Source organism: Labrus mixtus, chromosome 5 (genome assembly GCF_963584025.1).
Source record: "Labrus mixtus chromosome 5, fLabMix1.1, whole genome shotgun sequence".
In the NCBI taxonomy this organism is placed as follows: Eukaryota; Metazoa; Chordata; class Actinopteri; order Labriformes; family Labridae; genus Labrus; species Labrus mixtus.
In genome coordinates, this window is record NC_083616.1 from 17541186 (window position 1) to 17685364 (window position 144179).

Sequence of the window (144179 nt, forward strand, 5' to 3'; positions counted from 1 at the left end):
GATGCCGCAGCAGCTGGGTCGGAGTATGCAGCTAGGATGGAGGTGGAATGGCAGTTCAGCCGTCGTGGTTGTGTCTTCATCAGCTCCAAGTGGATCCAACAGGAAAAATATTAAAGAGTCTTTTGATACGTCGATTTCCAATTTGGTTTAACCTGATGGCCTTCTCGATGAATCCAAATTAAGAAATTGGCGTTCAAAATTGAAGAGCCAAGACTTTAGAGAAGAAAGTTCAAAAGCCTTGCTTGAGCCAGAAAGAATTTAAGTTTCCAAAAATGCTACACTTTAGTGATCTGTAGTTGAGTCCTATTGCCTGTAGAATTGTTGTCCTATTTATAACAACACAACTATTTTATGCCATATTTAAAGTTTTCTTTTTTTAACCAGGAATTTTCTTTCCTCAAGTTTAAGTAAAAGTTGGATGGAGAAGCACTCCTGAAAAAACGATCACACTTTAAAGGCTGAATGTGCAACATTTTACACATGTTGACATACAGTCGGCTTGCGTATAAAGCTGTGTTAGTCAAGGACTAGAGAGAAAGAGGAATAACATAGCCATACTCACTGCTTATTTGGACGTCACGTAAGTGTCTTCAGATCTCGGTAATTCCGTGTCAGTTTATGTGCATTGTGAAGCTACGAGCTAACTTAATTGTACTTGAACATAAACCTGCTAACACAACAATGCAGGCCACAGGCAATTGCATCGCAAGCCGAGGACAATTTTGTCTGACACTTGCACTTAATCATGCTTAATTATGGTGTGTTCTTATTGATAACTCCTTCGTGTGAACATGAACCAAACAGCAGTTTGTTTTGGTTAAATGCGGGCGCTCAAGGGTGACATCTTCTGGATCAAAAAGAAGAAAGAAGAGAGAAAAAAGCTGAACAGCAATCTGATACGAATGAGTCCCATAGGAGTGTTTAATGCCTTTTTGATGTTCACCTGGAAGGATAGAAACAAGTTTTTATCACATTATACACTTATATTCATAGAAACTTTGTGTGTGTGCGTGTGTGTGCGCGCGTGTATGCGTGTGTGTGTGTGTGTGTTATTAAGATGACGTGCAGCTCAGTCTACTCCGGCTGTCCCTCAGATTTATGAAGTGTCTCGATTAAATGTCAAGCAAAAATACACCATGACTGATTTACTGTCTGATTTAATTATGCAATGACAGAATAGTGTGACTAATCCAAACGTTCAAACAACTTGACAGGTCAATTCATTAACTACAGTTAAGTGGTAGTAGGAAACTAATTCAACAGTGCAGCGAGAAGCTTATCTGTATTTGGTATAATTGGAATGTGAGCTGCTGCCGTTGTAAGCAAAAACAGCCAGGAAAGAAATACATTAAAAAGCTTGTTTTATCTAACTGTTTGTGGCTGTGCTCAGGGAATATTTAACCTCCAATTGTATGTTTTTAACAATATAGTTTGAAATTCTGAAGGTAGGAGTTAAGCCTGTTAAAACACTTTACCTTCGGGTCAATGTAGACTATCTTAACCTCTAAGTTTCTATTTGGCAACCCCCCAAAGCTGCAGCTAGACAGACTTTGCTCCGCAGACCTCAATGGACCTGCCACCTTCAGCCTGGGCTTTCATCAATTCTGAGACACAAGAGTGCTCTCAGATGAACTGATCTCCACCTGCACACAGTCCACTTGATTGGAAGGTTATTTAAGTTCAAGACAGAAAAGAGGATTTGCAGTCAGGCTAAAGCTGGTCAGTTGGTGATGATTTAAACTTTCACCTGAAGAAGGAAAAGTAAAAAGTAGGATGTCGAGCAGTGAAGAATGGAGAGTGAGCACACAACAAAGAGAAAAGTGGAGGAGTTTATATTGAAAAGAAAAATCTTCTCTTTAAAGATAACTAGGTCATTCTTTTTAACCTTTATTTTACCAGGCAGAATTGCTTGAGATCAAATTACCTCTTTTTCGAGCAAGGCCTGGCCAATGACCCAACATATATTAAAGCTCCTGTGAAGATTTTTTTTTAGCTGATATAAAACATACTTAAATAAAAACTGGTGCCCCTATCTGACCTTCCAAAGCAAACCAGACCATCAGTCATTTTTAATGCCTGTTACAACTGAAATTGTGTCAGTTTCCGGTGAGGCGATAAACAGCCCACAGTTTGGAACAGCTTAATTTATATTTATCATGGCAACAATTGACCATTAGTAATATGTTTGTCTGTTAAATAAAGCATGGTGAGATTTTCCTCTGGAAAATCTGACAGTATAAAACAGCATCCTTTAAATCCCACACTCCAATCTCTGCCAACATTTGACAGTGACTATAAACTGACACAAATGTTTCTTGTGTGTGCTTTTGTGTGCAGTTTAATTTAGAAAAAACCTTTGCACATCTACTTCACAAGACAGGTGCGTAGGAGAGCAATGTGTCCATCAAAAACTAAAAAGTAAACTCCTGCACATTGTCTAACTTGCAAAAAAAAATGTATTGGCAACGTTTCGGTACTAGACCTTCTGATGATTGGTTGCAGGCTTGTAGCCACTTCCTATTTAAGATGTCACGCCCATTTTGACAAACTTCTTGCCTGATGAAGTTCTAGTACCGAAACGTTACCAATAAATGTTTTTTCAAGTTAGACAATGTGCGGGAGTTTACCTTTTTGTGTACAGTTGAATAAAATACATTAAAAGGAACATGTTGTTACTTTTACTTCTTTGTGCCGAATGTTTTCATTTGATACATGGAATTTACAACATAATCTAAATTGACCAAGAACTAAAAGTTATCATCTAGCATTCCCTCCTACAGTTTTCAATTGTTATTAAAAAAAACTTCATGGTATTTAAAGTAACCTGCATTTGCAACAATTGTCAATTGTGTGTGTTTGTTCAGGCAAATATGAATTGTTGGCGTTTGTCTGGTAACACATTCGTCTAAAGATTTACAAACATTTACCAGCATGACAAATAAAATCATGATTTTACAAGTTGTGGAAACTATTTGATCCCTTGTTTTATGTGCTAGTTAACACAAGGATTAAATGACAAATTGTTACGCCCCACCATAAGGCGACAACAACAAAGCACAAATTGATCCAGTAAAACACATCGTACACCTTACCAAAAGTCAAAACGAGGGATTTATCATAAACAAACAAAATCATCATCAACTGAAAACTTATTTAATAAAAAAACACTGACGGAAGGCTTCATCAGTCCAAACTCTAAAAACCTCTCTGAATCCAGCAGTGGGCTTTAAAGCGTTGAGGCCAGGTGCGCCTCGTTGTTGCAATCAGTAGCTTCACCTGGGCTGGAAACAGAAGGGGAGAAGGGACAAACAGCACATGGAAGAACAGCTGGAACACAATCAATTATACCATTGACTAAATGACTAGCACACACATTAGCTTCAGATGTTCACCCAGCACAAGTGCAGCTGTCAGTTAAAGTGATACAAAGAAATGACTTTGTGTCATCTGTTGTTTGTGTTAAACTTGATGGCTACTTGAAGGTGGCAGGTTCCAGATGAAAGGCAAAAGAAAGCATGATGCAGGCGGTTCATAGAGGACTGTAGTTTAAGCATCAAAGCCCTCTGCTGGGCTAATCCAGTCATGCATAGTAACCTGTTTGTGGGCTGTGAATGTACAGTGTATGACTCTGTCAGGGGTGGAGGTACATTTCTGGGATAGATAAAGGTTTAATAAAATCTTTACAACAGAGGAAGAGTAAAACAAACTGACATTCTGTGCAATGACAAGTAAGATATGTAACTTTGAGATATGTTCATAGCTTTGCATTTAAATAATCTTGGATACTGCAGTCCATATTCATAGCATTGGAGAGAGCTGTCGCCCCCCTCCTCCCAAGATCCATACACATGTGGGTTGACAAGTCACGGACAGTGTTTAGCCAGCTCTGCATCAGTCTTGAAACCTTTTCTTTTTTTCAAAAGTATCTCCAATATTCATCCTAATTTTACCACGTTTCTCATCGGGGAGCTTTAAGAAAAATGGCAAGTTTTTAAGGTTGGGTAGAATCAGGTATGGGTAGAGCCAGTTTGCTCGCCCGCTTCCATCGCTTCAACACCTGTTGTTTTGCCGTGATAACTGGTCTCATATCTCGCAAACCGAGGGGCGTCCAAAACGGCCGTGTGGTGGTGCCTTAAAACCACCCACCTTCTCCGGTCAAGACAAATACAGACCATTCTGGACCGGAATCAAAACTGAGGAGGAGGTTATACTCGCTGATGCACTGTTGTCAGAGAGAAGACAGCACTTAAACATATTACGTTTCCCTAATGTCAGATGATAGTAAGATCATTTTATGATTGAATTCAGTAGTCTCACAGATTGCTCCTATAAAATATTACACAAATCCAGACAGCAGTAAACATGATGAAATACTATAAAACACATGTTTATTTTCATGTTGGGTTGGTCTGACGATGCGTCACTGTGCCTTTCTGTTCATCCCAAACGATGCTTAAATCAACCAGTTTTGTTTGCAGGGTTGCAAACAGTGGAAACACAGGATTTATTCATGTGCATTCACAAAGCAAAAATTGGAAGATTATCTGAACTCTGCTCTTCTATTGATGCAAATTAGCTTACATATTGCACAACTGCTGGCAATGTGACTGTTCCAAGCTCCAAGGAGAAGCTCGTCTGAAGACACAACAACCGGCCCCCGAGGTAACAGCAACGCACCCCCGCCCCCCCCCCCCCCCCCCAATTTGTATTCACATAATCACTTGCAATGGTGAAATCTTCCACATCAGGGGAGCTGAGCAAGATGTTGTGCTTCATTTTGCATTGCCTTTGTGCTGCATCATTTTTGATGTATATGTAAGTTCATGCTGCTACTAATCTATTAGACATGAATGCATTCATCTCCATAGCTTCTTACCCCGGGACAATTATTGGTTTGTTTCCTTTAAATACAATCATTATAGTCTGGAAGTTAATGCTTTGCCTCCCTTTGTGCAGCTGTGGGAAAACGACTCTTGTATTCCTTGTGCTATTCTTGTTCTGTGCAAGCTGTACTGCTTTTGTACAGAACTGTGATGTAGAAAGAATAATTTTGTTAAACTTAGCTTTATTGACTCATCTGCTGCTGCAAAGAAAGAAATTGACTTTGGAACTGCAAGTTTGTGCTGTTAGAAACCCCAGGAGAAAAATTTAGCATCTTGGTAACTTTTGGGAAAGTATTCCAACAGGGCCTTTCATAAGAAACTTAAAACTGCAATTTATAAACCAGTTGTTTTAATGCATCACATACAAACCCTTAATGCTGTGACGATCAGATGAAAACAATTGTGTCTTCTCCATGCCTACATTAAGAGTAAGATTACTTGTGGTGGCAATCAATTTGAGATGAGGAATTTCTAACAAAGCAAATTAAAATGAAGAAAAAAAAAATCTAATTTGACTGAAAACATAAGCATCAAGTAGAATTCATTGTTGCTGTGTCCTAACCATGGTTACAATCATGGTCTACACACGATCAACTGCTTGTATAGCCAAATATTAAGAGCTCCCTCTGCTGACTGGATGCAGTATAGGTCCAACATCACGCCTCCTTCATGTTAACAGATTGTACATGGGTCAAACTATAAAATCAAACTACACGTCATATAAATTTATTAAGAAGGACAAAATTTGTGTTTTTTGAATTTTCTGTTCAACACAACCTTCAACAATTTGTTACATTTTCTTCCAGTTCTGCACTCAACAAAACAACCTTTACAAGCCTCCATGAGTAAAACTCATCTTTATATTCTCAAGTTTTCTATTGGCACAGCTGTTGACCAGGCTACTAAACATTTCCAGTAACTGATTATTTTCTGTTTCAACTCACATTCTGTCTTCTTAATGGCTCATTTAACTCAATGGAGGACTTTTGTCTGCCCCTGAAGCTGTTTTGGAGAAGATCATGTTGTTACCTCTGTGGATAATTAGTCTCTCAGTAAAGGCCTCATGACCACAGATAAAAGGGTCATTTTGAGACTATTTCTTAAATCACGCTTGTTGTTGTTGTCGTCGCTCGTGTGTACAAAGCAGCCGTTTAAATAATAGAGGCACTGAGATTTAATTGAGAAATATGGGTCCAGCTGGGGTTTTATTGAGTGATGATCTAAATCACCAACTTTTAGGAGGCAGCAGAAGAGGTTATTACATTCTGTCGTTCATGCTGTTAAATTTCATCAGACAAATGTCCTCATCAGTGAAGGCCATTAACCATTCAGCTGTGATTTATACTTTAGCTGTCAAAATGTGTTAAATAGAACACGTAAATGGATGGATATCAATTCCATCTAATTACATATAGATTAGATAGGAGAACAAACCCATGCTGCTGGATAATGTGACTTTTAAGTGTGATGCAATGTGTCTAAATGGACGACCCACCTCAATGGAGAAGATACTGCTGTCCAACTCCGCTCCTGTGAAGTCATTATTTAACGAGTGACGCGTTGCGTAAGTCGCCCTGCACAGGAAGGTCACCTGGCTTTCAGTCATCACACTGAGCTGCTGCAGAAAGTGAGTGTTGGGAAAAACACTGGGACAATTAATTAGGGGACAAGTGTGTAAAGGTGCTGGATGTCATTCTGTTTCAAAGGCAGAGGTCTGTAACTTTTTCCAAGCAATTAAAAAAAAAGAAACATGATATTTTCAGATTTTTAGCTCATTGAATGTGAGGGTTTTCTGCTTTTTATCAGCATTTGTTTGAAATATTGATTGGAAATGTGTCACTGTCCCCTGCCTTTTAGTCAACATTTCATCAGATGGTCCAATAAACACATGAACCACACATCAAATGTACCTTTCTGAGCCCACATCCCTCAGTCCAAAAAAACAAATTATCAATTCAATTCTATGACAGTAATTTTGACAATGGACTGTTATACATGAAGAAAAGATGGCGATCCTGTGATGTTGTCGGTTTGTCTGATATGGAAAGTTTGTAGTTTTTGTTTAACTTAATTTATTTTGAATATCTTTGTTGGTTTGGGAAAAGAAGCCATCTGAAGATGTAAAAGGATCTTTGGATAAATGTCCCCTTCTTTTCATTTTTAAATAATGGTCCCATCTTCAAAAATAGACAAAGTCAATCAATTATAAAAACGTCTTTATGTACTGTACATAAAAAAAGCCCTCGTTGTCTTTGATGCAGCCTGTCAGCTTACAGGAATCAGCTCTGCAAAAAAAAAAAAAAAAAAAAAAGAGCCTTTCCCTCGATCATGCGTTAAACTGAAAGTGAGCCCCGGAATTCGAAGGGGGACAAAGCCTTTTCCCGCTCTTCCTTTTAAGTTGTGCAAGAGTTAGCATTGATAGCGCCTGTTTCCCGCCCTGAAAGCAGATAAAACTTGACTCTCTAATAATAGGCAGCACCTGGCCTTTTCATATCACCATTCATGATTCATTAGAAAGAAAAATTCCTTGAATCCGTTTGCGATTGGAAGGACCTGCATCTGCTGCTTGGAGAATGTGATGGTTCGGGACAAAAGCTACAGAGAAATAGCAGAAATCACACTGGCACCTGACTTTCCAGCTGACATCGCTGGCACTCAGACAAGGATTAACTTCCACTTTGCCTCTCTCTTCCTGGGCTCAAGGCTAAAGCAACAGCTCGGCACTTCAAAGGGGGAGATAAAAAGGGGGCGATGGATGGTCATTCTTCAGGGGGAATTGGCTTAGCGAGGCTCTGTTTAAAATGGCAGGAATACAAAAAGGAAAGCTGTTTTGATGTGCTGCGAAGCGTCAGGGTCCGACCAGCTGTACAGTAGGCTGGCCAGACTCTTGCACTCCAGTGTCTGAGCTGCACAGCACAGCAGCAAAGCAAGGAAATACAGTAAGAGGCTGACAGTAAACACATCACTGCACTGGTTTATACAGGTGTGTGGAAATGTTTCACAGGATAGAGCTGCTAAAAAGTAAATAAAGTCAAGTGCAAGGTGTTGGAATGTAATATTTATAAACTATCTTCATGGTGATTTTCACCTGTTTATGTATTTGGTCATAATTGTTATTAAAGAAAAAAAAATGTATTAATTGTGTCTGCAGCAATTGTAGAGAGCAGAAATCAAACCAGCTTAATTCTTACAACCTAGAAAACTGAAATTTGAAGGCATGCTTCTACCATGAAAATGATTTAAATGTCCAAATATGTTTTTCTGGAGAGAAAAAAACAAGTCAATTTGAATAATTGTTTCCCCTTGAGTGTAATTTGTTTGAAACTCCACTATTGGTTGGATGGGATGAACACCTCAAATAAGTTTTAACCCAATTGAAAGACACACAAACACCCCCCCCCCCCCCCCCCCTTAATTCAGCCTCCAATGTCAGTCTATGAAGATTTTAACAGAAGAATTAGAGTAAATAAAAATAAAATTAACCCACTAGTTAGTGGATTTATGTAATGCCTGCAGGATGTCATTTTGATTTGGGATTGTAAAATACTATTAATGGGTTAATAAGACCACAAGACACCTGTTGGCAGCAATTATCCTCAAGTTGGGCTCTATAGATTGTATGAAATCTGAAAAAGCTTCTTCCCTTTTCACTTATTGAAGTTACCTGCAGCACTCTGAACAAACATAAGTACCCTTTTCAAGTCTTCAACATTACAAATGGACTGAAATGATATCAGTATTAAAGTGTTGGACATGTTTCACTCTTTAATAAATTCTTTATGAAGTTGATGAAAAATAAAATGTCACAGCACAATTAGAAAGACTCTTTGAATTTGGTATATTCAGGAGACTAAACACATTTTGCCCCCCCTGCTTTTAAATGTTTAAGAAATCTTACTTGATGACATATTTTGAGTAAAACTGAACATTTCCAGCTCAGGTAGTTCATGTGTTACAGAAGTTGAACTCAGCAGCTCATTAAAAACTGAAGGGTAGTTGTAGAAGTTGTTGTAAAGAATTTCAGGTCGAGGGGAAGTAGAACGAAATTCTGGTCCATTTTTCCACACACAGTAGGGTTGGCCACAGTTTACATCACACACTTTAGACTCGGGCGACGGGGATGCCTCGAGCAGAGCAACAACACGGAGAGTCCCTGATGAAATGATTTTCTGTTTCCATGATTCCATCTTTCTCTCGGGTCCCTGTTTACCAGACTCCTCTCTCAGGAATCACAGGGTTTACAGTGACATGTACAGTAAACACTTGAGACTGCAGGGAATCAAACCACCTCAGGTCAAAAGTGAATAAAAGTCTAAAAGTCTTACAGTCAAACTAGCAGCTCTGTCAGCCTGTAATACACCCGAAGTGGAGAGACTTGTTTACACGTTCTTAGATAATTAAGATACATCCAAAAAGTACATTTGAGCTGAAGGGGACTACAGAAAAAGAGCCTTAACCTAACTCTTATCCTGCCAAAACAACCGTCACTTATAAGAGGGGATCCAGACTTCATAGAACCTTAGTAACTCTCTTAATTTCTGTAGCTACAGTATTTGAAGCCTTTGCACAATAGAAAAGGAAGTAAAAGCCTTTAATAACTAAGGCCGTCGGCATTAACTAGTTAATCGTTATTTTGTCCCTTTTGGTGCACTGTGGATAATCCTCTTCAGTGTCTACCTGTAGACAGTGACGGAAAAGAACCACACTGCTGCATCTTTGAATGTCTCAATTCACAGACCTAGAGAGAGGGTTGTAGATGAAAGATTTTAGACGGTGAAGGTCAACAGATTGACCTGGAATTTAGGAGTCTTTTTTGTTTTAATTTACTTTGATTGAAGATTCTGAACACGCAATAAGAAAGGACACTGACATAAATAGTGTCACTGGAAAACAGTTTCTGAAAATGAGATCAAACACTGAAGCATCCGAGGTCATGCTGCTTATTCTTTCACATAAAGAGTAACACATTGAAATGTAAAAGACACCCAAAGATTCCCAGCCCTTATAATCGGTCATGACTTGTTCAATACTTGTAGACATCTTGTGTCTCGACTAAACTTTATCTTGTATCCTTAAGATACATCTCCAAACGTCTTTTGTAAGCACGTGACAAACAGATGGTAGAAATGTTTTCTAAGGACAAGAAATGAAATAAACATTTTCTGTGCTGAAAATCCGTGAGATTTTATTTGCCCTTGGCCATGAAATACAACCACAAAGACACTGTGCAAAGAAAGCAAAGGTTAAGCCACACTATGAAGAGTCGGCAAGCACATGTTACACAAACAAAAAATGATATATCTGCATGTTCACAGGATATCGCCAAAAGAGGTCATGCTACAAGCAACATTGAAATCAATAAATGAGGGCTAATATAGAAACACAAACACCTCAACAAATGTTTAAACCAATACAAAGTTTAAAATACTGTTATATTCAATGTTTTTCAAATCCGTTTCTAATCCCATAATACTGTTTTTTTTGTATTTATTATTGTTTACCATCTTTTCAAGCCAAACATTTGTTCTCTACATTCGTGTTGTTGCTGCGACCATCACATGGTGCAACATTCTTTCAGATGCTTTAAAAAGCTACATGGACTGCTACTGAAGACGCTTTTTATTTAACAAGACAACTTGTTTCCCCCGTTAATGTGCTACCAACAAAGAAATAGATTCTTCTGAAGGTCAGTCGCTCAATCTTAATAACCCAAACACTTCTTATTAAGTGAAGGAAACTGTTACAACAAAGTTCAGAGCTTCAGCTCTGATAAACGACAACATGTAAGAGCAATACAAGAAAGATACATGAAACACAGGGACTCATCTAAACCATGTGCCACCTACATAATGCAAGGTTACACTACTTTCAATAAAAGCTGTAAAATGAAAAGCACTTTGAGTGGAACAAATTTCATTGGGCATAAGTGACATTTTGTTGTGCTGGCTGTAAAAGACAATAAGTTGAGAAATATTTGACACTTTCAAAATTGTGTTGTTTCAGTAATGACTGTCAGCTAAACCACACCCCTCATAGTTACTGTCTGGTTTTTGATTATGGATAGAAGTTTGAGATGATGCTTCCAACATCTACAATCATTTGCAACATACAGTATGTTAAAGCAGATGACAAACAGTATTATCACTGTCCTACACTTTCTGCTCTTTAGTTTGTGTAATTGACATGAGGAACTCTGAAACATGACAGGACTGCAGAGCTAAGTAACAGTTGCTTAGCTCTAATTGGACAGACGTCATTTTGGGGGTGGGCTTTAGTAAACACTTATCTATGTTCCAAAATTGGGTACTACACAATGTCAAGCAACTGATCCAAAAACGTTAAACTTGATTGATTGCCATCGTTTTTATCACCAGTGGCTTTTCAAATTTACTAAGGTGTCCTTGGCTATTTATACTTTTATATATTTTATTTCTTAAAAATCTGGCGATTCATATTTAATTCTCGAAAAGTGCAAGCAAGTACAAAATGAGCAAAAGCGCTTATGAAAACCATATCTTTTTTTTCTTTTCTTGTTTTTTTCCATACACAATTGAAATCTCCTTTAAAGCACAGTTAAAAAATATACTACAAAATTGTCTTAGAAACAGGAATACAAGCTGATTGATATTGCTGTAGCTTATCGATTATTAGTAATATATTTCCAAGCTGGTAGGTGAAGGCGCAACAACACAACACAGACGGACACACAGATGACAAATGAAAAGATACAGAGAATAACCTGAAGAGACATTGATGGAAGATAACGTCCTTTTGTTTATAAGTGATATAAACAATATCCTCACGTCCTCACTCGTCATCACTCTTGTCTGACTGATCCTGTAGAGAGGGAGAGATGAAGAGCATGATGAGAGGGAGAGATTTACCTGGCAAACAATGGAGAGAGAGAGAGAACGCTATGTGACGAAGGTTTATTATCTGTGAAAAGCATCAAGAAGAGGTGGAGTAATGTCAGCACAAGATGAATATATCAACACCCTGAAATAAGAGAGGGCTCTCCAGATGAAAGAAAGTGTCTGAACGTAAGCCAGTGCCCTTTCTTCACATGCTCTCTTCCTGGACTTAGCTAAGAACAAACAGCACAAAGGCAGAATATGTTACCATGAGTAATAGGTAAAAAAAGACTACTTTTGCATTCACAGAGTAAAGTGGCTTCTGGCTCTGCTCAGGTGAAGGTCTAATTTTGGCTGAGCTGTTTCTATTAACCTCATGCACCTTACAGGTCGCTATCACTGCCGGCATGAATAAAATCTCTGATCCTTCACAACAGTTAAAGGTCAAACTGAAGCTCCTCTCTTAAGCTGAATATTGACCCAAAACTAACTGGAGGGAATTCTATTCAGGTCCTTAAATGTTCAATATTAGAAAACAGCTCATTTCTGTTTTAATGACACCAAAATACATTTTTTAAGCTCTTAAAGGGGCCATATTGTGCTTTTTCTGGTTTTATATGCTCTTTAGTGTGTTTTCCATGTGTCCTGTGCATGTTTAGGCACATGTATGTGCAAAAATTCAAAGTCTGCGGAAATGCAGCTTCTCCTACTGTTACATGCAGCATTAGCTGCATGTAGCATTAGCTGCATGTAACAGGAGGATTAAATATTTTGCCAGTGTGACGTCTTGTCAGTGTGATATCACTGATCTAACCCCATTGGCTCGTTGTGGCAAGCCCAGCAGCTCATGTTGCACGCCCATTAACTTCTGTAGCACGCCCACGATATGCCGTAGCCTGCGGTAGCACAGTAGTGCTAAGGTGCTAATGTTTATGCTCCCCAGCCCTTGGAGACAAAGTGGCTGCATTCCCAATATGGTAAAAGGGGCGGGACATTTCCGAGAACCGCGCTGAGTGACTGACCAATTACGGCAGAGCCGACAGGCCGACCAATTACATCAGACTTGGCACATATGGGGACTCTGAACGTGGACACTTCAGAGCCTTAGAGAGAGAGTCAGAAGCGAGTCGGTGCATGGAGCGGCAGTACATGAAAACAGACACTTTTTTCAAACTTTTGCTATTGTGAACATACTTTAGTAGGTACATAGTTTAAATATTCGAACCCCAAAAAGGGCATAATATGACCTCTTTAAGATGGATGAATACTTATCCTGTGTTAATTATGCTGAGTTAGCTAGAAGATTTAGCAATACAATCCCAGATTTAAAATGATGCACAAGGTTGTGTTGGCAGGATCATGTTGCGAATGCAAAACTGAGACAAATAATCCAGGAAGTCAAGTTTGTCAGTGATCATCAACTGGTGCATCGCGGGCCACATCCGGCCCCCCAAAGCTTCCCTTTCAGCCCCGAGAATCGAAATTATCTCAAATTAACTAACGTAAAAATTAAATCCCAAGGCTGAAATACTTGCATTAGATGACACAAACTTCTTCACATTGGGCTTGGTAGCTGTCAGTCCTATGTGGAGGCACAATTTGAAGTCCTGCCCCTACATTGTCTGTCATGGAAAAAAGCTGGCCTTTACATATGTAGTTGATGACCCCTGGTCTAAGATTACATTTTAAAGGCTTCAGGCCAAAACACTGCATATGAGGGTTGAAGAAGTAAGGACTCAGTTGTCAAAGAAATAACTAGTTTAACTTATGCTCTTGACTCTAGTTAGACATGTAGCTTCTTTAAGTACACATATCTGCTTAAGACAGCATTTAAACTCAAAAGTGCAGTTACCTTACAAATGTAACCACAAGGTAAAGGGAAAATGTGGCTACAGAGAAGCCAAGTAGTGATCAGTAGAGTTCTGTGAGTAGAGGTCTGTGAATTGTATTTTCAGGTTCATTCTATAGACCCAGAATTTCCTTTTTAGAGCAACCCGGGAGGGACAAAATTGCACTTATAAAAAAGTAAAAACATTAATAAGAAAAAAAGAGCTAGAAACAAGCTCCCTGGACAAGCAGAGAAAGTTATCAGCGCTCGACTCAGCCATATCTGTGCAAAGTACAAACTATGCAGAACATTTCTATTTTCATTCCAGTTAAAAACTTCACCTGAGTGTTTCATGCTCAATCAAATTGATGCATTTTCATCACTGTTACCTTTGTTGGTCTTACAAATCCCATACCAGGTGTTATCTTTATTGAATATACAAGTTCTAAGTCATGTAAATAGCATTCCATTAAAAACGATAACTACGAATTAGGTCAAGAGATAAATGTTTTAGTTTTCCTTATAATGAAAGGGACTTGGAGTCAGCGGGACCGAGCAGACGTTGTACTCATCTCAATGTGTGTCTCTGTGATTTATTACAGTCTCATCAGTTGACCTTTTACTCACATATATAGTACTTAAAATGAAGCACCCATTCAGAATCCAATTTGAACTGAAGAACCTGCCAATAAATCCTCAAAAAAATTTGAAAGATCTTTGTCTCTGATGAAAAACACTCAGCTTTTGTTATAGAAAACAAATGTGATTCCATCAGACCAAAAGGGAAGGCTTCAATTACTACCAGAAGAGTAGCAGAGAGACCTGTGTTTCTGCTTGTGCTAACTTCTACCTTAAGCAAAGCATATTAAGATCAGAATTCATGTTTAACAACTTCCTAACTGACTATCAATAATCAGGAATTAGGAGGCTATTGAGGCATATGTGTAACAATGACTATTAAGCAGCCAGTATGATACCAATTAGCATGCTAATAAGGAAGTTAACGGTGAATATGGTGACCTTCATTTAAAGTGTTACTTTAAACTTATATGCAAACACATTGAGCACCGGATGTACTATAAATATGTTACAAAGTCCAGTGGCTCTTCATGACCATACAATATTCTTTTCACTTTATACTGTCTTACCTGCTTTTGTATTCTTTTTTGCAGAATTGTACTTCTACTTCTAAACACTGGTAAGATCATTCACATAAGGGTAAGGCTCAATTCTTCCAGTAACACAACAGTCCAAGTTAAGCAGGTAGAAAGTCCACCTGCAGGGCCGTGAGTGAGGTTAGCCATGTTGAGTAGGAGGCCTTTAGAGGGTATCACCCTTAACTCATGGTAATGTCTGATCCCTATTATTCATTCATTCTTCATTTGCGAGATGAAAAGGAAAATAGCTGGTAATTATATTAAGAAAGGGTCATTAGCAGTGGTTTCCAAGGCTTTAATTTCCAATTACTGGTTTAACTGCGTGATGACAGAAAACGACCATCTTTAGAAGTCGAGTAAAGGAGAGGATAAGCACAATACAAAGTGTGTTTTAAAACACAGAAATTACTCAGAGATGGATTCAGAATAGAATATTTAATGGCTTATGGACCAAAAGCTTGTTTAAGGTCTCTTTGATATTCCCTTGGTGTTATTTGTTTGTATTTCAAGCCCTTCAGCTCCTTTTCACATCCAGATCCTTTTATGTTTCAAATCCTTTGTTTTTCCATACTACATGGAAAGTGTTGTTGTCGGTTTGGGCTCTAGTATTCACTCGATGCTTCTTATGGCTTTAATAAGCTCTTGTATACAAGATTCTTTAGTAAAAAGCATAATTAGAGTTTGCCCTTATTGTTTGGAATGACACTTATTAGCATTTAACAGCCTGTGTCGGTCAACAGCAGCAGATCAGGCTGGAAGAAAACGAGTGGCAATTTGAATTTTCAGGAGCAGAATAGAGATCTAAAGTTTTGGATGAGGATTTTTAAACAGTACTCAGGTTGTTTAATCTTTTATTTAAACATGAGTTTCTTCCCTGGTCAAAAGATATGCTGATGATCGAGTGAGGTGAAATGACCTACATTGTCATCCTGGTCTTCTTCGCTGTCGTCGTCACTAACCACCGGCTTGGCTTTCCCTCGGCTCTGCCTCTTCTTCCCTTTGTCACTGCTGCGTCCCTCCTTACTCAGCTTGATCTTAACCCACACTGACTTGGCTGAAAGAGAAAAACAGGCAAAGAGTGATTTAATCTACTACCAAACAAGTCCCTACTGCTACTGTCTTCTCAATCAGAAAACAAAAATAATTCTTCAATTTTTCCAGGAGGAAATGATGATAACATCTGTAATCTGATGGTACCTTTGCTAAAAATGTATAATTTAATAGTGCTCTGTTTATTCATCATAGAATAGATCCATCTACGGCAAATAGAGCTTTTTTCCCACTGTTTCCCCCCGAAAAACAGCTTTGACCAAACTCTGAGAGGACCTCGAAAGGAGTTTCAGCAGTTTTTTCCTTGCTGTCTTTAGTAATATCTTTTCCTTTTGTGCAGAAACACTTCATACATGCCTAAGGGTGGCTTAGTGTTGGTCGTCAACTCGAAGGTTGGGTATTGATCTCCAGCTCCTGCAGCCACAAGTTGGATGTGTCCTTGGACAAGGCACTTAACCCAAAATTGCACCGCTTTGTTGTTGGCATGTGATTGTGTATGAATGGATTAGCTAATACTGATGGCCCATATATAGCAGCCTCTGCCATCAGTGTGTGAATGGGAAGGTTAAAAAGTGCTTCTAGTAGTCAGACACTTGAAAAGCACTATACAAGCTCAATAAAAATGTGTGTATGTATGTCCTGGAGGTGGTGATTCATACCATCTGACTCAGACTCATCTTCCTCATCATCCTCCTCATCGCTGTCATCATCACTCTCTTCGTCCTTGGCAATCTTCTGCCTGGCACTCTTGAACACGGACTGAAGGACAATAGAGTCTTCATATATCTGCAGGGGGGGGGGAAACAGATTGTGTGAACAATTCCTCGAACAGCCTGGAAGACACATAGTAAAGGAAATGTGAGAGGGTCAAGCCTGCAGGACAAAATGAGGTTGTGGGCAGAGTTAATAACAGAGGAGAGATTAAGCAGTATCTGAGAGATGAATGGTACAGCGGTAAATCTTCTGGGTGGAGGGGCTTCAAAGAGCACTGCCATTACTTTTCTAGGAACAAGGCTATATTTTACTCAAGTTCAGAGAACTTTTGAACCTTTCTCTGTCTTTTTGTGTAACTAGTAAAGTGGTGAAGACAGAGCTTAACAAAAAAGAAAAAAAACAAGGAAAGAGAGCGGAGTGAATATTTTGGTATTAAGCAGTTTGCAATGAGGAATTGAATCGGCAAGAGAAGTCCCTTGTGAGCAGAGCTTTAACAACAAATCTCCCTTTTCTATTCACATATAAATTGCGTTGTTCAAAAGTTGAGAGAAATAAGTAAAAAGTACACATCGTATGAGGGGCGTGGCTCATCTGACTGAGGGGTGGCTTTAAAGGTCCACTTCAGAAAACAACTGGTTTGTACAGTCCAAACAAACCAGGTTACACACCACGAGGGTACACACAATAAAATATAAAAAGATGAAGTAGAGAAGGTAAGAGAGACTTCAATTCCACACGGGGTGATTTCAGACCTGGGACCCCTCCAGGTTGAAGGTTTGGGCGTTGTGACAGAGCAGCATCACATCCTTCTCCAGGTCTCCAACACTCCTATATTTATGGTTCCTCACACGATCCTGTTGAAAGAGAAAAACAGCAGTATGGACTAACAGGCTGATTCAGGGTCAAACGTTAAAATCCTTAAATGTTCTACCAAAATGTACTTTGTAAAACTAATAAAAGCTGTAAGTGACTCAAAGGACACATGATACAGAGTACATCCAGACAGAACCTAAAGATTTATTAGTCAAGTCTGATTATTTCCTCGACTTATGGATTCATTGATTGATCCATCAAATGTCAGAAAGTAGATAACGTTGACATTCTAATATTAACATATTTTTAAGAACTTTTGGTTTAAATAAAATATTTTAATATCAAACGGTGAATGTACATTTTCAAATAGACACTGTTTATTGTTTAAACGTTTTAAAGTAAAACCGAAATAAGTGTTGGACTGCTGTATGTTCTTCATTCATTTATGGAACTTTTTGTATGAGTTTATGTGAGTCTAATGGGTGTGACTGTTTGGATGTTCTTTGAGCTTCTAACCAAAGGTCATTTTCTGTCACTATGTGATGAACAACAAAGTTTTTTTAATCTTGAATTTGCACACAAGAACGACCCTGAACGTAAGACTTTTTTATTCAGCTGCATTTTTTTGCCATCCTCTCTGTAACTTTATTGCTGGGTCGTCGTTGATAACACACCTTGATCTTTTTGAAGTCCACGGGTTTTCTGATAAGTTCATAATATTCTGGGAGCTCCTTCCTGGATGGTAACTGCACAAAGACCTCACTCAGTTGTCGTCCAGCCCTGTAACACAAAATACATTTATAGCCTAAATTTTCAATTAGTGCTCTCAGCTAAATGTCTCAGAAAATTGATACTCAAAAATCACACAGGAGAAACTTAGGTGTCCAGTTTTATCAAACTGTTTGCCTGAAACATCTGGCCCTGATATATGGGAATGACAGATAAGCAAATGTGAAGATGTAGGTGACCTTCACTGAAATGGAAAGCACAAAAAACTTTGTTCAAACTTTGTACAATTTAAGTTCAAATTCAAACCTGAACTTCAATTCATCTTGTGCTTTAGCAAAAGGAATGCAGAAAATAAATAACAAGGTTGATAAGAAGTGTGAAAGGCATAGCCATGGTCTGTGTCCTCTCAACCCAAAGGTCGAGAGTTTGATCCACAGCTCCTGCAGCTACATGTCCGATGTGTCATTGGGCAAGACATTTCATCGGAGGCGTATGAGGGTGTATGAATGGGATTAGTTACTTCTGATGGTCACTTTCCACAGCAGCCTCTGTCATCAGGATGTGAATGAGTGTGAATGGGTAGGTGTGACATTCCGAGTAATAGCGCTTTGAGTAGTCAGAAGACTAGAAAAGCGCTATACAAGCTCAAGTTCATTACATCGTCGGTACAAGTGAGTACCGACAGCAAAAATCTTTAAATGTGACGGACTTCCGGTGACGTCATGATAGGAGAAGCAGCCTGATTCACCTGCTCCGGGAAAATACCCTCAAAAACTAGCCAAAACTTTGCTTAAATTCCTAACAACTAGTGCAAACCGGTGATCATAGTGACTGCCATGTCTGTGTTAAAAAGGGACACCGAAAAGAAAGGCAAAACTACTAAAAAAGAAGATAAAGGGGACCAAACCGACAAGTTGTCACACATGGCCGACACACAGGATGACCACATGGCAGCAGTTTTCACTGAACTTAAAAACCTACGTAAGAAGCACATGGAGGCCTCTCAAGACACAAAGGAGACATTATTTAGTCGAATCCACTCTCAGTGATGTGCTGGAGCGTACAACGAAACTTGAACAACAGATAGCGGAGGTCGAACAATGAGTGAGCGACACGGAGGATAAAACACTTTGACACGAGAGAGCCATCCGCTATCTTCTTCACAGAGAAGCAAAATTGTCTGCCAAGTGTGAGGACCTTGAGTCCAGAGCAAGGAGGAATAATTTGGAATAAAAAAAAAAAGAATAACAGATGCCTTGTTTTCATATTGAGGAATTGAACTTGGCTGGTTTGGTTTATATGAATGAAAAATAACAAAAACAAGAGGGAAATTCCCCTTCAGTGGAAGAAGGCGTAGGACCGCTTTTATTTATTTTTTTTAACTATATACATATATATATATATAATTTCTTTTTTTCTTACCCAAGCAACTCTAATCAAGCAACTTGCCGTTAGATAGTTGCAATAGCACTGTGTGTTCCTCCGGAGAGATTTTAGTCACAACTCTCCGTGTTCATAGCAACTGATTAGTCAGATGTTAGTGAGATCAGTTCGCTGTTTGGAAGTCCGTTCAGGCTTTTTAGTGTATATCAGTTCATGTCTTTATTTCCAGTTGGATGTGCAGTCATATATTGTATTTCAGATGTTTTACAGGGGCATTACGTTTAACTTTAAAACTAAAATGAGGACAAGGTTTAAGGATAATAATACCTGTTCCAAAATTACAGGAATGACTTAACTATAACCACCTACAATGTCCATGGACTTAATCACCCTATTAAAAGGAAAAAAATATATAGCCAGCTAAAGAAATGACATTGCTCGATTGCTTTATTACAGGAAACTCACCTACCTGAAATAGAACATAAAAAATTTAAAAGGGAGTGGGTTGGTCAAGTTTACGGTTCTTCATATGGTAAAAAAAAAGGGGAGTGGCAATTTTAATTCATAGGGCATTAGCCTTTTCTTCAGAAAAAGTTATACAGGATAAATTTGGGAGATTTGTTATGATAGTGGGCACCATAGGAGAAATGGCGGTATCTATTTTGAACCTTTATGCTCCAAATGAATATGAACAGAATTCTTTTACAGAGATTGCAAATATAATTGCTGATAATGCCAACTTTAATGCAGTACAAGATGGAGGATTAGATAGAATACCAGCTGAGAGTGGACCACGGAGCAAAAAAAACAAATCACTCAATAGTGTGATTTCAGAATTAGGGCTAGTGGACCCACTGAGACATAAATATCCAACGAAGAGGGACATTAGTTTTTATTCTAACGTGCATCACATACTCCAGGATCGACTTTTTCTGTCTCTCCCATCAATACATATGTAAAGTAATAGACTGCCACATTGAACCAATAACACTGAGTGACCATGCCCCAGTCATGTTAAAAATTGATCTAGGTAAGGAAACATTTTTCAGGTACTGGAGACTTAATGTCTCTTTATTGACTAATGCAACGGTAAGAAAAGATTTGAAACAAAATCTGAAGGAGTACTTTGAGACAAATGATACCGGAGAGGTAACTCCATCAATTCTGTGGGAGGGGGCCAAGGCAGTCATTAGGGGGAAAATGATACAGATTTCGTCAAACCTAAAGAAAATAAGGCTGAAAGAGCAAATTAAGCTTGAAAATAAAATAAAACAACTAGAAATAGAACATGAAACCACAGGAATGCATAACATTCTATTAGAACTAAAAAAAAAAACAGAACAGCCTTGGATGAACTCCTCACGTATAAAGAGGAGGGGGCTTTAAGATTTTCCAAACAAAGATTTTATGAGAAGGGAAACAGGGCTAGTCGTTTACTAGCCTTCCAACTCCGTAAGGCCCAGGCTAATTGTTTAGTTCCCAAGGTAAACCATCCTAAACGTAAAAAAAATAGTATCTCAACCAAAAGAAATAGCAGATGCTTTTGCTTCATTTTATAAAAATCTTTATGAAGATCCTGGGCAACAAACAATTGGTGATAAAACTGAGGCATTTCTTACCAACCTGCATCTACCCTCCCTGACAGAAACTGAGGCTTTAGAAATGGTATCGGATATTAATGAAACTGAAATACGAGAATCCATAAAAAAACTAAAAAACAACAAATCTCCAGGGACAGATGGACTCCCCGGGAGTTTTATAAATGTTTCACAGAAGATCTGGAGGCCAATCTTAACTCTTGTTTTTAATGATGTGCTTTCTAAAAAGGACCTACCAAACTCATGGTCAGAGGCAATTATATCAGTGATCCACAAGGAAGGTAAAGACCCTATCTACTGTGAGGGCTACAGGCCGATTAGTTTACTTTATAATGACCTGAAGTTACTTACAAATATCATGGCAAAAAGGATGCAAAAAATTATAACAAAGTTGATTAACCCAGAACCCAGACTGGTTTTATTCCCAGCAGACAAGGATCAAATAATAAACAACAAATAAGGAGAACACTAAATATAATTTCCTGTGCAAGGAAAAGTACTCAACATTCTATGTTGATTAGTTTTGACGCACAGAAAGCATTTGATACTGTGAGTTGGCACTTTTTACATAAAACCTTGGATACTATGGGATTCCATCCAGAATTTGTTGAATGGGTAAGGGTTATATATACAAATCCAAAGTCGTGTGTGAGAGTGAACAGTTGCTGCTCAAATGTTTTTGGTTTGAAAGAGGGGTCAGACAGGGAGACTGCCTCAGTCTTTGCAATTAAGATCGAGCCCTTAGCAGCATTAATAAGGCAAAATACAAATATTAAAGGTATAAAAGATGTAGGTCAAACAGAGCACAAAATATCCCTGTACACTGATGACATTTTAACATATATCAGTGATCCAATTGCCTCTGTTCCTGCATTAATGAGTAATATAAAAGAATATGGCAAGCTCTCAGGCTACCAACTTAACCAATCAAAATCTGAGGCAATGATGTTGTTTGGGAATTGGCCTCAAAAACTAGCAGAAAAATTTAAATTTAGTTTTTTGGCTTCAACCTTGGGATTGTCATTACCTCTGACACAAGCCTGTTTAAGGCTAACTATGGTAAACTATTATGTGAGATAAAGAATGATCTTACGAGATGGGAAATCCTTCCCTTATCTTTAATAGGGAGAGTGGAGACAATTAGAATGAACATATTACCAAGGCTGCTATTTCTGTTCCAATCTTTACTGCTAGAGGTTCCCATGTCCACGTTTAAAACAACCAACAAGTGGCTATCTCAATTTATTTGGCAAAATAAAAGGCTCAGGATAAAATTGAAAATGGGGGCCTGGATTTACCTAATCTAAAAAAATATTACTGGGCAGCCCAGCTTAAGTCAATGGTTGCATGGTTGACTCGGAATGAAGATACCTTGTGGGTTGGGATGGAACAGAGTACTTGCCCTAATGAAACCTGGAATTTAAATAAAATCAATAATATATGGATCAAAAACACTTTAAAAACATGGTTAAAAGTGAGAAAGAAACTAATGCTTCCCAGATCAATATCCAGAGCAATGAGGATCGCACATAATTCAGATTTTCTCCCAGCTAAACTAGTGTAAAAAATGGGAAGAAAAGGGTTTGACTTTATTGGGCCAGTTGTTTGATGGTAAAGATCTAATGTCCTTTGAACAAATTAAACATAAATACAGTCTTCCTGCTCATGATTTTTTCTAGATACCTACAGCTTTGACACTATTTACAAAAACACTAAGAGTGGGAAAGACTTTGCAGACTGGCCATCTCCAAAGAGTGGGAAAGACGGCATTACCGTCTAATATAGAGAATTTTTTATTTTAACGATTAAGGGAACTATTAAAAAGAAGATAATATCATATATTTACAAAATATTACAAGAGACAATGGATAACAGTTTTGATATCAAGGAGAAATGGGAACTAGAGATGAACACCATTATTTCAGACGAGAAATGGGTCATGTAGAGAGGGACACAAAGTAACAAATAGCCCCACGTGGAAGGAGTTCAAATGGAAAGTTAAGTTGAGATTTTTTAAGACCACTCTTATCACTTCCAAATTTGGTAACACCTCTAATCAATGCTGGAGGGGCTGCGGCTTTGTATGAGACCACACCCATATTTTCTGGGACTGTCCAAAGTTAACAAACTATTGGCAAAACATAAAAAAAGAAATTGAAAAATGTTTAAATATAGAATTGCCTCTAGAACCTTCTTATTTTATTTTAGGAATATTGCCTGATAATATAGAAGGTAATAATAACATCTTATTACTAAGAGTCCTTCTAATTGCTAAGAAGATGATAACTGTCTCCTGGCTGAAGCAGCAGCCCCCAATGTTAACACAATGGAAACAAAGAGTTAAAGAGGTAGATAATATGGAATTCATAACTGCAAAGTTAACATTAAAAACAGAGACTTTTTTGGTTAAATGGTCTCCAATAAACACCTTCTTTTGCAAATGATGTGTGTGTGTGAAGGAAGAAGTTGAGAAACAACTAATTTGTTCGATATGTATGTTTCCACACTTGTCTGTGGGTATGCATATGTGTATATTTAAGTCGGTGTGTGGGGGTCCATATATGTATGTGCTTGTGGATGCTACAATGTATTTACCGTTTTATTTCTCTCCTTGCTGCCTTGTCTGTGCTGGATAATGAACAATACCCATTCCTGTAAGTGGGAGCTGTAAACGGACATTGTATGGACACTTACTTACGGGATGCCCTAAAAGACATTTTCCTTGGCTAACACTGAAGAACATATGACTGTACTGTGCAATATTATGTGTTTAACTGAAATAAAAATAAGTTAAAAAAAAAATCTTTAAATGTCTTCAGTCAAATAAGAAATCAGTGTGACTTCTAATCAATTAACATAATTTTGTTTATCTGCTTCTCTTCTCTTAATTTGGACCGATTAAAGTCATACAAAAATGTAAATAAAACCAACAATAATTAATCAATAAAACAATAGTGATTCACAATTGGTGAGTGCTGTTTTTTTGTATTTTCAGTCCCAAAGCTTTTCTTAGATGTACTGATTGTAATTTGTCAGTTGTTATGATATAACATCTGTTTTGTATTAACATGAAAAATGCAGCACGATCAATAATGAATTGTTTATGCTTGAGGCAAGTCTGGCTGTGTCAGTGAGGTAAACAACGAGCAATTAAGTACAGGGAAAGAATGGCAATGTGGTAACAAGAGTGAAAATAGAAAGAATCATTGTAGAGGTAATTATAAGCAGGATGCTGAATAAAACATAACTGCTGAGCTGTTAGGGTTGGTTTGCAATAATACATATATGATTCATTATTGGAGTCATAAACCAAACATGTACAATGCTAAATCCAGTCCAAGGTTCTTCAGAGACAGTACGCAGAAGAACACAGTTTTACAAATGCGCCTGCTGTAACAAGGAAGAGAAAAAGAATCACAACATCCTTGATGCCTCCTTCCTCCAACGGGGATCAAGATTGAGATAATTATAGACAGGACTGACTTCAAATGCAACCTTCTACTAAACTACTTTCCCCAGAGTTTAAAATGTGCTGAGACTAGGAAGAAGAAAGATAAAATCCAGATTTTAAAATCGACCTTGTTAATAGTTTGACACTATGTCAGTAATACTAATTGCTGCTCATGCGCATTGCTTCCTCATCAAAACAAAACTTTTTATTCAAACTATTCCTCGATTAGAATTACTTTATCAGTCACACACTGACCATTGATGTAATGGTTGATTTATAAATGCTTAACTAATTTATCAAGTGTAGATTAAGCCTCATTCCTCACAAAAATAAGCTTTTTAATTAAAATGAAACATTTATAACTGTCATGATGTATTACACATAAACATGATGATTTATAGATTGTGAATACATGATTAACTAATGATGCTCTACTTATGCTAAATAGTGTGTTGTTATTATGAAGTGTTAACCAAAATTCTCATACTAGCATGCTATGCTTCTATAAGAGTGCTGAAACTTTCAAAAAATGTTGAACTTCAACAATGTAATGACATCAGGATTAATGCATTAAAGGTGACAGCCCTGATAAAAATAAGAGCATTTTTAGGAACAAACTGCTAGTACTGGTGCCGACTAGCGAGGGTGACGCTGTTTAGTTGACTTAACTAGCACATCCCTTCAATAGATTAATTTCTTTAACACCAGATATGACCTGTTTAAAAATCCTCAGGATTTCTCTTGAAGAACTACAACTCGACAATAGGATTTATAGGTCACCACTTAATGGTTGAAACAGCAGCAGCTAAGAAGTCTAGACTGATTTCAGTGTAGAAAAACTCAAACATTGTACAATCAAGAATCCACAGTGGTGCCTCTGGGCTGTGCATGTGCTGTGGGCTAAAAATTCACCATGCAGACTGTGCTGAAACCACAGAGGTTGCTGGTATGTTTAAAATGGGCTTTCACATATTTGATGTATAAAGTGTGTTGCCTTTCAGCCCAGCGTTACGGTTGTTGCTACGTCTGGAAACAGACTAAACTGTTGACTTGCTTGAAAACCACTGGAATTAAAAGAAATATGATCATAAAGTCTGTGACTGAGCAGGCTTGTGGTGGTAAGAAGGTAAAATAACTGATGGTTTAAACCAGCATCAACATCTGTGCTCGATCATCAAAGGAGTCTCAGTTGTTCACTCTGTTTACTAGAAATCTCTACACAGTTAGGCCTTAATATGTTGTTGTTGTTGTTTTTTTGAGGAAACTGATGCTGGTTTCATATTTTTCTCTATGCAGTTTAGAGAGCTAGTTTGTCTTATTGCAGAGTTAGGAATCATGAAGTGTTGGGGTAGAAAAAATGGATGCTATCCCAGTCTAGTTTAGAGAAAGGAGTGTCAAGGTTTGATTGAGATGCTCTGGGATGAACAACTTGCAACTGGGAGAGGAAAGAATTTGACTTTGGAAAGGCAGGTTGCAGTTTCCTGGAAAAGCTCCTACAAACTAGTGAGCCAGTGCATAGTTTGGTAGTGGGAACACAAAAGCACATGTTCTTTCATGCACGAGTGCATTTTACAGAGACTGACACTCACACACACTAAGAACTTTGCACATGGGTAAAAGAAAGAAAAAGCAGACGCAACAGAATAAACCACACACACAAAAATAAACTCTAAGGACTTTTAGACTTTAAGAAGACAAGGATGTTTTCACACTGTTTTCACACCAAAGACATGCCCTCATGTCTGTCCAGGCACAAATCTGTGCTTTCGATTGGATAATCAAAGCAAAACCTGTGCTGTACTATCGTACTCTAAGTACATCTTTAAAAAAAGGCACCAAACCAGACCAGTAGAGGCCCTCATGAAAATCATTTATGCCTTCATACACAAGATAGTTAAGGGCCTTTCAGATAGGACGCAGTGCGGGCTGAAGTCGCCGCAGAGTAGGGCGCAGAGCAAAAGGGGAGAGTGCACACAAGCTAAAAACAACAGTGCGCGTTGCTAGGTGACCGAGAAAATCCTTGGGAAAATAGCTCGGGAAAGTAGCTTCTGCCACAGCACTATGTAGACCTATGTGTCCACTATTGAGAAAAAAGCCCAACTTTTCTTCTGCTGCGGAGGGGGAGTCGAGCAGCAAAGAAAAAGAGGGTTTGTGTTCATGACACAGGGATTAAAGCAACAACAAAAGAAATTTGACTGAAAATTGTCAAGGTATAAAACAACAGAGGTGTTTTCTATTTTAGGAATAAAATTGACACGTTTTTCTTTTTTGAAGCTAATGATCTAAGCTGACAGATATAAGCTTGCTTCATTTTAACAAATTTGACCCACAGTCAAGTGAATTTTATGCCTATATAAAGTAACAGGCGCAGGTGTGAGCGCAGGTGAGAGTTTAGGCTCGTCCAGGAGCTGCAGCGCTAAAATGACCGCTTCACGGGCATGACACATGCCTGTGCCATGACACATGACACATGCCATGACACATGCCTGTTGTTCTGTTTTAAACACACCTGGTACGCCCGAACTGTTGGAAATATCTTTCTTGCCGATTTTTACTAATAATACTCAATGACTTCTGCATTGTAATTCAAATATCTGATTTAATCTGATTCACTTGCATCTGGATGAAACTCTTGCAGGTTGTTTTAGCTCGAGGTGTAAATGATGTCCTTACCCGTCTCTGTAGTTGATGACTGTATCGATGATGGTGTTCATTTGCTTGGTGAGTTTGGGGGGGTTGGGGGAGAGTTTCTCAGCTGGTGGACGTCCTCGTTTCTTCTTGGCCTTGGAGCTCCCATCCTCTCTGCTCGATGAGTCCTTGTCCTGACGCCTCTTGCGTCTGCGCTTTTTCAGACGGATCTCCTCCTCCATCTCCTCCAGGTTTCCATCCTCAACGGCCTGGGGACAAAAAACAGACAGTTAATCGCACATTAAGTGGATTTCTTAACAAATGTAATTAATTTTACTAACCATCTGTGTAATCACATTTACAATTTCAAGGCGAAATAACGAGGCGAATTAAACACCAGCAGCAAGTCCTGTACCTGATGTGGTGTTTTTTTTTGGCTGTCAAGCTTCCTTAGATATTCTCCGTTGAATACTTTTAATTTCTTAAGCTTTGCAAACAGGTCTCTACATAATTATCTACTTTTAATAAGAGTCTCCCTCAACTACAGCTAACACCTCCAACCATGTGTCACCTTGGTCTCAAAGCTTTGTTCTATTCTCGTTTCCCCGCAACACCTCAGCCCGAGTCAATAAAACAGATCTTCCACAGCGACGTGTCTCCTGTGTGTCACACCTTGATTGTTCTGGGTGACTCAGCTGCTGTTAGCTTCAGTCTGAGATCAACTTCAAATCCAGTCATGGTTGTGAACCGACAGCTCGATTGATTATTCCAGTTGGTCAGTGTTTGATATATACTACTGTGATTGGCTCTGATAAAGATTACTGAGCCTTTTGACCAAAACTAAATCTCTGGATATGAGAGTAGTCAGGAAACGATTAATACTGACTGACATTAAAGAATGAACAAGTTTCTTGGTTGTTACTTGTTCTTTGGAGGGCCAACAAACTTCTTTTTCAATTTGAAAGTCTGAGAATAAAGATACAAAATGAAAAATGAATTAAACTGCAGGTTATTGGCAGTCTCTTGAATACAAACAATGTGAAATTATATAATGGCTATATAGAGAAGACTGAATGACAAACAAGTTTCGCGTTCCAATACTTGCTGAGCAGGAAAATATATATATATTTAATTACACTGAAGGAGTTTGTGCGGGACAAATCAGACGGTAAATGATACAAGATTGCTGTAATTACCTGCAGAAGAGCGGAGTTAACAAGTGGAAAAGAAAAGGAGATTTTCAATCACAGCAGACACTCTGCACTACTTATACGTGCGCTTACATTTCTCCGAGGTTGGTTCGATGTAATGGATTGAGATTGGAGTGGTTCATTTCAAATCTACATTGGCAGGAAAGTGTGCTGTGTAGATTACTGTTTAGGATATAAAAAGCAGAATAGAATTTCTTGTAAACAACAGATCTATACTTTACCCGTAGCCACTGTTTTTCAGTCAGTGCGTCACTGTAGTCCACGTCCCGGCGGCAACGTGATCCTCGCCCAAACATCTTCTCCTCCTCCTCTTCATATGTGAGCCGCTCAACCTCGGCATCATCTTTAATGATCCAAGAGGGCAACTCGTCCTCCTCCATGAGACGAGGCTTTCGCTTTGGGTTCCTCGCATGCTCCCGGCGGCGGTCCATATCCATACGCTACAATGGAGAAAGTTAGGAACATCAGATCAGTAGATTGTTGTAAAACTATTGGTTTCTAAAGGACCCTTAAGATTGACTCATACTGGACACAAAGGGTTAATAGCATTTCCTTTGTAAAAACCTAAAGTTCTATGACTTACAACACATGTTGAAATCAGTACTCAAACCATGTGATGTATCCTACATGATCAGGCCTTATTGTGTTTATTCCAGTCTCCACATATCTGTGTTTGCATTCTTAATTCACTTTGTGAAAGAGTACCTCCATGTCTTTAGCATGTACACGTTTGAGTGGACACACAAGCCTGGTGACTGTCATCGTATCTCATTACTACTAAGAGGACTGTTGCCACACAATTAATCAATCAATCAGTTTTATTTGTATTAAATGTCCCTCCATTCCCAGGGATAGAGCTGCTTTTTAACTACAGTGTATTATCCACATGTGCTTTTTCCCTAATTCACTCATTGTATTTGTACTTTGACTATGTTGTTGCAAAAAAATATCTAAAAGAACAGAAGGGATCATGACGGGAGATATTTCACAAATGCACAGAATGATAATAAGGACAAGGACTGAAGGAGTGCATCCTGTGTGTCTGTGAAGCACCAATATATCTGAGTTTAAACGTACAGTTTAAGACTGAATAGATCAAGTCTAAGTTCAAGTATTGAAAAAGTAAAGCTTTAAAAAGGCTTAACATGATACCAACAAGTCATTGGCTACCTTAGGCAATAAAAAAAGATGGTAACACATTTCAAGCACAGATGGTCTCACACAGAGTCGCGTAGTGTAAAACTAACTAAGTGCTGAGCTGTGAATTGTGTGGTGTATCTGAGTCTTGTATCCATGGCGATTTAATCATTAACTATAGAAAGATGCCCCTGGTTGGGTACAGTTGTTGCTAAGTATGACAGTTTCTAAACCACTGATAGAAGTTGACAAGAATAATGAAGAAGTAGGACAACCAACTGTTACACATTTTCTCTAAACAAATATTTGAAGACTTTTAACCAGTGATTTAGAAGTCCATTAGATCTACTAAAAACAAGTGTTTTTCTTACCATGAAGAGCTCAAACTCATCTTCGTTGCGGGCTATCATCTGGTTAAGGGTCTCATCATCGGGGACTTCATCTTCTTCCTACGTAAATTTGGAAAAAAGAAAACATCAAAAGACTTCTTAAAACATCCAAGTCAGAACTTTGAAAGGGAAAAAAAAGAACCAGTAATGTTGCATTCAAAACAAATCAGTCTGCAAACAGATTTGATCAAATACGAGTAAAATATCTGACATTGCCTTACAAAAATATTTGATATTACAAGTGCTCACTGATCATATCTACTTTCATTATATGAAAATGTCTGATTCTGAAACACAAATACCAGATCTCAATCCTCAGGTGCCCTTAACTCCTAGATAAATATTAATAACATTACCTCATTCTGCTCCTCGTGCTCTAAAATGGCCTGCAGGAAGGCACGTCGCTCGTGGCTGGAGGACTTCTGGTCAAACATGCCTGCCTGGATGACCTTCTGATCCACGTTTAGTTTGTATTTGGCGGCTGCCAAGATTTTCTCCTCCACGCTGTTAACGGTGCAGAGACGCAGGACACGCACCTCGTTCTGCTGACCAATGCGGTGAGCCCGGTCCTGAGCCTGAAGGTCCTGGAGTCAGCCAAAAGATAAACGAGATCATTTCAGCTGCATCAACAGTAAATATAATATAATTATACAATTATCAAGGGTAGATGCATGAATCATAGACTTTTTCATGCTGTGGTTAAAACCTTGCCACTGGTTGTAACACATACTAGCTTAAGGTTGTGATACTGTTTATTGCTCATTAAAAAGTCATTACAAAGACTTAAATGTTTTCATTACAGTTGACAGGAAGTTACCTCCTGATTATTTTCTGTGGACAAAAATGGACATTTGACACAATATATCAGGGATATTTAAATGATTTACCCCCATGATGAGGTCTTTTGTTTTTGGTGTTTCTTGTTTTATCTTTTATCTTTAAAATGTCATATAAATGTTTATATTTTTTAGAAAAAAGGAACATAAAAAATAAGAAAAGATAATTCTAATAACATCTGATTTTGGCCACCACTTTTTTTTTCCGTCAGTAGGTAAAAATCAAAGAAAACACACACACACACAGTTTTTGGCTCTGACCCACCGAGCTAGTGTCAAAGAGCAGCCGACTAAAGGCTGATTGAATCAACACACATCTTATTGGAAACATGCAGGTGGGTTCAGCACCTGCGTGACAAGAAATACCAACTGTATTGTGTTCCCAATCCTAAATCCCACAACAATTTTTGTACCACTGTGATTGTGTCTAGTCAAGCATTTAGAATACAAATAGAGAAAGTATCTATCTATTAAAAGTTACTATGGGCACTGATGCTCAGGTTTTCTTTGCTTTGCACGATTGTGACTAGACTGACCACAGGGCAGACTATCTCAAACAAAAGGATTTAGAATGAGTGATTCATTATACTAAAAAGTCTGATGTAATCAATAAAGGCAGACTAGAGGCAACAACAGTACTTAACTCCTCACAAAGTTAAGCATTGATACTCAGATATGATGGTCAACTATCCCTCACTGTGTCAGTGAGCTGTGTTAACCTGCTACTTAAATAGATAGAAGACGTTTTTTAGTATCTACCTGGATTTAATGTCAAACTAAGCTTAGTATGTTTTTAAGGATTATCATTGTGTCTTTCCGGGCCCAAAAATGTTGCATCAGTTCCATTTTAAATTTAGCTGTGTACATGCAAACAGGGTCCAAATTTATCACCCGCCAAGCGCCAAATGCGGGTTGATTTTCTGTTTGGAGAGTAAATTACACAGGGCTATTCGCCACATGGCGGGTAAATGTTCATATCCAACATTCATGCATAAAAAGAGTATTAAGTGCATTTGAACAGCTGCAGCTACTTTTCCCGGCTCCTCTGCTGACTGCATGACCCAGCATCGCGGGAGCACGCTGAGACACACCAACATACGCAAACGCACACTGGAATGCCAGCCACCACGTGCATCTCTTTACTTTTCATCATCATTGTCATCCCACAGCCTGCTGTAGTTTGTGAACTTCTCCACACGGACTCTGTTAAACAGTGCTGTGTTATAAACACTGTGCACACCAGCGGTGGTTGGGTTACTGTCCGAGGGAAGCATGGTCGAAAATCTAAGCATACGGTTCCCCACCAACCACTTCACGTTTCAAACTAATTTTCCCCACTCAGCGACACACCCGCTGAGAATAAAACTCTGATTATTGGAGACTCCATAATCAGAACCGTGAAGCTAGTTAGGGCTTAGTTAGGTGTATACCCGGAGCCAGAGCGGGCGACATCGCATCTCATTTAATGATCTCTCTCTCAATCTGTTTTATATGTACTATAAAAGAAATGAGTCCAGCAACAGTTTATCTCATTTGCATTTAGTGCTTCTAATGAATTCATGGCGCTGGGCTGGTGTGACAAATCTGGAAAGTAATAGGACTTTGGTAGAGTTGTTCTGTTGTCAGGCTTGGGAAAAGGGCTGAAGAGAAGAGATCTTCTTCAGATGTACCTTCACTCCTTTCAGGTAATAGGAAAAAAAAACTATGCAACTGTTTACTTGAATTCATCAGTGGCATTTACCAAAAACTCTCAATATGACCACCAGTCATGCATTTCCACCATGCATAGAAGTATCATCTTAATAGTTTACAACAATACAAATAAACATACTGATGTACCTGGTGTGGGTTCCAGTCACTGTCAAAAATGACAACAGTGTCGGCAGCCTGCAGGTTGAGACCGAGTCCACCGGCTCTGGTACTGAGCAGGAAGATGAAGTACTGAGATCCTTCCTCGTTAAATTTCTTCAGCAAAGCTGCTCGGTCGTCAGCCTTTGTTGTTCCTGAAACAACAAAATGAGTCGCTCTGAGTTTGTGAAGGTAACTTTGATAAAGACTGCGTGAACTTTATCTTGATCTATTGGTCCAAAGTGTATTTTTGTCAGGAAAGTTCACATGTCCCGCCCCCCTTTCCTGACCAATTAGACTGAAAGTTGTTTTGTGTTTGTATTCATCTTTGTAATGTGTCGGGAGGCAAACTTTAGAATTGTCTTCAGCTACAGTTTAGTCACTTACACACAGCAGGGGTCAAGGAATGAAAGAAAAGAGACTCAATATCATGTTGCATATTTCATAAGGTTTCAATAGGAGCCCAATAATGAATTGTTAACATCTCCTCAGATAACTTCAGTGTAAAGTGAACCCTGGTGTCAGAGCAGAGTCAGTCACACCAAAATAATAAGTCATATTCACACACACGTTTCTCCTTGCATAGGCAGTAAAATGCTCACACTGTGGAGCCCTGCTGTCATTATGGAGAAACATTCTGCAACTCAAACATGCTGAGTAGGAGAAAACAAATGCTGCTTTCACACTTACACAAACCAGGGTGAGCTGAATGTGTGATTGCAAACAGCTGAATTCTTAACTCCGACTTTACCTGGAATTTTTTCCTGCAAGCCCCCTAAGAGATTTTAAGCGTGAAGTTGGGGTAAGCGGATATCAGGACACAGCAGGAAATATTGAGGAAAATTCACCATGACTGAGTGGAAGGGGGTTATGGCTTTTATAACCTGAGCTCAGTGCACTACCACAGTCTATAAGCACACGAGTGGTCTGATCTCCATGCACGTAATGAAACTGATTCAATATGTTTTCCACTATGTTTTTTCCACTATCTTATTGATACTGTGAGTATGTTAAACTTTAGTAGCACTGATATACTTTCAGTTAAAAAAATTGCATTGTATAGCGTTGGACTCAGTTGCTTTGTCAGTCATTTCTGTGTCGTTCTTATTACATCATGTCTTGCCTCCTGAGACCCCCCCTCCCCCCACCCCTCTTGTCTGACAGGGATAGTCTCCTCCTTATGTGAACAAGCGAGTCAGGAAGATTTCAGGGGCAGCATGTCTGAAATTTTCAGGATTGCATATATGAAAAAGGCTATAGAGAAGTATGGTTATCTTCACCTGTTTTTTTCAAACATGTAGTCTTTAAAATACCTACAAAATGTTGCCTTTATATCGAGGCTATTTGTAGTTCGACACTTTCACAATATCAACAAAAAAGTGAAGAAGAGCAAAATGATAAACAGAAAACATGATGAGTTAAATTATGTGCATGCAGTCTATGGCCGTGCTCTGGTGACCACCCCACTCATGCTCACTTGCGGTGAATTTTCTTGCTTTCTGTTCTTTTAACCTCAGCTATTGTATCAAACAGTTGTTTTTAAAACTGAAGAATGGTGTGTGAACTAATGCCATAAAGCCATACACACTACTCGCGAGATGACCGTGGCCCGCTGGCATAGTTCAATAAACATGCGACCGGACCGCTATGTGGACATGGTAGAGTCGCCATTCTCTCTATTGAAAGGTGTTATTCAATAAATCTAATTTTAAAACCTACTACTTTTAAAGTGGAAAAGTTGCATATTGTTGTTTTAAGTTGTCAAATGAATTACGTTTCAGATTTGTGGATGATAAAAATTTAAACATAGTTAGAGGTGTGAGCTTACCATCAAGACGCAAGTACTGGAAGTTGCGGTAGCCAAAGTAGTCCTCCATGATTGTCATAAGAGTGGTCATTTGGCAGAAAAGTAGAACTCTGTGATTTGTAGCATGAAGTTTTGGCAGGATGCGGTCCAGGAGCTCAAACTTTCCAGAAGCTCGATACAGCTCATGTCTGGTGGGAGGAAAACAAACAAAACATGACACAAATGCTCATTACTTATAAATGAATAATGAATAATGCTATGTTACCCCATCAATATCATAGAGTAAGGCTCTTGTTTGGAAAAGTAAGTGACAACTCTTTGTATTTTTTGCAATGTTAGCCATCCTGCATGAATCAGTAAGCTAACAAGCTAACAATGAAGATGCTAATATGCATTTCAAACTAGGCTGTTAGATGTTTTTGTTGATTGGTCAAATTTAGCATTTTGCATACTGTTATATAACAGACTATTGCTTCAGACATCTGATCTAACATGAACCCATGACTATATCCAATCAATTCAATATGGACAAAGTAGTCTGGTTTATAAATTCTTTTCATTCCATCTTTTCCCAAGCTCTGATGAAGCTCCGCCATCACTTTGCCTTTGTACTTAAACACTGATTCCAAAGGAGGCAGAACGTCGCAGGGTGTGTGATTTCACATTGCTTCTTGGTGTAGCGGAAGCACTAAAGGCACCTAGGTGAACACACGTTATATGAAAAAGAATGTCAACAGACTGCGACAGACACCGGGAGGAAATCGTATTCACTCCACAGGCTGCTGCAGTGATAAATTAGGTCCCATTTAGGTCCCGTTTTTGGAGAAGTGAATAACTTTAAAGCTGAAGAGGCAATGTTTAAGAAGGCCTAGAGTGTTTACCATCTACAGTAGAATGTAACTGGCTACTTTGAAATCAAATAAAAAATATCTTTTTAGATATGTAAAATAACAACAACATAGCCCTTGCACATAATAATAACATAACAAATAATAATGCACATCAAGGGCATTATTATATCAAAATTAACCTCTTCAGGGTGTAACAAGCATTGCTCAATGCTGTGCTCATGATTGATTAATGTTGTCTTTGTAAATAATATAACAAAGAGTAAGTTCTTTTGTAAATTGTCTGAGATAAAATTTGTTATGAGTTGGCTCTACAGAAAGTTTGACTGATAAATTAACCCTTCAGCCTGTTGGGGTTTTTCAGTTAAAGTTACAATTCTCCATCAAAACTGAAACAGAGGTCTGTAAGGCTCTTTTTCTTTCTACCACCACACCACTGATATTTCTTCATTCTTCTTCAAGTCCTGTTATTTTCAGCCGAAAAAGACACTGATTCAAAGGGTTTTTGCAGCTAAAAATCAAAGAATCATAAAGTCCTGCATATCTCCCGCAGCCTTCATGGAATAAGAATATGATGCTTTGTTTGCAAAACACATACTTTCTAAGTACTGTTGAACTGTGGTAACAGCTTGTGATATCGACAGTATTGCTTTTACTCCACTACATGAACAGACCGGACAACTCGTTATTTTTAATTAGTGTGTTTCAGTCTGTTACAACTGGCTTCACAGACACCCCCCTACTGTGTCGACAACCATTAGCACAGCCAGTTTAGTACTACAATATCATCCTCAAAACAGAGGCCTGGTTTGAGGATGATTCTTACAAGGTAGTTAGTTTACTAGAACCCTAAACATCTCACTTCTTAACCGTTATTTCAAAGAATTGCATTAAGAAGCATGTTGTGGCCCCAAAAACGATTACTAATCAATACAAATTGACATGCAACAAACATTTGGGAAAAACTAAATAGATTTTATGTTTTAAAATGAGAGTGTGTGTGTGTGTGTGTGTGTGTGTGTGTGTGTGTGTGTGTGTGTGTGTGTGTGTGTGTGTGTGTGTGTGTGTGTGCGTGCATCGGGGCAAAACTCTGCCGTGCACGACACAGAGAGCAAATTGCAATGAATGCAAATGCAAACAATACACAGGAACAATATTTTTTTCTTTGAGTCCTGTGACAGACACCTGTTGCTTGGTAGAGGTACCAGGAAGGTTAAGGTCAGGTGATTAGAGTTCTAGCTCGGGTTATTATAGCCAGAGAGACTAATGCACACTTATAGAACTTACAAGCTAGACTACTGTAACGCTCACAATAATTACAATAATTCAGCTACAATAAATACAAAAGCACAAGTGCTGACAAAGTCCAAAAGGAGAAAATACTCCTGTTTTAAAGTCCTGCCACTGGTTGCCATTTATAAAGCACTACATATATAAATATATAGTTAACTCAAGTCCTGGTGTGTAAAGTTCATCTAACTTGTTTTTCTTTTCACGCTTACCCATTGATGACGCCATTCGGATAGCCCAAGTGCTCAGCAAAAGATTCCTGTGACAGAAGACATTTACTGGATTAAATCAGAAGTGATGTGAAACTATCTCCTGCATTTCAAAGAGGCTGCCCAGGGGAGACACTTTCAGAACAATTCTCGAAGCTGTCTTTCAAATACACATGACAGGAACTTTGTGTTTCGTGAGACTGACTGCTAATCAGCTTCTTCTGAAATGAAATAAGTTTATTGACAAGGCCACTCTCTCTCTTTAAGTTCATCTCTGGATATAATAATAATAATAATTAATAATAATAATAATAATAATTTATACTTTATTGATCCTGCGAGGGGAAATTCGTTTTTTACACTGTCTAGTTAACATGCTACACAAACATAGGCCGAAATACACACACATGCACAAACAAGATCCTATGGACATGCACTAATGGAGAGGTCTCAGAGTGAGGGGGCTGCCCACAGCGGGCGCTCCTGAGCTGGTGGAGGGGGTTTGGTGCCTTGCTCAAGGGCACCTCGGCAGTGCTCAGGAAGTGGACTGGCACCTCTCCAGCTACCAGACCAATTTCCAGACTTGGTCCATGCCGGGACTTGAACCGGTGACCCTCCGATTCCCAACCCAAGTCCCTACAGACTGAGCTACTGCCGCCCACATAAGAACAAAATCTAAATGTTACTTTTTTAGGATATTAGCGCTTAATAAAAATGATCTACTCATGTTATATGATAACTTTAAGGGACAAAGCAGAACTTTCAAAACATATCTACAGCAGTGAAGTGATAAATACTAATCAACAGATGATTATTTATCTGGCAAATGTATGGCATCTGAGTAGCACTCACTTCAATGTGTTGGAACATATATGGATGGTTGCAGATCTTCTTCAGCTGCATAATGGTGTTCATCAGGGTCTTTGCCCCTCCTTTCCCCTGCAAGAAGTTAGAACATACATGAAATAATTCAAACGCTTAATTACACATCCAGTTATAACTAAACAACAAAATCCTTCATTTTAAAGCAAAAATATGTAGAGATTTGGTTTGGTGGGCTTTGGCGCCGACCAATGGTCTCTTGAGTTAAACAGCACTTTGGTAAAACACACAGTACTGTTACGTCTACTTCTCTTAGACAACAAACATTTGTTTACAAGTCGATGGTGCGAAGCCGGCAAAGACGACATGATTGGAATATGTTTATTCAACTGTTACCATAATGTCTAAAGGCAGGGCCAAATGGCTACATTGGAGAGGGTAATTTATTATGCCAATTGAGGTAGGTTTGTAAGGTCCCACATGTATGAAGCTAACTTGAAGGTCGACAAGGAAAGAGACAGCTTTTTTGTATTCGATGGATTTATTTATATTTATTTATAATTTATTGATGGATTAATTATTCTTTCTCGGCCACTCTCTCTCTTTTTTTTCTTAGCTTCATCTGTCACCCTGCTCATCCTTTTAGCCTCAGCCATTGTATCAAACCGTACAGAGACGGGTTAACTGGCTTCTTTAAATAACTGAAGGCTTGTGTGTGAACTAGTGCCATGAAGGCCATGCACACTTCTCGTGAGATGACCTCGGCTGCCAAAGTTACATAGTGCAGAAAACAGGCGATCGGGCCGCGCTTTGGACATAGAGAAACGCCATTCTCCCTGTTGAAATGTATTGAGCTATTACATCGACAGAAGGTGGAAAAGTTAAATATTGTTGCTTTAAGTGGTGTTTCTGGCTTCAAGGACTGTTCCAAGTTCAATACTTGATCTCCTGCAGTTCTGCTCTAAGTCCATTCCAACTCTTGACAAAAATATCTTGCATATACCGGTAAGAGGGTTGGTCTGTTGTCTTGTGCTTGGCAGATACTGTATAATGTTTTTTATAGCCTTTCTTATATTAACAGCTGCCAGCTCTGACCAAAAACAGCATGACAAGAGCAGTGAGAGTGGACTAAAAACGTTACAGTTGCAGTCGGACAGCTAATCAATGACATGAAACTCTCGCTCTTAAGCTCCATAATAAGGAGTTACAGATTTAGATGATTATCTGTCCGTGCGTCATCACAAGTAATCCAACTTCTCCCATTGTCAGTAAACGGATTGTTATCATAAATTATTGATTGTATCATTTGCATGTGACGTTAGTAGCCCTGAAAATAGTGGAGAAGCTCAGTTTCATTACATACTCTTGTCAAGTTTTGTAGGTTCAAACTTGAAAGATTTTTAATCCTTTATTCTTAATTTGTTTGGAGACCTTTGCAGCCTGCATCCTAAGGTGGTGTGAAAATAGTCTGCTCTTCTAAAAACTAGATTGAGAGCAAAGGTCCAGACCCAGGCTCTGAAATTCAATAAAATGTGCATTATGCCTTTCATCTTTGGAAAACTAATTGTCCATTAAACAGTACAAAAAAAGAATATATTGGAGACAACTCAGTCTATGAAACAAAACTCAGGGAACGTCTGATATCAAACAGCAGCAATCTGTGAATATGGCTGTTCTATCAGATCTAACAACTCAATTTGTAGTTGATAAAACAAAGCCCAGACCAACAGTGGAGCCACAGGGGTCCCGATGTGTTTACCTTCTTGTCTTTCTCTGAGCCGTCAGTGAGAAGGATGCCCTTCTGCATGTGGCGGTACAGAACTTTCTGTATGGCAGACATGTCACACTTAATGACATACTCCACCTGAGGGAAAGACAACAAACACAATGCATCAGGGAGACCAGGAGTCCTTCCTAAATATTAACAAAACCTCTTTTTGTTATAAAAAAAAAGGCAAATGGTGACATTTCAAGAAATACAAAAACTTAAACATCTACTTTGAGTTTGTGTTCAGAATATCATTGAAGCTTAAATTGCAGTAAAAAAAAAAAGTCCTCAACTTTCCAGTCAATACTGTTTGGAATTCATGTTGGTGGCTGAGAGTGGGATAAGGAAAGTACACAGACTGATTTACATACTGCCAACGGCAGAAGTTACTCTTAAGTTCATGTTCAACACAAAATACATTCAGGTTGAAGGAGGAGAGGAGGAGAATGTCCGCACGTTTCCTGTCTCTCTAGTGAAGCCAGAAGCCCCAAAAAATAGAAAATAAACTTAGACTTCTTGAAACCCTACAAGTGTGTTCCGCATTCAGCATCTTCAGTTTGAATGCTTTAAGGAATTCCCATCATCATAAAATAAACAAGCTGTTAGGGAATAGGACCCTGATGTTGCTCATCATTTAATTAGAATGATTTCTGCTTCAGCACCCTAATGAGTTGATATAATAACCAAAATTGCTTTTATTCCAGTGAAAGGCCAACACAATAAGAGAGTTGGACCCAGGAGCTGAGTTGAAAACAATTATACTGTTAAATGAATTATTTCCCTGGCAGGGTGAACAGATAGTCCTTGATCCTTATCACACACTGATTCACATTACTCTTTAAGCAGCTTCACAGCAGTGACCTGGTGGACTCATCAGTGTGTTTTAATTAACATTTTAAGATGGAAAGTCGCCTGTTTCAGCAGTTTTAAGTCTACAACCTTTAATATATGCTGAATAAGTAGGGTGGTGTTTCACTCAAGGTTGTAGACGAAAGTGCCAACAAAGTTTGGATTTAAAAAGTGTGCTAAACGAGAGCATGAATACTAATGTTCATTGTCTGGCTCAGCTTTATGTGATCATGAATTAAATAACAGAACTAGACCCATGTAGTAATGAAACAAACTGCAAAAAGATTTAATCTTCACAACTGTGAATTATATTTGTATTGGATCTAAATGAACATATTTACTTTAGCTGACTTTAAAATATAGTACATTTACTCTAATTTAATTGAATTACCTTCATGAAACATCAATGTGTTTCTGCACTGCAAACCCTGCTACATGTTAAATCATGCTTTATCAAACCTGAGCACAAATATTCAGCTTGAATCTCACCTTCTCTGGCAGCTGAGACTCCACCTCTTTCTTCAGTCTGCGCAGGAGGAAGGGGCGGAGCACCTTGTGCAAACGCCGGATAATAAGGATGGTCTCCTCCTCATTTAGGTCAACCTAAACATGTCAAAGGGATATGTCATAGAACAACAAGGGCCACAATGAAAACACCTGGAAAATATACAGTATAACATAGGAGATATGTTCCAATTGTTGAAATTCCACATAAACAGTTTGCTTGACTGACTCCTCCTGATTTTTTTTTCTGGCATTGTTTGTTTTTTTGGGACGATTGGTGAAACAAAAGCAGTGTGCTAGTAAATAAGGATGTAGATATTGTACCATTAGAACCATTTGTATGATTACTGTCCACTTCAAAATAATTTCACCAAACTGGAAAGCATACTTTACATCCAGGCTGTTTCTGCTAGTATTTACCCTCTCTCCTGTCATGGCGAACGGGGCGTTGAACCACTGTTCGAAGGTGCTGCAGCTCTTGAAGATGGTGGGCAGCAGGAAGTTGAGCAGAGCCCACAGCTCAGGCAGCTTGTTCTGCAGCGGAGTACCGGTGAGGAGGAGACGGCGAGGGGCGACGTAGTGGGTGTTTAGTACCTGGGTCAGCTTACAGTGGTGGTTCTTCATGCGGTGGCCTTCATCCACAATCATGTACTTCCAACGAATCTGTGTATGGGAGAAGACCTTTTTAAAACTTTGCTCCTACACTTTGAAATAGAGAAACATACAGAGAGAACCACGTTTGAATTTGAATTTGAAATATTGATCACAACAGAGCTCAGGTGTGGCTGCAGTTTAGAACATTACATTTTCCTACTGTGAGTACCTTCAGGGTAAACAACACTGCTGCATACAAACAAGATTTTTCTATTCCCTCTCTTATTTCATATTATGATAATTCCTGTTTGTGCGTGCAGTTTTTTAAAATATGTGAACAAATTACCATGAAACATGAAACATTTGTTTCAGCCTAGTGCTGCTGAATGTTTAATAGACTCTCTGCAGCTTGGACAGAATTAATAAAACGTAGTTTAAAGGAAAAACTTTAACGCACACTTATATTGTTTAGTAAATTAGTAATTAAGAGTACTAGACCGAAACAGAGGCATTCATGCTGCAAATCTTTCATTCCTTCTCTTTTCAAACATATGAACACTTTTCACTGTAGAATAAAAGTCTAACTCTGGGAAACAAAGGAACACATTAGGCACAATTTCAAAGTCACTTTCACCATCATGTATACGCAGGAGTTATTATAGCCATTGTTTTCTAGTCATTCATGTTAATAAATGTGTTTAATTCCAGATGATTCTTCTGTGTTTACTTGACCAGAGACTTACATAAATTACCAAACTCGTTTTTAAGAGAATAAAGCCATGAGAAAATGTGTATTCATGCAGTAATTAATAAAGTGAGAAGTAGGGTTATTTTCTCATCTGCTTGCAGTCAGTGCAGTCAGTGCAGTCTGCCTATAGCAGATGGTCACAGTGCATCTTGTCTGACCCTTGTAAAAAACTGAAGCTGCTACTGATGCTGCTGTTAAAAGGTGACGCTTACACTACAGTCTTTAGACAAACAAGAGTTAGATTGTACTGGTGGGTTTGGGAGTCAGTTATATGCCGGCTCTTTGAAGTCTTTCACATCAAAACCTAAACATATTGAGTGATCTGTTTTAATGAAGTCCCAGGCCGCCTGCACAAAATACGCAGGGACCAACACATAAACATTAAAATCACTAGGGCAAAGAAATTACTTTCAGATAGTGAACGCAAGTAAGAGGTACTGATTCTTCTTATTTACTTCACCTCCTGTGTATTCCCAATGTACTCTGTGTGGTCATTAATGCAACTTTTAACATGACATATAAAGCACCTATATGATTGAATCTGCCAGAACATTTGAACATTCAACACCAAAAACAGACTCTTATTTAACAGTCAAGCCAAATACAAGAAGCATAGCTAAGACTGCGTGAAATCATCATCATCTTTCTACATGTAGGTCTGACTACTTCAATGTTTAATCCCAGATCTGCCCAAAAAGTCGATAAAACAATTACAGCTCACACAGAGTGCTGCAACTGCTAAGAAAATCCACATTTTTTTAAAACCCTGGCACTTGCATTAAGGGTAAAGTTTTGGCAAAAAGGTTTAATTTTAACCTCAAGTAGATTTCAGAGATGTGGGGAACTTTCAATATGAGGTACATGACAGGTCCCTGGAGTTTACAGGAAATTAGATTTTAGACTAGATAAAGGATTAGAAAACTATAACATAAGAGGCACGATCTCACAAACATGTCAAAAAATGTTAAAAATATATGGTTGGTTTTTTGGGCCTAACTTGTAGACTTGGGATTAAAGAGACCGTTTGACTCTCTGCAGTAACCTTTGAATAGAAATGCAACAAAGAGCACAATGAGAAAATAAAAATGAGGAAAAAGCTTGAATCTCTTTTTACCTTGGCCAGTATGTGCTTGTCTTTGATGATGTATTCATAGGTGGTTAGCAAGACATTGAACTTCCCGCTGCGGAGTTGAGGCACAAGCCCACGGCGCAAAACAGGGGTGCCCTTTCATGTGGGAGGAGACACAAAGAGAAAAAAAAAAACTTGTTGTTGTGAGGAAGTTAAATGAACTCAGACCATCTTACATGAGAAAGAAAAAATGTTTCGTCTTACCTTGTAAGCTATTTTCACCACAGTCGGTCCCCACTTGTCGAGTTCATAGACCCAGTTAGACAAAGTCCTGGAAATAAAGTAATCAAGCATAAAATGACCACACATGTCCAAACTAAAACCTACGGTGAGGCATCTTTTTATTACAACGACCCACGTCTGTGGAACAGAGCGCAGAACACAATGTAAACATTTTTAAAAGCAAACTCAAGACCTACCTTTTCAGTAGAGCTTTTAACTGAATCTCATTTCATCTAGTTTTATTATATTTTCAAACTCCTGTGTTTCCTCATTTAGAATAAATGATAGCGTTTCCTCAGTACCTGTTCTTATCTACTTATTTTTACCTTAGTTTTTGGATTGTGGGATAGGGCTGCGGGAGGGAGTCATGTTGTTGCTGTTTGATTAAATGTTGATTTAAAGCACTTTGTGATACATTTGTTGTATGAAAAGTGCTATACAAACAAAGTTTGATTGATTGATTGATTGATTGATTGATATGTCGGGTTGACATAGAAGAAAGCGGATATCAATTTGGTGCAAGTAGGTAATCACTCTGACTCTCAGACATGGAGAGGAAGGAGCAACTTAGGTAACATAAAATAACACAGAGAGAGCTCATTGAAGAGTACAGCACATTGAGCCACACGTCTTGGAATAACATCAGGAGAAAAGAAAATGCCTTTTGGTGTCAAAGTGCGATAGCTTTCCAAAGACTTAAAACTGATTGCTGTGCTCAGTTGGAGATTTTTCTTACAGAGGTCTTTGTTAAAAACTCAGCCCCCGGCATATCAATCTCTTCTGCCCATTAACTTTGATTTCCCAACACATGTCTCTAAATGACAGAGGGCAGGTGTGAAGCTTTCCTCCACATAAGTTCACTTTGCATATTAAAAAAGAAAATTCAACACAGTGGCCCAGAGCTCTAATTTAAATCTTTTACTGTGCTTACTTCAACTACTAGAAGCAATGCATCCGTCATAAATAATGAAAAGATCAAAGCCACAAAAAAATTGTTTTAAAATGTAAATGTGGGCATTACATCACACAGTTTCCCCCTGCAATCTTAATCTACGGAAGGTAAGTGGGTGAAATTGCCTGCAATGTTAAAGGAAGGTGAAACGACGCAGGTGAATTTTCCACTTTGAAGCTTTTAACGGGGAGTGGATTTGAAACAACTTCAACCCCCGTCCACTCTGGAGAGCCTGCCTCCTGTTGCTTCAAAGCAAAGGTTTGAGTGGATTGTGTTTGAAGAACTTGAAGGGATTAAGGGTAGAAAAACTGTGAGGGAAATCATACTTTCTTACCGGTAAGATGAATGAATGATTTAAGAGCCATATTCTTTTCGTATGTTTTCTTCTCATGATTTTCAAACAGCCAAAACCGAACTTTATCTTTCTCACTTGAACCGTAGGATAAAGGTTCCTACAGAGATTTGGAGTAAGGGTTGTAAGGGTGAGTCCTAAAATATTTAAGATATTGATGGCACGTGTAAGTTTAGTTTGCTCCCACAAGAACATTTCACAACTTTATAGTAGACAATAGAACATAGCCTAACCTTATTTTCTTACACACAGCCATGAATAAAAGCTCTAGTTTCCATATTAAGTTAAACAACACAAACATTTTCCTTGTCTCTACTGCCTCATATCACTGCACTATGACAATAAGCAGTAGCTCAAACTAGTTCATAGGCTCGGTTATTTTGCTCAGCAGTGCTTCCCACACATAGATTTAGCATTCTTGTTTTTTCTTATCATTTTTGTGGGAGAATGATGCCAACTACAATTGTGTGTGTGTGCATGTGTTAAGAGAATAAAAAAAGTTTGGGAGTAAACACTAAATCAGTATTCCTCAACTGGTTGAGCCTCAGGACCCACCACTGTCGCCTACATGAAAAATTGCGACCCAAACTTTTGCATATTTTACAATCAAAATTGCTTCCATGCACACCTTCAAGAGCCACTGAAAACGGCCCTGTGACCCACTTTTGGGTCCCGACCCCACCAGCTGAGAAACACTGCACTAAATTAAGGTTTCCTAGAATTACATAAATCCACAAAAAGGATTAGGATGGAGGTAATGCATTATTTTAAATATTTCAACAGACACTACACTGTACCCCATTATTATGTGGGAGACACTTAATAATAAAGGTTTATTTGCTGAATGGGAGTCTCCAGCACACAAGACATATATAATGTCGGGGGCCCTTTCATGGTGGTTTGAAAAATGAACAGCAATACTGAATAATTCTGACAATTTCCAGAAGCTGACAGTAGAGCCTAAGAAGGAGGCAGGTTAGAAATGTTACATTTTAATGATAGAACATTGCTTTCCTCTGGTAAAAGTTGTGGGAAACCAGAAAGACTAAAAATTCAGATGAGCATGTGTCCTGCGGTTATTGCATTGTGCATTGTATAACTTTATTTACTTTCCAATTACTTTGGATTTCACCTTTTTTAAATCCATATTATTATTTAAAAATAGTTTTGATAATGCAGTAATAAATAGGCTAGGTTTCTTGACAGTCATGTGTTAAAATCCTCATTTTCTCTATAATTACTTTGTATACAACAGCTATTTTAAAGTGTGTATGTCCAAAGCTAAAATACAGCCCTTCTGAGTCCGGTGTTATCTGACTAATAACTTATTGCTGTTCTTGAGACGGTCTGTGGTTGCTGTTAATTTTGATTCATCCCTCACTGCAGGCAGATGAGTTTTTCACACCTGACACTTGAAAATAATTTGAGTTAAATTGCTTGCTACTGGCATCTGTATCCCAATCAGGGATGGGACTCCTGACTCCTCTGCTCTCTATTATAGCTCCATGTTGTGGTTTGGACTAATAAGATGGGTGTTTTTTTTATCTAAAATTATATCCTAGAGTAATTTTGAAGTGTGTACATCGCTCCCTTGCTGAAAATGTTTCAGGATGTCATAACACTGTGTGATAACTGATAAGAGTCGTGATGGATGCAAGCTGAGAGGGTACTGACGAGAGAGGAACGATGATGAGGAAGGGGCCATTGATCCTCTTGTACTCCATCAGGTAGGTGATTAGGGCAATGGTTTGGATTGTTTTGCCGAGCCCCATTTCGTCTGCCAGGATGCCGTTTAGATTGTTGTTGTACAAGGACACCATCCACTCCAGCCCTTGGACCTAGATATCAGAGAAAAATAAGCATGCTTTAAAATGAGCCTGCAGAAATATCATTCACACTGAGGGTTTTTTTACATTTAAAAGCTATTTCATATTCTCCTGCAGGCCATAAAATACTTTAAAAAATACAGATCAAAACATAGTTGTGTTCAAGGAAACTGTCATGGGAAATTTACCCATTGAATCTAATTGCATGTCAAAAACAATAAATGTTTTCAGAAGCGAAATGTTACCTTGTTTAAAGGGCAGGCATGCCAATCTGAGAAGAGAAGGATTTTTTTTTCATGGAGAAAAAAACTCTCCTGGGGGCTAAGGTGGCTTCTGCTCATTCTTGCCAAATATGTCCTGTCAATTCAAGTTGTGACAGCCTTAAAGGCAAAATTGCGAGAACACGTCAAATAAAGACTATAATTGTCCTTGACTGAAATGCCATTCAATTCTTTAAGATTGATTATAAGATAATCTAGATTTGTCTCACTCGTGGCGTTCAATGTACTATCCCATAATGATCACCTTGCTAAATAGGGCTGCACATAATGATTATTGTGGTCATTCATTAAACTGCCATTCAGTCCCTTAAATAATCATCAGACAAATAATGAAATATGTCAGTTTGACATTCTCAAATAGTTTGTTTTGTCTGAGTGGAGAGATTCAATTTACTATCCCATAATGCTGGTTGTTCACCTATCAACTTTTTTCAAGCATTGTCACTATTACAGACAATTGTTCAAAGTTGGAATACATTTATGAACGTTTTGCTGCAGTCTTGGAGGGCTTGTGTCATCTTGGGTGATCATAAAACTCAGCCCTGTTTGTCTTAAGAAAGTTTTTCTTCCATCTTAACATGTTTCCACTAAACTTCATTTATTTAGGGCGATGTAAATCATGATGTTCAATGACATCACCACTGTCAACAGTTAGTACTTGGGCTCTAACTAGCACTGATAAAAGAAGCCAGAAAACCAGGTGGCTGAATTGTTGGAGGTGCTGCTTGTGACCAGGAGGTCACACAACTGCTGATATGTTAAAAAATCCTGTGTGCATGAAAGAATTTGCAGCATGACATGGTTAACGGCCTCTAATAAGTCTGAAAGTGGGTTAGTTTGCCTTTTCAATCCTGCTCACCATTTTCACAAGCTTCTCTTATTAAGGTGGGAATCGAACAGAAGACCTTGATACTTTAATTCCTGAACCTGTTCAATAGATTGTCCATTCATCTTCAGATGAAAATCATTGGCCTCTAAAGAGATAAGATAATCCTTTATTTATCCATACATTCATGAATGACGATAAGACAAATCACAGCATAAACGAAGACATCTGTGAACAGAACACAACTCTGTTCCTTCTCAAAGTTTTTTTCTTGTCAGTTTCTACCAGGAACAGGATGGGAAATTGTTTCAACTGGAGTCCTGTTGTAGTCTAGTATCAAGTGACCCTGTAATAAGATATCCTGTCTCTGCAATGTCTTGGACTCAAATATCTTAACATCTGAGAGGATGTTGGTGTTATTTCAAGTCTTCTACTGTAAAGTATAGGAGGCATAAGATGGGGGGGACATCAGCATAAACCCAAAAATGTAAAAAAAAAAAAGGATATTTTGCCTTTTTGCTCGAACTATATGAATAGGGATTATTTGATTATCAAAAAAGTTCCATTAATATTTCTCATGTAATTGTTTCTGTAAAAGCAGACATGCATTTGATAATAAATAAAGAACTTAGTTATACTGTAAGCACAGTAAGAGAGAAAGAAGGGAGTTGAAACAATCTAAAATCATTTTAAAAGGACTTTTACACTTTGCGTCATGGTGTAAACATACAAACCGTTACATTCATCAAAAGAAGGAAATTGAATGTTTTTTAAATTGGTTTCTGAAAATGCTATTAGATCGCATTGCCACTTTGGGATTTTATTTCCCAAGTGATTCAGACAAGGTAGCAAAATATCAACTGTGTTATTCCCCTGCGGCTTGAAGAAAACAATCAGCTTAAGTCAGTACAGGGAAACAGGAAAAGGCCAAGAGGACACAGGCAGCAGAAAAGGAACCTGCCAACCAATTACCAACTGTATGTTGTGCCTGACAGCAGAAAGCGGAGATAATTCATCTGGAAACAGGCTGGTTTTAGGGTTGAATTAATAAGTAATAATAGACTGAATACAGTCATGTATAAATCTGTATCTTTCTATTAACTCTTGAGGGCAATTCAGTTTTATTTCTTACACAAACCGCTGTCCAATTATTCTAAAGCTGAGTTCCTCTGGGAGCTGCCACAGTGTCTCATTTATAGCTTGTATCAGAGGAGTGATTCCACAGCAGCCTGATTGTTAGAGAGGAAAAAAAATGTTGGCAGCATCCAATTGCCAGTTCCCTGTCTCTAGTACTATACCATCTTTCACTGCCATTTACACTCAGAGACAAGACTACAGTGTCACGCTTGAAAATAATGAGGTAGCATTGTTCCTTTGAGCAGATAGCTGTCTTTAAACTTCATTGAATGACTGAGCGTTTAGTTGCTGAGCAGACAGAAGATCATCTAAATCCATGACAGCAGCTTCCCTCCTGCTCTGGAGTATGAAGGCTCAAATGATGGAGCTGTTTAAAAACTGTTCCTGCTGATTAATTCAAGCACAAGCTATCATCCAAAATTTGAAAAATGCTCTTCTTCTTCATCAATCAACAAAGGTTGTTTGGCAAAACATTCAATTTGAAAGCCATTGCAAACACAATACAGTGTTTCCCCTAGGTTTACAGCTTTTGGGGGACGACGACACACGTCAAAAAATTGTCTCAACAGTCTTAAAAAATGAGAGCGACCACTATTTGTGTATGTGAATCTTTGTACCTGGTAATGTTTAAGCGTGCCGTTGATCAGCAGCGATGACTGCTTCTCCACTCGCTCGATGACAGCATGGGCCGCGCCGTAGTAAGAGTGGGATTCGGTTTGTCCTGTAGGAACGATGTACTCATCGTCCACATCCTGCTTGACAGACCTGAACGTGAAAAAGAAGAGTATAAAAAACCCTTGAACAGTGTTTAAACTGCCTTTTTTTAGAATGTTTTGATTTTGCCTTGTTTCAAGGCTTAACAAGAGCCAGGAGTCAATGATTCCACCTTAGATATAACAAGTACATCTTTGTTTCTAACTGATGCAATTCAAGGACAAGAGAACTACAAGCCCTGCCAAGGTAATCTCTGAGATAGAGCGATAGTGAGGAGGAACACCATACTCGATGACTTGCTCGGCAGCCACCACAGTCTCATCCTCTCTGTTTGGAGTGATTAACTTCTTCTCCTCTGCCTCTGCCTTGGGAACATCCTCTTCCTCCTTTAAGGCAAAGTTGATAAAACATGACTGATCGCGGGCTTAAAGCAATAAAAGAAAAGACAGATCACGTAAGTAACTCTGATGGAGATCAAATGAAATGTTCAGAAGCAGCTGTATTGAAGTGAATACAGCTACAGCCCCCTGGTGGATTTGGATGTGTGTGTGTGTGTGTGTGTGTGTGTGTGTGTGTGTGTGTGTGTGTGTGTGTGTGTGGGTGGGTGGGGGGGGGGGGGGGGGGGGGGGGGGGTCTGACATGTTGACTAATTTAGATTAAATAACATTTGCATGATGTGACCAATTGCATGAGAGAAAAGTCTCCTGTGAGGGAGTTCATAATTGTGAAAGTCACTGACCTCCTCTTCGGATTCTGAGCCACTCTCTTCGCTGTCTGACCGAGGGGCGACTTCATACCTGGTTATTGAGAGAGGAAAACAAGGCAAAACGAGAAATGAGAAATGAGAGAGAAATGTTCAAAAACATTTAGAGCTTCAGCAGAGTTTACTAGCAGCAGGTACCAACACGTGCAGGGATTGGATTCTTCCCTCAACCTTGTGAAACTTAAAATCTTTATTTGTCTAAACCCTGCTGATAATGAAAAGTGCTTCAAAAGACAAATGCAGATAATTCAGTCAAAGACAAACAGAAACAAATGGTTTGAAACTAAAAAAGTAGAAAAAATATTGTCATATCGAATGACTCTCTAAGTAACAGACAACATGTTGACAATACTGGTGGGAATGTGCCTGGAGATACTTTGTTATTACCCCATATAAGTACAAGGAATGTGATTAATAAACACACATATTTCCAATATGCCTAATATCAAAAGTACGAAAGGATGCGGTTGAGAAAAGCCTAAAGAATATATTTGACTCAAAAGAACCTTTCATGTAAGAAAATGTTCCTGGTGGGTTTTTTCAGACTAAAAGAGATAATTAATTTGTTCAACATCACATAGTTTGTCTCTATTTTTTGTTTTCCAATTTAGCGCTTCTCAGGTATTTTGTTATGAAAATGAAAGAAAACCCCAAGTCCTCTGTCCGCAGCTACACTGAAGGGATCCAGTCAGGCTATATTTAACCTTTCGTTTGCAAACGCTGCTGTACAGGGTTGCTGCAAACAAAGTTTTGTTGTGTTTTTTATACAATGACAATAAAGCTTCTATCTAGCTTTCTGTTTGAATATTTTGACTCTGATTAGGAAAGGGTGTCTTCCAAACCTTTCTCTGGTTGCAGCAGTGAAGGTAAATCAATCATTGCACTCCAGTATTGTTTTCCCTCCCCGAAGTGGCAATATACTTCTGGGTTTATCAGTAACAGCGTGCACATAAAAATAGTGCTTCTTCAAGCACTTAATCAGCATGAAGAACTATGTAGCAAGAAACTTAGTCCAGAAAAAGTCAGCAAACACACACGTATCACTTACTCAGGTGCTGAGTCATAAAAGAAACACTAAATAAAAAGCAGAAAGACTCGCAACACTATGGCTCCCAAAGATATATGTATTGATTTGCTATATGCATATAGAAATATAGACATATAGAAAATAAAAAAGTAAATATTTGGGAGCCCTAGTGTTGCAAGTGTTTGTGCATTTGAACAAGAAACTTGGGAAATTCCTTTCCAATACATTTGATGAGTTGAAAAATAACATCTTAACTGTATAGGGATCTATGAGGTTGATTACAGGTCTATGCAGAGGGGAGCATACTCACCCTGGGTTCATTTCAAGCCAGGCCTCCAGCTGGCTGGATTTAGGAGCGTCCGTTCCCTGGAGGACTTTCCCTGTCTCTGTCTGGATCACTTTGACAGGCAGCTCACTCATTTGGCTGCTCTCATCCATAGGCTGCAGAGCAAAAAACACCACAAGGAGAAACGTGTTGACGGATACAAAACTGAACTCTTGTTTGTAAAATGTTGATAAATGTATTTCTAATTGAACCAATTTTTTTTCACTTCAGTACATTTGTGCTCGCATGTCTCAGAAAGGCTGAAGCATAATGTTACGAGAAGTAAAACATCTCCACAAATCTATATGAGTTTTAACATCAGAAGCTGCAGACTGGTTGCTGTTTATGGCTGCATATGGAACAAATGTTGACAGACAGAAAATTACAGATTGTTTAGGATTACTTTAACAGGAGAAGTTTCTGAAGGAGTGAATTCTTTCTGATGTGAATCTGTTGTTAACTTACACAAGCTAAAGGAACATGATTAATAATATTAATAAAACTCATAATCAATAATGAGAAATGTACTGTTTAATTAGACAAGTATAATTAGATTGATATAGGGCAAGTTACACATTGCAGATTTCTATATATTTTCTGTTGCATTATTTACCAGAGGTTCAATAACCTTGGGTTGTATTGTCACCCAGGGAGCAGTCTGTTGCTGACAGGATAATTGCTTTTTATTTCATCTGAAGTTGTGTCTGTCTCTGTAGGAGGACATTTAGTGACTGAGGTAAAGTACAGGTTTGGTCTCACAGCAGCAGAGCAATAATTATCAACACAACAACATTCACTGGGTGGTTAAATATCCGCAAATAATGAAAAGCAATTAAATCATGAGGTCCATCTGTGAAAAGGTTTGAATGTGACTTTGCATTATTAACTTTTGGCCACTCATGGACAGCAGGAACAAGTTGTGAGCAAACGTCATCACCTTTTAAAGGTGATACAGCAAATGTGTTGGCTAACAGTTGCTAACAGATCCAGCAGTGATCAAAGAAAATTTACATCCTCCACTGGAATCTGTTTCTGGCCACAGCATGAAGCTAAGTACAATATTTACACTCCACCAATGCCTGAGGTAAACGTCTGTCTCATCATCTTCTTAACATCTGCTGACTGGTCCAACAGCTACCTCCCTCTAGCTCTAATTTAGTTGTGAGGCTGATAGTGTGCAGTAGTGGCTATTTGTTTTCAAATAAATTTTATTAGAGCACCGAGTAAAAAACAGGTAAAGTTGTGGCTGGGCTGAACTAGTAATTACACATTTACAGTTTTAATTACAACATTTCATTGTACTGTATACATTTCTTATGGACCCCCAGAAAATGCTTTTTCACTGAGACTTAAAAACAATGGAAATTTAATGGACTGGGAATCTTTTGATCGTGAAGATTTGTGCAGCTTTGAGCCATCGCATTGAAAATACAACAATCTTTATAAGACAAAAAAAAAAAAAAAGCTGTTCATTATACTCTCTCTCCAGGGATTTTAAAACGGTAGTTAAAACATTTCCATGAATAGTTGAAGTTTACAATTAATTCCACATCTTGAGCAGCTCATTTACTTCAAACATCTTCACAGAATGTTTTGTTTATTCAGAGATTACTGCAACGGATAAAACACTGAGCATAGATGCTTCTCCCGCTAGTAGATCAAGAGCCTTAGATGCCCCTGCCCTGGTGTCTCATGTGACTATAAACAAGCTTAAAGCCTTCTGAGGACATTATTCAGGACCTTTTCACATTAAAAGAGCTGAAGAAAAAGAGGACAATCTAACAGAAGACAAATCAACGCTGGAACTTCAGTAGTCATTGACTCAGATGGTCATTCTTACAAGCTGTGTGGCTGTTTCTGCGGTGATAAACTGACACATCTATACTGACTAAAATGGCAAATTGTTTTTGTTTTTCTTCTTCTTTCTATTTTCCCAGCCCAACGTTTACAATTGAATTAACATTCAAACTTTATCAAACATTGGACCCAGGGTGTCACTATGTTATTCACTCATTCAACATATCAGGGACAGTTTTTCATGTTTATAGGGTTGGCCCTGGTTTGCTTTGGACCAGCCAAATAAAACACCCAAAATGAAAAGATAACATAAAACACTTGGGCCCACCTCTCCATCGGGTCCAATTGCACTGGTGCCTTCTCCGTCTCCATCCACCCTCTACACAACAAACACAGAAACACACACAAACCCATTAAGCAAACACTTCATCCTAGTTATATATAAATGTGAAGCACTGTGCTGTTTAAAAGCATGGTATGTTGAAAGTAGAGTTAAAACACCAGCATCTATTAGTATTTGTGGCTCCATGATTTTAGTCTCTTCCAGTAATTTCCTAAATTTTCCTCTTAAAAGGAGAGTGAGAAAGTCGAAGTTCCACAGGGTTATGAGGGGTCATGTGGGCTGCTTTGTATTCTCCTTCATACTGCAGCTAAAAATACTCCTCTTTTTAAAAGATGCTTTTATCAGAACCTTCATTACACATGCTCGACTGAGGTGGCACAGTATGCGTCACAGGATGAGTCTATTCAACTAGCTGACATCAATGTCATGAATCTCTGCAGAAACTCTGCAGGTGCTGGTTCAATGATTAGTTCTGGGCCTATGACACGAGGTGTGAAATCAGGTGAAGAGATGTGCCCACTGTGTCGCAAAAATTTGAGACCCTTTCACAGCTTTGCATCACGAGGAGGAGGCCGAGTGAGGTTTGACAGCAACCACATTGTCATTCTTGAAGAGGCTTGAATTGTACGAAATAATGAACCGTGAGATTATAATGGTTATGAGTTATGACTCATGTCGCTATGGTTGGTTCTTCATCTCAGGGCTGGATTGAGTGTGGGCGGCCCACCCCCCCCAACGGCACAACCCGCCCCCCTTGATGGTCAAGTTCATTTTATTTTCTATATAGCGCCAGATCACAACAGAAGTCATAAGGATACCTTTCCTATAGAACAGGTCTATACCTCATCGTTTTAGTAAACAAACTAAATAGCCTTATGTTATTTATCTTTCTCCTCTGCTCTCTGTGTCGTGCACGGCAGAGTTTTGCCCCGGTGCGCGCGCGCACGCACGCACGCACGCACGCACGCACGCACGCACGCACGCACGCACGCACGCACGCACGCACGCACGCACGCACACACACACACACACACACACACACACACACACACACACACACACACACACACACACACACACACACACACACACACACACACACACACACACACACACACACACACACACACACACACACACACACACACACACAGAAAATATGTCTGTCATATAAGGAAAAAGGGTTTGAAGCTGAATGTCAAACTCCAGGCCAGACAGCATTGAGAGAAGGACTTCAAAAAAGTGTATATCTGGCATTGATGGTGTGTCACTCAACAGGAAAATTCTGAGAAAAACAACAACATAACGTTTTAACCTTGGAGACAAACTTTGCTTTTCAGGAACTAGTAGAAGACAAATGTGACATCCATTAACATTAAGGTAATCCCGTGAATCATCACCATCATTCGATGCCCTACCTTCTTTCTCTTCTTCTTCTTCTTCTTATCCTTGGCAGCCTGGGCAGCTTTGTGTTCGTACACCAGGGTTGTGAGGTTGGCCACATATTCGTCCGTCTGCTGCAGCAAGTAGGCCAGACGCTTGTCTTTCTTTTGGTCAATCAGTTTTCGGTAGCCTTCCTCATCCTCTGCCTGAGTGGGGGAGGGTGACAGAAGTTTAATGGTTGAAATGACTTTAGGATAAAAATGAATATCATCAGCTTGTTAATATCATTTCAAAGTCAGAGTCTTCACTTGTTAGTCAATTAAAGCAGTTCTGGTGTGCTGACACATCGATACAAAATAGCAGATCAGTGCAAATACTAAAACCATATTTGCCTATAACAAATAGAGTATATCCTGAGTATGAGAAGGTGTGTGAAGATCAATCGCCTGTTTTGAACGGTCATGAACCCTGACTGTGAAAGAACCAAAAGTCCTGAACCCTCACTATAAAACATACTCACTGTGTTTGAGACTGTGTTATTCTCAGACCTTCAGTAGGTAAATTGACAGGTATTCATTTAAATTGTATTATAACATGTAGCTAAGAGGATGATTCCAAAGACTGCTATCTGTTTTTAATTCAAAGTGTCTTGTATCTGCCAATGTCCTCAGTCTGTACTAGAAGAATAACAGGATTGGACTACATCATCCCTTCAGTGTCACAGATTTGGTTTAACTTCAAAGGAAGAAAAACATTGAAAGACAAAAAAAAGGGGAGCATAAAGATTGCTTTGAAAGTAGAAATGTCTTCCCTTTCATTTTATATTCAGTGTTTGAAATCTATGCTGTGTGAGTTTCATCTATTCAGACAATTCACTGCCATTAGTATATCTATATATGCTCAGTTAAACGCGTTACAAAATAATGTTGTTCTGACCTCCTGCAGATGCAAATTAAATTGACACAATAACCTGCATAACTTTGAAGATAAAACATCTCAAGTGTTCTGCTCTTATGGCTGGAAAACATTATTTTGCAAAGGTGCAACATAAAATATATGTGGACTTTTAGGTCCTCACCATCAGTCTCCTCATCCTCTCCTTCTCGATCCTCTCAGTCTCCTTCTTCTGTTCGCGCTCGGTGTTGGTGTGCCAGGTGGCAATAGCTCTGGTGAGTTTCTGCATTTTACCCGACACTGAGCGATGGTACTCCTTGAAGTCTTTAGCATGCTGAAGGATACTGTTGAGATATTCCTGAAAAAACAAAACATGAAAAACTAGTTGAGGTATAAATACTATTTTGACAGCAGAGCAAACAAGTAAGAATCACGGAGCGCTGCGCTGTCAGGCTCCACTTTAAACAAATTCATTTCAGCATGGATGGAGCATTTGATGCTGTCGCTCTGAAACCGTCAGCTTTCAGACATTGTTTAATTTTGTTTTGAGTGTGGATGCCCAGAGTAAAAAACAAGAATACTGATGTCCTTTTTCATATGTTCCCTGTCTCTTCAGCTTAACTGTCAGTTGAAGCTTGAAGAAAACATCAGCTCAAGTGATTGATGGTTGTGTTTGTATCATAAAGCACCTGTTTCCAAGGCATTCAAGGAAACCTGATGCTGCAGCTAGAATAACACATGTTGAAAAACAGTGCTGACGCTGTATTGGCTAAATACAAAGACTAATGTGGATGCAGTCTCAGGCCCTGTGTCCCCCTAGCGTTTTTACCGGGCAGAAAAGCACTCGGTAGCATTTGCATGAATCTTTTGTGCACTGATAAGAAGTGCTGCACGTCCGTCCTGTCTCTATGACAACAGTCTGTTGACAACGCCCGCTGTATGACCTACACTTTTTACTGCATATTCTTTTATTTTAGATAATTTGTTTCCTGATAATATAAGGAGCGGATTTCCGTAGGCGGCAAAACTACAGGGTATATCATACATTTGGGAAAGAGTGCAGCTGACTTCAACAGTGTCTTTCTGGAAAATTTAAAGATTTTTCATCTTGAGCGCTCAGAGCGGCTACACAAAAGTAGCGCTCACCAAAAAGAAGCTGGGGTTGTGCTTTTTCTCCAGATGCCCGCTTTCTGATGTGAACACTCATTGGAAACAATTGAAAAAAAGACGCTGGAGGCTCAGGAAAAAATGTCTAAGGGTTTGAGAGTGAAGCCAATGCTGAGATACTTTAAAATTGCCAGCAGTCGGTTCTGGTTCCAAAAGAAAATCCAATCCAACACCATCTAATGATCAGTTCTACTTTAGACCTTGAAATAAGGGCGTTAGACTGGATTTGTATCATACAAACTCCAATGTGCTTCACCTGATGTTTCTGTCTACGCTTCTTCTCCTGCTCCAGCTTCTGTTGTTTCTCCAGCTTCTCGGTCATACGAGCTTCCCTCAGCGTCTGCCGCTTGCTGCGTCTGTAAGCCTTGGAATTGAGGGCCGTCTCAAGAGTGGTGTCTCTCCTCATGCATGCCACCACATCCTGTCTCAGCTTAAGATAAAACAGGTGACATCCCATTTCCAGGTATTTGAAAACTGTAGAAACTTTACTCAAAGTTAATCTATACATTTTCAGAATGCAAAACAGTAGATGAATTAAACTGTTCTTTAGAATACATAATCAATGTGTTTACTACATCAATGGCTTGCAAGTTGGCTCTTAGAAGTATGGCAGTGAGCGGTTGCTAGAAGAAAATATTATAAATCTACAGGTGCTGCAAAGGCAGAAAACAAACATGTCATCCAACAGAATTAAATATTTTAAGTTACAAAATATGCAAAGTTATTCAGATTTATGTATTCGATACCATTAAAACTAAAGAGAATAACTATCACCTCTCAACCTTTACAACAATTAAACTGTTAAAATATTCCATTTCAAATTAGTATCTTTGCATTATTTTACAGTATATAGTCTCATTGTAACTCTTTGTCGTTTTCTATCCTGAGGAATCCCAAATTCTTCAAAAAGAGAATTCTTATTCTGTTCTGTAACATGAAACATGACACTGTTGTCTACCTGCCGCTGAAAGTTGAGCAGACGCAGTGCCTTGAGCTCCACTGTGGCTTTATTCCTCAGGTCGGGGGGCAGAGATCCTGGCAGACTTTCCAGCTCCTGAATTCGATGTGCTACCCGAGCCTGCAATCTGAGGTACATTATAAAGAAGGTAAACCATATAATAAATGCACATTTAGATTTTTAGCTTATTTTGTGGACAAAACAATCTTAACCTCTTCATTCTGGGTGGCAAAACATCTTAATCCCTCCCTCCCTTCCTTATTGGTCTTCTCTGGCATTTTTGCCTTTAACAGGACAGCATGGAAACAGGACGTTTTTGTATTCTTTTTTTAATATACCCGCTCATAAAACCTTAAATTATATTGCAAGTCCCAATATTGTCCACTATAATCGCAATTGCAAACTTTCACCAAATCGTGCAGCACTACATCAGAGGCAAATCAACTTTACAGAGAATCTGAAAGAGTACAGGTTTTGTAGTATTCTCATCTAGCTTGCCTCATCTATACTAACCCAAAGGAAACTTTGCAACAAGATCTGACTTCATTTATTTGGATTAAACAGCTGTCCGGGGTCCTCAGATTATTATTACTAAAATATTGCATAGTAGTTTCACCCAGGGTGCCGTAAGTTCAGATGTCATAATTGGACCGACAGGATGAAAAGAGGTCAGCTCTGTTTCTGAGCCTTTCCTGACCCCAGCAGCGTTTCAAGGCTGATCTGAGAGCAAGAGGCCATCAAAGCAAGCGCCTTGACGTTTTAAGCAGACAAAAACAAGCCTGAGGGTCAAAGCTACTTCACAGCCTGTGGGACTTCATGTCTCCATCAGCTGTTGTTTTTTTCTAAATGAACCAGTGGACTCATATCGCAGACAATAACAGCAGGTTGTGATTGTGTATGCACAGCAATATTACCAATGACCATGTTGGACCAGAAAAAAAATGTTCTTCACATTATTAAGGCACTCTTTCATGTCTTGACATGAGTTTTTATTAAATTCACAACATCAATCTGACTGGATGGGACCACATTATGATTTTCACCTGTCTGTGAGAGACACACAAGTCATCATCATAGGCCCCAAATCCCTCATCAAATCCACCAACAACTTCTCCCTCACCATCGATGGCTCTACAGTGCTACCTTCCCCCCCACATCTGTAACCTTGGTGTCATCTTCAACCAAACCCTCTCCTACGACAAACACATCACCAAAACAGCCTTTTTCCACCTCAGAAACATCGCCCGCCTCCGCCCATCCCTCTCATTTTCTGCTGCCGAGTCCCTCTCCCACGCATTCATCACCTCCAGATTAGACTACTGCAACAGTTTCCTCTACGGATCACCATCAAATTCACTCAAGAAGCTCCAATACATCCAGAACTCAGCTGCTCGTCTCCTCACACACTCCCGCACCAGAGACCATATCACCCCTGTTCTTCATGACCTCCACTGGCTCCCCATCCCCCCAGCATATCAACTTCAAGCTCCTCATCCTCACTTATAAAAGCCCTTCACAACCTGGCTCCCCCCTACCAGTCTGAGCTCCTCCACCAGCATACTCCCACCCGCACTCTCAGGTCTGCGGGTGCAAACCTGAGATTAATGCAATGATTAATGCATTCATTTGAAAACGTATACTAACATGTGGACTTGAATGGTTATTGTGTCTCTGCACTATTTGAGTACTGCAGAATTCCTATGGCTGCAGCATCATCAGCAGTACATTTTATAAAGTCGGCCAAACAACACAAAAACGGCTTAAAAAGCGTCACTCGTGATTCCATGATCATAACATGGGAGCCTCTTGTAGGGAAGCTTCTTATAAATGAAGTAGCAAAACTGAAAGAGTGCAGAATAACTTTGATAGCGGCACAGAACAATTAACAGTAGCATAAGAAGGTTCATATTTTAGACTCTCTCTCTCTCTCTCTGATCACCTACAGAACATACAGATGCTACTCCCAACTCAGTCTCGAGAGGTAGAAGGTGAGTGCAGATCATTCACCAGTTGATTGATCTTAAATTCTGATATTGATGTACCGGTAGGTTTTAAAATAGGTTATAGATTTAAATACCTGTACTCCCTCTCTTGAAGGATCCCCACAGGGTCCAAGCCCTGTGGTTTCTGAATAGGTGTGATGCGGTTCTGTTTCTGCTGTATCTGGAGCATGGGGGACACCTGCTGCCCAGGAGGCTGGGGGTTCACTGAGCTGCCTGGCATGGGTCCAGCGGGCACAGCGGAGGCCGGAGGGGGAGCGGGAGACGGACGTCCGCTGGCAACAGGGGTGACATGCTTCTGAATGTTGGCTTGATTTTCACCACCCTGACCTAGAAAGAAAAGGCTCTGTCCATTAATTGGTCAATTCACAGAGTTGTTTTGATATTGATGTTGTATGCATTCATTGTAGAATTTCCTCCCAACAACAGAGGAAGCAATTTTTAAATCTGAAACCAAAACATGGTGTTGTGATAAAACATGTTTGCCTGTTTTTGTTTTATTTCAAAGCCATTCTAAAAAAAACTCTACCACCTCGACAACTAATATTTCAGTTTGAAGGTTTGGCTGAACATGTAATGTTGACCCCAGTATTTTTCTCGTTTTCACACATAGTAACCTGCACATTAAATGATTCGTCTGTCACCTGCCTTTTTTGAACCTTGGTAATACTTTGTGACCTACAGAAGACTAGGATGTCAATAAATAAACCTTTAAGAAGGAACAGTACTTATAATCAAATGACGGATAACAACTTTCCATCAGGGACCCTAATGAAAGCATCAAAAGTTTGTTAGAAATTATTTTAAAACCACAAAATACAATTTGAAGCAAGAAAAACAGGAACTGAAAATAACTGTTTACCTGACTTTGATATTGAAGACTTTGATGTCTCATCCTACTGGGAATTGATTTCACAATAACATTAAACATAATTTTTGCCTGAATTTTCATGAAATTGTACCGTGTGTCAAGTTGTTGCTGTTAATTTGGGGATGTATTTAATCTTTGGAGCAGAAAATAATGTGGGCACCTTCAAAGCCCGAGCTGTTACATCAAGTTTGATCTCAACCTCAGATTGCAGCATCTTCCTACACTACCTCATGCAGCTTCAGGGAATTGACTTTGGTCTCCTATCAAAGAGAATCTGATGTAAGACTACACATCAAACAGCTGGGTGTGTCCCGGATAGTCTTAAAAACTGATGTGTTGAATGAAAAGGTGTGTTGTAAGTTACAACTAATGAAGCCCACTGTGATATTCAGTCCACCCCTGCTGTTAAATGCTAAGCTAGGACAGGGACTCCCCTTACCCCCCTTTTTAAACCGTGTAGTAGACCTACTGTACCTACTGTGTTTAATTAAGAGCGTTGAATGAAAATAGAAAATAGATTTATTTAGAGTTTTTACTGATTTTAAATGCCGAGGAGACATCTGCAGATAACCACCCCAAAAAGCTGAGCTAATGTAAGCAGCACCTTAGCTAGCAACCTATACTGACCTCCTGTGTTGTTTTGACAAATTAAAGAGATTTTTAAAACCAAGCTACTTTTCTATGTAGCCGGATATGCCAATATGTAACTTTTCCACCATAAAATAAGGGCTTGTAAATCAATCTAACAGCGTAATCGCGTTCAACAGGGAGAATGTTGTCTTTCCAACGTCCGCATAGCGGCTCGCTGGCTCAATATTCCACTATGTAAGTTTGTGACAGCGAGCCGCGGTCGTCGCGGTCATCTCACGAGAGGTACGTGCCACTTTACGGCACTAGTTTACAAGTCCTCGGAGTTAGCCAAGACTGTAAATATTAGGAGTAAGCCCGTCTCTGTACTGCTTGATGCAGGATAAGAGGAAAAGCACGTTGACGAATGAAGCGAGAGTGACCGAACAAGAGACCGGACTAGAGTAAATATTGGAGAGGCTTTCACACATTGGAGAGAGCTTCAGGACACGGTGGGCTGTAAGTCCAATACCAAGCTGGCACTGCTGCTGTTGAACTGGTGAGTAATATGCTCGTTATAAACGTTGTCTTGTTTCATTGCATCATAGTTATCAGGTGTTTCAACACAGACCCATTCAGTCTATATCATATAACGACAAGAATGTCAGAATAACGTTACTGTCCCCTGATGATGAGTTAGCGACGCATGCTAACCTCATATGTCAGAGTTATTTGGGCAGACTTTGACTGATGCACGGCGAAAAAAGTTATCGACACATTAGCGGGTGGTTGAAAGCCAAGTCAGCTCATGTCTGCAGAAGTTTAGCCCGTAGCATGATAATATAGACAGCATATTGTCCCGGGTTCAGGTTACGATAGCTCCGACTGCTAATTATCTGAGCAGCACGTATGCAAAGTTTCTCGTGTTGAAACTAACGTTACTGTATATACTCTGCACAGTTGTATCAACCAGCATAATGACTTCGAACTTTATTCCAGCTTTCTAAAAAGGCGATCAGTATCATCTCCAGCAACAAATGCAGCCTACAAACCTGCCAGAGTCTTACAGTCAGACCGCGACAGGTATGTTTTCATGGAGTAACGTTATCTAAAAAAATACTGTCATTGAATGGTAAGATGTCATATTCTACTTGTCTTTTGATTCGGGAATGATGTGTTTGCTGTCCAAGGTGTTCAGCTACTGAATGAGGAAGAGGAGGAGGCTGATGTCTTGTAATCCAGGTAAATTTGACTTACATCTCAAACACACAAATATATATTTCGCAGATTACGTCTCCATCTGATTTTCAAGCTGAGGACTCTGCTCACCTTTATGTTATTTTGTGCAGTATGAAGTGGGAGTGAGAAGTATGTCACTAACAGAGCAGGTTCTTTTCTGTCTGCCTTTCTACCCAACAGGACAACTTCAGATTTGGAGAACTTCCAAAAGCACTCCATTATGTATGCAGAGAAGCAGTTTGGTCACAGCCCACCTGTATACAGAACACCGACCTTGCTTGCAGCTTCTAATTATAACCACCAGAACCGCCGACTTCCTGCTCGAAACCGTGATGGATACAAGATGTAAGTATTTAGTATAACAGTTGTCTAACATACAAATGTATTGTTGCTGTTACCTAAACAGTTTTGAAAATATGAAACCACTCAAATACAAAATAATATCATTGTCCAAGGTCCTGAAGTTGCTGCAATAAAAATCAAAGAGCTGGAGTGTGAACGCCTTGAAAGAGACGAGACTATGGCCATTGATGCAAAAGAGAATTTGAAGATGAACGGGCCTTCCTACAAAACAGAGTCTGGTGCTGATGATCAGCAGGCACTGTGCATCATCAGAGCTCAGGTCCATCATAACAAAGCTCCAGGATAGTGTAGACCCCCCCCCCCCCCCCCCCCTCCCCCCTCAAGCAGCTGAATGTGTAAATATGTGCCCAAATGTGCTTTAGATTGTATTTGTATAGAAAGTCAATGTTAGTCTAATAAATAACTATTTTATCTTGATCTCTTGTTGTTGTTGTTGTTCTGCCCAATGGTGATCGCTTGAAGCTTGAATCCTTGAAAATGTTTTTGTTGTTTGGTAAATATAAAGAAGAAGATAGAACTACAAATCAGTGGGCAATGCACACAATTACTAATTGTTATAACCATTACCAGTACAGGTCAATTACAGGTACTAAATGCAATCACAACAATAGAGTAGAAGGAAAGGATATCTGTTTTATTATGTAAACTGGTCAAAACAAAAGACTTCAAGGCACTCAACATACAAACTCAACTTGTAATGGCACAAAAATACCGAACAAAGCCACAACAGGTATGTATGTACAAGTCTGTAAGACACATTTTTACACAAGGCAACACACCCTGTAGCCAGGATACTGTACTTGGGAAAGCATCTCTGATTTTCCAGACACAGCAGCTTTGATTCATAACTCTGTTCCCCTCTCCCAAGCAGCCATGCTATCATAACACACATTGTCTATATTCTGCAGGCCTGTGATGCTGCTCCACTCCGGGCTCCTGCTCATCACTGATGGCGAGTTGAAGTTTAGGTTGAATCCTGGAATAAAAGGAAAACCGATGTTGAAAAACAAAAACCTCATACACTTACTACATATACATGGTCGCAGACTAGTTATAATATTGCCCAAACAAGTCGGTATTATGATCCTTCTCCCGTCTAATGGGAAAGCAACTATTAGATGACAGAATGAACATCCTTGCAGATTATGTATAACAGATTCAGACATAATGTGAGGCTGCATCATTTCCGGTGTCATCGTTGTCTCACGTTTAGCAGCTTTACTGGGAGCAGACAGTCAACACAAGTTATGTCTCCGGTTTGCAAAGAAATAGATAAATATATCCATCTTACATTGTCTCCAAAAAGTTTAGAACCTTACAAACCGGTAACTAGCATGTATACATATAGCTATTTAGCTACGGCCTATAGATATCATGGTAACAGTTGAATACACATACTCATACTAAACATCGGACTACAGACATCCAGGTTTTACCTGTACGTTTTGAGTCGACATGGTTCTTTATCTTCTCATGGCGTCTGTGCCGGCTTCTTCACCCTCTGCTTGTCAACAAATGCACGTTGTTTCAGATGGGAAGCGTAACCGTTTTACGACAGTGCAGTTGCAGTCAGAGACCTGCTGTTGGCGCCAAAGCACACCAAAACTGAAAAGTTACATATTGGGGCTTTAAAAGTAAAAGCATTTACCTTTTTATAACCTTTTTGTGGCTTAAAAGTATATTGTATAGTACTTGTTATTTTGCTGTGTAAATTAATAACTACCCTTTTTTTAAGACAGTTGTGTTAAAATTGACTGAGAGCAGTGTTAATAACTTCTGAGCATGTAAATAAACTAGATCCTACCATCTTGTTTCTTCGATTGTTAGTCAGAACACATTTTGATTGGGCGAGACCAGTAGGTGACTGTAGTCAAGGACTCTAGAGCACTCTAACATTGAAAGGCGTGCAGAGCAGATCACATCATTACTTTCCAAACTCATTTCTTTAAGTTTTGCTTAATCTTCTTTTGGATCTTACTTTTAACCATATTTTCATATATATAGTTTTCTCTGTGATTGTTAATGATTGGTTTGGTGATTTCTAAATGTTCTATTTTAATGTATCTGTGGTGAATGGACATTTGTTTTTCTTTTTTTGTGTATTTTTTCTGGTGTGCTTTTGGTTTGGTCTTGTGATTTTCCTTTCAGAGGCTGGGCGTGACCTATGGGGTGCTTGAGCTCTCTGCAATCACGCACCTGATCGTCAGCACTAATAACCAGCTGCTGCATTTATAACCTGGTTCACCTCTCCCAAGCTGCCAGATTATTTCCGTCTACATCGACCAGCTTTTCAAGCGTTACAGACTTCGTAAACATTTTGTGCTTTTTGAATTTTCCATCTCTGGCTCATAACCCTTGTCTTCTTTTACTCCCAGTGCCTCCTACTAACGAGCTCCAGTGTCTCACCACCCAGCCTCTCACTCAAGCCTCACCAGCTTTCACCATCCCCACTACCTACTCCATGACTTCAGCCTCAAGTCTACCAGTATCCCTTTCTGCCATTACAATAAATATCCCTCATGCCCACTACCCTGTCTCTCGGTCTTGCTTTTGAGTCCACTGAAATACCTTTTGAAGGTATAACAGTCTCTTTTTCTCTTCGTCTTGATGTTTTGAGGTCTTGTGTGAAGGACTTTGAATTGGCTTGTTGCTGCAACGTGATATATAAATAAACTTGCATTGCTTTGCCTTTAAGCTTTCATCCAAATAAGGAAACTGCCCCAACTAATATGACACTGTGAAACAGAACACATTTTACACATTTATATATAAATTTATATAAATTTGTTGGTCACCTGGAGACAAAAACACTATACGAACCACAAAAAAAAAAACCTTTCTCCCTTTTATTATCTATTGGAAGCGCTATATTGATGATGTGTTTCTACTTTGGAAAGGACCTATATCCACTCTTTTTTCATTTTTACAGTTTTTAAATGGAAATTTTGCAGGTCTGAAATTCACACTTAACTACAGCCTTGAAGAAATCAATTTCCTTGACATAAAAGTAACTAAAAAAGATAATGTCCTCTCCTCGTCTCTGTACACCAAACCTACAGACCGTGATACACTTCTCCATGCGGCAAGTTTTCATCCAATTCCTCTTTAAAAAAAGTCTACCAGTAAGCCAACTTGTTAGACTGAAAAGAATCTGTGCTGTCCCTGAACAATATGAAAATAGCAAAGCAGAGATGTTGACAAAATTTAGGGAAAGAAATTACAACAAACATTGGCTTGTAAATGCAGAGAACAAGGTGGATTCAAAGAGCAGAGAGGCATATATGCCCACTAACAAATCTTTTAAATCCAAGTACAATTTAAATCCACTACATTTACCCCTAAAACCAAAAACATCAAAGATATCATTTTCATACACGTTCTTCAAAATTATCCACAATTACAAAGTGTTTTTAACGACCCACCTATGGTGACCTTTAAAAGAGGCAGAAATATAAGGGACAAAATAGTCCGGGCATTTGAACCCTCTGAAAACCATAATGATAAACTTCTGTTAAGTCCCCTCCAAGGTAATTTTAAGTGTGGTACCTGCATTAACTGCCAATATACCAAAAAACTCAAATATTTTAACCACCCTATCAATGGAAAAACTATTAATATTAAGGATTTTATTACATGCAATAAAATCCTTAAATGTGGTGTATATGATTCAATGTCCTTGTGATAAGATATATGTAGGTGAAACTTCCTGCTCTCTTAAAGAACGGATCACTGAACACAGGAGTGCTATTAAAAGGAAAGACATCAACAGCCCTGTTGCAAGACATTTTAATGAAGCAAAACACCCCATCTCCTCTCTTTTTTTCCTAGGCATAGAAGCCATCAAACTTAATCCAAGAGGTGGTAATATTAATTTTATCAGGAAAAAAAGTTTGTTAATAAAGTTGATCTTCTTACTACAAGTGTTGCTGGAGCATTTTGACCTCTTCTACACATTTTATAAGAAAATCTTACTTTCAGTTTATTTTACATATTTCAAAACAAATCTTTGAAAACTATATTCAATTTCTCCTAATAAGTAGGCCAGTGGTTTGGCAGATCTTACTCACTGGACTTTTAACTCTGAAGCTCAAAAGGTGTAGCATATTAACCTTTACAGTGCTTACTTACCATCAGACCAAGGCTTGGGTCCTGTGCTCTGATTATGTCCTTGCATGGCTGGGGTAGGGCAGAGACTTGTCTGGGAACCACCCATAGGTGCCATTGGCATACCTTTCAACACAGCAACGGGTCATATTTTAAAAATGTATCTACTGCAATTTTCTCTGAGCCTTTTTTGTGGAAAAAACTGATAGTGGATCTCTGATGAGATAGTAGATTATTTTTGCAAAAAAAGGTGATTTAATTCCCCTCCTTGTTTGTTTGTTGTATCTTACACATGTCCTCTGACCTGTCAAGAAAACCGCTACATTTCAATGTTTTTAACAACATTTCCCTGTTTTTGTGCTAACTATAAACGGATTAAATTTAGGATGTGGACACTTGTTCTGACAAAACAAATACTCTGTATATTGATCAATGTGAGTATAGCCTTTAGCTGTAGCCCTTAGATATTTTAAATGCATGTTCCTCATATCAAATGATTAGCACATACCTTTCAGATCTTTTTTTTGTCCATTTTTAAGCCTCCCCTAGAAACCCTAATGCCTTTCATAAAATCATGTTTTAATAAAAGCAATATAAATACCATGTAGGAGAAATCTGAACTCAGAATGTTATTTGCATGCGAGAACCTCCGTAACACAGAGTACTTGCATAGTATTCCATTTATTATTCTATTATAGGGCTTTCACATTTACAGAAAACTCTATCTATGTGTGAACGCAAACAGCCACATTTATCGCTTGGACACCCGGAGATTCTCCTGCCAGACCCCTAACACACAGCAAGTGTGAGTGAGCTGATGTGAGAACGCAGCAGGATATTACCCGGATAAATCACCTTCAGCCAATGGGAGGGGGGAGTGACGTTTATATCCTGTAACTGCTGCACGGTGCATAGTGAGTGTGTGCACGAGACCACTACGATCTCCATGCACGTAAAAAAACAGCTGCATTACGTTTTCTGTTCGTCATTATGTTGTTCTCTGCTCTTTCGTAGCGTGTGATTCTGTTGAACTACACGTAACATTGATATAAAGGCAAATATTCTCATTATAGCGTCATATATACATTGTTGCTTCATCCTCTACTTTTCTCGTTACTTACTTTACTCGTTTTTGTTTATTTTACTTTACGCCTTACCACGTGTACAGCCAGGTCAGGAGAATATTTTCCTCCTTTTCAGGAGTGCATCTTTGAAAACGGCTTTAAATTACATAAACTACTATTTTTAAGTCATTGTTTTTCTAAATTTACAGGCTGATATATTTCTAAATATAAGTAGATTTCCAGAAGGATTTTACCATGAAAACATATTGGAGATAGGAAAATGTATATTATTGATGGTACAATTACAACTGCCTTGCTCATCTTGTCAATGCAAGCTGCCACACTGTCCATGGCAGACTACATCAACTGCCAGGTGACATTACAGATGTGGACGCTCTCAGGTCAAATTCTTGGCAGCACTGAGATATGAAACATCTGTGTTTACATGTGGCCTGGCACACATGTCATGGTGGAAACAGAGCTTATATTAAAGTGTCAAGTGAGTTAAGATCAGTTGGATCTAATTGTGTAGTCACCTAAAAATGCAACCTTATTCTTGTTTTAATATTTATTAAGATGTATTTTAAGCTTACAGAACCCTTCACTGTTATAAGACCACAACAATATAGATGCACTCAGTAATAGCAAAACAACCACTAACAAACTAACCAGTTTATTTTAATGAACTGTGTCAGCTCACCTGGAGGCCTGTTGTAAGGACTGGCACCAGGGGCCTGTTGCTGCTGCTGCTGCTGTTGTTGTTGTTGTTGTTGTTGTTGTTGTTGTTGTTGTTGTTGCTGTTGATGTGGATGTTGCTGCTGTTGCATTGTGGGTAGACTCCTCTTGCCCTGAACAGCCAGTTGGAGGTTTTCAGGCAGAGGTTGACCACGCCCAAGGATCTTGTAGGCCAGGATCTGAGCTCTGAGCTGCTGAAGCTGGACTGGACTAAAGGCAGAAGGGCCTCGCCCCTGCTGGCTCATGTTGGGCATGGCACCCTGCGGATCCATGGACATCATAGGACCTGACTGGGTGGGAGGCATGTGTGGCGGTGTGGGTCCCCCACCACCACCACCACCACCACCACCACCACCTCCACCTCCACCTCCACCTCCACCTCCTGACATGGGACTTGAAGAATGCTCATGGACACTCATGGGAGAAGGATGGGGTGACATGTATCCTACAGGGGACAGGAAGGTGTTTCAATACATCCACATAATTCACATTAAGCCAATGTTTCTCAACCTGGGGGTCCAAGCTCAAATAAGAGGTTGTAAATAAAATCTAAGGGGTCTAGTTTATTACTAAGATATAAAGAATGAAAAAAACATAAACATACAAATAAAACTGGAGTCTGGTTAACTTTTTTTCTTTTTTCTTGATTTTTTCTAGTCTTGAAACAAAAGTATCAAATTAAAAACATTTGAGAAATTACTCATTTTGCATCATTGTCATTTTTTCTTTGTAGTTGTAAACCTACCTTTGAAGAGGTTAAGTTTAAGTTCATTTTTAAGAAGGGAGCTACTGCCTTTAAGGACTAATCAGGTTTCTTATTTTCTTTCAGTTTAAGAACAAAGTGGGAATGTAATGTACCTTGGCTGTGCTGGTCCAAAGGACTCTGTGGAGGCCCCATACCGCTATGCAGAGATCTCATCCCCACACCTTTCATATGACCAAAGTGCATCGCGTCTCCCATGGTCTTATCGTTCATCCCCTCCATGGTCTGAAAAAGCACAAAAATGTTTAATATCAGTGTTAGAATTGTGTAAATGTATTTTTTCTAAGAGCTGTACTCTCTAATGCATGCCTGAAATCACAAAAGAAAAAGATAAATCTAACCCTACTCAGAGAAAAAAAGACAGTTTCTTTTCTTTATGTCATAGGTCATAACTTGAGCAAAAAGTAATTCGGTGGATTTCACAAACACATTACTGGACTCTAAGAACTTGGAATATTCAGTTGTAATATTCTCTCTTTTATCCAGACATTAATGGATTTTAAAAGGCAAATGATTAAGGTATGACACAACCATACACCTTTCATAATAAGCACAAGCACAACACAAAAACTATAAAAACATTAATTAAAAATTAACTATTGTTGCCTTCTGGAGCACCAACTATGTCACAGAGACTTAATATAAAACCTTAAATAATTTTGTATTTCTGATCTCGAACTTATTGTTGTGTATCACATAATATTTTGCATGTTCTAAGGCAATTTATCTGCAATAATCCAATAAGTTTATGTATTGTTCTGGCAGGTTGTATTAGTCATGCTCTTGTCACAAAATAAACTGTGATGACTAAACATGGCTTAGAAATCCCAGAGTTATAAAACAACTCAATACTGCCCTTGTGCAGATTTGACATAAAAACACTATTAAGTAACAGTAAGCACACAGTACCTTGTGCATAGGATACATTGCGTCCTGAGAGTATTCATTTTGTCCCTGGCCCTGCATGCCATGAGGTGCGTTGGGTGTTCCTGGTCCAGGACTTGGTCCCATCATACTATGGACCGAGCCTGGTGAGGGGTCGGGTCCAGGACTAGGGCCCAAGATAGGCCCTGGGGACAGACCAGCCCCCGGAGAGGGGCCAGGATGGGACATACCACCAGAAGTGTCTGAGGGGGTGGACATCTACTGAACTGCTGGAAGGACTCCAGACAGCTTCAGGGGGAAAAAATGGGAGAGTATTTTAACGGTAATTATTAATATCTTTGTACAAAGGCGGATATAATCTTGTTTTATTGGACAGGATTATGAAGTAGCCTATAGATGCACATATTCATTTATTAAAATAATGACATAATAATGAAAATAATGTAAGAAACATAACTTCTCTGGTGGAATTGTATAGAAATTAAGGGGGCCTGTTGAACAGTTACAACAAATACAAATCTGTAATGTTATTCTCACACTTTAAGAATACTTAGTTCACAGGGAGTCCTGTATATATATGTTTTATATATACTGTAATACACAAGGCTACTTCTGTACTTTTAGTGACCTGTTAGTTAAACACAGGTTTGTCACTGGTACCCAGATACGGATAATCAGCTGACACTATTTATACGCATAGACTCATCTCTGTTGTTCTCCAGGAGAAATGTCAAAACACAGCATTTATTTCTACAAGTCTCTCAACAAATCAATAAGCAATACAATAGTTTGTAGAACAAAAATATGATATAATTATTCCTGTACATTTACAGTAACGTTAGCTGGGTTACTTTCACTCTGCAGGACTAAACTCTGATTGGATAATGGCTTCCCCAAAAACACTGGTAGCCATCACGGATGTGCAGACAAACATCTTAACTTTTTAGTAAAAGTCAAGCGCCTGACATGACCTTAAGGGCAATTCAAGCGGCAGATATAGACTTAAGTGTCAAACTGAGATGCGAGGGACCACAACGGAACGACAACCGGGACATTTTGAAGACTGTCTGCATCGCTCGACCGTAAAGGAAGTCCGCTAACAGTTAGCTTACATTAGTTAGCATAGCAATTAGCCTGCTAGCTGGTCCGGGAGGCGCTGGCTTTTGGTTACAAAAATCTTCAGCTAGCGACCTGTTTCCGCGTCAGAAAGTTTGGACAGTTAGCTATACACTAAGTAGAAACATATCCATATTAATCGAAAATGAAGTGCTGTTGGTCATTTTACCTTTCGGCTAAACTGTAACTGCACTCAATCAGGTAAAATATATTATGTTTCTTCAAAATATGACTGCTGTCTATAAGTTCACTCCCCCTCGCTGTTGTACATGTTAAACATTCCGTCGAGTCGCCATTACTGATTTGTCAATGTTGCCGGAAGTCCCGCCTACCTTCACAGTGATTGGCTATGGTAGTCGCCAATCATCTCGTGTTGCTTCTTGGGCGTGTTCGCTGCTTTATAAGCATTACTGTAACTACTAGACGATACTGTTATGATGAGTTCAATAGTAAAATAGAGATCTTGTAATATCCTTGTAGGCTAATGTATGTTTACTACTTTAGTTTAGCACCATAGCAAATAGAACATTGTTTTTTATTTACCTGTTAAACTATTTTCCTTCTTTAAAGGTGCACTGTGGAGTTTTGGTGGTGAAATTTGTTGGAGAAGTTAAACAATTCTATGCTTTATTTTCTGAACCCAATACACAAAATGTCCTCAGAGGAAAATTTGATAACTGTTTGGAGCTTAAAAAAATAAATAAAAAAAAGCTACCAAGAGAGTAATGATTTAACTGTTGTGGCCCCCCCCCCCCCCCCCCCACCATATTCTCGTGTAGCATTTTATCTTGAAACATTGTTCCCGGGGACAGTTTGTGTATAGAGTTACAGAATCTGTACACTTTTCCAACTTTCACATTTCTTTACCAAAACTAGTGCACCTTTAAACAACAAATAGCCTAAGACTCAGAAGTTTTTTTGCTTTAAGTGATTAGTTTAAAATAAGGCTTAGGTATATAAAGTTGGTCATAAACACATGGAAGGGATTGTAGGAGTAAATACTTTAGTGTAGTATAGAGTATATAGCCTACTGGATTTGTTTCTACTCCACAAGCCAACTCATCTCATGAAATATGTTTTTTATATAGCCTAGATTTAATAAATTTTTAAAGAAACAATAATAGTTTTGAGCTTTAAGGTTAATTATAAGCTTTTGATAGAATGAGTAAGCTGCTGACAATATACTTTCAAAGTTTCAAAGCAAACAATCAGTTATGAATGTACTGCTCTTACCTGTATTTTAACATTGCAGTATTGTATTTTATAGTATAGGATAGGATAGGATAAGTAGGATAATACTTTATTGATCTCCAGAGGGAAAATTCGGGTGTTGCAGCAGCATAAAACAAGTATGTTCTGTTAATTAAAAGAACTGAGTGTTTCTTCTTTTCTGATTTTAAAGCCACGTGTGAAAAAAATAAACTTAGCACGTGCAACACATATAATGTGCACTCATTCTAAATCCCCATTTATTTTTTACATTTAAACGTTTTACTGGAAAGTTTGCCTGCTAGGAAAACATATTATATTCCTACATTTAAAAAAAAAAATTGATTGAAGAAAAGCTCAAAACTTAAAGACCAGATGAAAGATGGTTAAACGTTACTACATTTAATGGACTCATCAGAGAGGCACTTATATCACATGAGCAATGGATGGTCCTGAGCCTTGAAGCACAAATTAGTTTTTTACATTTATACAAACATAAATAAAAAATTGTACATTTTGAAAGAATTATATAGAAGAAAAGGTGCCATTGATGATGTTAAGTTAACTCTGAAGAAACATGGAAGTGATGAAAAACATATTATCTGACTTCTTAACCAAATAAATGCATCATATGAGTTTCATTTAAGTGTTAAAATCAAAATAAATGCAAAAGCAATAGCTTGGTAAATATTTTGTCTTATACTGTAAAGCTAATTATGGAACTGTTAAGCGGGAAATCATGAGGCCAATACCTACTAAACTAGCCATGTGCTCTTCTCACAGTGAACACTAGATGGCAGCAGTGACCAGCTGATACTTCAGTAAACAGGCCTCTGCAGCTCTGAGTAGTAACACAGAAACACCGGGAAGACTGGTAATGAATTACCACAGACATCTAAGCTCTAAGTAAACATGCCAAGTGAAGAGTGATTGAGTGTGAGCCCTCATTTACAAACACTCACTTTGTGAGTCTGATGATAGCATAGTTTCAAAGGCAAACCATGCAAATATCACACAGGTTTAGTCAGGCTCCATTTGCATCCTTCTGATATCAGAAACCTTGTTTAGTTTCCATAATGAAAAGATCAAGGTTTTTCTTCTAGATCATTTGTTTTTTGTGTTTAAGCTTATAGAGTTTTTAAAATATATTCCCTGCTTTTTCCAACAGTGTACAGTTCATCATTTGTCTGTATTTACATCAAGAGTATATTATCCAAATAAAGTAAAATAAATAACAAGAACGTGTTTCAAGACTGAAATGTGTCAATATTCAAACATTCTCTCCTCAGCCTTTATTTGAGCTAGCTTTTTTACAATCTGGAGCTGTGAAATGACTGAAAATCAGACAAAGAAACACATTTTAAAAAGAGGTTTTTCTGTAGTCGTTTTGTTTGTTTAAACATAGAAGAGGTTGTCTAGAAATGTTATTCAGTCCTGTTTTTTTACTCATAGTTCATTTTTTGTATTTGCATTTACCATGTGTTTTTCCCCAAATAAAGTTAAATCAATAACAAAACTAATATCTGCTTTGAGATAAAAATTATTTTAATTAAAAAAAAAGTTCAAAACATTATCCTCATGACAGAGTTTTGATCTATCTATCTATCTATCTATCTATCTATTGTTGATGACACTTGGATGACCTTGTAAGACATACAAAGCACTGCAGCCTGTCAACTCATCATTTGAATACCTCACATAATAATAAACAAAGCTGTGCATTTTAACTTTGATCTTAACTTCCCCTCCTCAACAATCCTGCCTTTTCTTACAGGTCTCCATAAAGGATGTGTGCAGGGTTCCTGGATGTAAATTTTACTCAAATAAACAAACATAATTAACTTTGCGGTCAAAGCCACTGTCCCCCATCAGATTCAGCGAGCCAGGAAAGACTCGGCCGCAATCATTTGGCAGTGAAAGGACTAGTGGTTGTGGCTTCCATTCACCTTGAAACCCTCCGTAAAAGGCTCCGGTGAATCAGTGGCGTGACATTTTATTCAAAGTGTATAGGTTTTTAAAAAGATGGGTTGAACAATAGAACTCTCTTTTACGAATGCAAAGATCGTCCCTTGAACTCATCTTTTTTCCTTCTTGCCTTTGATAATCCCCTCATGCGTTATAAATCTTTAGAAATGGAAAATAGAATACATTTGAATGACTCAAGATGTCAACAACATGTTGTGTGAAGAACAAATACTGTATGAAATCCTTTTCTCTGTCACACTTTGAATTCTGTCATCTTATTTTTTAACATTCCAGTAGAGCATTTAGTCACATTTTTAATAAAGAGATCTAAGGTATTACTAACACAAACTTTGAAATGATTAATACTGGTAGGCTGCAACAGAAACTTTAAAAAAAAAGAAAACAATAATAATCATCATTGATTTAGTGAGTGTGCATTTTAAAATGCATATGATGCTTTTTTTTTTTACAACAATTGTGGAGAGAGAGAGAGAAAGTGGGGGATGCCATGCACCAAACAGCGTCCGGATTGTGAAGTGAACCTGTGACCACGACTATAGCCTTTATACCAACCAGCTAAACATGCAATTGCATATGATGGTTTATTTTCTGGAATTAAAATGCTTTCAGTGAGCAAATCCTATTGATTTTTCTGCTGAATGATTCAAATGTTTATTCATATATTTATTTAAAATTAAAATTAATTTCTGTTTTTTCCTTTTTAAACAACAGAACCTTTGGTCAAATAGCAGAGTAAAATAGCTGGAGCTATTCAAAGATGCTAAATGTACTGGAATGTTTTAACTTACAAAAGATAAGAAAAATATGTAGGGTGAATATGGGTAAAGTGGGACACTTTCTGAAATTTTCCCTTCTGTGTCGATTTTAATGATGATTTATTTGTCAAATCCCCTCATAGTATACTATTCTAAATAGCTTAAGAGCTCTACTATACTATAGAGAAGAAAAGAGAGAGAAATATTAAACAATGGACAGATGGCTCTTCCTCAAACAAATATTGACCCTAAACAAAAATTTCCCTCGGACTATTGGCAAAGTGGGACACCTATAATTGGTAAACTGGGACACTTAAAACACATTCAGTTTTTTCAATTAAAAACACAATAATAATAGCAATAACAACAGTAATCACTTTTAAATTTATTTTAATTTTAAAAGTGGAACCTTCATAAAAATCTCATAGATCATTAATTACACATGCTAAATTTAATTGCAAACACAGGCAGCAAACAGTCATCAGCCCCCGCCTATAGGCGAACATAAACATCTGGTGTAGAGTCAAAGGAAGCAATGTAGAAAAGTGAGAAAACATGTAGACCAAGCCAGGATCCAAGTGAACAACTAATTCAACGTTAAGTTTGATAGGACAAACCAGCGGAAAAGCTTAAGTCAAAATTAATGTCACTGTGTTTGATAGCCTAAGTCACTTATCGAAACAACCATGGCATCCTGGCATTTTGTTTTATTTTTATTTATTCATCACTTTTCTCCTCTGGCTCCTTGCCCTTCTAATTTCTACCATTGGATTCTGAAAAAAATATTATCATAGTAAGCATTATTATGTCATCCTGAAGTTGGTATACTGACTATGTTAACTATAGCCTATAGCTATTTATTTTCATATGGGTATGCTACTTTTGCATGTAGCCTAAGCAGTTAGCAATTAGCATTAAAGTAAGTACAAATTTCAGTAAATCCTTGGTTAAACACCTAGCTAGATAGCTAATTTTATGAGGATATGTTAAAAAGGAACTACATTTCCCAATTAAAATGACTTCAATGGCTGTCCCACGTTGCCAATAGTGTATTGGTAAACTGGGACAGTGTCAAAATTGCCCCAAAAAATAAAAATAAAATAAATTACATTTTGTTTTATTTTGATTCATCATTATATTCCATACAATATATATCAACATGAAAAGCTATCCATTTTTTTTTTTTTTTTACTTTTAAGACCTGAATATCAACCTTCTCAAAATGCTATGTCATTGCCCTTTCCATCGCTGGTTCACTGCTAGCTTGTTGAATATGGTGTGCCACGGCCCAGGAAGGGATGTCATAACCACATAAACTTTATTTTTTAATCACATACTTCCTTATGATTAGCTCAGTTTTGAGTTTTTAGTTATGGAAGTATTTACATGTAAAGATTTATATGATTAGTCTTAACTGTCCCACTTTACCCATTGTCCCCATATTCACCCATTAAAGAAAAGGTATATTACATAAATTATGCAAGTAGATTATTGTACACATATTTTTAATTATTAATTTTAATAATTTTAATAATTTTTAATAATTAATATTATTTTTAATCCATACAGTAAAAATAAATGTTAGCTGCTAGCTGGAAACTCTTAAAACAAAAGCTACCAAATCATTTATTAGAAAATACCTTATATTGATCTTCTTGACATGTAACCTAATCAATTCCTTATCAGAATGAGATCTCTTGGTAATCTCAAAACTTTAGTTGTTTTATTTTACAGTAAATGTTGTTTTTCAGTATGTGTGTGAAACCTTGGTACTCATTCATGAAAAGATTAAATGTTGGAACAATCCCGTAGTGTATGATGTCTGTACTGAATAGATACAATCAAGCATTTTTGTGAGAGATTAATGAATTATCTTTTCTTTACCTTTACTTTCATGCATCAAAGTTACTTTAGTTAAAGCCAGACACACACAGACTTGTGTTCATGCCAATGCAGCGCGTAGTTAGGTGTGTGCAAACAAAGGGAGTGTTATAATGAGTTTTTCATGAGCCATTTGGAATCAGGCTGTTTGCTTTCTGTTTAAGTTATCTGAGAGTCCTATTTGAATAACCAATGCCTATATTGTGGTGGACTAACTTTTATTTCTGAGTCAAATGATGAAGAGATTTTTTAACACAGAAAAAAAGAGAATGAGGCCAAATTCATTTTAAATAACTTCTTAAAATAAGCTTTAATAGCCTTTTGTTTACATTAGTTTTGTTGCTTCTTGTTAAGGACTTTGTGTTTCATCCCATAAACAAAACAATGTATACTATTGATGATTGATTAGCAGCTGAAAGAAAACCTAGTTTTTTTTATTAGCCTATTCCTTTTTAGTCCTTTTTTGCCCTGAGTTCTTCTTCTTTTTTAGCTTTATTTCTTTTACCTCAATTAGTCATCTTTAAAGTCAATCTGTTCATCTTTTACATTTTGTTTTTTTAAGTTTCAGTTTAATTAATTTTTTAAAAAGTTTTTACTGTTTTCTATTTTGCAACGTTTTCTTTAATAGACTATTTAGCTCTAACTCATTTAAAGGTTGGACCAAAACCTGTTAACAGCGAGTGAACTAACTGCTAACTCTTGTGCTAGTCAGGCAATACCTTTTCAAATCTATCTCTGTTATCTTTAACCGGTGGTAAAGCACCCTCTTGCATTTTGCTCTTGTGATTGTATGTCTTTTTTTTCCAATGAAAAGTCACTGAAGAAAGGAGAAAGATCAGTAGGCTACTTGGTAGCAAACAGTTGTCAAATAGCTGCCATAAAGGAGCTAAAGGCTAACTAGCTTGTAAACTAGACTAACACTTAGCTAGCTAGGATGGGAGTTCGTTTTTTTAGAGTTTAAAAATGATTTAAAATGTGTTTAGGCCTTTGTACCACTGTTTTTCTTCTTCTCCTGACTCCATAAATTATAACTCTTCATAAGTTAATAAAAAAGTGTGCTAGCTTCCTTTAGGCTAGCCTGTCATTGTTTTTTACATAATATGTATTTATAATAATTTTTTACTGCATAATTAGTCACTAATTGAATTTGAAAAGCTTACAGTAATAGCATGTCAATTTTACAAAAAATGTAACTCAAGATAATTCCAATGATGAAGGAAAATCATATTATTGCAGTAATTGCAACATGGTGGAATATCAACATTTCAAATGCTGGTGTGAACAGATCTATTCTATGTTGATCCAAAGAACTCAGCACACTGCTAAGAAAGCACAGCTAAAAATGCAAAGTACATGCAACATGCAACCATCAAAACACAATTAAATATCGGAGCATTTCAAAAGAAGGAATGCTGCATTTTTGTGCTGTACTGTGATATTTTACACCCCTCTTCTCCTTTAAGCTTTTTACTAACTAGTATAGGGACAAGCTGTTTTATCAATTTCTGCAGTTAAGGTGCCAAGGATTTAATTGTTTGATTATTTTAATTCGTTTTCTTGTTATCTATGTGTGTGTGTGTGTGTGTGTGTGTGTGGGGGGGGGGGGGGTTAAAAAATCCAAATTTATTGCGTGGTGGTTCTTGGATATGTTAATTCTGGCCTCTGGCTGCTGTTTTGTCTATGTAAAGGATTTCCTAAACATCTTGACCAGTGCTTGTCATTTCTCTTTAAGTGCTTCTTGTGAAAGGAAAACTTCTGGAAGATTTACGGGCAGGTGTACGATGCCCTCCCTTATCACTCCTCCCTCAATCTCTGCCTGCTAGTGCTCAATTTGAGAGAGTTGCCTTTGAGTTCTCTCCAGGGACCGGCGTCTAGTCCAGAACAACGGGGCTGGGATCTTTTTCCAAGATGGTGCCGGGGTCATGAAGGAGGCTGAGCGGAGAGGAAATGCTGTCAGAGGAAGCTTCTTTGTAGTTGCTTTTGTTGCAGGTGTTCTGCCATTCATTGTTAAAGCGTGCTGTTTAATATTACAACATGCTTTACATCTGGTGGCCCTGGCTGTACCAGAGCAGGAGCATGATAATGATCAGGAATAACCCAGCCTTATAATATCTTTTGACAGATTACAAATAAGCACAGATGTTGATTGTCAGCAGATGATGTTTAAGCAATCTGCACATACTGGTCAGCAGTCTGAAAGAAAATCTGGAACAGATTTATGGAAATAAATCTTAGCTTTGCTTCCTGCTATCAAAGAACGATGAATCCTCCAAATTAAATCAAATTTTAAATATACTCCCTTCAGAACATACACATAAAGGTTTTCTGATGCCCTCCTACAGGAAGGACAATATGACTACTTCAAAAAATTCAAAAATAAAATGATCTTTTCTCAGACCACTATGTTCAAGGTTTAACACAAATGAAACATGTTTTGGGTATGAGGTGAAATATCTTCTTTGTTAAAGTAAGGTGGCATTTGTTGTCATGGTTTAAGAAATGTCTAGGTTGGGATAAATGTGATCATGGATTAAAAGAAACAGACTGGAAGTAAAAACTATTGGGGACCTTTCCGCCTTTAAGACTCTTTGACACCACTTCCCACTGTTATCAAAAGAGACAAGAGTCAGAGAGCACTTGAACATTTGTTGAACATTTGCTGAATCCAGTAATGCTGGTAGTCTCCATCTTGTGTTTTTCGCTGGGTTTGTATGTTTGTGTAGCAGTATTTTAAGTGAGCTTTGGTAAAATCTGCTGTTAGAAGGAATCTTCCATGTATTCAAAACAAAAAAAACCAACACATTTCTTCAAGAATGATCTTATGGGCCCACTTTGTGATCTTGTCAGATGTTAATGTCTCCCCACTGATGGAGAGCTATAGCAATGTGCTCTAGAGCACTATGATGCTGAATTGAATGGAAAACATCACTCTTAAGATTCCCATTCACAGTTGCCAATAAAATGTGTATTGCTCAAACTAATGCTAAACCAGCTCAAACTTTGTTAACCAAATCAAACACATTCATCAGCACTTAATTAAAAAGGGGCCGAACCAATCTGTCAACATTTTGTTAGATGGATGAAGCAAAACCATCCAGTTTTTCTGTCATGGGTCCCAAACTTATAAAATAGACAATTATGAAATTGAATATTAATCTCAAAGAGTGTCTTTAGCTTTCAACAAAAATGAAATTTCAGTAGCCTACATAATTTAACTTGTTAAAGGGGGATTAGCGTAACATATCTCTGCTCTAACCTGATTGACAAGAAAAACCGAAACAAACTAAAAAAGCAGCTAAATTTGAACCGTGTCAGTTAATGCCACTTGTAATTGAGTTGTGTCCGCTTCTTTAAATGCCGGTTGGAATTGGATGTAACTGATGAAACTCTCTGAAACTGATGGCTCTTCTTTACCCAAATGTGTTTCCATCTCTTTCAGTCTGAAGCAGGAGCTCTGCTGAAAGTGAAACGGCAGCATGTGTTTTGAACTTGTCACAGTGAATCTCTGCAGCTCAGAGGGGGGATGAAGTCAGCCCTGAATACCTGCCCACCATCAGCGCATGGTGAGCATCTGTGAGCTGTTAAGACCACTTCATCTCACACACATGCACAGGAGAGGGGTTAGAGGTGTTAAGATGTAAAGAAGAGAACAATGTGTCCATCTGTATTAGTAGAGGAATGTGTCTGTTGGTGAATATCAAGCGTTAAAGGATGAAATGCGTGAATGTGTTTTGGCTTGTGGTTTGTCTGAATTGATGCAGAGAAAAGATACAAGAAGCTCACTCTGCTATAGTAGGCTCACTGGAACTAATAACTTGTTTCCACTCACAAAATTTGGCGTTTGACAATTCAGCGATGAATGGTTTAATCTATGGAAAAGTCTGTTTCAGTCCAAAATGCCCAGGCAGACTGAATTAAAATAAAGATGTCTTCAAATTTAAAATGGAAAGTTTTACATTTCCAACAGGCAGCTGCTTCTGTTTTGTCAAAGTACAGGTACTTGTGAGGTCAAAATGTTTTCCTGCTCTTTGACCTGCCGTGGTTTGGAAGTGAGGTGTCAAAAGGCCATGGATCCACATGTCCGGTGGATCTGTTTGTTGTCGTCCGACTCTGTTCGAAACACACTTCATAGCATTTTGTTCTAAAGTTTTTATTCTGCCTTGTTTATGATTTTCTTCACGCCAATTTCCCTCATGCAAATTTCATTTCTCAGACTCGCCTTAAATGTTTCAAGTTTCTCTTGGACTTCAACTTGTGTCCCATTTATCTTTGTGTCTTATTCCTAAATTGTCTGGTTCCATTACATAAAGTACTGATTCAACTTGTTAAATTAAATTAAATAAGAAGTGGTGCCAAAAATTGCCCCTTGGAGACAAGAGACAAGTTTTCCCCCCACTTTATAGAATACATCTACAAATGTGCTGTTGTATCTGTGTTGCCAAATCTGTTAACAGGTGCAGGATGTTTTCTCAGCAGACTGAAAAGCACAACTTACAAAAGATCTGTCCAATGAGAATAAAAAATGATAAAAGGGGTTTAATTCAGCCTGTATGTTCACAACAGCTGAGTTAAACAAGACATTTTCAGAACATTAGGGATCTTATCTTATCCTTGTTGTTGCCGCTGCTGCTCTGTTTGTCCCTATCCTTCTTCCTGCATCTCCCTCTCTTCCATTTTTCAAGTCCAGCATAGTTTCAGCAGATGGCTGTTCATCATGAGTCTGGATTTGCCCAAGGTGTCTGCCTCTTAAAGGACGTTTTTCCTTGCCTCTGTAACTTTGCTAAATGTTGCTTAGTGCTCATGGTGGATTAATGTTGGGTCTTTGTCGATAATATAACAATGTTTTTTACCTGCTCTTTTGTTAAGGGTGTTGAGATAACGTTTGTCATGAATTGTCGCTAAATAAATAAAGATTGATTGATTGAGATTGATTATTTGGCAGGGATGCTTTTATTAATGCTTACTACAAATAACACCGCAAATAGTTCTCCTTCTTTTTAAGCAATGTTATATTACATGTTCCCTATCAACTAAAAAAATACTTTAAAATGTCAAATATATTCATTGAAGTATAGAGTATTGCTTCCTCATATGTTGTGGAACTATATGAGGTGCAGAGAAACACAATCAGGTGAAGGAAAACATCTTCAGTAAATGTCACTGTGTCCACTGCCTATTGTAAACAATATCTTCACATGCCATATATGTACATGAGGATTTCACAATAACCCAGATACTTCTGGAAATGTGATCAAGTCAATGTATCAGCTCACACTTTGGCAGGTTACAGAGAAGAAGCTTACATGTGAACCAACCAGTGAGCATCTCTGACTCCTGTGAATGTCCCTCCTGCTTAATGCCACAACAAAACCTGAGTCTGACAAATATGACAGCTCAATCTGTTAGTGGACGACAACAAGTCATCACAAGATTCCTGTGCAGGGTGAAAAAGTTACACACACATCTGCTCTGAGAGCGAGGAGGGAGAGAGCCTTTTGAAAGCTCAACGGAGGCCTTTAAATTGCAGCCGGAGAATGGAGGGGGGATTTGTATTGTGAAAGGCCTGAGAGCAGAGAGGTGGGGCACTTTGACAGGCTCTTTGTGAGCCGAGGAATCACTTATTAATTGTGGTACAGGGCGGTTGCCGTCACTGTCAAAGGGCCTCGGTCTGCAGTTCCAGGTGAAATACCACAGGTTTGAATTTAACAACTAAATACTTATCTCTGGTATTGTTTCCTTACAGTGAGCGCTGAGTCTCGAGAGAAAGATGAAGGCTGACAGAGCATGATCCCGTTTGTCAAAAAGACGTCTGTCGTTACCTCAGTAATGGGTTAAGCCTTGAAACCTGTCAAATATGAGGTTGACAAAACATACATCGTCTTCTTTACTCTGATAAGAAAGGTGTGCATTACAGCAAGTGATAACCTGTATAAATACCTACAGCTAATACACAATGCAGTGTAAGTGTGTTAGTTTAAGAGCCACCAAAAAGACACTTTTTCTGTTCCTTTTTACACACCTTATGATCCACATGAAAAACTCATGGAGTAAAGCAGAGGGGGAAAACAGAGAACATAAATGAACTGAGAATGATCCACAACAACTGCATCCAAACAACAAATGAATGTGTTTAAGCTACATGTTACACATGTTAAGCTTATGTGCCATAAATCAAGATGCAATATTCAAACAGATTTACTCAGAAAAGACAAATGCATGCCAAAGCAGTAGAAAGCGATACTAGAGGTAATTTTATCACTTGATTTATTTTATTATTTTACAGGAACGGTGCATATTAAACAACATGTAAATATGTCAGAGTTAGCCAAAAGGCTATAGTTTCCATCTGTAGTCCCTAGCCAGATTTTTAGGCTTCCAAATTCAAATGTTGCGGGTACTTATAAAGTCTTTTAGTGTACTTTACTATATCTGTTTTCTGTCAACTGCTACATTAACACCATACATAATTACACATCTATCAGTTGATAAACGAACAAATAAACACAAACTTTCTAATATTATCTGCTAATGGAAAACTTAACAGATAGAGAATGTGGAATTTTATCTTTTAAAGGGTGATAAAAAAGCCTAAATCAAAATATTCACAGACTAATTTTTCAAAAGTCAATCACTCATTCTCTTCTAAATTTGGTTTTCATTACTGTCCAAAGTGCTGTAAACTTCTCATCGAGAAGCGCACATTACCAAAACCTTGTAACTGTTCTCCTGCTCTTCATCTCCTGACAGGTTTGTGTTGAACTCAGTGTTACTTGAGCGAAAACCAAAAAGCTCACACATGGAGGAAGGAACATCTCTGAGAATCCAATTTGAAAGCCCGAACATGCCTGAAGTTGCCGCAGTGATGTGTTTTCCAGAGGTGTAGCCGTACAGACGGGAACGTCTGTTCAGACAAATTGCAGCCAATCAGTGAAATGTAGACAGGGCTGGCACAGAGCCAGAGTGTAGCAGGCTCACTTCTGACTTCAGGAGAAACTCACTCGACAGTCATAGCAGCAAGGAGGGAATTAACACGTGAGCAGTGGAAACCTGTTGATGAACACTGTCAATAAAACAGCAGCCATGCAACATGTTAAACACGGCAGAGAAATAATTACATTCAGTGTTATTCATTAATGTCAAAATGTGTCAACGCTGCAGATTTTTAAAGTATTTGTCTGTCCTGTGGTGGTTTGAGCTCTTGCTGGTTCAGAATGGATGGTGGGGGAAAAAGGTTTCTTCCATCCCAGATGCAGTGAACGTCAAACTACATTCAACTTAAATGAGAGGGTATGCTGCATGCTCCCCATGGGAACGAATGCATGGGAGGGGGGGATTTGATTGTTCTGTTCTGTGTGTTTATATTTTAATTTCAATGTACCATGAGGAGATTTTAACTGGTTATAAGAAGCTGAAATTATTTCTGCTGCCTACATGTGAACTAGAAAAGCAAATAAGTGAGATTGAGATTAGATATTTCCAAATTATTTTGAATGCCTGTGACCTTTGACACCAGGTTGGTGTAAGAAGAGGCAGTTACATACTGCACATGCTGAAACTTCCCTTTTTTTCTTTTTTTACATTTTCTACGACAAAGACCCAGTGAGTGTTACATTTGCAATAGAAACAGGATTCCTTTTTTTCAGAACACACTTCTCACACATCCACAGGACATTATCACCAAAGGGGTTAGATCCCTCTTGTCCACACAGGTCAACACAGTTTTTGTAAAGTCAATTAGAGCAACTCTCTAAGAAGCTCAAATCATATTTTTATATGTTGAAAAATCTTGGAATTGATCCTAATTTCACAGTTTGCAGAAGAATCATGAGTGATTTTAATGAGGTGTCTTCTTTTTTTTTCCTCTTGAAGAATGATTTTTGTCCAGAAATAATGACCGACCATGTTCAGTTATTTCCCCTTAATGGAAATGTGTTCTTCCTGACTTGAATATTTACAACTTTTTTGGCCATAAAGAGCACAAAGGTCACTCAAGTGAATTCATTAATTCAAAACAAAATATGATACCAGTTCCTGTAACATTAACTGAGCATGACGGTTTTGTTGACATTATTTGTCAGTGTTCGGAAAGTACAGAAGAAAAAGAAACACCTGAGTGTCAGGTGAGTCCTGCTGTTTATCAGATCTTCATGTCTAACAGTTAACTTTTGACTTTTGACTTTTTTTCTTATTTTAAGGAAGAAATAGATCTCTTTTTTTAATGTGTTTTTTTGTATGAGAATTGACAATTTGAGTTTGTAGGTTACTGTAACAAACACAGGCTGTGCTGCAGGGAAGTTCTCACCAGATGCTCAATACATCTCTAAGTGAGCGTGACAGTGATGTTTTTAGTTTTCATATTTTCTCCTTTCAGCTGTGTTGAAAGGTTTTCACTTTCCTGAACCAACATGGTATGCACTGAGCCCTTTTTCAGAAACATATAGTCAAAGCACTGGAACCTGTTTTCATGTTCAACCTCTGATTTGATTTTCTATGGAGAGAATCTGCACACACATGAATCTAAAAGCTAAGGAAGTGTTGAAATTGTTCAGGTAATAATGTTACCCTTTTGATTCTGTACTTTTAAATGGCATCTATGATTTGTTAAGGAGGAGAAGGTAAATGTTTAAATCTCTCTTTAATGAGACTTTGGATCAGATCAGAGTAGAGCAGACCTGCTGACAGCCCTGATTTTGTTGTTTCTTCATGTTACTTTTAAAATATTCTGAGTTAACAGTAACATGGTGTGACCTAACGGGGAACAGGTGGACCTCCTTAAGCTATAAGAAAATAGCAAAAGCATAACAAGGCCCCTGTGGTTTCCTAAGTGTGCCCTCATTTACCGTATATACCCGCATATATCAGGGTTATAATCATTAACAAGCAGTTCAGCAGGAGTTCAACATACACCGTGTGCCTGTGGAGGCCTGTTCTGAACGGGATATTTTGGTTTCCCCTCAAACCACACGAGAGAAGCTGACCAAATGTTATGGTTTTCTCGTTTCACAGAGCTCAACAGGAACGCTTTCCTTTCACTGCGGAGGGAGAAATCAAACAGGATTGAGTTGCAAATAATGTCTCAGTGCTGAGAATTCCCCTCAATTGCAAACGACTTAACAAGCATGACACATATTTGAGTTTGAATGGTGAAAAAAAAAAAAAGGCAAGCTTCTGCAGGCGCCATTGTCCCGCTTTGCCCCAAAATAACGATTAAGGCTTCTATCAAATATCAGCGAGGATCTTAAGAGGCTCTGGGGCATCATATTGTCCTTGAACGCCTCACTTGGACAGAGAAATGTGATCATGCCACATTAAGAGCTATTGGGAGAAAAAAAAAAGTATTTGCAACCATTAGACTTTTTTAAACATACAGTAGCCTTTCTCTGATATCCTTCCTTTGTGCTCTCCAAACCTCAAAGGGGACACAATCTCAGCCCCAAGAATGACACCACTTTTTTAAAGCAATCAAACCTAAACAAACACTCTTAAAAAGTTGAGTGCACTCAGCTCAAACCGCTTCAGAAGTTCCCCCCTGCCCCTTTCCTCCCAATGCCACAATTACCCCTTTTAGGATTGGCTAATCCTGAAATATGGGCCTGTGACTAATGGTGGAATTTAGCAAGAAATCAGCTCCAGTTTCAGCAGCTTTTATTGACTCTAATGCATGATGCAGATACCTTAGGCTATGATGAATGAGCACAGGGATACTGTCAACCCTCCTCCTCCTCCCCCTCCTTCTCTTTCTCATCTTTCACTCTTGCTTTTGTGCAGGTGATAATGAAACGTGTCAGAGAAGCACGAAACAGGCCCTTTCACTCGCCTGCCAATAGAATAAGCTGTCATGTCAACATCCATATTGAATGGGTACACTTAAGCTGTTTTATTTCTTGTTGTTTTATAAGGCGAGGTCCTTCAGAGAATTTCACTTCTTTAAATACCTCCCTCTTTCATAAAGTGTATCTTATTTTTTTCTTATTTTGAGCGTGTGCCAGCCCGCTCTAATGTTTTGCTACAGGGGGATCAAATACAAAGCCTCAAGATCACACTTTGGCCTTTACTTTACTGCACAATGTCAATCAGGGTCTGAATGTGGATCTGTGCTGCATCAACAGTGATATGGATATGAGCAACGCTTTTGTTTGAGACTGACGGATGTTGTGCTGGTGAATAAGTGCAAATTGCTTGCAAAACCTTGAGAGTAAAGATTGCACAAAGGTCCCTTAAAGCCCTCACATTTGAGAGAATGAAAGTTAATAGATTCAACTAAAGCAGAAAAGTTAAATTAACAGTTAAAAGGAACAGCAACAGTGAAAACATTGTTAAAAGCAATTCAATCCTTGTAATAATTCTTAAATAGACACTTTGCTTACATACTTTATTATGTACATTTGCAATTCTTGCAACCATAGAAAACATAAAATCTACTTTAAGAATTTCTTTAAAAATGGGTGGTGAGTATTGTCATATTTTTAATAATAATATCGCCTTGGTTTTTCTAAAAAAAAATGTAAAGCTAGATCTGAAAAGCAACTGGTAGTTGAAGTTCTTGAAGACGTTTCACTTCTCATCTGACATTTACTGTTTAACTGATTAAGGTTTGTATTACCATAACATGGAAGACTGAGAAACCTCACAGACACATTCAAAATCCCTTTTTTTTCAACTACTTTTACTCCACAGTTGTGGTGATAGTTTATGGTTTACTGTTTTATCTCAGGACTTTACACAGAAATCATTCTTTGCAGATTATATCAAAAATACACAAAATGACAGGTTGTCATGTTATAGTCTTCATAAGCTGCTGAAAATAGTCTTTAAAAACACTTTGATTATTTCTCCATGTCACATAATCTACTGTATCTTTAAAAACAATACTTTTTCTATTAAGAGTTATTTAATCATGCAATGTATTCATTTGTAAAGGGACAAGCATGCAGCATATAAATAGATCCCACAATTTATACTCCAAGTTAATTTGTGATTCCAGTCCCTATAGGGGCCTTTAAAATACATACATCTAAATAACTAAACACATGTGAGCCCAAAACATTAAAAAATAATATGTCAACAAAACATTTGTAGGGACACAACATAGAGGCAGGACAACAGAAGATGCAAACATAAATGTAGAAGCATGATCAATCCCTAAATGTTGAGGTATGTACGCTCAAAATTTGATTTATTTTCATTTACTTTCATTTTGCTTGGATTGTTTTTGTCATGGACACTAACAAAGTTTCTTTTGGGTTTTTTTTCCTGATTATTCGAATGTTTATTGTAAAAGAAAATCTCTGCCTTTCACTTGATGACGGAATTAAAAGCTCTGACTCTTGTTTCTATTTGACTTTATTTATATAAGTTTGTCCCTGTTTTAAGTCTCTTTGTTTACAGACAAAGTTGTTTCCCTTGTTTACAGGGTTTTGCTGTAAAAGTTGTAGACATACTGTTTTTCCAAATTAATAAAAAAAAAGTCATCTCTTGTGAAAGCAAGAGAACTACCTTTAACTGATTCTATCACTCCTTGATTAATTTCAGTTGCACCACAGAGGGTCTCCCTGCTTTGATAATGAAGCTCTAAACGCATGGTATTATATGTTCCTCACTTGAGCAGAGAAATCATCACACACATATTCCTGGAAAGCTTGAATACATATTTACATTAAACACACAGACAGCAGCCTCCTCTGCCTCTGTGTTTGATGTCAAATAGGAGGCTCCGATGAAAGAAACGGTACCCTTTATAAAAAACACTGTTGTATAAATAGAAGTGAAGCTTGCGCTTGGTGGATTTTATTTAATGAGTAAACAAGTGTATGTATCATTTCAACAAAAAGAGGAAGAATAAAAAGTGCAAGACGTATTGAGGCAACAAAGAGTCGGGAGAAATCCAAGAATTTGAACAGCAGAATTCTATTTGTGTTATCACATGAAATGTTTGTTGGCGTTTGATGTAGCTGATAAAGTCAAGCAGTAAAATGATTCCTAATTTATGCAGCATACTTTGAGTTTCCTGCTGAATATTTTCATGCTCTCAGATATCCGTCATGCAGGGAGAGATTACATCTTGGCAGTTGCAAAAGCCAACCGACTGTCAGATGTAACATATAACAACAGCCAGAGACAACAGCAATCAGTCACGCTCATGAAGCCAGAAGGCAAATATGATCAGGTGTTGTTTTAAAAGCGATGCAAATTAAGCTAAAGTGATACATGTTGAAAGGCTGTACCCTTAAGAGGAGCTGTCACACTTGGTTCACTTGGTTGTAGGATGGGAGATAACAGCAGAATATAAAAAAAAAAAAAAAACTCTTCCCTTGCAAAACTTCATATTTCTACATGTTAATCCACTGTAAACTAAACACATGGAGAGTGTGTATCTGCCAAAATGTAGCCTGGATTAACCCCTTCTGACTCAAGTCCGTCAGAAGCCTCCTCTGTATGGACACAGTTCAGAATCAGCCATGCAGTTTAATGACACGGGACCCCCCCAGCCCCCCCCTTTATTGGTAATGTTAAGTACTAATATGAAGTCAGGAGCTCAGTAATGACCCACTGGGGAGAGAAGCACTCTGGTGGATAGGGCAGATCATGAACTCCAGAGTATGTAAAGTGCTCTAGCAGCTGCAGGGCTCTGATGATAAACGCTCCTCCGATGCTCTCCGAGTGCTCAGTCATCATTTTGTTGTGACTTGTTTGGTTTTAAAGGCGCAGTTGTTTCAGGAAAGCTTTTGTATGAACATGTAGCAAACTTAATTTACTTTCACCTTTCTAATATTTTGTTCAATTACATGATCACTTTCTGTTTTGTCCATTTTTTACTGTAAATATTAAGTATCTTATTTTTACCTCATTTTATTTTATCTATTTTACCTTATCTTATTTTACCTTATTTTGGTTGTATTGCACCGTTGGGACGGAGACAAACGCAATTTCGATTCCACTGTATGTCTGGCATATTTTGGAATTGACAATAAAGTTGACTTTGACTTTGACTTTGAAATCCTCCATTATATGGAGTGTATTATATTTGTCATAAAACAGGAAGTGGCAGATGCAGAAATATAAAACCACATGTATGTATAAAAAAATATTGGGTTTTTTTCCTTACACAAACTTGGACGGGTATATCCAAGACTCCACAACAACTTCATGGCAACTGGTCCCATCCAAGATGTTGTCAACCTTTTACCCACCATGAGAAAACCACTTTCTTTACCAGACTTTACATTCACACTGCTTCAACAATCATAATATAATGTTTTCATTAGTGAGCTTTATGGTGTTGGTTGGTGGATTTTGACTCTTTAGACAGAGCCAGGTTAGCTGTTGCCCGGTTTCCAGCGTTCATGATAAGCTAACTGGCTTTTTACTCCACAGAAGTGTCCAGACATTAGAGTGCTAATCCCTTTAAGAAAATAAAGACAGATGCTTACAAAATGTCAAACCACATTTAATGTCAAGGTGTTAATTCAGAGTGAAGAGCATTGACAATAAGCCATCACGCTGAAGGTATGCATGATATGAAATAAAATAGGTATTTTGCATGTAGGCCAACAGTACACATACAAAGTCTGAGCATTAAATAATGTATACACTATTTAAATTACATTCAATAAATGGATTCTGGACACAAACAAAGTAGGATATGCATCTGACTAGACAAGACATTACAAATAAATAAATCCTAATTCTGGAAAACTGGGCTGGAAGATGTGCATGCGTATTACCGCTTTGCATTATCAAGTTGGAATATGAGCTCAAAAGAATCTAATCATTCTCAAACTTGTTGGATCTGAAATAATATCTGTTTTCTAAATAGCATAACGAAACTGTATTTTTGAGGCAATCACTGAGTTTTGCATCAATTATTTAATGATAATAATAATAATCAAATGTATTTATAGAGCACATATCAAAACCATCGTTACAAAGTGCTTTGCAGAACATAAAAATCCAAACAATAATAATAATACACATCAGTCTCAATTAAACCATGAAAATGAACACAACAATGTAACAATAAAATAAGAAGATAAGTGATCGTAAACGCAACCCTGAGTTTTAAAATTTTAAAGCAACTATGTTAAGGAAAATGTGTGGGCACTTTTCACCTTTAAAATGTAATATGTCAGAGACTTATGATATGGAAGCAAATAACATATTATATATAATATATTATATTATTAGTTTAACACGTTATTTGCTTCCATGCTCACCACCTTTAGTTATTTTTTATAAACAAGGGCTGTGTCTCCTTGGTGTGTTTTCCTCCCACCGGTTTGTTGGTCATTCATTTTGCAGACAGTCTATCAGCACCGGTGTCGACAGAACGCCAATGGAGCAAAGCCAAACAACATGGACGCAGGTGTTGGTGCTGTTCATCTGAGGAGCCATCTTTGTGAGGTCATGATCAAAGCTGAGACCCTGAGTGTCTGCAAATCATCGAGCCAGTTTATTGTTCATGCTAAAATTGATAGGATGATGGCATCTGAGTATTTTTCAGATAAAGATCACAGTGGTCAATAAAATGTTAACACGGTTCCACTCATGTAAGCATGACATATAAAGCATTGTATCTCCCACCAAAGAGGGCTGCATCTCTGCTATCTCCTCTATCAGAGACGGTCTTTAGTTTGGGACTGTTATCAGCCTGGCTACAGTCGACCATTTGTTCTTGTCACGTCAGTCATATCTGCCCTGGTGGTGGTTTATGGTGATGGTTTATCATTTATAATCCAAAATACCTGCATGCCCGCACATTAGCACAAAGATGACTTGAGTTTTCACTTTTTTATTTAGTTCATCAAGTTCACAAAGAGCAGTGTTATCTGTAGATTCAACTTTTCTTGTATGACACTCAAAACAAAGATGTCATCTTTAAACAATTCCTTGTAGGAAAAAAAGCAGTGAGAAGATGTAAGTTTTGGTGTCTTTGGCGCCACAGTGTTCAGCAGAACTCACAAGTGGGATTTTTTCTGGACAAAACTTCACACTGGTGAGGACAGCACTCTCCCTGAGAGATTTCAGTGAACAAAAATATGAACCTTAAAATGATTCTTAGTGTTAATTGGATGTACCATAGTTGAGTCCTGAATAATGTCCATTTCTCCCTCTTGTCCTCATTCTGTTCTTCTTGCAGTCTCAAACAATGTGTCAGTTTTTCTATTGGTTTCCTCTACAGTCTCTATTTAAAGCCCTGTCTCCTAGAAAGTACATAAATACACGATTATCTGCTAAGAAAAATCACTGAGGAAAAGTAGTACTATACGTTTCCGATCATCATTATAAAGAAATGGGGTAAAATACAGTACCTGTTGCAAAAATGTAGATGTATATAGGGAACTTACTGGGGGAAAAAGTGTACCGTCAGCATTTTTTATTTTCATTCAGCCAAAATCTTACAATCTTGCAAAACACTGTAATATCTTAGTGATTGGAGCATTGTGAAACTCTGCATGGTTATGTTTGAAACAGAAAAGGTCAGCAGTGACTTGACAATCTACATTTTTATTAAACGTTTTATACATATTATTTTCTGAAAAGAAGTTGTGTAGACATGCAAAGTTGCAAAACGTGGAAAAAAAGTGTACAGTTATTGTACTCTACTCCAAACTGTACTTGAGTGTATGTGGATGGTCCAAAAGAAGGTTTTTCTTTAACTTCATTTGGGTGGCCATACGGAAAGCTAGAAGTGAGGTGTGAGCAGACCTACACATGGCACAGTGCGCCCCATAACCCCCATCTCCCAGGAGGAGAGACAAATGGGCTCAACACATCAATAAAGTGTACGTCTTTCACAAGTAGAAATACCAAACTATCAGTCACACAGCAGGCAGCAGGACTGAGTCCACACACTCTTCTACACATCCTCTCTGAACAAATGTGTTCAAAATGTGTGCAACCTTTCTGTCATTCACACCCCTGAATGAAAGTGCTGTTTGTGCAGACTATAAATCATATTTAACCGTCTCCTTTGTGTTCTAGAGTTCAAATAAAGTTCTTTTTTTATCTGTCTGGTTTTTTTTTTTTTTTTTTTACAGGAGGCAGTGCTTTTGTGCTTGAATGTAAAAAAAGAGTAATGTCTTCCTAAAAAAAAACTTATGCAGGGACATATCCAGACTTTTCTGACTGGGGTGGAATAACTGGGGCATTGAAGTACTGTATGCAAGGATGGCGTGAAGTTTACACATACACAACACACAAAAGCCATTTTTACTTTTACACCCCTGAACATTTCTAGAGAATTACAGGAGGACTGCTACTAAAATTCTCCTGACCTGGTTGTTCACATGTGCACCTCACAGCGTGAGACTATCCTTATTGGACTGGAGGGAGGGTGGGGGGTCTCCTGAGGCAAGACATGAAGTAAAAAGAACAATGCAGAAGTGGCGGATGAAGCAACAGAGTTTGCTATAAGAGGTATAATGAGCATTTTTGCCTTTATATCATATGTGTAGTTCGACATAATCCCAGTATCAACAAAAGAGCAGAGAAGAACATACTGGCAAACTGAAAGCATAATGCAGCAGTTTATTTACATGCACAGAGATTGTAGTGGTCGCGTGCATACAGTCTATGGTTGTGCATCGATCAGTGGGAATAAATGTCACCATCCTCTCACACTTAGTAGAGGTCAAATCTCCTGATAAAATCCTGCTGGGTTCTCACATCAACTCACTCGGAGTTGCTGCGGGAAAAAAACTTGGGGTATGGCAGGAGAAACTCTGGATTAAGTCCATGTGAAACATTTGGCTGTTTGTGTTTACACATACAGCTTTTCCTGCAAATATCAGGAGTTTTCAGGAGTTTTTTCTGCAAGTTTGTACTATACTAATATTGAATTGCTAAATTATATAGCCTATACCTATGTATATATTTTATCTGTAAAAAGTAACACAATGAAGTGACAACTTTGGCACCAAGGGGGGCCATTCAGATTTTGGGTAGCCCAGGCGACCCCTGGCCACCTATTCCGGGGATTCTGCCCTGCAAAATTATTTTAAATGTGAATTACAGTAAGATAGATGTTGCTGGCTGACCTAAAGTAATCCCATGCTGCAGTCAATGTGAAAGACGTGACAGTCTAAATGTAGTTGAATCAGACAACTCACGGTTGTGTCGTTTAAAATATTAATTGCAGCAGAACATAGTTTGCGTTTGGCGTCTAGGCTCCGACCTAATCACTCCTCGCAGTTTCAATTTACATGCAGAAATCTGAGGTCTGATGGGATGATATCCTAAACCCCCACCAGTCGGAGCCTACAGATGGATGGACTGAGCGAGAGTGCAGCACTGGTGCCGGTCAAAGTTGGTCATGAAAAACCAGAGGGAGGGACCGGAAATCTTGCAGCTTAAATAGACCACTAATTGAAGGAAGTGTTGTCAGGTGATTGATGAGAATGAGGCATGTTAAGTGTGGAATCAAGTGCAGCTCAAGTTGACAGCCTGAACTAGCTCGCAGGCGTCGCCTCATTTAAGAAGACTTTTCAGGGCTCCGCGGACAATTTTGCAAGAATTATTATGCAACTGCCACGTTCCAAATAAAGCCCGCTGACAAACATTCAACATATCATGACTTTAGGTAGTCAGATTTAACTTACATGGTTAAATTGAATAAGATTAACATTGTTTAAATACAAACATTTATTAAGACTGGATAATGTCATTGATAATGTCATTTTTTGTAGTTTAATTCAAATTGAGTTATTTTTTCTTCTGGGTTAGCTCAGAATGATTTTAAGGCCAGTGGCTCATCCCTGAGTGTGTATGTGTCTTTCTCAGGGCCTCATTGAGTTACACGACCTTGTGATGAAGGAAGGCGAGGGGGTGAAGGGGGAAAAAAACACCTGCCTCACCCCTCTGTCCAACAAAGAGGATACGTTCCAGTGAAGAGCTATCATAAACCTGGACACGGGCACGCAAGCCCTAATCGATCTGATCCCGAGGTGTCCCATCTTCTCTGAAGTTGCTGCCAAGAAAACTCCTGCCTCCCCTCAAGACCCCCTTTTACACCCCCCTCGTCCCTTCTCCCCCACTGAGCTCAGGTCTGCTCATCATCTTCAGGGTCTAAAAGACACACAAAAAAAGAGCTTGTGCATGAGTGTAGATAATGTGAGATTCTTCTGGATGATGTCTCCCGTTTTGAGATATAAATTAGAAATTTAAATGACATGATATGAGGCTGTAAAGCACACACAGGAAGGCGTCTCTATGGGTGGAAAAAAAAACACAGAGGATTGTATCTGGATGGAAAGAGGATCAGCCCTCCCGGGGGAGCGATCCGTCTTGTACTGGAGCTCTTGTGAAGTGCTTTTTAGTATCAGGTGCATCATCTTGAGAACACATCTGACATTCCTGGCTGAATTAGTCTGAAATTCCCACATAAAAAAAGAAAAGGAAAATCAAGCAGAGCCAGGTGGCGAAGCGTTACGTGCTCATGCTGTGTAGAACTAAAACATTTTGCGTGTCTCTGTTAGAGGAATGTTTTGCCAATTTTAAAGCGAGGTCATTTTTTATTTTCTGCCACAGATACTTTTAACTGGAAGCTGTCAGCAGAAGAGCGATTCTTCACAAACCTGCTGGCTGTCACACAAAACTAATTCTTTATCTTCATAAGCAACATGAGAACCATTTTTTCCATTACACTTTGAGGCAGGGACGCATTGAAGCTGATGTCACTTTAGACAGATAAAAGTCAGATGTTGTTCTGTTAGCAGGTGAAATGAGGCATGTAACATAAGCTATACAGGTTGTTTACAGTTTTTTTTTTTTTTTTTCATATTTATTCAAGTTATCATATATTTGACCCAAACATGGGTAAAAAACAAAAAGCTTTTTATCACATGAACAATCGGTTTAAAGTAAGTTCCCATTTGACATTATGTATCTGAATTGTGCCATAGCTGACATGTTCTGCTCTTTGTTCTTATGCAGCTGATATTTCACAAACAGGCAGAACTGCTGATATAAATCAGTCCAAAATATGCTTAAGAAAGGCTACTCTCAGAAATAAATAACAGTAATAAAACTGTGCATGTTGCAACTGGGAAAGTTTGGAACAGTGAAGAGAGTTTCCAGTAATGTTTCTTTTATTATCTGTTAGCGCATGAGATCAAATAGATTAAAGATACATATTTGTATAAAAAGATGGACAAACCGTGCCGCCATGAAAAAATAAACACATCACCCACTGGGAAAAACCTCAAAAGTTCAAAAAGCAGTCCTGAAAATGTCAATCACTTACATGATTTGGAATAAAGACAATTAACATCAAATCTACTCAGAAATAAAAGAGATTTGAAAACTCGGAAAGTGGATTTAAGGTATGATATTTAGTCTATTACTAAGGATTTAAGGTTAACATTAATGAAGTCTTATTGTTCCCATTTGTGTGAAATGAGTAGAAAGCTGTTATCTCTCTGTTAGCTGATGTCTGCTTTTTGTTTTCCACCCTCAGGATTGTATATGTCCACATGTTGTTGTTCTCTGCGGTATTTCAACATGACTTATGACTCCATCCTGAGATGGGACACCCACTCTCCTCCTCAGCCACCCCCCTCCATATGGTTTGACTTGGTTACAGCGTGAGTGTGGTGAGATACTTGTTCAAATGTGGTATGTGGCAGATGCACTTGCTAAGACTCTTCCTGAGTTGACTGATGTTTTGTTCTTCACTTCAGGGGGACATGATACTCTCCGCATGACCGGGTTTAGCTACAATTACGTCTTAAGCTCTTTTTTCTTTTTAACACACATAAAGTTGAGTATACTACTCAATATGGACAAATGATGTCCATTGTCCCGGACTTCAACCTTTATCAAGTTACTTGAAAAAGATATGATGGAACCTGTTTGTCACAGAAAAATGTTATAGCAAACACTTGGAACACTTTTCAGCTGAAGCAAATAAACTTAAAAAGGAGGGTAAATATAAACTCCACAAGCTCCTGGTTCAGTGCAAATCACAACAAGAACACAAACTATTTCTTCGGTGTTACAAAACTTCAAAAGAACAAAAAAAGTGTTGTCAAGTAATAACACAGGACGGTAGGCTGGTTTTCAAAAATGGGATAATACCTCCTCCTAAAGCATCCATGTTTAACCGCATGTTTTGTTTAAGAGACATGTAGAGCATGAAAAGATTAACATACCATTGTATTTTAAGATCTCTTTTTACTTCAAATGATTCTCAACACTTTTCAATTTTGATCTGTAGATCTACTGATCTATATAAAATGTAAGCATGTACTTTGTGTTTTATCTTTTTTGTAAGTGTAATTGTTTCTGATACTTCTTCAAACTCTGTTCTTCCAGCACCAGTGTTGTCATTTGCAATAGTGACTCAGAAGAACTACATTTTGTTTCTGCTTGATTTCTTGTCTCCACCTTCACTTCAACCAGGGACTAAGATCCGAAAGTCATCATAAGAATGTTTACCAAGGTAATAAATCAACTAAGAAGTAGACTGGTCTGTCATCTCTTTCTATACAATCAGACTTATTTTGGAACTAGTGGGATCGCCCCCTGCTGGCCATTGGAAAGAATAATAAGATTTAATACAAGTCTGTATTGTCCACACATTTTAAAACCAAGTGGTTAAATCCTATTCTTGTATACAGTCTATATGTGCAGTGCATCCTGGTATATGTAGTCATTGCCTACCTGACCCTCGCCGTTAAACTCAATTTCCTCTGTCTGCACACCAGGATAGAAACTAATTAGTTTCATTTTACAACATATCCCATGGCAAAATCCCTTTTGCAGATTTTATCATCAGTTATTTAAGACCAAATAAACCTTTAATCTCAGACACAGCATCACTAAAGTGTCACTGGCTGGCCCAGCTCTCTTCGATCGACATGTTCTCCCTTTTTAAGTTTGTAGGGAATCATCTTGTTAGTTTCCTGCTGCATAATGTCAGATATTAGGGACTTGTTTTCTAGAGGCAGAGCTCTTTTCAGCCAAAGATGCATAAACATTTGAACCAGATCCACAAATGAGTCAATCTGCTTTGACATTTGTTCAGAGTGAGCATCTGAGTTTAACATTTCTGCAGGGCTTTGGCACGATGCAACACAGTGGTCTGCAGAGACTAATTGTTTCGGCTTTATTGTCATCCTTTAAAAATCATCTGGAGCACAAATAGTCTGAGGAAACCTGTTGGCTCTGATCACTTCACGGTGGCTGACACCCAGATCAAATCACATTGTTCCATAAAAAGCCTAATTTATGATCCATTACCTATGTTTCTCTCCTCTCTCTTGCTTCACATCAGCTCATAACATCCTAACAAAGTCATTATTTGATGGCAGCAGACAGTTCTCATGACTCCTGGTGAAAAAAAAAAAATGTTTCAGCAGTGAGGGAGAGAAAGAAAGCGTGAAGGCCAAACACGAGGAGGCTGAGATGGAAACTGAAGAACTCATCAAGCTCATTCATCTTGTCGGATTTGAAGGCCCAGAACGCCAAGCAGCAGAGATTTCACACTTGCTCATTTTTCTAACACACTCTATGAATCATATCAGATAACAGGATGCATTTTGAAGCTTTACACAGGACATCTTGATAATTGTGCTCTTTTATCATTACTTTTTGAAGGGGGATCAAGTTAGTTTAACACTCAGTATAAGCCAAACTAGGATCCAGCCTCCTTGACAGGATGCTTCTGTATGACAATAAAACAGGTATTTCAGGAGATTTATGTCTCTTTGTCACTCTCACCACAAAGCCAAAAAGACGGTTAAGGAAAAGAGTGAAAGTCTATACCTCACCGAAGACAATATCTTGCCAAAACATGCCAAGCTGCCTGGTGAAGTCAGAGAGCAACCCAATCTTTTACTGTGGCTGTTGCTGCATGGTGTGAAATGTAGCTGCTGGAAAAACATGAAGGACAATAGAGGAACTCTTAAGAAGTCACAGGAGATCGATGAGGTTGGGATTGGTTCACAATAAATTATTACAATAATTGTATTTATACATACTTTATATATTTTGTTAATATTTTACACTCTCTCTCCCCTGTGCCCTGCACTTGCTTTAAACCGATGTTTCCCTCAAGAAATGTACCTTTGATCCATTTTGGTTTCATTTGCTGAAAATCACATTTCTTGATGTTTTCAAAGCCTTCATCTGACATTTCAAGTTTCCTCACATCATTTCAAATATATTATCAAAATGAAAAAAATATCTTTGATGAGTTTTTTTTCTTATTCCTGACGTATAAACTGGATTTTCATTTTTTTTCTCTATATGTTGACCTTTTTCAAAGAAAATGCAGAATAATTAAATACAATTTTAAAAGGACAAATGTTATATATGGCATTATGACCGAAGTATTTGTCTTATTCTTTATATTCTTTACATTTCTTGTACGTTTCTTGTAAAATGCACTAAAAAAAACTTTTTTTTTTTAGTGCAAACTAAACCAAAAATATTGTTTTTTTTCCCTTACACCTGACCCTAATAGTCTTCCATACATCTTTCTTTGTCTTGTTGTTGACAAGAGAAACTCTGATACACTGGAAACAACATTGACGTGGAACAGGTGGAATAATCTCACCTAAAATGAAGCAATAACTCTTTCTAACAACAGCCATTTTTAAAGTGTAAATTAAAGGCTTTCTTTTAGTGTTTTCTGCAATGATGCAGACCGTGTTGACTCATTTTGCAAATTTAAAATGCAGACTCAAAAGATTATGCTTTGACGATGTGTAAGTGTTGTAAGCTTTATAATATAGTTATATGATAAAGGATCCGTCATGCCAGTGTGAAGTTCAGGAAAATGTCACTGAGTTAAGGAGCCAAGTTGCTCTGCTAAAGCATTTAGAACAAAGGCATGATATGAGATAGAGCAGCCTAAATGTAACACAGGTGGTTGTGAGTTTTTCTGCGTGTTGTGTGTACTGTGGTCCTCTCTCCTGGGGCTTGTTGTAGCGGCCCATCTCTTTCATGGATCAGCAAATCAATCGGCTGCTGTCACTCCGAGGATTCCACAGCAGAAGGAGCTCAGCAGTGTGAAACGACACCTTGAGCTGAGGGTGGAAAAACACACTGCAGCTCGGCCTCTGATGTGTTTCACCTCCCTCACAGCAGTTGTTCGGAGGTTTCAACACACACGCACACACACACACACACACACACACACAGGCCTGCTGTCCCCCTGCCCCATGACCACATCATGACCTCATTCCAGTCACCTGCTGCTGAGACCGTGCCTAACCTGCCCTCCTAACCGGAAAATCAGCCGCCTTTTTTCACAAACGCTCCCAGGTCAATGTGCTACTTGCTCAGACACATACCTACACATTCTGACATGTTTGTGCACCAAAACAGCAGGAGGAAATTGTTTTGTCCTGAGCAAAAAAGAATGATGCGTCTGTTGCATGCACGGCTGAGCTAACTCCCTTCAGAGGGAGCAAGCTGCTGGTTTTGTTGGAGTTGGAGGTTGAATGAAAACCAGCTTGCAAAGTTACATCCTGTACGAGGAACAAAGAGTAATACTGAACGAGCCCCATGGGACTCTCTGGCCACTCTTAAACATTTGGAACATTTATGCTGCTTTAAATTTCTCTCTTTTTTAAACATCTTTCCCCTTGATATTTTGTACGTGGAATGAATTTTGTTTGCCAGAGCAATTCAGCTCTCTATCGTGAATACCTTTTAAGTATATGGGGTTTTGTGGTTGCAGGATTATATATATTTCTAGATGCAATTTATTACAGCCTACAAGAGGAGGCACTGAAATAGGTCACCTCAACTTGATTCTTACACTGTTAAAGACTTTTTTTAAAGGAGTGTATTGTAAATGTTATGTGTGTTGTGTTGTTTGAGTTTTGGCTTCAGTGTAACGATTAAAAACTTTAAATCCCAGCGCTGCTCTGAGCAAAAAACATCACAGCAGGAAGTTTTTTTTTTCAGGGCTACAGTTCCATCATCCCCCCCTAACATTATTTGTGTAACCGAGAAAACAGGCTAATTCTCGAAGTGCTCTATGGCTTTTTTAACTGCTAATAGCAGTGCCCGGCAGCTCGGGCCATAGTGGCAATTCCCATGAAATCTCTCGATATTTCTTTCATTTGTTCTCCGTTCACAATTAGTCGTGGTCAGGCTGATCAAAGGCAGCGGTCGGGCAGTTGCATGTGAACCGGCGTCCACTTGCAATGACATCCACAAACCAGAATGAAATATGAAATATCAAGTTTCCACGGATGTATGGACTTGTAAAAAGGAATCTGAGGCATAGGAGGGTTTTCACACCGGGTAATGTGAAACATTTGGTGCAGATTGTAGGCCTCAGCAGAGGGAAGACGAGAGCCAAAATCTGTCTGGCAGTAAAACCAGAAGCAGGCACAAGTTTAAACAACTGCAGTCGCTGAGTCCAGTTGATTTAGACATCATTACGCTCGCGCTGTGGACAATACAAAGTGCTGCTGTTGAATGCATTACCAAAAATTCAAAAAATAGTTCATGGTGTAAAAACATGAAAACAAACAATAAATGTGTTCATTGCAACTTTTATTGCACCTTAAAAGAGCAATAATAAAATCATTGAGTAACATTTTGTCAATCTCTGGAGTGAACATCATAAAACCAGATGTTTAAGAAGTATGTTTTTTTCAAGCAGAAGAAGCAATTTAAAGAATTAGCTGTGTGAGAATCAGAGATCAAACATTATATAATTTGAAATTTTGGATTTTTCCATATGTATGTTAATTTAATGTTGCTGTTTTAGGTGGAGCTTATTTGAAGTAGGCCTACTTACACAAATTGGCCTTTCACAGATTTTTCCCATGATACATTTTATCTATTTGATTCATTCAAAAGTCATTCAAAAGTCATACAGATGGAAATTATCCATCTGTATGACTTTTTCTTTTTATGAAACCAACAAAACTACATTCACACCATCAATAATTGTGAACTCTTGAGAAGTCAAATCTGGAAGAACAACGCATTATAACGTATATGTTTTCATATTTAGCATACAAATAAGAGAATAACTCTAACTATATATATATATATCCACTATAAAATAAACAAAAACAAGATGTTCATTTTTTTTATTACAACAGGTGGTCTGTTATGTTAAATATCATCTTATTAGTTGCGTTGAGGGGAGTTGTTGACCTCCTGCTGACTGCTGTACATGATGGATCTGCAGGCCCGCAGAACAAAGCCGACCGAGGACAAACAGTGTATCTGAACCAAATGGGCCACTTCATCATTCCACAGCAATTGGCAGTAAATGTGGTGTCGGGTTACTGCATGTCTACCCTCCCCATCTTGCAATAAATACTGCACAAAAGCAGACAGGTGTGTGTGCGTGTGTGTGTGTGTGTGTGTGTGTGTGTGTGTGTGTGTGTGTGTGTGTGTGTGTATAAAGGAGGAGGAGGAGAAGAAGAAGACGATGCAGCAGGTACAATAATTGTGTTCCCAAACAAAGCAGCAGACTTTGTTCTAATTAGTGTTGACTGAGACAGGTGCTGTGTGGTTATTGACCTTTAAGAGCTGAATGGACCATTGGAAAGCTGTGTAAGCAAATAAATAGCCATCCGTTAAGGAGGGTGGGGTCGGGTAGGGTGGGGGTCTCTGTGTAACAGAAGCTGCAGAAAGAGAGGCTTTATCTGTTTAGCAGGCATCCTCCTGCTACAAAAGTGTCAGGGGTGCTAGGGTGGGAAGCCTCTTTGCGACGGACGACCTTAAGCTTTTAATTGCTTCCTGTGTGTTTTCCATCTGCAGGGGGGGAGAGTGCACGCTTTCTCTTTTTTAGATATTACCAAAAGGCTTGTGTGTCTGTAACTACATGGTCCAGTTAATTAAACGTACCTTTTTGAAACTTTTTGATCCGAGTAAAACGTTTTCTGCTTGTAGTTTTCTCAGTGTTCATTGCTGGGTGGTTGTTGTCATTTTTTCACTACAGTTATCTGTCAGTAATGGGATCTTCTCTCTCTCTCTCTCTCTCTAGATTTATCTATTTCTGTAGGTGTTTTTCTTTTTTGCTCATGTTCAGCAAACAGTTAAACCCGAAGTGCGCCTGTAATTCGTCTTAAGGACACTAGTAGCAAGTTACAACTGACCACAACTTCAAAGCAAAGGAATTTATCTCAAGAGGTTTTTTGTCTTAGAACCTATTGTCTTAACCTTTATTTGTTTGCTTCACTTTACCAATTTGTAGATCACTGTTACATTATGTAGCCTACATTTAACGGTTTTTCCTGTTTTTTTCCATTGAGTGTGTTTACATGGACTTGAGTATCCTGGTACACCTTCATATCCTTGTGTACGTCGTATCCTGGTTTCTGATTACTGCCTCTTATTTGCGCGGCAATTGTGATGTTAATTTTTTACAACACAAACCTCGGCAACCACACGCGTTGGGAAACCAGCGACATGTGCGACCTGAGCCTGTTTACCACAGACTTGAATAGGTCAGCATGTGGATGCTTTCTGCCATCTAAACACAAATATTAGCGTGTATTTATTAAAAAATAGATTTGGGGTATTGGATCAAATTAGTGTACGCCTCACGCTAATCCGTTTCCAAACATGTACTGTTGGCTTCATAACAAAAACGGTAGTTAATATTATTGATTAGGTTTATTTTTCAAAGAATGTATGCTTTTGTCCTTTTTATCTAAATTAAAAAAAATTATTTTTAACAGATATCAATAAATCAGTCCATCAAAAGCAGATAGATGTTACCATGGTGAGAACAAATACCCTCAATAAGATGGTTGAATGATAATGGGTCAACCTTGGAAGTAAAAAAGTTACACCTTAACCTCTATTGTATAAATGTTATATGAAGCACTAAAAACACTACTATGCTTACATTGAATAGTCTGTGGAGCTGATAACATTAATGTTGATCATTAGAGTCATGGTGTATCTGCCTTCCTCATAATCAATAAACCTCACTACTCAGGGTTCCTTACATGTTACGACTCTGAATATGTGTGTGTGAATTTCGTGTTTTATCCCTAATGTAAAAGCATTTAGCAATTTGCAGCTTTAGTTTATACAAAATGACATCAACGCTCATAAAAGGTGTCTTCATATTCAGTTAATCTGTTTCTATCGTTTCACAACTTAGGAAATCGAATCATCAAATTCTATTGGCTCGTAAAAGTGTAATAATGTATTTTTGCTGAATTGGGGCTCATGTTCCCCCTTTTTGAGGAACTTAGCAGATCCTTCAAATTGTGAGTATTTTACTAGGGGCTGGGTAATATAGAGAGCAGCTTTCTTCCATCAAAGAGTGCCCGAGGTTTTTATTTTTTCCACATAATGTAGATTCAGGAAGCACAGTTTCATAGTTGCCTTTGGAGACTTGACTCAATCTCCAAACTCATTACTCAGTCGGCAGGAACACATTCCCTGTTGTGTTTGTAGTTGTCAAAAGTAAACTGAAATCAAATCTGCGAGTCTATGACAACACATGGAGCATCAGACATCATTTAAAAATCCCAAGGGTCAGATTGCAGGAATCAAATGTAAGTATGTTTTTAACAAGTTATGACATGTATCACAATGGGAACGTGCTCTGTTTGTTAAAGGAAGAATGTGCAACTTTTTGATCCAGTAGATGTCGCCCTTGAGCACCAGCATTAAACCAAAACAAACTACAAACTGCTGTTTGGCGACACCTCCTCTCTCCTCCAGCGGCACACCTCCCTCTCCCCTCACCTTCGTACGGAGGAATTATGAATTAGCACGCACCATAATTAAGCAACATTAAGCGCAAGCGGTGGACAAAATTGTGCTTTGCTCGAGCTGCAATAACCTGTGGCCTTCATTGTTGTGTTAGCCGGCTAATGTTAACAAACTTTAGTTAACTCATAGCTTCACACTGAACATGAATGGACATGGAATGACCATGATCTAAAGACACTTAAGGGACATCCAAAAAAGCAGTGAGTAGTGATTCTTCTTTCCTCTAGTCCTTGACTGAAACAGCTTTATTTGTAAGGCCGTCCTGTCCGTGTGACCACGGCTCCAACAACAGCACAGCTGGTGAGACTCGCGCTTTTCACTCATAGTAGAGAGTCATGACTCAGAGAGACATTTACAGAGGATATACTTGATTTCTGCTGTACATACGTGTACAATGTTGCACATTCTGCCTTTAAGGAGAACTCAAGTTACTTTAAAGAATTACAACATGTACGAATTCTAACTTTCTTTTTCTCTAGTTTTCCACAATAAAAAAGTTAAACATTTTTTTAACAACCTACTGGTGAGCAAGTGTTGTGCCACTGAAACAAAAAGAGAGGAAATGAATTGTCATTAATGTGCCTATACCTGCAATGATCAATTGTTCAGGCTAACTGGGGTCAGCTGAAACATGGTGATAACGCAATATCAACGCATACCTCTGAAGTATATAAGATAGCATTAACACAACCAGCGGTAACAAAGCAATAATATAACTTGCCAACAGCCCGGGGCACTTTCAGTGTGAAGCCCCCTCACTCTGACATCCTTTCAGTGCACGTCCACAGGATCCTGTTTGTTCATGTGTGTTTATTTCAAGCCAGTGCGCTTTGCATGCTCTGTAATACACTAAAGAACTTCAATTTCCTCTTTGGTATTAATGAAGTTATCTTCTTCTTCTCAATGTCAAAATTATGACATTTACACAAGTAACTGTAATTTTATTTATAAGTCATCTTACTTTTATAAAACTACTCTGGAGAAATGTTGTACTTCGGAATATAAAAATACAAACTAAATTCATAGCTTTCACGTGACGTCACACTCTTATGGAACCGCCCACATTTTTTCTAGGTCGCACTGGTGCACCTGACGCTGCCCGGGTGAAAACATAGATTTCTTTCGCAAGCGCATCATCTCTCTGTGTTCTCCTGTGACTGAACTCACACTCATGGTAGGATCATATCGTGGTCTAAACCAATGAGAGACAGAGCTCGGGCGGGTCTTTGCCTCTGATTGGCTGTGGTCCTGTTCACTGCTCTAAGTTGTGTGTGTTTAAAAATTGCGAGCGACCTGAGCGCCAGAATAGCCCAACTGAAACGGAAAAATAAAATAGACGCGACAAAATGAGGGAAAATGAAGAGCGGTAGAAACATTGAAAGTTTTTTCATTAAGAAAACTAAGCTTACTGTTACAACCAGCCCTACTACTGTCATTCCATCCATCCCCACTACGGAGAGTTCATCCAGCCAAGACACGGAGTCCTCGGTCCTCACATCCAGACTAAGTGTAGGTTGCAGACACCGGCCTCTGGTTATTGTAAAAACAGTCAATTAAAATGAATAATAACTGATTTTAATTACAGATGGTTCAGTTCACTATCAAACAATTAAACTTTTTTTTAATCGGGATTAATCTCAGAATTTCAATAGTTAATTGAGATTAATCGCATGTTGGATGGTATGTTTAAAATCCCATTATTTTACATTTAAACTGTTTTCTTAATGTCTTAACTACAGGCCTCACAGGTATAGTCTCTGTGGTTTTATTACTTCTCTGCTTAACCTTAATCTCATGACACGAGGTGTGTTCTGAGTCCGAACTGCTGGTGACAAAGTCTCTGAACCTGTTCTCACTCTGAGCTTCCTGTGGTGGAATAAGCAATAAGTGTCCCTTAGTCCCCTGACCAGGTAAGACTGTGGGCTGTGATGAGTGGTTGTCACTGTGATAGTGCTTTTGTATCAGTGATACAAACTGATCTTGGCTTCAAGATGACAGTCCATTGCCCCGTGCCTCCTGTTAAACCATTGTGTGTCCATACTCCTTTTCTGCCTGTCTTGGTGGAGGACGAGAAGATCAGGGAGAGCAGGCTGCAACATTTCAGAAGCAGTATAGGCACTGTGTTGCGAAGGCGACGTCCCCATGAGCAATTGAGTGGGCCTGTAGCCATTGCTCAGGGGTGTGGCTCTGTAAGCCAGTAAGGCACAGTAAGGCACAGTAAGGGTCTGGGGCATTTTAAGGAAAGTTGTTGCACACTCTGCCTCACTGTTACTCTGGGGGTATAGGACTGCTGCTGATGTGTTCAAATCCAGCAAAATCCTTCATCTCCTGTCCACAGAATTGTGGCCCATTGTCACTTATGAATGTCTCTGGGATGCCGTGTCGTGCAAACATTGACTTTAACAGTCACATCTGTGGACTTTGTGGGGCTTAACTTTAAATTTGATAAATCTAGAGAAATAATCTCCCACAACACCACAAAGATATTTAGCACCGGGCAAAGAATAGGGCCCAAGTTGTTTCTTTACCTCGATCATTCCCTTCACATTATATGCAGTATTGGCTGATTGGTTTACAGGAACCTCTCACAGAACTATTATTCAGGAAACTCTGTTGATTCCCAACCAAACAGATATCCAATTAATTCAAGGATTCAGTTCACTTGTTTCAGATTTAACAAGAATTTTAACTGTGTTCTTTCAGATCCATCTCTTCCCGGGAATAAAGAAATATGTTGAAACATGAAATAAAGATTTCAAAGACACACTTCTAACAATGGTTCATCTATTTTATGAGTTTCAGTATCAAAAGTATCAATAGTGTTAGCATGGGCCAGTCAGCAGGTGCCAATTGCATTTTAAAACAGGAAATGATTCACTATTTATGACATTTCTTGATGTGACTCCTAAAAATATATATACTTTCTTTTCTGGCAGGATACAAATTTTCATGGGGGAATATTATTCAATGCAATAATCCAGAGAAATAAGGTTTTTCAAAGCACCAAAATAACCCCTGATGTATGTAAAACATTTTTTAAAGGACTTCAGCAGGTTACTCTTGAACCAGCTACATGTGAAACTGATTTTTCTGTATTGCTCTAAGAATAGGAGCTCCAGCTGGTCGCTGCCGCTGCAGGACACTTATCAAACCTGACATCAGTCTTTGAAGGACTAAACACACACACACATATATACACACACTACAAGCTCCCCAGTTATTGCTTATTTCCTCACATCATTTAGCGCCTCTGTTGCACCTGGGGTTACCAGACAAGGCCTTCTCAGTTACACTTGACCAGGTTTGGGTCACTCTTTTCTACCAGGCACTCTCAAACCACAGAGCTGTTTTATTTCCTGCTGCTCAGGATTAAGTTATATGAGGACTGTCAGCATCTCTTTGATTCAGCTCCCAGACAAAGTGGAAGTCAACAGGAATTGTTTCAGCATGTATTAAAGTGTTACAGCATACAAAGTGGGGTAGCTGGCTTGCAGCAACATGTATACTTTCAATAGTAATGATGTTGTATAAAACATGTCACCTAGATGAATAAGCTGAGTCAAATCAAAAGAAAAGTTTGACATATTTAATTTTCTTTTGTATCTGCCCGTCTTCTTTTTCTTGTCTTCTTCCCTTGTTCCAGCTGCTCAGTGACCTCATTTAATTTGTTCTGGGTAGCTCAGAATAATGACTTTACTGACCAATAAACATGATTGACTGCAGGGAAACAGACAGGAGAGCAAAGAACAGAAGAGATTTGACCTATTTAACAAAATCATAGTGCTATTTTATCCATGCGTCTTAAGTGGCACAGTGAAGTTTCATCAGCCTTTCCAACTTTGAAATCAGTTAAGAGAAGCTGTGAAGTCTTACATTCTCCTGTCTTACTTGAAAATGTTAAAGGGGCAATGCTGGTTGAAATGGTGCAAAGTTTAAATTTATTTTTTTAATACCTGCTTCTTTCTAATCTGGCTTTGCCCTATGGGACAAAAAAGGTCACAACACAACTTATTCAGCATACTGGCCCCATCTAGTAAAACACAAGCTGTTTAAAATACCAACACACGCTTGTCAAGTTTTCCATAATAACAAGACATGATTATCTCGGTAGTCCTAAGGTAGCCAAATTCATGGAAAGTCACCAGAGGCTGTGTCTGCACTATTCTCTAGTTTGCATCCGCCGTCATTTTCTGTTTCACCTCAAAACACAAAAAGGTTGTGTGCTGCAAAACCAAAAAAGTGTACAAAAGCTGCTGGCTTCACTCTCCTGAACTGAGAGTAGTTAGAATACTTCATCTAAAGTGTAAAAGTATTTCTGAGGTTTTAACCTGTCAAAGCTAAACTTCACTCCCTGAAAACAGGAAAGAAGCTGGACTCTCATAAAGGTTCCGCTGGGGTCAGAAACTCGAGACGCGCTTGGCTTTCTGTCTTCTGAACGAGGAGTAACACAAGCTGCTGGGAGAGTACAGAAGTCTTTAGGTGTGAAGTATTTAAATGAATATGCGTTTCCGGCTTCCATTAGCACACATCTATAGTTTTGCCAGGCATTGTGTGTGACCTCCTCTCTTTACTCCTTCACTCTTTATCTCCTGTGGAGGCGGATATGGTGTTTGTTTTTTTTATCATCTTCAATCAAGTAATTACTCAAGCTTTGTTTTTATACATTTATACAAGATTTGTACCTAGGCACATTATTAAGCATATTAATGCACTAACTGCTTTGCATCAAATAACAAGCAAGTCGTTCGTGTTTGTTGATTTGGAACAGGATGAAGCGCTGTGTTGAAGTGGTCAGCGCTGTTGCTTCACAGGAAGAAGTTTCCTGGTCTGAACCCAGCGCCGGACAGGGGCCTTTCTGAATCGAATTTGCATGTTCTCTCCGTGCATGTGTGGGTTCTCTCGGAGTACACTAGCTTCCTCCCACAGTCTAAAGACATGCACATTGGGTCGTTGGCTTAATTGCTAATTGGTGACTCTAAAATTGACCGTGGGTGTGAGGGGGGTTATGTATCTCTGTATCATCCGTTCCTTTGCAGAGTTTCTAGTTATGACACAAACAAAATTGATTATTCATGCCTCTTCAGGAGCTGCAAACGAAAAACCAAATCATCAGCATAAACATTGACTACATTAACATGTTTAATATATATTTTAATGCCTGAAAACATAAAACCACTGTACTGCCCCGCCGCCTGAGACACGGGGGAGGGGCTGGACGAAGTGGCTGAGAGAGATTCTCAATAAATTATACATTTGACTTCTAAAAGAAAGCAGGATGATATTTCTAGCTAAAACACTGACACAGTCGAAAATCTAAAGGGGATAAGAGGTTCCATTTGGCCAAAAGGGGTGTACCAGAAATGACACAAACTGAAAGTTCACAGGAGCGCTAAAGTTGAGTCGATATTAAATACTTCATGCTGTTACTAATCTACCAAATTCAATCAAATCTTCTGATGTTTGCAGGGTCGCTATACTTTGTCAACCACATATCTCACAATAAAATGAAAATCCACATTTTATATGTTTAGATTTGCATCGCTCAATAGTTAACGTAATTCAACAGGAAATGAAATTCTCTTCACCTTTAAAGAAACACGTTCACGTTCAACACCTTTTCGTTTTTTGATATGGAGACAGGTGGTAGTACCCTACTCAAAATGAGCCGCACACAAAGAAACTACCAAATCTAATGTAGGTGTAAATTCCTGTTGTCTACACCCGTTCTGACATTATTGGATCCCCATTTTAGTTGTTTATTTTTACTTTCAATAAAACACTGGAAACTGTTGCCAGTCGACAGAATGTAACTCACTTAAGGTTTTAGAAAAGCATTAAAGATTCGTAGAGCAGTGAGAGATCTCTTTATGTAAAGATGTTGGAAGCACAAAGCCTATTTATCTGTCAGACGTTGGCTGATATTCAAACTGACCCTCAGGTTTCCACTGAGCACGAGAGATCAGGCCAAACGCTGATCCAACTTTGCTTTGAGCTCCATGATTTACTGACGCAGCTGATGATTCTTTACTGCACAGAAATATTTTCTTGGATGAAGAAAAGCCTCGTCCGGCTGCACCACAAAGGTGGGATGACTCGCTCTGGTTTGGTTTAACTTGAAGTGTGATGCGTCATCCTCTTTCCCTTTCTAAATAACAGATTTATTCTTTTGTGGTTTCGCCATTTTTCCACTCACAATTGCAAAATCATGCTTTGGGTGGGCTCAGATCAAACAGTCAAAGTGTCATGTATTGTGTGTATCAACAACCTGTGTTATCTTCGTCTAACTGGCTGTTTTTTTTTTTGTTGCCCTGATGGAAACTCTGAATGAAGTCATCATGACCCCCCACAGCTCAGAAACATGTTGTCACAACAGAAATGTGATTGGCACAACAACAAAAAAACGAGACCCCGGTTGTAACAAAACACAGCTTTCCTTTAAAGATTTTCAGGAACTGTTACACAAAGGTTTTCAGGCTAAATTAGTCAGTGGGTTAGAAAAAGGCCGGTCAGCGCTCCACCCGTAATGATAAAGTTAGGTTAAAGTATGTTTTGTTTTTTTTGTTTTTTTTCTCATTTAAAATTTGAAAAATGTACACAGAGGAAAAATGAACTGGGATGCATCCCATTTTATAGGATACATAGGATAGATCTTATATTATGCTCAAAATAGACAGCATTGTCTACATTCAGCACAAATGCATCAAAAAATACATGCCGTGTATGTTGTGTGTTTCTGAATGCTTGAGAAATTTAATCCACTGATACATTCTTCTATCACCGTTACATCCTAAGGTGAAGATTCATTAGCTAGCTTGCTTAGTAAAGGCTGAACCTTGGTGTGTGTTTGGGTTGTTGCTTCTTATATGTGTTCCCTTTTGACAAATACAGGGGTTCCAAGACCCCTTAATATAAAAAAAAAGTGGTATCAGCAACCGATCCAAAGTTTGTGCAGGGACGTGGAGTGTTTCAGCAAAGAGTGATGGGTTAAGTTCCTCTGTCACTGAAGGCCAAACATGAATTTGTTCGACAAATGACCAAATCAGTGTTTTCCAAATGTATGCCCCTTCTTTCAATTTTCAGTCTGGGTAAGCTCAGGATACTCTAAAAATGCTATTTATGCTCAACTCTTTTTTCCCCCTATTCTTTCTTTCATAAATTGCTAAACATACGTGTTGTCTAGCTGAACTTGTTCAAAGACTTTAGTGTTAGCCAGTTACGGTTCAAATTTGCGAATCCGTTCAGCACTTGAACGATGGTGTTAATAATTATACTTTAGATTTAGATGGTTTTGGTGGCTGACTTGTTTGCGCATATTGTTTATTCATTTATTCCAGGTTCCTGGAACTTATTTAACAAAATGTATTAAGGCATAATTTCTTTAAAAATATGTACAGTTTGACAGTACAATTGAGCTCAAGATTGATTTTTTCATTTTGCTGTGATTTAAATCAAATAATGAAAACCATGTGTGACGTCTTGCATTGTTCTGATTCTCCACAACCATATGAAAGACATCAACTTAGAGGATACATCAGGAAAGATTAAAGACACATGTTTAAACAGAAACACAAGTGGTATCAGAAACTATTGACCCCCAAAGCCACTAGGGGGCTCTAAATGGCCTTGAAAATAATCTCTTTGCGCTCCTCTTATCCTGCCTATCATAATTCTAGATTTTTCAAGAGCACTAGATATTGTGTTTTTATTGTTCCATGCAGTTCTATTATTATCAAGAGTGATTAAAGGTGTATAAAATGTTAATATAATGAATAAGATTAAAGTATTTAACAGGGGGGGCTTGGGGGGGGATCCCAATGAGGGCCCCAAAAATGTTTTTTTCCAGCCCTGCCATCACACTTCTTTTCTCTTCTGACATTGTTTATTGGAACATCAGTGACATCTTGTAACAGATCTATTTCTTCTTTGTCTAATATCATGCACTAACCAACTGAGATAAACTAAAACTGCTATCTCACTTGGTCTCGTCTTGTTTATCTGTGATAGTGACACATGGCAATAAGATGTTCAGTTGTTTGAAGTTTTTTTTCCCCCCTTCCTTCTATGTCTTCAACTTAGATTACAGCTTCAGAAACTGGAAGCCGCAGCACATCTGTAAGCCAGCGGAAATACCAAAATCTTGCATGCCTCTTTGATTGTTACATTCAACATATCATGTGCGCTACCAGCTCTGCTGCTGCAAACCATTAGGCTCAGTAACTGGTGGCTTGTAAAATACGTTTAGAAATTCTGGAGACAAGGCAGAGGGGATGAGATGGGGATTCCACATGGTTAGCCAAGGAGATGATAAACAAAGGGAGTAGGTGATACAGTCTAAGTGATATATTGGGCACATGTGAGATCCCGGAATAAAAAAAAAAAGGATGGAGGAAAAGAAAAGTTAAGAGGGAGGGGAGTCCTTTCTGATTTATCCAAAGTTTCAAGGCTTACATATCCGAGAACAAGATTAGTTCAATAGATTGCATAACCCTACCGCCCAGTTAGACCAAGTTTACAAGGTAACTCAGAACAACTGCTTAAGTTCTGAACTTTTTTTTTCAAAATATTGTCACATACACTTTTTTTTCATTATAACTAATATGTTTTAAATAAACAATTAAAAATTACAGATTTCTTTGCTCAGGTATAAGTAGTGACACTCGTCCAGACAGGGGAGCCGTGAGTTCATCACACAATGCAGATGATTCCAAAACAAGCTAACAGTTAACAATCTCCAGTCTGCAAACACCAGCTAGCAACTTGTCAACAGCTCAGTACAGAAAATAAAGGAGGTAAGAGGTGCATAATAAAAAAGACAACAGTTGAGAAGTTGGATATTCGATAATGAACATGCGCCAACTCCTGTTAGTAAGCAACTTTGAATTTTCTTTTTGTTAAGTAACCAGTTAATGGACTGATGTTAAGTAAAAATAATGATTAATCTCTTTCTCTTTTCACCTTAAAGTTAAAGCAATGAGGCTGTTTTCTAAAATGTAAGGGATACAAATTAACATAATGAATGCTCACATAAAGTACAGCTACATAAGAAGTAACCAACCTTTTGTGCCTTGTTACTTCCAACCTCTACACATTGATGCATCTGTATTAAACAATGCATTAGTTCGAAAGAACATCAGCTGTTTTTCTGCAAAAATATTTTCACTTTTCATAAGTATATTTTGCTGCGATACTTATGTACTTTAAGAAAGTTACTACTTCCTTCACCACTGCCCTCAACACATATTTAGCCAAAGAGCCAATGAGAGGAGGCCTGGGGGTCGAGGCAGGTTCTTAAACCTGACGTTGGACAAATACAGAGGTCATTGCTGGCCTTTTGTGCAGAAAAAAAAGGAAAACCTCCAGCAGAGATTAATGTGCTGCTTTATAAGTTCCAATCTAGATTCCAGATCCTGTTTTTTCTTTTATAGCCTTGCGAGCATTCCTGTTCCTATTGTAACCTGCTTGCACGGAAATAGCTGCGTCATACTCTCCGGGGCTGATGATTTGAAGAAGTCGTAGGAGCAGCTGGCCTCTGCCAAAAGGAGCAGATCTGGGCAGGTCATCAGCGAGCCCACATCAAGGAGCTAGAGCACTTCAAATCCTGTGTGTTAACTTTTATGGCAAGTGTTTATGCAAGGTCATGCACATTGACTTACACTTTCCTTTTATGTAGGGGTGCAGGACACATGTGTCAGATGGAAATGTATCTGTTTGGTCACCTCAGGTCTGTTTTTCCTTGCTGCTCAGCCCTTTGCACAGTTTATACTTATATTTATTTAACCAATCATAGTTTAATATTTTTAAATTTATAAAGATGTGTTTTCACTTTTGTCTCAGCCTTGTGACTATTACCACTGCAGATCAGCAAATTCAGTCCTCTTTTACCCGTGAACCATCAGAAAGCTGAAAAATCAGTTCTGTATTTAAATTCCCTACCAGTGTCAATTATGAACTTGCCTTTCATGGACTGAAATCTATTACCTTCATCTGGATCTGTTCAACCCTATTCCTTTATCTCCTCTTAATAATTTGGAGTTCATCTTAAGCAATAGTTTTAGTCTGTTGTCATCTTAATAATTTAAAAAAACAATACAAATGTAAGCATGTTTCAATTCTTTAAACCACTCAAAGCACTTTACACTATATGTCAATATTCAACCACTCACAAATACATTCATACTGTTCACTGATGCAGACACTGCGATGCAAACTGTCAACCTGCAAACAGGATCCAATGTTGTCATATTAACACACTCATACACCAACCTTCAGAGGGACGTTGGGAGTCAATATCCTGCCCAACAACATCATCGACATGTAGGCAGGATGAGCAATAGATCTCACTGCCAAAAGATTAGTGGACAACCTAATCTATCTCCTGAGCAACATCCATAACGCAGTTCTTCCCTGTGTTTTCACTGAACGCAGACAACTGATGTTTTGAAAAATGTCGTTGAACAATTCTTAGAAGATTTTAACCATGAAATCATCGGGGGTTTATGTCCTCTATGCACTTGTAAATACCACACTCATTTCCCCATCTGTTTTAACTCAGTATAAGAAGCAATACCCCAATGCACAGTGACTTAAGGAAGCAATTTGAAACTATTTGCTTGGTATTGTAAATATCTAAACACAAAGACAATGCCTATATTGCCTATGAAAGCCTACAGACTGATGTGTTCTGGTTTAACAGGAAAATCCAAAGGATGATAATACCCTTCTGATGATCTGCCTCAACCTGAGCTCCCCTGCAGGGAAAACTAGCATCCTAATGTTAGCTTCGCAATGGATTCCGCTAACATCTATAGACATCCTACACCAACCACAAAGCGCTGTACCACAAAGCTTGAGAAAGCTCAAAACGTTTTATCTAGTAAAGCCTTTTTGGCCAAACAATAATACGACACACAACAGGAGAAAAGGAGGAAATTCACTTTATGGTTGACTTTATTAGCTAATGTAGTTTGCTAGCTATGATGAGTATGTAAGCATTTGCCTAGTAATTTAGAGCTGAACTGTTATACAACTATTCCTATCCTTATTGATGGTTAACTTTTCTCTATCTGTATGACTTTCTTAATGCTGCTGCAACACCAAAAGGTTCATCTTCCCATATGCTAAGTTGTTGCTTGGGCAAAATATGCAAGTGTTACCTCTCTATAAATGCATCCTATTTTCATTAACATTCTTAACCTCTGCAAAAGAAGTCAAACCACCAGCCATCTGCATTGATAAGTGGTCAGTTTCCCAGCAGGCTGTGAATGACTCAGTGACCTGTCAGACCTTTATGTCTCTGCTCAGCCGTGTTTACGCAGCAGCTCATGAACGCAGCATGAAGGAGCTTCAGCGTAACAACAGACTAGCAGGAAGGTTTGTGTCTGAGAGAGGGCAATCACCTCTAACAGAGTTGAGGGCCGCGGAGAGACAACCAGCTTCACACCAGGGGAGATCACACATACACACTAAAAAACACAGACTTGGACCGTGAGTGACAAACAACACCTCACTGAGGCTGAGGATGCTTGTCAACCGGGGAAGTAGGTTTTCCTCCTTGGCGGGATTCAGTGATTCAAAGCAAGCATAGAAACCATGGATCCAGGATATCTTCTTCTCTAAAACCGTATGTTAGGAAACTGAACAATAAAAAAAATCAGTCAGTGAAAGGGGAGTCTATACACTGTGATATTATGTATATTTTGGTAAGCTTCTGAACAGAAACATTGGAATTACACGTAAAGGTCGGTCAAACCGATGTGGCACTTTGGGCGCTACAATGCTGGAGGTCCTGTTAAAGTATTGAAAATATAAATGTGTTTACTAAATTGACACACAACACATGACAATTAATTTGGGTCTTTAAATTTATCTAAATCTCAAGTCAAAGGTGCCAGATCTATGCCCCTCGTATTTCAGAACTTCAGGGCATGTGTTGCAACAAAGTCCATTTATTTCCCATCATTGCCATCTACAGTAGCGAAATTAGTCCAGACTTGAGACTTGTGCGGCTTTATTTTTGTGCAGTAAAAGACACCTTTTATCGTCTTCTGCACGTCATTTGTTGATTCCATCGTTGTTAGCTCTAGATAAATCTTGGACCTGCAGTGATTTTGTTTGACCACCTGTCCCCTCCCACAGCAACATTAAAACCGTCTGTTCCAGTGAGATTTTTGCAGCCCTCTACCTAGAGTCACACAAAGAAATGTGTGAGTATTCCTTCCTGATGGTATTGGAGAGGTCTGATGTTGCTGATGTAAGGGCTGATTTGTACCCAGAACTGAAGGCAGCATCCCAGATTTTCATGGCTTTTTTAGCCTTTTATGGACATCTGCTGGCATTTTGATTGGCCTGAGATGTGATGGACTTGATGACAGTGACATGGCCAATGATCATTTCAATGTATCCAGTAACAGACTTTGTAAACTCCTCAACATCAATGTGATGATTGTGTGTAGCTGACTCCCTGAACATGCCCCAGTCGGTCCTTTCAAAATTGTCCTGCAGTGCCAGACTGCGTTCTGTCTTTTAACAGTCCTGCTCTGTTTCAGCACTGTTCTGCATGCTGGAAAAAGCATTACAGATATATGATCAGAGTCTTCCAGATGGGGGTGGGGGGCCGCAGTGTAAGCCTCTTTGATGTTTGTATGCTGTACACCAAGTCCAATATGTTTGCCTCTCTTGTTGGGAAGATGACAAGGCTCGGTTTAGGTAAAACTGTTTTTAAATCCTCAGCAATTGCAATAAAACTGTCTGGATTTGCAGTCTGGACTACAATGATGCCGCTGTAAAGCTGCCATTGTGCCTCCTTAGAGTTGGCGCTGGTAGGGAGGTAAGCAGCCACTATGAGAGTGGCAGTAAATTCCCATGACTGGTAGAATTAAATAGATGGTGTGTGTTTTGGCACTTGAAAGTTTGCGCGGTAAGTGACAGCGGATGACGTTGTCAAAACAAGACGTCTCTATTTTAGGCTCTCACTCCCTTTGCCTCCTGGTGGATAACCCCGCTCAGTCTGTACAGACATAAAAAAAAATGAGTAAGGCTACAAGATAAAAAAGTGTAAGGGGTCTAAGGACATTGGTGTTCTGTGGACAACCTCAGGTTTCAAATATGGAAGTTTTACTTTGGGACAACAGTCTCTGCAAGTTACCTTTAACCTGTAAATTCAATAAGTAGTATACTTGAACTTTTTTTTCACATGTGCACTTAACAATACTTTAAAAAAATAAGATTTCAGTACGAAACATTGAAGAGTTTTGTAGAATTATGTATTTGCATAGAATAAAAAAGATAAGGGGGGCAGCAGTAACTCAGTCCGTAGGGACTTGGGTTGGGAACCGGAGGGTTGCCGGTTCAAGTCCCGGTGCGGACCAAATCTGGAAGCTGGTCTGGTAGCTGGAGAGGTGCCAGGGCACTGCTCTGGTGCGCTCTCTGCTTAGCAGCCCCACTCTGTTTGTGCATGTGTGTGATTCAGGCCTGTGTGTATGAGAAGCATGTTTAATAAAGGAAATAAAAAAATAAAAAAAATAAACTAGCCATCAGCCAAGCACAGATAGAATGATGAGTCGCTAACTTAACTTTAGTCAAATTAATGCAAAAATAAAATCAATATGTCTCACTTCAGAACTAAAACTTCTGAGAGATGAAGGAAGATAAATGGTTGAATTTAGACAAAGACTGTAGGATGAGCAAGAGAGTCTGGTTAACATTAGCCCACATTGCAATGTCAGGAAACCCTGCTGGGTGTCAAACTAGAAAGTATGTGAGCCTGAGAGAAGAGAGTTAATACCTGAGGATGAGGAGGAGTGCTGAGGTTTCCTATCACAGGTGTAGCATATATGAGTATATCAAATATTTTGTCTGATGTCTGACCTCCCTACATTTATCTTATTATTCACATTGCATGATACACACACGTCAATGTGACAATCATGTCTTAGCTACTGGTGAAATGTTGTTTCACCAGGGGGCGGAGTGTTAAGATCCTTACTAAAGTTTGAGTTCTTGAATTACACCAGGATAAATTATCCACTACCAGTTTAAGTCTTGCATTGAAAGCCTTCACCCCTATGCACTATTTCATAATTCATTTTTTAGAAAACTGCAATACCTGGCATCTGGATTGAGGATACATCTGGCTCATCTCACAGTTGTTGTTTTTTTAGTATTGCTATCATAGAGATCTTGAAATCTGCTTACTCCATTGGAAAACGTTTCAAATGATGCGTGAGCACCTGAGAGCATCTGAGGCAGGAAAGTGCAGTCAAAACTAATATAATCGCTCTCTTGACTTTCATGGGAGTAAATGTTAATACACCGAGCTCCAGCTGGGTGGTTCAATCGAGCTAAAAGAGTCGAGCCCCTGCAGATCCAGAGAGGGCAGCTTACAGATGGGGAGGTCCTCGTCTTTACAAGGACTGTGCCCTTTTGAGACCACCCTGCCGCTGCACTATCAAGTCATCTCACTAACACACTTTACAGGAGGTGAAACTCATCGTCTGCCTCATTTAACTGCTATATCCCTGTGGGAAAATAAGGGAAGGAGGAGCAGCACTGAGAAGTCTGAGGCTGGAGCAGGCATGAGGGAACCATTTTTTCCCCAAGCCACTGAAAGATGTAGCCCGTATTCAGACTCGACTCTCAAACTGTCCTACTAGACAAGCATGATTTCTGCAAAGAAAAGCAGTGCAATACATCAAAAGCACAAAGACAACTTCATAATGCCTGCAATCATGTCAAAACAGAAGCAGCACTTGAACATAAAACCAATAAAGACATACAATTCCAATAAAAGTGTAGAAGTTATGCATGTTTATCGCACAAGTTGTCTTAAAAGGGGCCCATTTTTTTAAGGCTACCATTACAAGCTGTCGTCTTGTTTTTGCAGCACTCAAACTAACAAACAGACCGATGGAGACTGGAGGACAGGAGAGAGTTACCCGAGTTACCTGTTGGGGCAGGCGTGTAAACTGTGAGCTCATATCCACAAACAAGCAGGAGCAACGAGTGGGACTTGGTAAAACAGAAACTTCAGCCCTTTTTTTTGGATTAGAGGGTTCCAGTGGCACAGACTGTATATGCAATCTGCATGTCTCACCATGCAAAGCGCCTAGCCATACTAAACCCTGATGTTTTTACAGACTTTCTTCAAATGTTCACAAATTGAATTAAAAAGAAACAGAAGAGGTGAATGGAAGTCGTCTTCAAAGAACATTTTTCAGCCCATACTGTTTATTGCCTGAAGTTACAACCAACATCTTCGCTGACAAGTAGCCTTCCTAATATAACCCCACTTCAAAAATAGTGAACTATCCCTTTAAGGTGCATCTTCATATCTTAATTTCTTTAGAAATGTACTTACAATTAAAAAAAAAAAAATTAATCAGCCAAATGTAAATCATTTTTTGTCATTTTTTCTTATTAAGTTAAAGTACAAGTCAGTGTGTTGCCCAAAGCCCCTTTTGCATTGATTCACAGTTTTTTTTTTAGATCCAGACCCTTAAGTTACAGAAAGTGATAACCAGAACAGAGCACATGCGCCATAAACAAGTTTTTAAAACATTGAACAAAAGGACTCTTAAAGGAATCATGCAGCCAACTGAAAATGTACGACGTTAAGGAATCGTCCTAGCTCCCAAAACCTCCCTTTCATCTGAGATTTTACACAGCCTGTGACATTTTCTCAACCAGGAATGAGCGAAACAATAAACTGAAGTGATAAAGGTTATAAGGCCGTTACTGGATGAACTTTGTGGATCTTGATGAAAGCAGTGATGGCTGGGATGAAGAGTGAACGGGAGCCTTTCCGTTCTCCTGGCGTCACTTGAACCTCCAGAGAGTTCTCCTTTTTGTTACAAGCTCTCCGAGCAAAGCGTGACGGGACCAGAAACGCCTAACCGTCCTCTTCAAACACATGGGGCCTTTTAGGAGACATTACACGAGCTTTGCTTTTCTCATCACCCGGGGCCATTTGTAGGAAGTGACTGGCTTTGTCATTCTCCCCGGTCCCGTATTAATCTTTGACTTTTCCCAAACAATACCACAACATATCCTGATGTAATGTAAAAATGGCTCAAATTGGACCATTAAAATCTTTAACCTCAGCTCAAACCCTCTGTAGCTGAAGGTAATGCTTTGGACACTTTGCAGTAATGGTAAAAGAATGTGGGTCGGCCCACTTTAAATGAAGCCATCAGCATGGCATGAAAAGAGGGGAAAGGACCAGTTTTTATGATTTCCTTTGAAAAATTGATTCCAATTTATATGGGGGTCCTGTAAGGGTGTGGTATATAAGTCCTCTCCCACCCCTCACTCTAAATCTTTCAGGCAGAAGCTTTTAAAACTTCAAATGCATCTAGATCTGCTTACACATGTCATGCTATAGCCTGTATAGACCCCTTTCCTGTTCAGCAGGGCTATCAGACGTGTGTTTCATGGACGTGAGGGTTTTTTTTTCCCAGCAACAAAACAGAAGAGCAGCCCACAGTAAAACACCGCACATGATGTCTGGCTTTCCCATCAATCCTGAGGACAGGCTGGGCACGGCTCAGGTGGCTCCAAATGTGTCGGGAACTCAATGCTCACTCTGACCACTTAAAGAACGCTTCAGAAGATGAGCTCAAAACTTTTTCTTCACTAAAAATAGTGACACAGCAGATGGACAATGAATCTTGACAGCCCAGGAAGATTAAACAAAAGGTCAGATCTAATTGCACGACGCAGAGTTAAAACATATTTACTATATACTTTGTCAATTATTGCATCTTAATATTTCTAATATGGCCCATAGACTTATCTATTTTATTTGAAACTGAGATTTGTGTCAATACCCCAGAAAAAGTAAGATCACACGATAGTAAAATAGCACTGAAGTTGTATGGGTGTATCCCATCAATATATTAAGCTTTTCCTGGTCCAGACGCTTCAAGGAGGACTGCAGGGTTTTAAATATTCTAACTTTAGAGACACATTACTGCTACCACTGACAATTTTTTCTGAAAATTGTATCTCATTTTACAGCCCATCTCTTGTCCACTAAAATGCGTTTGACCCCAATTTTAACCCTCTTACAGCAGAGAAGTTGTGAAACTCCCTGACAATTTCCAATTTGTGTTAGCATCAAGCTAATGAACCAAGACGTACATGGTCCCTCTGTGGTTTACATTAAGAATTTATATTAATGCAGTGCATTGTGTTAATCTGTGGTTCAACACAACTGCTTTTTATTTTGATCAGGATTATTTCTGCAGCTTCAACGCTGTTCTGGGATATTTTGTCTGCAAAAAAAAGACATTGCGATTTTTCTATCCAGCAGATGTCGCCCTTGAGCACCAGCATGAAACCAAAACAACTTGCGGTGCATTGTTGTGTTAGCATGCTAATGCTAGTGATCTTTATTGTGCTCGTATCTTCACACTGCATGTAAATTTACCCGAAATGAGCGTGATCTAGAAACACAGTTAAGCAGTGAGTACAGTATGTTATTCTTCTTTTCTCTAGTCCCTCAATTAAACAACTTTTATACACGAGGGGAGGAGTCGGCCGGCTGTCCTGACGATGTAAACAAAGTGAAGATCGGATTTGGGAAAACTCAGAAAGCGTCACAGACAGCCATGACTCACAGAGTTACTTTCAGAGGATATACTTGATTTCTATTACATTTAAGTGTGAGAAATCACATAAAGCCTTTAAAGGCAAACAAAGCAAACAGCCTAAGCTACTGTAGACTTACATTAATAAAATTATTGCTCGTTCCTAATCCAGGTAAATCTTTGTGGTTCCATTGTGGGTCTTTATTGCACTGATGGGGATTTTGCTGATCAAATGTTCGTGTATGAAACCTGCAGCTGTTGTAAGAGAGCAGCAGAGGCGGGTCTGGGCTGTAGAGCCGAGCTGAGCTCACCTGGTGTTCAGCAGCAGAAAAGAGGTAGTGAGGTCATTATCGAGGAGAAGAATCTGATAGTGGAAATCAGAGCTCCTACTTCTCAACCTCAAACTGGTCCAATGGAGCCATGTTGTATGTAATCACATGAAACATTTCTAGTCTCAGGTAGCATGGAAACATGGAAGATTTAATAAATGTAACAGGTGCATACAGACAAAGATATCAAATCAGTCTCGTTATAAGTTAAGGAACCCGAGTAATTCAAGTAGAAAATCTCCCATTCTAATTCTCTGAGCCTTGTTTCACTATAGACCTCTTATAGAGCAGATACATACAGCAATCACTGCTGCAACAGGAGCCAACTCTTTCATGGAAATATAGACCTTGTGTAAGTATTAAATGTCGCCACAATGACTTCACTCACTTGCGTGTTGGCTGCTGTTTTGAAGGCTTTATGAAGGCATTGAAGGGGCTATGCCAGCACGATATGAGAATGAACGGGATGTGCGATAACATTGTTCAGTTAATGCTTTAAGAATATGATGAGTAATAAATATCTAAGAGGGCAGAACAGCTTAAACATGTATACAGTTTTATGTTTATCTGCTTTTCTTCATGTTTTAATCCAAACCCCCATTTGCATGTCTCTCCTGAATCCGAAACAAATACAGAAAGCCTAGTTTTTCTCCTACATTACATTGGGACCATTTCATCTTAGAGAAGCAGATACCCATCGAATGGGTAAAAGGTAAAAGTTATTTTAATATTTTTTTATTATTATTTATCGTGATGGAATCAGACATTAATGGGTTTATAACAAATGCTCATATCGCAATAAAAATGAACGTGTTATTAACAGGGCAGCCCTAACTGTGGCCTTCTCAATCTTTTTCTGAGCCAGAGGAGACCATATTTTTGATGACAGGGTGGAGCTGGAGACAAGTGAGGGGTTAGCAAACATGTTAACACAATCTTCTTGATAATTTTAATATATTAAAAAGGGATTAGCTATTAAAGAAATTCAAATCATAAAGTTGATTTAATGTGTTGATGTTCCGGTGGTACTTAACAGGCAAAAGATATTGTCTCATGTGTCATACCATGGCTGTCAGGAAGGGGTAGGGGGAGAGACGCGGGTGCGGACCCAGGGGTGTCTCAAAGTTATCCCAGAAGGATAACCACAAAAATCGCAAGCGATAGATTGGATTGGGGGAAAAAAACAGTATGAAGAACTGTATGAAGCCACAACAAGCTTCCTATACTAAATAATGCGTCGAAAAAGATTAAATAAACCACGCCGCTAAGCAGCTGACTCAAACCAAAACAGTCCAGGAGACCCAGAAAACACAAAACAAAAAGCAAAGCCTGCCAGGGAGACATTTGTTAACACAAAAGGCTTCAGTTGCAACAAAACTATCCAACACCCCAAGTTATACTCTGGGAGACTAATGGAAATCTAATACACACAAAGTTCTTTGTTGGACTTACTATAGTATACACGCAAACAACAGGTAGAACCTCTCACTACCTCTGAAGGTGAGATAATGAGTCAGCATAGAGCGCTGGAGACTCAGAGTATATAAAAGCTCCCCACACCTGGGCTTAATCAAAGCCAATCAGTGACACACACACCTGACTGCAGTGAGTTGATTTTCTCACCACTCTCACTGAGCAGAAAGGATGCGTGCACTCGCACATGGCAGAATAAGAAATATCAGCAAATATTGAAAGTTGTCCAAAAAGAAAATTCTCATTATGTGCCATTACACTTTTCAACACTCCTATTTTAAAATATTGTTTAAGCATTAGTTTGTGTTGCTCTGGCATGACAAACTAACTTGCCATAAGTTATTTAGAAACCCCAATACTGATTGAACGTGTGCTTTAAATTGTATTTAAGGTTCCTAAGTCTTCCTGTCATTCAGCATATTTACATATTTTGTACAAGTTGTTTCCCCTATTCTACATTATTATCAAAAAGCTGTGTGTTTTATTTTTCACCACAAGCACTTCATCTCCAAAATGTATCCATCTGACTGCTACTTGTGCTACAGTTGCATGAATGACTGGCCCATATATAATCCAGGGCTTCATCTGATAAGCCTTATGTTCACATGAATATCTGACTACATGATGCGTGTACATGAAACATTGATTTATTGTGCTGCCCCATCCTGTTGTACAGTTTCTCTTCAGGATGCCTGCACTTGGCACAATCTTAGCTGAACTTTATTGTGTGTGCTAACAGCATAGATTAGTGTGTGGTTTGTTGCACTTAAAAAACACTTTAAATTATAATTATCTGCCATCACCAGAAAACACAACCAAATAGTTGACGTTGAATACATCTTGAAGGCGTCTAAATGTATAAATGTCCTGTGTTTAATTTTTGTTTTTGCTGCTACAGTTTTCTAAGCTTGTCTTCATTCATATTCAGGAGCTTTCCAAAGCAATCTAAATGACGATGAGAGATTAAACATATCAACACATGGTCACCTGGAAATTCTAACAACATTTGCTTTGAGTGTTTTTATTTCCTCCTTCACTCTCGATGTAAAGCCGTGAAACCGTCAGTTCAAATGAGGGCCGAGGAGACTTCAGCTGTCGACATCTCCCTCTCAGGCCCAGAGGAAGTGGATATTTTTCCTGCCGAGGTTTGTCCGACCACTCAGGTCATTCTTTACACACATTACTTATGATGGAGGAAATGCAAAGCAGAGCCGTACTCTGCCACAGCAGCAGGTTTCAGAGAGAGGCTACCTGAGAAGTTTAGGACTTTGGGAAGTTGTTCCACATGCGAACCACAGGAGTCATTAGTATCACAGACATATACTCTGTTTCTTCATTGAATATAATACACTCCCTTGAATGGGGGCAGTAATCACTCCGTAGGAGATGTGACTTGCGGGGGATTTTTTTTTTTTCTCTCAGACCTGGGGTGTAAATCTTTATTGTAACGTGTGCAGGTTGTGCTCTGTAAACCAGAGCTGGGTTATAAGACCAGCAGCTGAGTAGCACATGTTGAAAGACCTCCTGCTGTCTTCCAAAGACCCTCTTGATAAATTTTGTACAGGTGGGGAAGTTAACCGAGCACTCTGATATACAAATGTACACTATATGGTATTTTAGGGAGCAAACATAAACCTGATGTTTACCCTGACCTCTGGTAACGCTCAGTACGAGGGCATATTTTGGGGGCAAGCACTGCTTGTTGTATGTCATTTTCTTTTTCCATTCAAGGTCTTTCACTTCTGTACATCTGTTGATCCTTTGTAAAGAGGTGACATAAGTTTAAACAAACAAGGTTTTAGTCATTTGTGCGGCAGGAAAATGATTCTGGTTTGAACCTTTTCCTACAGGTGAGAACATTTTCGGCCTCATTGGTTCTTGAAAATGAGTTCTGCAGAATAAATGCTATCCGAGGCCACGTCAAACCCCTGTTAAACGTCGCTGGACAGGAAACCGAAGATCCTGTTTCAGTATTAATATTCGGCACTGTGGTGACTCCTCATGCAGCGGTCAGATGATGGGAGGTTAAGTAAGAAACAGACAGCAGAGAGTGTGCAGGATTTTTTTCATGTTTTGCTTGAATCTTTTCCACAGAAAATTGAAATGAAATACTAAAAGAAGCTTTGAGTTACACAGCACTTTCACTTGAACAGGAGGTTTAATAATTACACAGATTACTGTTCAACTTCTGTGTGATAATGTTTTCTCAACAGTCTAATTAAGCTAATAGGAGCAGGCTAATCAAATCCCACAACAGGAACGACGCGCATAAATCACGTTACTAGTTTATGAAAACTGTTAATTTAGTGACTGATGAACTGTCAGCTTGAACTATCTAATATTAAACCTCCAAAATATTCTTCTCAAGGCTTGTCAATGGCTTTAACATAAAGAGCAATTTAAATGTGAAAATTCAAATATGCATCTGCCATTCAGAAACTGTGTAGCCATCTATTGTAAGTCTATGTAAGGCAAGTAGGCTATATGTGGCATGTGTATAGTATGGAGTAATCCCCCACCCCCGAAAACGTCAGCTTTCCGATGTCCCTGATCAAAGGCTGGTTGTCTGGGTGTCTGAGTTTCCCAAAGATAGACTTACAGGTGAGTTATAGGATGAGTTCAGTGTCCAAACTACACTTCTGAGCTGGTATTCCCCTTGGTCAAGCAGAACGCTCCCCCTCCCCATCCTTAAAACACTTTCATGTTGCTCAGTTGAGAAAAAAATGTCCTTTTAAAAAAGGTGGAGTCAAAATCTGAGTTTTATTTTTCATCTACAGGCTTTGGATTTCATTTATGACCTAAAGTTGGTATTGCTCAGTTTCTACTACTGGGGACAATTTTGTGGAAAAGTATCACAAGAATTCCCCAACATTGTAATAAATCATTTCCAAGTCCTGTAACACATAGGATCTTCAGCCACTTCAACTCCTCACCTTACCCCCCACCCCACTCATTTTTGGTTTTTTTTGGCAACAGCACTTTTAACAGATATTGATGACTATAAAGGATCAGTTCAAATAGATGCTTACATGTCAAAATGACAACATGAAATGCTGTACAAGTTGATGTTTCTTTTTAGTCCTTTGTAGCTCATTGTTCTGATTGTACAAGAGCATCAACAGTTTGCCTTATTCTCATTGCATCAACAGTAAAATGTTCACTCTGTTTGCAGATTGAGTCTAACTTTGTATGTCTTCAAATCGTTAAAAATCACTTATCTAAATGTAAGGCATAACAACAAATGATTACAGCATTATGACACTGAACAGACCATCAAATATAAATTCGTCCTAAATTATTTTTTTCTCCCAAAACATAAAAAATAGGCCACAAGGGAACAAGAGAAACCTAGATTATTTAATATCGATTGAGGTACCACAAAAGTTGAGGAATGGGAGGATCATGCAAACAAAGTATTCCAGCAGGTTGTCAAAAGCAACATTGATTTTAGTTCATTGTTGATTTTAAGAATAAAGATATTCAGAGAAATGTTCTTAGTTGTCACTTATAGCTACTGTATTTATGACTCCAATTTTTATTTTAAACTTTTAATACGTTACGTCTTAAGGTCACCACAAAGAAACAAAATCCTTCGGTTTTGGGAAAAACAGATTATATGTCTTATCCAGATGACAGATAAGCAAAAGGGCAACAAGAAAATGACAAATAGATGGCTCAGATAAGAGCTTTCCAGCATCGCCAGATCACCACTGCGGTCACTGTTGCAGCAAAAACACTCCTATCTGTTCACCTGCTTAACAAAAAAGCTGAGCAACACAAAGCCACTTCAAACACGGTGGGCTGATAAGAAATGGAAACCAGTTTCTTCACACTGTATTGTACAGGAAACAAAATGTGTTGATGTGAAAACAGAGAGAATAGCACAGACCGTGTTGACTAAACAAGGCCAAAGTGTCACAGTGGCAACCGGTTTGTTCAGATCATCTCCAAGGTTAAAGCCTCGCCCTGCTTCACAGGGGTTAGCAGGTATCTACTGACGTCTGAAAATAATGTCATTCAGGTAACATGTAGCCTGAAAGCCTGGAAAACAGGGACACCCTAATGGTGATAAGAATACTAAATATGAGGACAGAAGAAATTGAAAAGCAAAAACAGCACAGCGAAACCAGTACTTCAACAAACTGCGATCCTCACATTATGACAACACTGCTGTTTTATTAAAGCATCCAGGAAATGAAGCTATATAGGCCTAATAACTGAGGACCAGCTCACAGGTGTTTTGTTATTTTGACAGAACAAGGCCTTTTATCAGAAATATGATTATATGATTTTAAGGGCATTGTCTCTAGGCAAATTGAAGAAAACCAATACAAAGTGCATTTTTTCACAACTCAACATGGAGTAACTGAGGAGTTAAATGGATACTTCACCCATTTGCATTAATCTTTGTATCATTAGAAACCTGGTAGTATTTTTGAATGGTCGTGCATCCCGCCCTCATTTTCCCTTGAGATGGGAAATCTTTGTATTTCTGAGTCTGAAAAGGAGCTTCCAGTGACGCAAAATGATGATTTTTGCATCACTAGAAGCTGTTGCGGTTAGCGGGGTGAAACTACAACGCTAGTTCCTCATATTTTCGACCACTGAAGCTACAGACCAATCACAGATCAGTGGGTGGAACCTCACTCCCAGAATCGTAACTTAATGTCCGCCATATTGCTTGGAAGCTATGCTAACAGGCTCTATGGAGAAAGCTGATAATGGCGAACAAATATAAACATAGCGGCGAGATGGTTGCTGCCGAAAGGCCGGTCTTGTGTATTGGCTGCTGCTGCGGCCGCTGGCCACCGAGGTCGGCAGCCAGCGACACAAAACCGGCTTGTCGGCAGCAACCATCTCGAGGCTATATTGCTGGCCGCCGCTGCCAGCTCAGCAGCCGAGACATAAGGCCTGCCTGTGGGCGGCGGTGAGGACGAGGAGCCCGGGCCGGCTCGAGCTGGGGCGGACTGGTAGTGTCTGTGCTCTCACTGTTTGCCTATGGACACAGACATAGAGTCTGTTTTCTGCCAGGAATTTCCAAGATCAATTCTGGAAGAAATCTCAGAATCAGTTGAGGAAACGGCCTTATGTGTTGAAGTAAATATGTCTGTAAATGTTTTTATATATATTTCTACTGCTATACTGTATATTTTGGAGAAACTGTATCGATCGAATTTCCCTCTGGGATTAATAAAGTATTTCTGATTCTGATTCTGAACTAGAGGACCTTAGTGGGAGTGGCCTGCAGTGCTGTGCATTCTGGGATTTGAGTCAAAAAGACACTTTCTGCCTTTTCACGGCCAAGAAGGCACCAACTTCAAAATGTATTTCACAATTCTACTACATATATGACCCAATGTCAATACAGATTCATGTTTCAACAGGTGAAGTATCCCTTTAAGTTAGCAAGGATTGTATACGTACAGTCTAATTTGAAATAATAAGTTTGTGATTGTGGAAATAGGTTTCTACTATTACATCTGTTGAAGTTAAACATTCCCTGTGGAGTTTATGGTCACTATAGCAATGTGAGATAACATTTTTTTTAAGTGTGTCGCTGAACTGTTTGTTCTCTTACCTGAAAATGGATTTACACTTTTCTTCTGACCTGCAAGTGGCAGTAATGAGCGGGGATATACAATAAAGAGATAAAATGCAGGAGAAGAAGACTACTAAACAAGAAGGCTCCAAACATTGCCCTTGTGTTCATCATGAACTGAAGCAGGAACATAACCGTGAAGTTTGAGGTTTATCAATCTCACTTAAAAAAAAATAAAAATAAAAAACGTTAAGGTTTAAAGGATCACACCACATGCACCACACCACCGGTGTCGATCCTCTGTCCACACATGAGCATCATCAGCTCCTCCAGATGTGCCTCCTTTGATGGACCAGTAAAAGTGTCCCACTCTGCCCATGCAGACACAGGAAGTTCCAGTCTGGAGTGTTACTGCTGGTTTGAGGACACATTATTGGATCCATCTTTGACAGTGGAAAGCAGACTGCAGAGACAGCTGTCTGCAGGACATGATGAGCCTCCTCTGTGTGCAAGGTGTCGAGTGCAGCCTGAGGAGGTGCTCTAAATAAATCCACTGGAATCCAAAAAACAGGAAACAGTCATTGAAGCTTAGCAATTATTCACACTGTATGCTTAAAAACAAAACAGTAAATCTATCACTTTACTTCTGTGGACACTCAATTCTACTGAAGACTTTAAAAGTGTAAAATACCTTTTTTATAGAAATTAGGAATAAGTCATATTATGCATATTCTTACTAATCATATTTGCACTACTTTTCTACTATGAACTTATGTCTGTATTCAGTTACTTTTAAACATTTTAATTTCTGTTGAGAAAGAGGGATGTTACTGCATTTTACAGGGTGACATCATCACAAAAAAACCTGTACTGTAGGCATACTGAGGTTTATCACTGGTGCAGTATCCAATTAATACAATATCATTTAATCAAGCCCCCAAGACAGATTTTGAGAAACTCTTTCATGTGTTTTCTTTTTCTCAAAGTTCAGAGAAGAAAAACTTAAGAGAAGAGATAAGAGGTAAAGTTTTCACAGGGAAGCTTTTACTCTTCCTCAAATCAGTGTGTAAACATCCTGATGTCAAACTCTGCACTTTGGAGAGCAAAAGATCAGAGTGAAGACACAATAATAAAAACATAGTTTTAAGATAGCTTTAAACTAGTCAAAGTATTTTTAAGACAAGAATGACATGGTGTGATAAGACTTTTCATACTTCAGTGTAATTTGACCCCTTTGATCCTTTGCTGATCTTTCATTTTAAAGCTTTGCATACTGGCTGCAACTTGTGAATAGACTTTCTACTTTTGTTTCATCTATCAAAGAAGTTTGTCAAATAAGAATGAATTCCTGTGTTTAGAAACACCTATAACTGTATGAGACAGGTGTACTGTATGATAAATACAAGAACTTTTCTGAAATATGTATTAAAGAAAACAAGAAAAACAAATATTAAATGGAAATTTTTCAAGTAAAGTGTTTTTTTGTTTGCTTTTGGTGTATTTTTCAGCATTTAATGGCGGAAAAACACCTTTATTTAAACACAGTCCCTCTGTTTGCTCGGGGGGAGGCTGTATATGAGGAGTGTACATTTGAATACACTTTTATTGTCATATGCAAATCAAAGCTTTTAAGTGTTAACCTTGGCAATCGTGGTGTTTATTCTAGTCAGTGTAAGCCAGGTGCGGTGCTCATTTATCTCTGTGTTAGTCGAACTACAGCTGCACCATCTGACCTCTACATGCAGTGGGTGCTGGTGAAGCAACAGCCACAACTGATTTCTTTTTTCCATCCATTCATTCAAACTGTATCTACAAAACTGCTGGCTAAAAACAGAGGGCCCGCAGAAGGCAGCAAAGACAACAAACCCGACAAAAATAACATTTGTAATAAGTGTGCATAGCCTGGAGTGACAGCCCATAGCAGGGGATCATGATATTTTCTTTGGGCAACAATGCAACACAAAGCATTTTTCCATAGCATTTACATGAGTGTTTAGACTGGCAAATTCCCTGCAAAAGCTCAGCAGTTGAAGAATATGCCAATGTTTGTGTTTGTTTCATGTACAGATGTATTTGCAAAACGGGAAAGACAAATACATTTGACGAAATGTCTTCCAAAGAAACAAGCTAAAGAACTTTTTCAATAAACTTTAAAATCCTACATGACAGGATAGATAAGGAAAGGGTTAGACAATTGTTTTTGTCTTCTCATTCTTTCAAGGTTCACCTTTCCAAACTCTGGCTGCTCAAAGATTTACAATTATTTGCATTAACTTGCAAATGTGGCTATCATCTGGATTTGAAGTGGCCGAATTTGCCTTTTCTCCTTGATCCTTGCGTGAATGTTTCAAAATTGTTCCAGAGAAGACGGGACACACCTTCAAGAAGCTTCAACTACACATCACCATCCTAAACACTGCACCATAGGCACCAAATTAACAATAAACGATTGTACAATCCTATTAGTTTTATTACAACTGCCTTATTCTTTCTCTGATTGTTGTCTTCACAAGTAATATGACAATAAATAATATCTATTTTGTGACTTACAAACTGATGTAGACTCCCTGAAAAAAGTGGTCTAAAGACAGATATAGAGGCCTTGATGTTTTATGGACCTGAGGAGAAGGCTCACTGTTTGCTTAGACTGACTGTTCAATTGTCTTGCTTGTTGCTCCAAATGTCACTTTGTCAAGCTCTAACGCTGAGCTTGTCCTGCTGTGAGCAGAAGCACTGGGACACACCTCCTGCAACAACAAAAACAAGACCACAGGTCAAACTGTCAATTTATCTAGGAAAATCATGCAAACATCAAACCCAAACTTAGAAAGAATTATCTTTAAATAACTGCTTCCATTAAGTTTAAAATGAATATTGACAGATTTGTAACAATTCCCATGAGATGCCAATTGGACTACGTTCCAAACATTTACTGTCAACAATGTCCTCAACTATCTAAACCTTATGACCCATGCATGTGTGGTTGACCTTTTTTTTTTTTTATTGTCAATAAAAAATAATGGAGAAATAATCATCCAGCCACCTTTAGATATACAGTGACTGGAAAAGGCTCTAGCACGTGTTCAGTTACCTCCTTCATCCTCCTACCTACTTCATCCATGACCCACCAGTCTTTTGCCCCCATTCGGCCCCCAGGCCTGTCAGCCCTAACAACATGGTAATTAAGTGGGTGCTACATGTCAAAAAGCTGCAGTGCTACACATTTCTTATTGGATTACAAGGTGCTGGGAAGGAATGCTGAAACAGCCTGGTGTCCCTCGCCTTGCTGCTGCTGGTAGAGGCCCAAAGAAACAACACAGCTTCAAATGAATAGAGATCCTACCCTGTCCTTCACGCCCGCTGACCGCTGATGCAAAATACAGCATGTGCCATTTATTTCTAGAGTCAAAATAACCCACAGTGTGAATGTGTGTTTGAGTTTGTGGTGCTTAATAGATTCTTAATGTGCAAAAGGATTGTGGCGTATCAGATGGGCTGGGAGTTACTGGCGTGACAATGGAAACATTGGAATGGATGGCTTGCTTCAACACCTGGACAAGGGTTCATAAGTGTGTGTGTGTGTGTTAGTTTGTGTGTGTGTGTGTGCGTGTGTGTTACAGGTTGAAATGACTCTGGTGGTGATAAAGCAATAAACCAACCACACAGTCAGTGGCAGGGCAGCCAAATGCTATATGGGCAGGAGGACAGGAGAAGAATGGAGCTGTTGTATTGGAGCAGGGGATGTCCATGCAACAAAATGAATCAGTTCATGTCACCATTTATTTACACCCTTTCAGAAATCGCGGCTTACAAAGAAAGAAGTTTCAGAGTGATGAGCATTGCTCACATACAACCATATTTGGTTTATTTTTTACCACATTCACTGTAAGTTAGTGACTGAGACAAAAAAGAGTGAGGATTATGAGCATTTCATTACATTTGTAGATAGCACCAACAAATGTACTACTTACAAAAATGCACAAGGGGCACCAATTTAATATCCGTTACAAATTGGTGAAAATCCATTGAATAGCTTGAGACATTTCAGTAAAATAATAATGGGGATTTAATGGGGGAAAATAGTACTATTGTTGAAATTCCTTATTTTTTACCAGACTGTTTATAAGATATGGACAAAGCCATACGTGTAATTGCATGTAGTACCTTGCTTTTTGGTATTATTTCTATAATGATTTTATTGCTATACTGATGCTGTCACTCTGCCCATTTGCACTGGAACCTGGTAACTTATTTTTCAATTTATATGACAGCTTTGATGTTTGAATTTGCAGGAAACAAATGAAACATGCATGTGCTCATTAAGATGCTTAACACAACCATTTAGGTCTGTGAAAGCAACAAACACATCAGCAACTTCTGTTTGGCTTTCTCTCAACAGAGCAGAGAAACAAGAGACAGGGCAAAAGACAAAACTCCCAGAACGGTTGTGTGCTTGTGTGTTTTCTTCTCCCGACATCACAGCATGAAGGAAAGTCATTGAAGTCTCCTAATGGCAAACGACACCTGCGTACCCCAAACAAAATGCTACTGTGTGAACTACAACAGTTGATAAGAGGGATGGAGGAGGGGGGTGCTGAGTCAACAAACCCGGTTCACTCTGCTGACATGTTAAATCTCACACTTTGGGAATGAGACATTAGTAAGGACTACAGCAGATACTTATCAGTGACAGTTAGTGCAGACAAACACTGTCAACCTCTGCTCACCTGCCAACTGCTGTCAGAGCAGTCAGGTATGCACACACATGCTGATTGTTAGGTCATCGACAAACACAATGTCTTCATTGTGCTCTTGCTGTATTGCAAGATTTGACGCTTCAGAGCTTTGAATATTTCTATTTAAGAGCCAGGAAAAATAACCAGCTGGGAATTTTTAATATGTTCTAAAAATTAAATGTTACAATAACACATGGTTTTATGCAGGTTAAGGGCAAAGCTAATTCTTGGTCCATTGATTTAGAGGTTAATTCAAGCATTTTCTAACTTTACATATTTTGTTGATGTAATTGGTATATAAAGTTTGGAATCACTTAACTACATCAATTCAGCTTGCAGCAACAAACTGGCTGCAACGTAATCCATGTGGGAAACTGCAACCAATCAAATTGCATCCATGAAAAGTGCTTGTGCCAACCACATGATCAGATTTGTCAGAAGTTTCTGTCAACTGTATGGAAAGATTCCTTACAGATAGGGTAAGGTCATTTTTGTTTGAACAGAACAATTTTTTTTTTTTTATCTGAAACCCTGCAATGAAATGTGTCTTATTGCAGGGAAGCAGTGGTGAAATCTTAAGTTGGAGAGTGAAAGGTACCCTTTCCATAATGTTGTCTGATGCCAATGCTACATCAACTCTTCTATTATAACATTTTAAAAACACAACTTTTACTCTATTTGCACCTTGCTCCCACACTGATCTGTCATTTATAGCCCCCAAACTAAGACTGTTGGAAAGCCATGTTGACCCCATTTAAGTTAAAACTCTTTCGGTGCAGAATCTGAGACTTTAACTTAACTTGTAAAAAGGTGCTGCTCACCTTGCTTTCATGCCGGTTTCTGTCGTGTATTCTGTAATGTAACTACACTTTGTTTTGTATTATATATGCTAAGCTAAGCTAAGCGACTACATTTGTGCAAGAAAGGGACCATGTTTAATATTATTCTTTAAAAGTATGCTTGTATATAATGTACATTTCAGGTGCATTAACATCATCGAAACTGAGAAGTTCTGAGGAAATTTTGGACTTTCCATTTTTTTAAACAATATGCATTTTGTATTCTTTTTCATATGTTTTAACTGGTATTACCTGCAATGATTGCACGTGTTCATTATTTAGTGTATCTTTAGATGACGTCATCTCTCTTTCACTCTCTCTCTGGTGACACAAAATGTCATCATCAGCCCATATTCAATCACAGAAGAAATAAAAGAAACTCTTGACATACCTCCTCTGTGATGGCAGATTTCCTTGTGGGCTAGGAGTAATAAAGGAAATAAAGGAAAGTGACAAGAAAATTGAGGTGGATTGGTTTGGCTGCAGAAACCTGCCGATGACAAAGTCAACGTTTGCACCAGAAAGAAGAGATTAGTGATATTTTTTTCCAGACTCTTTTCTTGATCATCATTGCACAGATCAGTATTCTGCAGCTCATGTGAAACCAATGTTTGGAACTGTCTTTCAGCATGCTCACACACACACACACACTAAGACACTCAGTCACTCACACACACATAATGACAACCCGTAACTAGAAAGGAATGAGTGGAGAAATTCAAGTTGAACCAATGAGATGATGCAGCTCCCAGATTTATGTGTTGATATCATGTTTCAGGCCCCCAGAGAATACAGTTTGTCCACATCCAGCCAGCACACAAAATCATAAACACAATGTATCTTGAATGCCACAAATGATGTTCTTTTGAAATATAAATATTATTTGTTGTTATATGTTTGTAATTATTGAAGGATTGTTGTTAAGATGTTATTCATGTCCCATTTGTATGACATGATCTAAGTTAAGATGCAAGTGTGTAATGTGTGAAGAGGTAACTCCGCCACACAATCCTTTAACGAGTTTTAACTCTATTATAATTTAAATTATGTCAGTTTTCAAAATTGAGCCAGAATAATCTTGGCCCCAAACAAAATCAAAAGGTATTTTGTTTCACTGTTTGTCTAAATCGCCTTCAATCATTAAGGTATTCCGTACCAATCTAATATTGTTGTGTCTAACGTCAGAATGAATGGCACTTCTTCGACAACACAACTGAATAAATGCTTAATATTTTTAATTAAGGTTTTAAACATTACAATACAACCTTAAAATTTCACATTTAGAGGAGTTTTAAATGTCTCTGATCTAAAGGCTAGAATATATATTTTTTTATTTTAAGATTAACTAAAGAGCTTTTTATGTCTTTATTTGGATAGGACAGTGGACGGACAGAAGAGAGAGTGGGGAATGACATGCAGAAAGGAGACCCAGATCAAGTGAAGAGGACAACAGCCTCTGTACTTCAGGCACGCGACATAACCGCTAGGCCAGTTGATGCCCCAGCGTACTTATTTTTACATGTCTCGCAGTTAAATTAATTTACAACTATCTAACTGCCAACCACATGATCAGATTTGCATGTTTTCCATATGTTCTAAAATTCCTGTTGGGTGTGAACTGTTTTGTTGTGTGTGAATAAAAATGTTTTATAGATTTTTGGAGGGTGCAGACTATCTTTTGACCTAAACAATAAACCTGCTCACAGTTAAATGTGTCATAGTATGACCATAAAATGAAATACAAGACTTTTTATGGAAAGAGTTCAGTCTTTCAAAGTTTATTGACATGAGGAAAACATTGGGATAATGTTTAAATACTCTACATAATAAAGTTATCAAACATGCACATGTGAAATATAATACACTGTACATAAATATTACAAACAGGTTTCTAGCTGGTCTAATTTCCGATGATATGCATGTGGGTTTGAGATTTGCCCGCCAACTGAGAAAATTTTCAAATCAACGTCTTTATGAAAGTTAATGGAATGCTCGACTCATTGCAGGTGCCGGTCTCTTCAGTATGGCCTCCACAGAGAAAGACAATGACTCACTGGACACCATCTTGGTCCCCACAGGTTTGGTTAAAAAGTCTTTGGCGTACCTGTCGCTCATTTTGACTGCCTGAATGTCCTTGGTGGAGCCCTCCCTGAACTTTCGTGCGGCCTCCTCTAAGAGCTCTTTGCAGTACGGCGCCTTGAGCTCTGGCCCTGCACCGCCGCTGTTTTTTTCACTCAGCGAGTGCTGAATGAGGGAGTGAAAGGAGTTGAGTTTCATGGAGAGCTTAGCGCTGTCCTTGCTCAGTTTGTTCAGAACTTGGCTGGAGTTGTGGGAATGAGAGTTGTTGGGGAAGGATTGTCCAAAGCTTCTCTTAGGGGGAGAGAAAGCCGAACACTCCCTCTGCCCTGCCTGAGTGACAACAGGAGGTTTGGGATCAGCTCTTTGAGAGTCTGAGGAGTCCTGCAGGGTAGCTACCCGGGATCCCTCTAGTTTAGCAGCGAGAGCAGCCGCCGCCTCTTGCTCTGGCGGCTGACTCTCTGTAGGCATCACTTTTGGCTCCCACACTGCGCTCGGCTTCATGTTCTGCACAGCCGTGGCATTGAACAGACACTGCTGGTAGAGGAGGGCGTCACCCAGGTTAGCTGCACTGCGGGGCCACATCATGAAGCCACCTCGCGACGGTTGCAGAGGGTAGTGGCGGTAGGTGGTGGCCACGCTGACGTTGGAGGCAATGAGCTCAACATTGGCAGAGCCAGCAGGGTACTGCATGGACAGATCCAGGCAGTTTGGACCCAGGAAGTTGCACAAGTCCTTGGGTTGCGGCTCAGCCTGAGCAGAAGGCGAGTATGCTGTTTTATACGAGTTGTACTCAGCAGCGTGGTGGACCATGTTATTAGGGAAGAGAAGCGAAGCTGTGGCCGTCTGGCTGTTCTCCAGCAGCTCTCGCTCTTTGTACTCCCGCTCCAACATGATGGTTTCCAGCTCCTTGTCGGCAAAGGCCCTCCTCTTCCTCATGCGATCGCTCAGTGGTGGGGGGAGGGACGGGTTGGCCGCCAGAAACGGATCCGACTGCACTGGACGGTATCCTGTCAGCAGAAGAATTTAAATGTGTTAATGATTCAATTATAATCGATTATTGTCAAGCATGCATGGAGAATGTTCACAAAACTGACAAACATGCATCAAAGGAGAGATTTCACTCCAGGTATGAATCATGCTCTGAAATTATATCACATTTGTATATTGCAACAGCACTATAGAGATGATAATTCCTGAAATTATTGCATGCTAAAATTGTTATCAAGACTCTGCTTACAGTTGTTAAAAGCTCCATGTTACTTCTTTGGATGTGTTAATAAAAAAGCAGAGAATTCCAATATAAGTTACGGGAGGTACAGAGGTTAATCCGTGTTAGAATAAGACAGCATGAATCAAGAGAAAGAGGATAAGAAAAAAATAAAAATCTGTTGACTCATTACCTTCAAGGATGCTTTTTGCAAGCATGGTGGACGGTCGAATGTGTCGCTGATATATTGTCCTCCTCTCTGATGGAATATGTTTCCCCGATAGTCCTTTCTTATCCTGAGAAATTAAGAAAAGAAAAAGATTGTAAAGACGTGCTTTAAAGATTACTCATGAAAACGTTATGAAAGGGGACGGAATATCACAGCTTAAGTCCAAATCACGTGTTTGGATAGTAAAATCCTATGTCTTTATAGTAACCTACTTTGAATATGGGTTGCAGAAAAGTCTAGTAATAGGTTCAATCACTATGTTTAACAAAAAAAGAACGAGGTGTGAGCCCAAAAGCTTTCTTATGGTAAAGATAAACAAAATGGCAAATGCATCGATTTTTTTTTTTTATTCAAAAAATTAATCTACAGAAATATTTCATCAGTTTTACCGCTAGATCTTTTTACATTACTTCAAACTGCGGTACCTCTAAAGACTTTGCAATAAAAATCCCACATTTTGCTTGACAACTACACACAACTAATAACACACATTCAAAACATCCCTCTGTTATGATCTTCAACATACCACAGCTGACGTGGTTTATTATTTTACCACAGGCACTTTCACATATTTGAATGTCACCACAGTCTAAACACACACACACACACACACACACACACACACACGCAGACTATAAATATGTTCGCATTGAGATGACAATACAATGAGATTAAAACGTTTCTTTTTACATTCTATAATAATTGTTAATAGATATTAATAGTTATTAAATAATAAAGAAACAAATGCTAAATTGAGCACACCAGATTGACATCAGTGTTCAATCAAACAACGAGATAATAATTTACATTAAACAACTACAATAGTTGTCGATCCCAAGGTCCTAATCGGATCAGCTACATACAAGCTACATCTTCAAATTGTATCCATACCAAATCCTGCTGACAACATTTTGGAAAAACTCAACGGTATTTTCAAGCAGCTAAACCTCTTTGCTGAAAAATGAACAGTGACTTTTCTGTCCAAGCAAAGGTTGTAATAATAAAGTATTGGGTGTTCATATAAAGCTATTAAACGTGCCTCCCATAAAGATTATTAAAGGCATAATATCAGCCCATTTTAAAGACAAAAAAAAGTTTTCCAGGACCATTATATTCAGAAACTATTTAGCCTATTTTTTTACTTTTTAAACTTGTTTTTCCTTCCTTTTTGATTTATTAAGGTCACTTTCATTGTTGTGGTTGTATTTGTGTGATTCCATCACCTGTCACCCAACTTCTGTTGTTTTAAAATCTGATTAATAATTAAACTTGATGATTTGATATTGCTTGATTGATTCCACATTGTGACTTAAGTACAATAAAAAAATCTCTATAAGATCAACTACAAAAAGTACTTTGAACAAATGAGCTGTTGGAATGAAGAGAAACAAAAACTTGGAGGATCAGTCATAAGAGGTTCAATTCATATAATTCGAATTTGACTGGACTTAAGTTTTTTTGTGCATTGTTATAAACGAATGTGAGTTGATTTCCCAAGTACTATAATAAAGTCTGCCTCAGACTCTGGGGTCGAGTAGCCAAGTCATCTAGCTAAAAACTACACTTCACTTCATCAAAGCTTTCACTAGGCCTATCTTACTGATAATGGTGCAGAAGCATATAAAGGTACAAAAGCAGCCATCGCATGTACAGAAGCATTCACCTCCACAAAGCCCCGTCTCACCTCCGTGGCTTGCTGCCTCCTCAGGGCAACCTGCGCCGCCATAACACGCTGCCTCTCCACCACCAGCAGGCAGTTGGCGCACTGGCAGTCCCTCCAGCGGCAGAAACGCTTGTGCCCCTTCAGACAGGACACAACGCCATGATTTCGACAGCGGGCACACTTTGGTGTCCGGCTCAGCTTCCTCTGGTCCCCCGCACACTGGCCACTGGGGCCCGGCTTCTCGTCGTCCTCTGCGGCGGCGGCGGCGGCGGCGCAAAGCGGCACCGAGCCGGGTCTGCTGGAGGAGTCCGCCGGGTCGTCGCTCTCTGTCTCCAGACTCTCCACGTCGATTTCAAACTCGCAACCGACGTCTGACATGTTTGCCTGAGTCCTCCGCCGCCTGTCTGTAGGCACAGCTAGTTTGTATCTGTAGACAAATAATATAGTTAGCCTAAAGAATTAGGCCTAATAGAATGTATAGTAAAGTAATATATAGCAGAAAAGTCCTCTGACAGCCTCATAGTCGATAGGACTTAATGTCTTTAACCTCACCATATAACGCACGGTGCAAAAACGTTTATTGCAGAAAGTCAAACCCTTGAAAAATAACAATTCATTGGCAAACAATAAGTTATGGCCCTCCATTAAATCGCATTTATCGCATTGATAGCCTGTTATGGTTTAAATGAATAAGGCATTTTTTTATATATTTTTTTTTTACTTAGCCAGCTGAATTTCTTCACACAAATGGAAATATGCATATTGTCTCACACGTAGAAAACCAACACATAACAAAGATTTAAAGCTCTATACGAAAATGTATCCGACATAGAAAAATGAAATTGACTAATCTTCCTTAAATCCAAGAAAGTTTATCTGTTCAACAGATAGTTTTAACCATCAATATTGACCTGTTGTACATTACATTGAGGGCATTACACTTTATTTTTTAGATAGGCTAGAAATAAAAAATATCCTACATAAAAAAGGCCTACACTAATTGGAGGAATATGAAGATAAGAAATGTGAAGACTACAATAAATCAGCATGAGAATGGGCAATTTAAATGATAGTCAAAACGACTGATCACATCAGTGCATAAACAGACTGTTCTTAACCACACTTCTATTCGTTCCCAACAAATGTCCATCTGCTTAAATTGTTTAAACTGAATTCTGAATTTCCTGGAAGAATTTGGACAAACCTCAGAGTTATGCCATTTAGACTACTTTGTTATTTAAACAGCAGCATATTCTCTCAAACACCTTGCTTTGAAATAGTATAGGCTACATTAACAAAAGACAGAAGAGTTCATTTTACCTCCAAAAGTTGTTTTCAGCGGTGCTGTCCGGGGTTTGTTTAATAGCGGTGTTGGAAAGCGTTCAGGACGTCGTTACGTTTTTGCTGAACCACACAAACAGTAGACTCCAGAGCAGGCTTGTAAATGTGTTAATTGAGTGGATGACTGAGTGTCACACTCCGCACGGATCCAGGTTTCCTCTGAAGCAGGCACACTGAGCGCCACTCCTAAGAACAGCCTCAGTGTGTGCTCTCTGCTCTCTGATTGGCTGCTTCTAAACAGGCAACGACCAATGGGATTAAGAGCGGTTATTTGGGCGGATGGGGATCTCCTAGTAACTATTTGATACCTACTTCTTTTTTTTTTTTTACTTAGTGGACTAATGAATCCATTTGATTATTATTATTATTGTTAGTATATTTTGTCTCAGGAGCCACATTGAGTAACCGACATGTCATTAACCGGCTATATCTGACAATTACTGACCAATGGCATTTTATGGATAGGGATAGAAGAAAATGTTTTTTTTATATATTTTAAAACTGAGGAGGGACAATTTCTTTTTTTTTTAAAGGATGCATATCTTAGCTTAATTCTGATATGCTACGATGAAAGTAATTGATTAACATAAGGAGAGCAAAAGACACCCAACTCAGGTAAAAAAAAATACCTGATAGGCTCTCACGGCCTAAATAAATCGTCTGCAGTCTTTAGGCATGTCGTTTCTTTATTCAGCTTATTGGGTACACATTTATTAGTATCCAGTGTTTTAATTTATAGTCTCCTGGAACATAATTTTAAAATATGCTAAATAACTCCCTATCAAAAAATCATTGGCATGTTGAAAACCGCGACTGGTTGCAATAGGCCTGAATAGTCCATATTCAGTGCAGATCTTTATAAAAATATCACAAGGCATTTGTCCAACCAAAACTGTCATCATTTTAAAGTAGCCACTACAAAGTGCATATTGTCAAAAGTAGTCTAAATCCAGACCACAGTGTTAAACCGTCCTTTGACGAATCAGGTAAACAGGTCTGACAAATGTTTCGCGCAGGTTGTTGAATTTTGTCCTCTTGGCAGAAGTAACTGAGGATGATTACAATGTTTTCACAACAATCACACCTGAAAAAATTACTATGTCAGCATGCCAGTCCTGCACACAAAAAAACCGAGTGAGACACAACCTATCAGCTTTATCCTTTGACTTCCTTTAGAAAATCCCAAATCATAAATATGTTGGCTACACATAGCCAAAGCTCTTAAACATTTAAGAAACAATGTCCATTCACTCTAAGATCCCCTTAAAATGACTAAAGTATTCTGATCTAAGATTTCAACACAAACACACATGCAATGCTGTTTAGTCCTTATAATTAAAAATTCACATTTTTTTAGCTAGAAGTGGCATATAGCCTATGCCTAATATTTGATATGTCTGAGTTAACAAAGCGGAGTATGACGCGGTGGGTGTGTCCGATTATAGGCCTACATGACTTTTAAAAAAAGGAATGTGGACAACTTTCTATGTTTGGCTCTTTGTTTGCAGCTCGCTGAGTGAAAGTCAGCCTGACGCAAAGAAAAAAGGTAAAAGGAAGACAATTAAGCGTTTACACAGACGTCCATGGGAACTGACAACGGGACAATGCAGCCCTCGTCCTACAGTAGCGTTAAATAGACTGTTTATTTTCACCCTTTGTAAGCTTATCTACCTGTGAAGGTAACGAACAAAGCGACGTTAAGAGGAGGATATCAATCTATGTCATGGTTGTTTTGAATATTTAATTCAACATAAGGGTGTAGCCTAGTTCGGTAGTCCTGCTTTGCTTGAAATTAATTTCAAATAAAAAACAAATAAAATCCTATTTTATAGGCCTATAGCATGAAGACCATCTGGCTGAGGAATCTTTGGC

General features: G+C 38.7%; 2 protein-coding genes across 6 annotated transcripts; both read right to left on the minus strand.

Moving 5' to 3' along the window:
* Nucleotides 1-10041: 10041 nt before the first annotated feature.
* smarca2 (SWI/SNF related, matrix associated, actin dependent regulator of chromatin, subfamily a, member 2) lies at nucleotides 10042-72019 on the minus strand. 4 transcript variants are annotated; one of them, XM_061038276.1, is made up of 35 exons: nucleotides 71918-72008; nucleotides 71745-71823; nucleotides 70657-70920; nucleotides 69843-69972; nucleotides 68950-69429; nucleotides 67210-67311; nucleotides 60119-60371; nucleotides 58042-58168; nucleotides 57340-57513; nucleotides 56101-56274; nucleotides 55058-55228; nucleotides 53625-53675; nucleotides 51485-51615; nucleotides 50124-50181; nucleotides 49673-49770; nucleotides 49288-49435; nucleotides 46275-46438; nucleotides 43279-43345; nucleotides 43060-43170; nucleotides 41024-41266; nucleotides 40589-40702; nucleotides 39242-39346; nucleotides 37513-37599; nucleotides 36664-36710; nucleotides 34335-34501; nucleotides 32498-32661; nucleotides 30179-30406; nucleotides 29805-29882; nucleotides 28518-28736; nucleotides 27131-27354; nucleotides 17971-18076; nucleotides 17236-17337; nucleotides 16429-16555; nucleotides 15640-15773; nucleotides 10042-11720 (listed from the first exon to the last, which is right to left on the minus strand). In XM_061038276.1, exons 3-35 carry the CDS (start codon nucleotides 70888-70890, stop codon nucleotides 11691-11693), a joined length of 4848 nt encoding a protein of 1615 aa, XP_060894259.1. In that variant the 5' UTR covers nucleotides 70891-70920; nucleotides 71745-71823; nucleotides 71918-72008; the 3' UTR covers nucleotides 10042-11690. The 4 variants fall into 4 exon arrangements, with proteins under 4 accessions (XP_060894259.1, XP_060894261.1, XP_060894260.1 ...); XM_061038278.1 differs by having other exon boundaries at nucleotides 68950-69317; nucleotides 69354-69429; nucleotides 71745-71998; XM_061038277.1 differs by lacking the exon at nucleotides 71745-71823 and having other exon boundaries at nucleotides 71918-72019.
* A 65516-nt stretch (nucleotides 72020-137535) lies between these two features.
* On the minus strand, nucleotides 137536-142477 carry dmrt2a (doublesex and mab-3 related transcription factor 2a). Of its 2 annotated transcripts, none has more exons than XM_061038282.1 (4): nucleotides 142287-142477; nucleotides 140988-141393; nucleotides 139268-139370; nucleotides 137536-138874 (listed from the first exon to the last, which is right to left on the minus strand). In XM_061038282.1, exons 2-4 carry the CDS (start codon nucleotides 141342-141344, stop codon nucleotides 137769-137771), a joined length of 1566 nt encoding a protein of 521 aa, XP_060894265.1. In that variant the 5' UTR covers nucleotides 141345-141393; nucleotides 142287-142477; the 3' UTR covers nucleotides 137536-137768. The 2 variants fall into 2 exon arrangements, with proteins under 2 accessions (XP_060894265.1, XP_060894263.1); XM_061038280.1 differs by having other exon boundaries at nucleotides 140967-141393.
* Between the last annotated feature and the right edge of the window lie 1702 nt (nucleotides 142478-144179).

Coding starts and splice junctions, on each gene's coding strand:
- smarca2 (XM_061038277.1), bottom strand. CDS start 70,890: ATGTCCACCCCCTCAGACACTTCTGGTGGTATGTCCCATCCTGGCCCC. Junction 69,430..69,842: donor TTTGGACCAGCACAGCCAAG/GTACATTACATT, acceptor TGTCCCCTGTAG/GATACATGTCACCCCATCCT. Junction 49,771..50,123: donor GCTCAGAATCCGAAGAGGAG/GTCAGTGACTTT, acceptor TTTGCCTTAAAG/GAGGAAGAGGATGTTCCCAA.
- dmrt2a (XM_061038280.1), bottom strand. CDS start 141,344: ATGTCAGACGTCGGTTGCGAGTTTGAAATCGACGTGGAGAGTCTGGAG. Junction 139,371..140,966: donor TGAGACGGGGCTTTGTGGAG/GTGAATGCTTCT, acceptor TTAATTTCTCAG/GATAAGAAAGGACTATCGGG. Junction 138,875..139,267: donor TGCAAAAAGCATCCTTGAAG/GTAATGAGTCAA, acceptor TTCTGCTGACAG/GATACCGTCCAGTGCAGTCG.